This window comes from Cinclus cinclus, chromosome 1 (genome assembly GCF_963662255.1).
Source record: "Cinclus cinclus chromosome 1, bCinCin1.1, whole genome shotgun sequence".
Classification (NCBI taxonomy): domain Eukaryota; kingdom Metazoa; phylum Chordata; class Aves; order Passeriformes; family Cinclidae; genus Cinclus; species Cinclus cinclus.
Window position 1 is genome coordinate 1,745,389 of NC_085046.1, and position 130,389 is coordinate 1,875,777.

The window sequence follows — 130,389 nt, forward strand, 5'->3', positions numbered from 1 at the left end:
GGTCACACAAGTATTATGTTTTTCCTCTCGCTGTCTACTGTTTCACCACTGGAGGAATTACACAGCCAAGAGCCCGGTAGGAATAATGGCTCTATTCATTTCCCCCTGGGACTAATTCTTACAGATGGCAAGCACTGTGATGGGGCAAATTAGCTTCTTATTTCATTGGGAGGCTTAAAGTTATAAGCTCATTTTGTTGTTGTTTACGAGATAGCTCACGGCAGGACGGTGCAAGCCTGTACATTGCTGCTGGGAGGGAACGAGGCAAATCCTGTGCCAGCGGAGCTCAGAGGGCAGGGAAGGGGATGCTAGGAGGGCCCTGTCACTGCTGAGCCCCAGCTGGGCTCTGGAGCCTGGGCAAAGCTCTCTGCCTGCTGGGGCTCCCAGTCAGGTGCTGAGAGCAGCAGGAGGCTTAGCACTGCTGCAATCCAGGATCACGGCCGTGGCCCTTGGGGAAAATCGGGATTTGTGAGTGTTTCTGGGGAGAGGTGGTGGAAAAACAAGCACGGTTTGCACTGCTTGGAATGATTTTGAGCTGCACTACAGATGAGAAATGGGGAGAGCCTTATTTACCTGGACAGATGGATCCAGGAATGTTTTCTTTCCCAGTCATTTTCCTCTCCAGACAGCAGCAGTCTCAGGAGTACAGAAGATCCTTGGAAAGGGAAGGACATCTTTTTCCCTGTGGTCATCACCATGTGGCTGCGATTACACACTGAATTAGGTGCCACCATACCTTTCCCAGATGGCATTTCCAGACAGTAAATCCCAGACTGAGCCTTCCCGTACATCGCTTGTCTAATTTTCCAAACAGAAAACAGAGTCATGTGTCCCTAGCTCGGAGTGAATCAGTGAATCTCCCTGGAGATTTCAACCAACACCACTCACCAATCTGGCCCATAATGCCACTTTTTATGGATTTCATGGTCAAAATCTCTTCTCATGAGTAGTGATGCACCGTGAGGAGTAAAAGATGTTGGATGGGATTTTATTTGTTGGCAGAAGCCCTTTCAAAAGCATCTCAGAGAGACAATGTCGGTGAAACAAGTAACCATAATTCCTCAGTCGTCATTCCCCATGCCTGGAAGTGTCCAAGGCTGGGCTGGATGGCACTTGGAGCAACCTGGGATAGTGGAAGGTGCCCCTAGGTGGAATAAGTTGAGTTTTAAGGTCCCTTCCAACCCAAACCCTAGAATTCCATGATCAATGATGCTATTAAAAGCTGTTTTTCTGCAGCAGGTGGTCTGGATAAAGGATTTATTTTCTGCAGTGTTTCAGGAGATCATAAGGAATGTGGAAGCTCTCCATGGAGAATCTTAAGGACAGTGAGCCCAGGGAATCCTCCCAGTGAATAGAAAATGCATGGCAGACTCCAATTTCAGATTCCCTGCTCCTTTCTGGTGTTCATCCATCTTCATTCCCATATTTTGGGGGATGAATTTCACCCTGGACTTTCCCTCTTGTATTGACCCATTCCCTGACCATTATGAGCATGTTTCCTTATAAATGGGGTGTCTTGCCCAAATCTTCACCTCCCTTCCAGCATCCTCATGCTCTGGGAATCCTTTGTTGCCTTCCCACCACATTCCTGATGCTCTTCCTACACTCACCAGGCACCTCCAGTCACAGCTCCACACTCCTGACATCCACAGTAATTTCTCTTCCTTGTCTGCCTCTGAGACCTTTCTAGGTCTGCATAAAAATGTGAACTTCTCTTTTCTGAAATAGTTCAAAATATTCAACAAGAAAATCACTTTTGGCAATATGAAAATAGGCTGATTTTTTTTTTGAGGGAAGAGGACACAATAAAATATGTAAATAGAAATAGAAAGCACTCACATGTATGAAACAGATAAGGCCTATTATAATAATTTAAGGAAGCATGACAGCTTTTACATAGAAAACAGTCCTCAAACTGGAAAGTCATGACAAGATGAAAACTGGTAATTCTGTTTTCTGACAAAGGTTAACCCAGAATGTTTCCATCCCACAAAATGCTACATTTGCATATGCTCAGACACTCACATATGTTTGCAAAACGCAGCCTGCTCCAGACACAGCGGTTTTTTTCTGTAAGTGGAAAAAAAAAAAAATCATCAAAATACCAACCCTATTTTCATCACAGAGCTGTCTCTTCAGGAAGTGACAGCCGTGAGTGAAGACAGTGGTAGAAAAGTAAACCTGGTAGTTCTGTGAAGCCACCACACCATGAAGTAAGATTCTGGATGGTGCAAATTACTCCAGAGTTCCACTTGCTTGGAGCAAGTATGGAAAAATCAATGGAATGTGTGGGGCTACAGCTTCTCCAGAGCTTTTCCAGACACATTCACCACCAGCACCTTGGCTTTGGAGGAAAATTATTCTACATGTTCCTCAAACTCGTGTGTTTTTGTTTTTAATGTGCAAGTGGGATGTGTTTGTTGAGCCATCTGGAGATCAGAAGCACCATGATGGATGTCCTGATGCTTTCCCTGCTGTGGCAGGTCTGCCCTTGGATCTTTGGAGGGATCCTGGTGTCTGTTGTTGGGAGACCACATCCACTTTCATTCAAGACAGGAAAAGAAGGAGGAGGAGGAGAAGAAGGGGAAGAAAATAAAGAGAAGAAAGATAAGGAGAAAAATGAGAGGAAGGAGAAGGAGAAGGAGAAGGAGAAGGAGAAGGAGAAGGAGAAGGAGAAGGAGAAGGAGAAGGAGAAGGAGAAGGAGAAGGAGAAGGAGAAGAAGGAAGAGAAGGAAAAAAAGGAGAAGAAAGAGGAGAAAAAGGAGAGGAAGAAGTAGAAGAAGAAAGAGAAGAAGGAGAGGAAGAAGTAGAAGAAGAAAGAGAAGAAGGAGAGGAAGAAGTAGAAGGAGAAAGAGAAGGAAGGGGGAATAAAATCCCCTCATGCTGATTGTGTTGAATCACAAAGCCAACATCACGCTGTGGTGGAAATTCCTCCTTCACCCCGATGCTTCTCCTCCTGGCTTTCTGTCTTCCCTTGGAGCCAGTGGTTACTGGAACCACCAACTCCTACATTTCGTCGGGCCAAGTCCTCTTCCGTGTCCACGAGCACTGAGCCCCAAGCCCTGGAGGGGAAAGCCCAGCCTAGAAAAGCCCTGCAAGCCTCTGCTGAAAGCCCAAGTCAGCAACATTTGCATGGAGACCTCCCCACCTCCCTGGATTAATGATTCCTGCGGTGGCCTCGTGGCTGCTTTTACGAGCAGCAGGAAAAGGGGAGGAGGAGAGAGGAGGCGTCGAAGCTGAATGACAAAATCAAGGCTGGCTCAGCCAGGGCATTTCCTTATGTAAGAGGAGCAATGGGATCGTTTCCTACACCCCTGTGACCAAAAGAATGCAGGAGCACACGGCTCGACCCCGCTGGGGAAACGGATCCCGAAGGAGTCGGGAACATGCGTGGGCTGGCCCAGCCACTGCCAGGGAATGAAGGAATATTCATTCCTTCAAGCTCTGCTCCAGAGCTTCCCTATCTCCCATCCAAGGGATTAAACTATTCACTCCAGGGTTTGCAGGGAAAAGCCTGGGGGAGCCAGCCAAAGGCAGAGTGCTGTAAGCAGGCAAGGAGTTCAGCTCAGGATTCCTTGTTAAAGGAAGAGAAGAGAACAAAAATAAAGTCGAATTCCTGCATCTGTAAAACAAAAGTCTCCATGTTTTGCCAGATTCCAGGATGAAGGGCTTGTAATGCAACGCTGCCGCTTTCTGTGTTATTTTATTTTTCTAAATCTCTCTCTCTCTCTCTCAGTCTTCCTCATCCTAACTTTTCTCACTGAGGTCTCCAAAGCTGAATTGCTGTTGTTACCTATCCATGTAATGCCCAGTGTCCTTAGTGAATGGAATTATTGAAGTGATAAAACAAATATTAACAGACTGACCCGCACCTATTCTCCTCCCTAGGGCAAGAAAAGAGATTTATCTGCATTTTGCTCCCCGAAAGTACATCCCCAGGTTTGACTGAGCACTGATGATCTCCTGGCATCCCTTCCTTTATTATTTCCACTTATAAGGGCAGATATCACTGGCAATTCCAGCTTTAGGAAGTTCATTCCAGGAAATTAATTCCCCTCAGAGCCCATTACAGAGGGAAATAAGGTGCTGAGATCAGCTGAGTGCACCTTGCTCTGGTTGCTGACCTCCTTCCGGATGTTTCCTCATGGAGTTTGCAACGTCTTTGCCCTTTGGGGAAAGACAATCTTGTTTCAAACAGCAGATAGAGCAGGGAGAGGCAGGGTTTTGTTAGACTGGACACCCAGAGGAAACACTAAAACCAGCTTCTCTTTGAGGGTGAAACTGGACCAGCAAGTTTGAGCTTGGGTTCTGAAGCGCTCTTGACTTGAGCTGCTGGTTCCCATCCAAACTGCTGAAATGAAGTGTTTGGCATCACATCACAACCCATTAACTCTTCACGGGTGATGGGGCAGGAGCAGGAAAACACCACTCCTGCCCCAGGAATAAAGTTAGGAGGAACTGAACAGAGACATCTTGGCTTAGGTAATGAGAGATCTACCATCAGCCCCTTTTATTTCTACATGAACCACTGGGAAAAGAATTTAACATAGTGATGGAGGGGAGTATTCATTCCACAAAGCAATTTCCTTGGAGAAAGTTTAGATCTCAATACAAATTCTGCCCCCATCTCCCACAGCTGGAGTCACAGTGTCCCCGGACTCTTTAAATCTTAGAATCAGGATTGTGGAGTGGTTTGGATTGAAAGGGACCTTAAAACTCTTGTTTCAACCTCTGCCCTGGGCAGGGACTGCTTCCATTACTCCAGGTTGTTCCAAGCCTTGTCCAACCTGGCCTTGAGCATTTCCAGGGCTGTGGGAGCCATAGCTTCTCTGGGAAAACCAGTGATAATTTTCTATTGCTCCATTCTCTGCCTTTGTAAGAAGACCTGCTACATTAGCAGTGAAGAGCCATGCATGAAAATATATAAAGCCAATTTTGGTCATTTTTTTTCCATTTCAGTAATTTTCCAATATTCCAGTGAATAATCCTTCTCTGTGAGCTTCTATTCTAAAAATTGCACCTAATCCTAACATATTGCGTCCTTCCTAGGAAATCCTGGAGTACTCAGAGGCCTTTATTCCATATTTGTGCAGTTTCAAGGAATGTCACAGCCAAGAGTGAAGCCTGGCCATGCCTGCTGGTGAATAAATGTCACCATTTAATAATAAATTAATAAATAATAAAGGTAAGGGGCACGCAGGATTTCTGCAGTGTTGTATTTCAGTTTATCCAACCTGACTGCACGGGCTGCTCTCAGATCAAGTGAAAATCAAACTGCTCCTTTGTTGGCTCCACATTCTGAAAATCCAAGTCCCTCTTTTTCTCCTCTCAGCCAAGTTCATGTCCCAGTGATTCCCCCACTCAGCTCTTTCACCTGGGTTTCAGAGGGAAAAAAGTGAGTTGTTTCCAGAGAAAGGGAATGACAATGGGCGGGCCAGTTTCAAGCTGGGATAGAAATGCAGCTTAATATGCTGTCAAAAATGATTTGAAACAGATCCCTTCATGCCAGCTGATAAAACTGAAATGTTCTGCTTCGGGCTGAGCCACTGCAGGTTGGAAGCTGACTTTTTAACCTTTTCCCATGGAAAAAAAAAAATCAGAAAAACACACTTTTGGGGGAAAATTTTAAAAAAACTTAATATTGAAGCCTTGCCTTGAAGCATTTATGAAACTCCTGGTGTGAGGTGAAACGGTGGAGTGTTGGTGTCAGAGTGAGAGGACAAGGCAGGGCTTGTTCCAGGGAGGGACACTGCTGGTCCTGATGCCTTGAGTTGGATGCCAAAATTCTGGCAGCAGAGTGCCACACATCCCAGGGATAGCTTTTAGGAATTATCCACCACAGCCGAGCCTGGAGTGTTTGCAAGAACAGCTCATGGCCACCACAACATTGTTGTGCATCCAGCTCCTCCACCTGCCCAGCCCAAAAAGAAAGATAAGCAGATCCCTTCATTTGATTTCTTTAAAGCTGAAAACTTGTTCCATTCATGCTCCAGCATCAAGGTTTAAAAAGAGAGGATCCAGCTGACAAAACTTAAATAAAAGTCAGTATTGAAGTCTTGCCTTGAAGCATTTATAAAACTCCTGATGTGAGATAAAGCAGTGGAGTGCGGAGTGTTGGTGTTGATGCCTGTGAGAGGCTGACCTGGAACAGAGGCTGGACAGGGTTAAAGGAATAAAGTAGGGAATTATTTGAAAAAGGTCTTCAAAGTATTCACCTTGGGCAGTACAAGAGCACAGCCGTGACTCCACCCAAGATGGACCCTGGGTCATGAGTTCTGACACTTTTATAAGTTTGGGTCCATTTCCTTCTTGGGGTTCATTGTCCAATTCCAGCTCCAGGTTCTGCAGTCCCACCCTCCCAGATTCTCCCCTCAATTCTCTGCTGTTTGCACTTTTTGGGGCTGGAGCTGCAGCGGTGTCCTTGGCTGTGGGGCTGGAAAAGGATTGTTTTGTGTGACTGAGCTGTGAGCAGAACTTGTAACACTTCATATGGAGTTCACAGTCACACACTAAGGCAGCGCCGAATCTGGAAAATATGAAAGCTAAAACTTAAGGCATCAATGTCAGAGTGAGAGGACAAGGCAGGGCTTCTCAGTGCAACCCTGCTGGCCCTGGTGATGTGCCGTGGATGCCAAAATTCTGGCAGCAGACTGGGATGGCTTTTAGGAATTATCCACCAGAGAGCGTTTGCAAGAGCAACTCACGGCCACCAAAACGTTGCTGTGCATCCAACTCCTCCACTGCCCCTTGTGCTGCCCAGCCCAGAAAGGAAAGTGAGCAGATCCCTGCCTTTGATTCCTCTTAAGCTGATAACTCATTCCACTCATGCTCCAACACCAAGGTTTAAAAGGAGCTGACCCCAGCAGCATCCCCCAGCCCCTGTCCCTGCTGCTCCCCCAAATCCCTGCCTGCAGAGCCCTCGCAGAGCTGCGGTATCGCAGGGCAGCAGGAGTTTGTATACAAAGCTGTCACCACTCTCAGGAGTGGGTGGATTTTCCAGCTCATCTGTAACCTGAGTGGCACTTCAGCCCCGGGATCTTTCTTCCCAGTGTCAACAGCACGCAGCGGCCGAGCTATCCCCTTACACATTATCTTCGATCAAGTTGATGGACAGGAGGGAGCAGAGCCAGGAGTCATTGTGACAGGCTGGGTGTTTTTACAGGCACAATGGTTAATGGGCTGGTTAATGTAAAGGATTAGCCCCTTCAGCCCCGGGACATCTGAGAGGGGAGGAAGGGGGTGGTGGTGCTGCTCAGCCAGCCCCGCTAGGAAATGCCACGATCGGCTCGTAACCGAATAGGAGCGAACCGAAGGGAAAAAAAAAAATATCCTTTATGGGTGTCTCGGGTTTGGCACGAGGGGGTGGCATTTTGGGATGGTGATGCTGGCGGCACCCAACACAAAACACAGAGGCAAACATCACGGTCTGCAGGGAATGGTCCCGCTCCCGAAGCTGCCAGGGATCCAGGAGTGTTTGGACAGCACCGCCAGGCACAGGATGGGATTTCTGGCATCATCCTGCGCAGGGTCAGGAGCTGGACTGGATGATCCGTGTGTGCCCGTCCAGCTCAGGATATCCTGTGATCCTCTGGCTCTCTGACCACGCTTTGGAGGAGCAGGGAGGGATGAGAAGGCTGAACAGACTCTTCTTCCTCAGCCAAGGGATAAGAGGGGAAGGCAAGGGAAAAGCTCAGCTGTGTCCTGGGGACACCAGGACCGCTCTCCCCAAACCTCCATCCTGGCAGAGGATGCCGAGAGCTCTGTCTCTGCGCCGGGGGCTCTAAAGAGCGCCAGCCCAGAGGGATTACTGTGTGGAAAGGGAACATTTGCCACTTTTCCTGAGGCAGCAAAGCCCGTGGAGCCGCCCCTGAGGCTCCGAGCCTTCCCTGTTGCATCCCCCGTCCATTAGAGCAGCATTATTCCGAGGAGCCCTTCGAGTGCTGCTGTATCACCACTAAGTGCCCAAGCTTATGGGATTTATGGCCATATGCTCGCATGGCTTATGCACTGAGGAGCTTAAAAACCCTTCCTCCAAATTCCTCAGGAGGGCTAAAACCTGCTGCCTGACTGGTTCAGCTTAGAGCAGAGACACGGTCCTGGAGAGACCCTCCCCGGGAAAGGTGCTGGGTTCCAGGAGAAAAGGGGAGGAGAAACCTTTCCTGGGAGTAAAGGGGATGGAGAAACTTTCCCTGAGAGAAAGGGGGATGGAGAAACCTTCCCTGAGAGAAAGGGGGATGGAGAAACCTCTTGGAGAAAAGGGGATGGAGAAACCTTCCCTGTGAGAAAAGGGGCTGGCAGAAGTGTGGGATTGCTAGAGCTGCCTCATCACACCCCAGTGAAGCAGGTGAATCACTCAGGGCTTGTTTCCCTCCTGTCACTGAGCCAGCGAGACACAAATCTGACTGTAGGCAAATAGTTTTCAGATATGGTTTAACCTGTAATTAATTATTTAGGGTTTGTATCAGGCTGCTGGGATTTAACCATTTGGTCAGGCCAAATCCTGTCACCTGCACAGCAAGGTGATGTTCAGCATCCCTGTGTCTCATGCTGTGTCTCGTCGTACCAACTACTCAGAAAAAAAAAAAAAATCAGTTCAAGTTGGTGAAAAATCACAGAAAAAAATTATCTCCTGCCTTTCCTTCTCTCCCCAAATGGCACCATAATATTGGCAGCAAGAAATTAGGGAGTAAAATGTCATTTCATTTTTGCTTTTCCTTTCCTCATTTCTATATATTTTAATTGTTATTCCACATTCTGAAGGTGAAGGGGAAAAATACAGGAAAATATTTAAAAAGCAAGCTGGTGATTTTTCTGTCTTTCACCAATTCACTTCAGCAGCATCATGGGACTTCCAGGCTCTGAAAAGTGAAGAAGAGATGAGCCAGGACCAGGATACTTGATCTGAACCTTGGGATTTTTGATGGCAGCAGGGATCTGAGCACAGGCAGGGCAGCTAATGGAGCCTGCAGCATGATTTTGGACCTGAAAAAGTCTTTTCTATTATTAAATTTATATTATTATTATTATTATTATTTTGTAATGATGACCTGTGGTGACACCCATGGGGGTCCTTCTCCCTCTATCCCAAACATGATTTAGATTCTGTAGGAAAGCAAAAGTGATTTCTCCTTTTAGTTCAGGTGCACAAAAAAAAAAAAAAAAGACCCAAGTTAGCAGAGCTCAATTTTCTGCTGAAGGCAAGTCTCAGCCTTGCAATTTTCTGTGTGTCCATCTGTGCAGGAAGGCTGAGACATTGCTGTTGTGAAATATGAGTGTGACAGAGAAGTCAGAAAGGAAAGGGCTTGTTCTGTTCTCCAGCAGCTTTCAGAAAATTACCCAGGGGCAAAACCCCAAACCATGTCAATAATATATAATTTTAATTGCCATTTTCTAAGAGGAACCCATTGAATTTTGGACACTGAATGGGCCAGGGGTGGTTCCAGCCCTACCTTATAATGAGAATTTAGACATCTGCTACGTTTTAGGAAACAGGGAATGTTGCGGAAGGCCCAGCAAAGAACAAAGTCCTCCCTCAGCCAGGGACTCCCAAAAGTGATGGAGCTGGAAATCTAACTGGATCAAAGAGCTCAGGCACAAAGCAAGAATTATCATGGTCACTACAGATCAAGGCACCAAAAGATGAAAGGCTGGATTCTTATATATACAGAAATATAAATGTATGCACTATTCTGCCTTGATAAAGGGACCCTTAAGCGACACTTAATTACACACAGTTATTATAGAACCTGCACAAATCAGTGCAGAATGGTCAGTGCACAGACACGAGACAAAGGGAGCATTTTTCATATTTTCCATCCCTTCATAAATAAGGTAAAGAGGCAACATCACATTCCCAAGTTACAGAGGGAATTTGTAGCAAAATTAAGCCCAAGGAACCAAATTTTGATCAAGCTCCTGCTCTTTTCAGGGGGTATTTTTATTTTTTTTTCTGTAGAAGTCATTTAAACAGATTTATATTTTAGCAAGGCCTGGAGCTGTTTCAGCTGGAAGTGGAATTTCTACAGAAAAGTAATGTCCCTACTCTCAGCACAAGTGGGGAAAAGAAAACAAATATCCTCAGGAAATGGTTCCAGCAAATTTGTCACTTCACTGATAAAGCCCTGATAATATCCTAACTGATAGCTAGGACTTTAAACGAGACTCACCTCGTTTGTAAACCTGGGTTGAATTCACCTGTGAGTTCAAAGTTACTAAACCAAAATCACATAGAAATCACAGTTTTCAGCAATCTTCGCAATATTTGCTTCGCCAGGCAAAACCCACCTCAGTTCTGTGTCAGCCTAGAAGCAAATCTAAACAGCGTGAAACAAGATAATGTTTTTATTGAACAAAGGAGCAACAGGTGGGGGGACAAAATGCAGGAGAACGGTTGAGAAGTACAGTTAATTAATGTAAATTTGACTGGATCCATCCACATGTTGGTTTTAAGGCACTGAGCTATGGGTTTCTGCACTTGGATCTTTCAGGTTGCCTTCAACCCTAAAAAAACCAGCAAAACTGGTTCAACATAAACAATTATCTATAGGACAGAGAATGACATCGGTTTAGGAGTTGTTTATACAAAACAAGGTGAGATTAGAAGGAGCAGATGAGGAAAGGGGCGAGAAATGATGAGGGGGAGGCAGAAAAATAATTGATATCAAAGCCTTGGTTCAGGAAAGAATCTGAAAATGAGCTGCAGGTTAAGCCCATGCTTTAGTCCTCACATGGAAGTTGAGGGAGGTCCTTAATTACAGAAGAAAATGTCGCATTTATGCCAAAGGAACTGAAACCTTTGTTGGTTTTGATTAACGAAAAAATTAATTAAATTTTTAGCAGCCATCTTGCTGAGACAATCATTGAATTGTGGAATATCCTGAGCTGGAAGGGACCCCCAAGGATCACTGAGGTTTGATTTTTACCCAGGTGAGTTAAACCCTTATAAATTCAACAACAAGATGGGATGGATTTTTTTAAAGGCCTTCATCACACAAATACAATAAGCTCAGATTCCAAAAACCCCAAGAGTCTCTCAGAGGCTGAGCAGGACAAACTCCATGGCCTGAATTCCCTCCTTCCTCAGGGGATGGAAAGGGATTTGGTGGGATGGGAGCTCTGAATGAGTCATGACTGCAGAAATCCAGAACCCAGTGCTGCACATAAAAATCAAATTTTATGGAATTCCAGAATGGTTTGGGTTGGAAAGGACCTCAAAGATCATCTCATTTCACTATCCCAGGTTGCTCCAAGCCCCACCCAAACTGCTTTGGACACCTCCAGGGAGGGGGAATGCTGATGGCTGGGTGATGTCTCTTCTAAAGAAAACAATAAGAGGGTGTTTTCTTGGTTTTTTGTTTTTTTTTTTTTTTAGGTCAAGGCAAAAAAAGCCAGATAATGATGGCCTTGCTTCTTGAAAAAATGGGCCAAACATAAAATGCTAACGTGATAGATATTTTTATTTAATATTTTATTTTGTTTAATAAAATATCTATTTAATTAATTTTAGTTATTTTTTAAAAAATAATGAAATGTCCATTTATTCTCAGTCTAAAGCCTGAGGATCATAAAAAACAATCTGCTAGATCCATCTGGGACAGGATTTGTTTTTTCTTATGATTTCTGACTTCAGGAAACTGTTGACTCCAGCACTGCTGGACCCTGGAATATCCCAGGGGAATATCCCAGTGGAATATCACTGCTGAGATATTCCACCCATGGGGCAACCAGATTGTGGTTCATCCACGATTCCAACTTCTCTCCTCCAAATTTTTCCTCCATGTTTTGACGTGGGACATGTGGTTCTACTCAGGCCAGACCATGCTGGGCATCCCCTGGTAAGACAGGGAGGGAAGGGGTAGAAAATTACCTGGAGAAGTGAAAGTTGGCTTGTCAGGTCGTGTGGATCCATGGAGCTGCTGATTTCATCCTGAGGAAAGATGTGAGCTGTAATTCAATCCAGTGCCTTCAAAGCAGCAGAATTCCCCTAAGGGGAAAAGTTCCATTGCTGAATGCTGGATGTGGAGGCTGTGCCTTCTCTCTGGTGCAGGCAGCTGCTCTGGACCTGTGGAACAGGTGACAGCAAAGGGGATGAGGATTTCTTCAGCTTTTTGCCTTCATGATCCCATCGTGGAGATCCAAATTAAAAACAAAATTAACTGACTCTTAGCAGGGTGTTCCCACTGCCAGATAAATTCCCTCCCAAGCCCTTCACTCCTTATGAAAGAAGAAATTACCTTGATGTTGAGGTTGTTTTCACACGTGTGAAAACTGGTTAAGGGACTGGTTAAGTTGTTTTAATGTTGAATTTTGACTTGGCTTTGAAGGGGGAGAAGGGGTTGGTTGAGACGTGCAGAGCAGCAAAAGAGAGTTAAGACGGGAAGGCAAAAAGAGGAAAGCAGAGGAATTTGTGGGATTTGCTCAAATTCATCCACTATTAATAAAGGGCAAATGAGAAGTGACAGGGAGATAACACTGAGCAGGCTTCGGCCATCCCATGAAATATCTCCATAATTTCAAGGAGTAGGAACTCCACATGACAGATTTTTGGAGCCGGCCACAGCGCTGTCTTGGGATTGGGAAGAGGAAGAGGAGAGGGGGGTATGTGTGAGAAGTGGGCAGAGCTCGTGGAGAGGAGCAGGAGCAAGGCTGAGCTCAAGGGTGAGGTGTTGGGGGCAGCCCAGGTTCCGCCGGCTCCCGCCGCACGCGGAGCAAAGATCTCAAAAAATCTCAAAGTCTGCGGCTCGGTTGGGATGCACTGGGACAAGGAACGAGTCATAAACTCCGGGCTGAAGTGTGGCCGAGCTGGGAAAAGCTGAGTTCCCTCCAGGGTGGCTGCTGAGGCCACATTACCTGACATTTCCCCCGCCCCAGCTCCACATGACTCAAGTGCCGGGGGTTGCATTAAGGAGGTGTGAACATCATGAGCCTGGAAAGCAGCCAAAGCTTGGGAAGGTCAAGAGAGGAATTTTTCCACCAAGTTCAACTGGACTTTCAATCAATTCCAGCTTCACCCTGTGACTTTCCCTACGTGTACCCAAAAAAATGAGGTGACGTGCCACGTAACGAGTGAGACCACACAGGGCTGACTCGCCCAGGGTTCCTCTCTCATGCAAAGTGTGCTGAGGACATCTGGGAACATTCCTGTCTGGGCTGCATGAAAAAAGGGTGTCAAAAAAAGTGGTTTTTTGCTATTTTTTCAAAGGAAGCAGTGGCCAAAAATGGGCAGTAAGTAGTCCAAAATACGGAAACAAAATGAAAAGTTAGGACTGGGAAGATAACAGTAGATGAACAGCAAATCCTGGGATGAGTTTATGGCTTTGGGGACATTTCCAACCACCAAGGGGAGATTGTTCAGCTGCTGCACCCTCACTCAGAAATACAAGCTCCTAATAGCACAAAAGGTGCTGGCAGGGTGACAGCACCGAGGTGAGCGAGGGAATTCCACGCACTGATGGAGAAGCAGTTTCTCCGTTACCTTCTTAGGTCCTCGTCTGGTTCAGCTGCCTTTGCAGATCTCACCCCAAGTGCTGAAATTCATCTTCAGCTTTGCCATCAGCTCTCCAATAAATTACACTGGAGAGGTGTTTAGAGACCCCATAGTTCGCAACATGTTTGGGGAAAAGCACTAAAGAATGATGAAGAGCTGCTGAAATTTTATGTTACAAATATTTTTACAGCTTTAGCCCCTATTTTTAGTTAACAAATCATCTACGGACCAATTATAATTTCCTTCACACGTATTAAGTACACAGAAGAATTTGCCAAACACACTGGTGCTAACCCCAAACATTCAAAAAACATGAGTCAGCCCCTCTCACTGCCTTCCCCCCTCCCACCCTGGGCTTATTATGGACTTAAACTTCATCAGACTTCTGCAAAATTAAGTGTAGGCTCTTTATTTGCCTTCTCGTACTGGAAATTTTTTTCCATTTTGCCTCTTTAAGGTTTCTTCTGCACCTCTGAGGATTAGGAATTTATTTTCTTTTTAAAAGAAGCCTGATGTTTCCTCCTATACACTTGTCTTCCAGAGTGAGGGATGCCTAAAAATCCCTCCAGGTAAAGACTGGGACAACAGCTCCTACAATCCCTGGAATTCCCCATTTTTGTTGTATCCCTGTGCTCTTACCTTGTTTTTCCTTCATTTTGTGTAATATGAAATTGAAAAAAATAATGTGATTGCTGCTCCACCTTCCCAGTGGGACTGAGGCCATGGTCAGACTTTCAAAATGTTGGAAAAATTTTAGACCTTCCAGCTTTTTTAAAGGGAGAGTAATTTCCATTTTCTCCAAGCTGGTCATGGTGATTGAAGGCCTTTATTGCCTTCCCCAAACAAAGGTGGCCAACACCATCTGAGGTGCTCCTGAAACCCAAAACCCCAACAGTTTTATTTTTGTGCAGAGCTATCCTTAAACACCAACATTTACTGATTCATTCACGTCGTACTTTTTTTTCTGAATATCAAATACCCATAAAGTAATTCTCCCTGAGTTTCCATTTTGCCGATGGGGTCATGAAGGAAAAGATTGCTCGAGGGATCCTTGTCCCCCTTGACTGCACCTATTCCAGAGGATCACAGTTAGTGCCTGTACATTTTTCCAGAGGAAAAGTCCCAGCCCCATCACCCAATGCTCAGGGAAGTGAAGCAAAACCCCACGAGGATCCCAACCCTCTTTATCAGTGTGCACCAAATTCCTTGGGAAAGCAGGAGCAGGGACCTGGGTGAGTGCTCCTGGATAACCAGCACCATGGACACCTGGAGCAGGTCCGGATGCTTTGCAGGATGAGAAGAGACTGGAGACAGAAGTGGAATGAGATGATTTTCATACCTCCAAATCCAATCCTTGTCCTTCCAAGGGATCTGGAGACACCTGACTCTCATTTTAAGGTCGTAACTTAAATGTTTTTTTAGCTGCCAGTACAGATAAAGACATGAGCTGTATCTGGCTTTCCACATGGCTGGAACTTCTAAGAGGATTTTGGTGCTCTTTGCACTTTGGTACTTTGTTTTTGTCTCTTCAAACGGGGCCACAGAAACCCTCAGCACACACAGAATCTTCTGCACAAAGCTTCTTTCTGGACTGGTGCACTGTGGCAGACACTGAAGTCAATCCCTCCTGGCCTGCGTGGTTTTGTGAGAATCCAGGAAAAAAAAAAAAAAAAAAAGGTAAAAGCAAAATTCACCAGATCAGCTTTCTAAGCAGAGACTTGCCCTGAGCTTTCCTAGAAACCCTGCTCTGCTTTTCCCATCTCCTGCCAAGCTGTATAGAATTGGATGAGCATGATTTTTCTTTTGCTCCTTCTCCACGAGCTTGTGCCAGTGCTAGGAAGTTTATTTTTGTAACTTAACCCCCTCTTGCAAAGTGCACTTAAAGCACCTGGCTTTCCATTTTGAATTAAACCAGAACTGACCCTACTTTGCTGACAATGTAGCTGCTCTTTATTTGACTTGCAGGGCTTTAAGTCAGCTGTAATAGGCTGGGGTTAAGAGAGTCTCTGACGAGGAGAACTTAGGGAGGGGAGAGAGCAGCTGCAAGTAAAATAGATTTTAAAAATCCCTGAGATGCTCAGAGACAGCCCTGTCTGACAGCCTTCAAATTCTACCTGCTGTGAAAGAAAACCCATTTCGGGTGTTTTGGTTGGTCCACTTTGCTTTTATTTTTCTTTTAAGAAGGTTTATAGAGGCCTTGAATGAAATTGAACCTGGAGGCCGGGGAGGGAAGGGGTGTCTGAAGGCTGTAAAGGCAGAATTGAGTGACTTGCACAGACTTCAATAATTTGCAGACATCTGATATTAAAATGAGAGAAATCCCACTCCCACACATGCACGGCCTGGGAACTGTGCCCTGCAGACAATTTTAATGGCTCATGTGGCTCCATGCACCCCAACCTTCCAGAAATGCCTTTTGCTGGGATATTTATTGATTTTTCTGGATCTAAACAAAAGCCCAGGGAAGCAGGGTACGAGAAGAAAAAAAATTAATTATAAAAAAATGGAATTGAGATGAAAACCAGCTGATAACTCAGCCTCAGGGAATTCTTGTCTCTTTGCAAAGACAGACATCCAAGGAGACGTGGCAGCTTCATGGACATGGGAGAAGCAGGTCAGGACGTCAAGTGGAGTTAACAAAGTTGGGAAAATCACTGAGCAGGATTCAATAAAGGGCACCCATCACACTAAGCCTGGTAACTAATTTTGAAGCCTCACCTGCTCCCAGTGAGAAGCCTGTGATCAAGAGCAGAGAATAAAAATTACAGGCTTCAAAGGGGAAAATTAGTTTATATCAGAATCTTGAGTGTCCAAGGCCTAATGATTAACTAATCTGTCGTTGTTTTCACTGAGTAAATTACTGCTTTAATGTTGGGAAAAGAATTCTCTGAATACAGGTTTGCAAATCAGAGGTTATATTCTGAAATGAAGTATTTTGCTCACTTTGACTCACCCCTCTTAGATTCCTAATCCTCAGAATGATCCTGACACAGATTCATTTGTGACAGGATCCTGTATAATCAGATAATTTTCCCTCTAAAGGAAAAAATAATATAAGTAAAAGCAATTTACATAAAATATGTCATTTTAGGTGGGTGATACTGACTGAAATGAGCACTGCACCTCCTCTTTCCTTTACACCAACCCCAGCTTTTGCTTGGAGAATGAGCAGGGTGCCATTGCACACTTCAGATGGTGCAATAAGACACAATAAAAGGCAATTCTGTAGCAGAGGAGACCTTGAAACCATTTCCTGGAGCAGCCAGACTTACCCAGAGTTGTCTTCAGCACCAGCTCTGCTCTTTAATTTAGTTCTGGATCCGTCATTCTACTCGCAGAATTCCATCCTTTGATTTCATTATGTGCAAATGATGAGCAATGCTGAATTCAGAATCCCTGGAAGAAGAGAAACAATGGCTTTTCTTCACATCTTTGGGTCATTTGGAAATGAGTGGCTTTTCCAGAGGTTCAAAGGAATTGTGCCAGCCTGACATCATTGCTTTGTCACACCCCCAGGGTGGGGGGTGACAAGTGGGATGCCAGCCTGCTTGGCTCATGAAAAGCCAACCTTCAGTGTCAGATGATGAGAAATCTTTTCCTTTGTCCTTTTTCACTTTGTCCTTTCACAAAAACTGGGTGTAGGGTGAGAGCTCATCCACCCAACCTCTCACTGGCCATGAGTTCTCCTCATCTCTGACCCTGCTTCGAGCAAGAATCAGCTGAAGCCTCCTCTGGCCTGAATTTCCCCCTGTTATGGTCTGGCTTCCAAGGAAAAGCTGTTTTGGGAATGGGAAGGGAGGGAGACAATCAGTACACATGATTGAGGTTCCCACATGCAGGGATTTGGAAGGAGCCTGGCAAACCAGGCCAGGAATCCAGGAAAACTCAGCTTGGAGGGGCTGAGCATGAGGGGACAACCATGAAACCAGGAAGGTTGGACAGGACCACTCAGATCATCGAGAACAGACATTGCCACATCCATCAATAAATCATTTCTTGCCTAGAAATCTTCTGAACACTTCCAAGGACAGTGATTCCACCACTTCCCTGGTCAGCGTGATCCAATGCTCGACCACCCTTTCCGTGGATAAATTTTTCCCGATATCCAATCTAAAAACAAGCTCAATCCCATATCCTGCTGGGAACAGTGCACGGGTGAGTCACTGCAGACGTTGCATTCGGGCCTTGCTCCTGAGGCTGTTTGATCCCTTTGCTCCTTCCTAACCTTTGTCCTGCCTCCCAACTTTCCATTTGTGTCTGCGCCGCCGCTCCCGACCTTCGGCTGCTGTGCCAAATTTTTCTGTGACTGTATCACTCCATATCTGAGCTGCAAACCTCAACCACAGCACCGTCCCCGGCTTCAAATCTATCAAGAGAACATATGGAGAGCTGCTTTTTATATTTGGCCCCCAGCAATAACCTCAACATTTTCCCACATGCTGAGATGAGACATCGTTCATTTTTAGAATCCATCGTTTCTCTCCTTATTTAGAGATGTTTCACCATTGGCTCATTGAGTTTTTCGGTCAGTTCTGGAGTGGTTGGGTCACTTGGTGTCATCATGCGGTGGACAGAACAGTGAATATTTATTTCCACATTATTAATCCGATTTTGTTACAGCCCCAAAGGTGCTGTGAACTGTTCTGGGAAGTTTTAATTATTCACTGACTCTCAGAAACACAGTTGGGAAGGCTAAGACTGTCCTCTTTTTTTCTGTTTATTCATCAAGATTTAGGGGGGAAAAAAGGAAGGGGGGGGGAGGAAGGAGTGAAAAGCATCTGTGACACTTCTGCTATGAATAGTAGAGCAGAGGAAGAGGCCACGTTCAAAATTGTGAATGTATTTCCTTTTTAAGGGATTAAAAATGCAGCTTCACCACAGGAGCAAACTAAGTTATCTATGGAGCAGGTTGAAGGGGACTCATGGCAAAGATGATCCCATGGTTCTGTTTACTAAAATAAAAGTAAAATCAGGAAAACCAGGGCAGCTGCTTCGATCCCATGGTCCTGTTTACTGAAATAAAAGTAAAATCAGGAAAAGCAGGGCAGCTGCTTCTCAGAGAGGGGATGGGCCTTTGGGTGGGTGTCCCTGGGAAGGAAAGGCAGACTGCCCACCCCAGGCACAGCTGAGCTTGTTTAAAACACAACTAGAACTGACAGACAGACAGACAGACTGTTCCTAGAGGGGATCACAGCTCTGCAGCCTCCTGCCAGAAATCCACAAGGCCAACGTGTTCCAAGTACTGCTGAGCAAGGCCCTGTGAAATAAGGAGAAATGACCACAAATATGCCTGTGTTCGAAATTCCTGAGGAGCTGGCACTGCTGGCAGTGCTGCTTGGGAAGGGAGCGTCCAAATCCACGAGGAGCATCCTTGGCAAGGGGGGAATTTGCCGAGCACTGCCCCGCATCCAAACCAATCCTGCCCAGAGCCATCTGGAAAAGGGATTTTCTTTTTTTACAAAGCAACTTCCCAAAACTGTGCTTGTCCCTGCAAAGGAAGAACCCACTGCTGTTGGACTCAGGTACCTGCAGGGTCTGTGCTCACTCTCAATGGATCCAAACTCCAAGTTGGAGCCTTAATTCAAGGAAATCACAACCTGGGGCAAAGAAAGCGAGGAAAGGCAGCCAATATTAACCAGAGAGTTTTCCAAGACTTAATATCTTCCCTTCTCTTTAAATATAAAGAATATATATGAATGGAGGGAAATGGGCCACTTTTTTTTGTGGGTGCTTTTAATTCTGAAGCTGACAATGAGGACTCCATGGAGGAAAATTCCACAGAGTACTGGTGGTTGAGTAAACATATTCCAGAAAGCAAACATATTCCAGAGAATTAACATATTCCAGAGAACAAACATATTCCAGCCTCAAGGTGCAGCACATGAAACAAAAATGGGTGCCATAATCTCAGGAGAGTGATTTCCTGCTCCTCCAGCTGTCCATCCTTCCTCAGAATCTGGATTTAGGGTTGGAGCCCAAAAGGAGCCTCAAAGCCCTTGATAAGGTGTCTGTTCAGACACCATCCCAAACTGAACATGAAGTCTTTCTCCATCCTATTTTAACCAACACCCACTGATCTTCCCTGCTCCCACACCGTGAAGTCCATGGTTAAAATCTCCAGTAGTTTGGCCAAATTCAGGGAAATACTCTTTGTTCCTGGGCCACCATGGAGAGGTGATCTGGGAGCAGTGGCCAGGCTGAACTCGGGGCTCTGAACGACCTGAAGACACAGCAGGTCTTTGGTGAACACCTTGGACACTGAACAGCACTCTGTGCTCTTGTATTTCCATGAGGATTGAGGAAGAAATTACAATTTTCCACATGGAGGAAGCGTTGCATGGCCTTTCTCAATTTGGGAAATGGGAATTTACTCCTGACTAATATTTTTTCTTCTCTCTGCTTCCTGTCTCCTAAACTCCAGAGCATCAACCTTTTTCCTAACTGTGGAAAGATCCAAACCCCTCATTTGTCCCAGATAACATATTTTGCATTGTTTGATACCACACTGCTGTGTGTTTCCAATTAGGTTTCCTTGCTTTTATCTTTTTCTGTATAATCTATTCAGTCCCTCCCCCTAATTAGAACCTTATTTGCCTTTTCCCCCCTTTCAACAGTGTTTATCCTTCACATTGTTCCCTCCATCTCTGCTCAGAGAGACTGACTTCTGTTATCTTTGTTTTTTAAATATATGTTTAGGTTTTATTGGCACAGACATTTGTTTGAGCGATCCAACTATTCATTACAGACCTCATGATTTTCCACAGTAAATTTTCGAGACAATCAACACAGATCAACATTATTTCGTGTCTCATTCCACATTCTTTCAGAGAGTTATGTGTTATGAACTACCCAATGCTTCAGATTATTACCTTCCATATGCAAGATACCCTCGGAATCAGAGGATATCTGATGATATTCCGATGGCTAGACTTCCAGATGTTTTATTTTATTTATCCTGCTTGGCTTGTTTTCTAGGACTGAGTCCAAACCAGCCTCGAATCTCAGGGGTTGCTCAACAAATTCTGCGAGGGGATGTGAGAAGTTATAAAGCAAGGGGGGAAGAAAGGCCTTGCACAACAACTAATTCTTCAAACTCTGGTATTGCCCTTGTGTATTAAAAATAAATGTTGATTAATAACATTGTAAGAAGATTAATAAGGAATTTTAACGTGGGAATTTTGGAAATTCCCAACATAAACAGATTTCTTGCTGACACAAGTTAGGAAGAAACTTTCCAAGGGCAGATTTCCCTAAGAGCTATTAGGAATATTTTTCCTGTAGAAGATGGCACTTGTGTCTGAGAGTCAGCAGAGGTTCTGGATGTGTATTTGAGTCAGGATATCAGCCTCCATTCCCTGAAAATAAATGGAACAAGGATGAGAGGAAGAAAACCACGTGCTGTGGTGTCTTCCTGTCCACGTGGAGCCTCATGGAGCTTGGGATCAAGGAGTACCTTCCTGGAAGGAATTACCACATTCACCTGAGCAAGGGAGCACATCCAGAGGCAAAGAGGCAGAAGAGGCTCAAAATTAGGCATAGTGAGAAAGCCAGTAAATTCACAATTAATAATTTCACCTCAATGTGTATAGACATTGAGAGATTTCATTTATTGATAGGCAAGAGGGGTATTTTAATAAAAACATCTCTGAGGAGAAATTGTTTCAGTCCACTCTACTTTTACTGTAGTTCCTCCCTGGTTTTTTGGTGTCAAATGAGGAAATTCAGGAGCTTGGAATGAAACATTTGCATTTAAGTGAGGAGTTTTCACTTCCAGGAAATCCTAATTCCACCAGAAAAATCACCAAATTAATGATGGACACCACCATGGTTTGGTTATCCTGAGGAAACCTGCATTGCTTGGCAGCTTTGGAGGCACCATCCCATTCCCTGGAGCTCATGGGCTGGGAACCTCCCCAGGTGGGAGGAATCTTTTGATTCTCTGATCCTGGATCTGGACTGGGAGGAAAGTTTGTGGTGCCAGCTATCCAGACCGAGAAAAAAAGGGGTCTCATTTATCCCAGTGTCATCTCCCACCATTATGAGATAAAAGCCAACCCTGGAAGTGTCCAAAAGGTCCATGGATGTGGCAGCTGAGGACATGGATTAATGGTGTATTGGAACCCTGGAAAATGAGAATTTTGGACTTTCTCTGCTGATGGGCACTGACCCCCAGGAAAGAGCTGCTTTTGACCTGAGGCTGTGGAGAAGGCTTCCAGGGCTGAGTGATGGAACTGGGATTGTGGGTGTGTGGTTTGAATGGAAGTGTGGGGTGCCACATGGTGGAAGATCTGGAGCTGTGGGTTTTGGGATATGGCGATGTTATGTGGAGCAAGGTGGAGGTTTAGGGGCAGAGGCTTGGTTTTTCTTCTTCTTCTTCTTCTTCTTCTTCTTCTTCTTCTTCTTCTTCTTCTTCTTCTTCTTCTTCTACTTTTGTGATCCTGTTTAAAAGGATGGGGGAGTCTGCATTGCAGATCACGGGTGGTTGGTTGTTGGGTTGAAAGCAGGGATAGTTTTTGTGACTTTTCTTAATTGGAAGGTTGGTCCTTGAGTGGCCTTGTGGAGGGAGAACTACAGCTCCATTTTTAGGCTGTTAGCATGAAGTGCTGCAGAATTCACTGTAATACTGATAAGAATTAATAAACATCTGAGTCCGAACAAGAAATCCCATCTGGAGCATTTAATCCTGACCCTGGCAAGAAAAAGAAGATAAAACACAAAAGTGGTGGGCTTGGCACTGCTGAGGGTTTTGCCAACCTCAATGATTCCATGACTCCACTCTGTTTCCTTCAGTAGAAATCATAAATTCAGTCACAGGTGAATCCTTGGTCACCTCCATGATTCCCATGGGTTTTCAGCTCCCAAACCAAGGATCCAAGCTGAACCAACCACATAGCCAAGCACACAGTCCAGTCTTGTCAAGGTGCTTTGGAATTCCTCTGATCAGGTTTTGTGGCCTTGATTCCCTGCAGCCAGGCCCTCCAACACCAGCAAGGCTCTTGGGAAAGGCAGAAAATGAAAAAAAAAAAAAAAAGAAAAATAAACCAATTTTTTGTGAGTGTTCAAGGAAGTTTAGAAGCCTTTTTGTAATTTTAAGCCTTTCCCCCCCAGTTTCATGTGAATATCTTTCTTTTTCCTTCAAACCAAGTTCAAAACTCATAGGCTGAAATTCCCAATACCAAAAAAAAAAAAAAAAAAAAAAAAAAAGTAGGAAATTTGAGGATTTTCCCACCCCACCCCACTTTCAACAGCTTCCAAACCTTTTTACTACGACAGCCTGAGAGGGCTCTTTATTTTTACAGCTGCTGCATACCTACTTCTCCTCGCTGGAAGACGCACACGCAGCTCCAGCGATCTTAATCTTTTCATTCCAGGAAAGGAACCAGCTGTAAATCCACTGAAGCAAGATCAGGATACAGCACCAGGGCTGTTGTTCTGCCCTCCTGCTGCTTGAGACTTCCCCTGAACCGCTCTCACACTCAGTCCTGTTGTGGCTCCAGGAGCCTGTGTTTTTAGAATCCCTTCCCATCTCCCAGTCCAGCCCCTAAAGTCATTGGAATTAGGATTTTCCAGATCTGGTGAGACACCCCTGGAAAGCAACATTGGAGATCCTTGGTTTCTTCCACCCTGAGAGCACCCGAGAGAGGGGCTGGATTTGCATCTGCTCCCAATTTCCAAACAAATGGCAGGGATAAACTCACTCCATGTGTTCTCCCTGTCCCTGGGTGATTCAAATTAATTTATTTAACGGTGTGCAACACAGCTTCTTCCCATTTTTACTCCAAGCAGGATTTTCCCTATCCCTGCTGATGTCTTGTCATAGGCAGGCCATGAGAACAACAAAAATACTAGTATTATCTGGGAAAAAAAAAAAGAAAAAGAAAAAGAAAAAAAATCCTATTGATATTTGTAAAGAGCATTTCCCTTCACCCCTGGAACTCTGCTCAAGGAGTCACCTTGGATCCATGAAAACGTCACCTCCAGGGTGAGCCTTTCCCAAATTTCACGGTAACCTGGTGCTGAGTGTGTACAAACACTCACAATGAGTGCTTAGCAACCCCTCCTGCCAACCCCGGCAGGGGCAGAGGGAACAAAAATGTGTGTGGAGCTCTCCAGCTCTTCATGCAAGGAAAATAAAGCGGCAAGGAACAGTAAAACCTGGGCTGGGCTGATGGGGAGGAGGCAGAGCCTGACCTCTTTCCCTCTTTCTCTCTTTCCCTTGTTCCCTCTTTCCCTATTTCTTTCCCGATTCTTTCCCTCTTTCCTTCTTTCCTTCTTTCCATGCTGCCAACATAAGCCTGGCTTTGTCTTCTTGGACTTGGCAAATCTGATTTGGGGTCCAGGGAACCTCGTGTCCTCAGTAAAAGTGGCACAAATGAAATATAAATATAAGTTAAATTATATTGATATTGATAGAAGCAGTGACAGAGATAGAGATAGAGATAGAGATACATAGATTAGATAGATGGATAGATATATAGATATAGATAGATAGATATAGATAGATAGATAGATAGATAGATAGATAGATAGATAGATAGATAGATATGTTGTGTGAGGAGATGGGGAAGGAGGAGGCAGGGAGGCAGCCCAAAGCTCAGGAGAGCTGCAGGAGTTTTCCACATGTGTGCTGTCCTTTCTTGTCCTGCCTGGATCCTGGCTGTCCCAGCAATGGGAAATATGGCCATTGGGCACGGACAGGAATCATCACTCTCAGGGCCAGGGAATGAAGAGATCCTGAGCCCAAAGGCCATGACACAACTTCCATGGAATGTGCTGAGTGTCCTCCAGTGCTGTCCAGGCAGGATAGAACCCCACCAAGGCTGGCCATGTCACAACCCAGGTTTCCCAGCTTTGGGACATCCACTGTGGTGTCTGGTGGCAGTTTTGGACATGGGAGTGCCTATATTGACTCCAGTGCATCCACGGGATGCAGTCCTTTGTTACATAAAGATATCTGAAGACACAGGCTTCAGTCTCAGAACTATTTGTGGGCAGAAGCAACACTCCTAATCCACCACATTTAAAGGAAATAATAGCTTTTCCCAACCCCTGCTGGCAATGTCACCTTGCTGCTCGCTTGGGGACAACAGTGCCTCACTGACTCCTTCACCCTCACATGGCACCAACAGCATAAAATCTGTTTTATTTGTTTTTTTGAGAGGCCGGGGAAAATAATTTCTTCACTGGGGGACAGTTATGGGAGATGGGCATGTGTGTCACCAGGATGATGTTAATTTGTCACCAGCTTCTCTTCTTTCCTGGAGTCTCCCGAGTACACTAAACTGCCTTAAAATCCAGAGCCTGGAATGTGAAATGTTACTGAGTGGGTGTTAATAATTCCCAGTCAAAACTCAGAGACAAGGCACTGTGCAGTTTCTTAACAAGCGTTTAATAACCCTTGTGAGTTGTGTTTGGAAAAATCCTTCAAATATTTGTGAGCTGGAATATATCTTAAATTGCTACTCTTGGGTAGCTCCTCCTGCAGACATCCTTCCTTCTTCTGCTGGAATTCCTCCTCATGCTCCTTCCCATGGACAGTTGACTGCAGGACACCCTCAGAGCTGGAGAAGAATGGCAGAATCTCAGATATTCACCTGGTGAAAGGTGAACACCTTTAGCAGACTCTCTGGTGTCCACTGAAGATTGGTTTAGCTGAAGACATTTAAATTTACCCTCATCCTAGCAGCATTTCAGCCTTGGGATTAACACCTGCCTTAGCTCCATGCAGATAACATGACACAAACCCATAAAAAAGCCAACCTGGACCACACAACACCGATTTCCTGCTCCTGCATCCACCAATTCCATCCATGATTTGTCTTTCCTGCTCATGCTTGTGCTGTGTTCCAGCCGTACAAATGTCAGCTGAAAGGGACACCAGCTGCTCTGCAATCCTCAGAGGCAATTTCTAGGCACAGCTCATAAATACCAGTTCTTAAATTTGGCTACGTCTGAGCCTTTCTAGCCCAGCTCTGCTGCCCTGCTCTCCACGTCTGCAAGGATTAAAGCTCCCCCCAGCCCTGCCCCTCCCTGCCTTTGATCCTTTTGTCTGGCCTGAAGAAATCCAAGCTGAGATAGAAAGCATGTGGGATACATCAGCCTGGTAGAAAGCTCCTCCGTGTATTAGCCTTCTTCTGGAGGAGTGAGATTTTTGTGGTATGATGCACAGAGCCAAACCTGCCAGCATTCCCTGGAAAGCAAGGAGAACGGGGGGGGGGGGGAGGGGGGGGGAGTGGGGTGGGGAGAGAAAAATCTGAGCTCATTATTTGAGACCTGAACATCTCATTATACAAATATATCCTCATCATTAAACAAAACATCCACCCAGCTAATTTCCCCATTGCCACCCTGGTCAAGGGGCCCTGAGGAATGGGGGTTGGAGGCTGAGAATATTGATCCATTTGGAGGGTGAGGGCTGGGTTTGTCCGTGCCGGTGAGGAGGAACAGCTGGAGGGAGCATTCCCGAGCAGAGCAACAGCTGGATGCCCCTGCATCCATCCCAGCCACATCTGGCAGAGGCACGGCAGCGCTGCCACAACTCCTCAGGCTCTCCAGTGCTGTTCCATGGGTTATTTCCCTCCCATCAAACCCTCAGGTTCCCATTTCCAGCGCTGTTCCATGGGTTATTTCCCTCCCATCAAACCCTCAGGTTCCCACTTCCAGTGCTGTTCCATGGGTTATTTCCCTCCCATCAAACCCTCAGGTTCCCATTTCCAGCGCTGTTCCATGGGTTATTTCCCTCCCATCAAACCCTCAGGTTCCCATTTCCAGCGCTGTTCCATGGGTTATTTCCCTCTCATCAAACCCTCAGGTTCCCACTTCCAGTGCTGTTCCATGGGTTATTTCCCTCCCATCAAACCCTCAGGTTGCCATTTCCAGCGCTGTTCTGTGGGTTATTTCCCTCCCATCAAATACTCAGAATCACAGAATCACGAGGCTGGAAGAGACCTCCAAGAACATCAAGTCTGACCCATGACAGCCCTCACACCTCAACCAGACCATGGCACCTACTGCCATATCCAGTCTTTTTTAAACACATCCAGGGACGGTGACTCCACCACCTCCTCAGGCAGACCATTCCAGTACTTTATTTTTCTTTACATGAAAAACTTTCTCCTAATATCCAACCTATATTTCCCTTGGTGTATCTTAAGGCTGTGTCCTCTTGTTGCCTGGAGAAAGAGACCAACCCCACCTGAGCACAGCCACCTTTCAGGGAGCTGTAGAGAGTGATAAGACTTCCCTTTCCAGTGCTGTTCCATGGGTTATTTCCCTTCCATCAAACCCTCAGTCCTTGGCTGCTTGTCACCCCGACTGTCCCCTCAGGGCAGTGACACAGCTCTGTGACAGAGCTGGCCTTTGGCAGGGTGACCGGGAGCCAGGGATTGTATCCCGTCCATCCCTCATTGGCAATGAGTGAGAGCATTTCCAAGCCCAGCAGCAAGCTGCAGCCAGGGGTGGCAGGGCCGTTCCCAGGAGGAGATGACTCGTGGATTCTGTCACAGGACATTCCTAAAGCCGCTGGGTTCCCTCCCAAGGGAAAAACCTCTGGTCTGGAGTAGCAGCTCAGCCGGCATTTCACCACACAAAGGATCCCTCTCAAATGCCCCTTGTCCCAGCGCTCTGACAAATCCCTTTGTTCTCCTCATGCATGGCACAAAGGGCTCGCCACCCTCCCTCAGTGACACCATCCCATCTCCCTTCATGACACCATCCCAAAAAACCCTTCTGCCCCTCCAGTCATCCTCTGGTGGCCAGAGCCATCCCACAAACCATGGCTCCCTCGGGAGGTGTGGATGACATCTCCCTGAAAGCATCCCCACTGTGCCACTGAGGAGGGGTCAGGTCTCCAGCCCCTGAACCAAGAACCTCCTGTACTTGCTGTGAAGCCACAGGACTCTTTGACCATTGAAGGTTTCCTTAATTAAAACTAGAAATCAAATTCTCAAAATAGACATGACTCTACTTTGGGCTGAGTCCTGGGTTTGATTTTGTCCTGGTCAAACTGCCTCTCCTTGTCTTGCGTTGGAAAACACTGTCTGAGAGCCTTTGGCCCCCAGTGGAATCAGCTTATTATAAAAGTGCTAAACAGAAGAGAAATAATTCCTGAAATCTGTAATAATGGGACAGGACACAGGAGTCAGATAAATAGCTGGAATTTTACTGCTCTTGCCCACGATGTATTTGTCACCATGAAGTGTGGAGTGCTGAGGTCCTGAAACACTTCTGCAACAGCAGGCAAGAGGCTAAGGACAGTAAAGCAAAGGCCTTAAAAATCATGGATAACAGAAATCCAGGAATGACAGACTTTCTATTCACACTGGGGAAACTGAGGTGAGACAACTGACTTGTCAGAAGGAGGCTTAAAGTCTCTTCAGTGCACTAAATCCTTTATCTTCATTATAAATCAAATGATAATTGGGTGAGCAGGAGTATTACTAACACTGATTTCTAATTTAATTGTTTGGAAAAGCTCCTGGGAAAATCTGTGTCAAAAGAAAGATGTTCCTGACCTCTTTTTCTACAAGGCTGTAGGCTGAGGGGTGCAAAGCCTTCCAGGATGAATGCAATGCAAACATCATCTGTGCCTGCAACAGAGGTTGTGGCTGCCCCTGGATCCCTGGAAATGCCCAAGGCCGGGTTGGACAGGGGTCACAGCAGCCTGGGATGGTGGAAGTTGTCACAGGCCATGGCAGGGAATGGCACAAGATGAGCTCTAAGATCATTTCTACTCCAAACTATTGATGTATCATTTAAATCCTATGGCTCCCCTAAAAACCCCACAACAATCCATCAGTGGCCTGAGGACATAAGCCATTAACTGCACCACCCATCCAGAGAACCAGGAGATAAAATCCAACCTCAGCTGTCCTGGGAGCTAAATCCAGGGCAAATCTGGACATTGAGGGGCTGGGGCATGTCCAGAGAAGGGAGCAGAGCTGGAGAAGGGTCTGGAGCACCAGGAGAGGCTGAGGGAGCCGGGAAAGGGGCTCAGCCTGGAGAAAAGGGGGATCGGGGGGAACTTGTGGCTCTTTACAGCTATGTGACAGGAGGGGAGAGCCTGGGGGGATTTGGGATCTGCTCCCAGGGAACAGGGACAGGAGGAGAGGGAACGGCCTCAGGCTGGGCCAGGGGAGGTTGAGATTGGATATCAGGGAAAATGTTTTCCCTGAAGGGGTTGTCAGGCACTGGAACAGGCTGCCCAGGGAAGTGGTTGAGCAGCCGCTCCTGGAGTTATTTAAAATATGTGTGGATTCGGCACTTGGGGACAGGGTTTAGTCATGGCCTTGGCAGTGCTGGGGGAACGGTTGGACTCAATGATCCTGTAGCTCTTTTCCAGCTGAAAAGGATGCTGTGATTCTCTTTGCTTTCTTTTATTTGGTTTGCTTTGGTTTTCCTCAGGGTTCAGAAACAGGGATGGCTTTTGTCCACAAATCCACACTTAATCAGGGTCAGAGCGCCGTGCCTCTTCCCACTTCCCAACCGCTGCGTCTGCTCTGCAGAACACCATTAATTAACCCCTTGCACCAGAGCGGGGTTTGGCTTCTCTGCTGAGTCCCTGGGCAATTAAAGATGTTAAGGATGACACAGCCCCTGAGTGTCCTGGGAAATGGGCTGAGACCACAAATTCATTTCACGTCAGTCACCGCCAACACTCCAGAGCCTTTGGCCACTGCAACCAAAACAGGCTGCTCCAAACTAGGAGAAAAACAGGAGAGGGACATTTTCTATTTTTCACAATAAAAGTGGATCCATCTGCTTAGGTGGCACCACTTGGTTGTCAATATTGGGACCCTTTCTCAGAATCTCCACTGATGGAATAAGAACAAACACTGACCATTCTTTTCTAGCCAGGTGTAATCCAGACAAATAACAGAATGTGTTTATCTGGGGGACTTAATGAATTGCTTTCACAGCCATCTTTCCAAGGTAAATGTAAGCTAGAGGGAATTCTCATGGTGGCCAGCTCCAACCCTGGAATTCCCAGCTGGATCCCAGCTCGGTGACACTGGGTGTGATCAGCAACACAAAGATAACAAAGCAGCAAAACAAGAAATCTGAAAGAAAGGCTAGGACTAGACTTAGAACTGGTTCTTGAGAGTAATTTCTAAAATTCCACATTTTAAGGGAAGTGTGGGATCGGGATTAAAGCAAAGGCTACACCTCACTCTTCCCTCATCCACAATAACACGGCCGAGCCTGCGCTGATCTGCACATCAAGTGATCAGAGAAGGATGTTATTTACTTCATTAAAGTGCTTTGGGCTCTCTCTGGGTGATGATGTACCTGGGAGTTGCAGTAGGATCAAAGACAGGAGAATTTTGGAGCCAGTCTGGACAATGGAGAAGCAGCAGAGGCCCTTGGTGGAAGCTGTGCCTCACGAGCCATTCCTGCTCATATTCCTGGACTTCTTTCAGGATCTTTCCACACCCTTTCTCTTTAAACACAAACATTCAAAAGTACAAATACAACATTGGATGATTTTTAAGAACCCTTCCAACTCAAACTGTTCTACAATTCCATTCCTAAAATCCTTCCAAAGTTCATCCACCATCACCAGGATATGTCAGACAAAATCTCCTTTTCCTAAGGTCTCCTGGTGCTGGTCAGACCATGACACACTCATTGTACCCTCTGATCTCCTTCACACTTTGATACAATTCCTATGTCCTGCAGCTTTAGGAGGATCAAGTCCAGATTCACAAATGTCTCCTTAAAATACCTGAGCCAGTTCAGAATAAAAACCCTAACCAAAACAAAACAACAACAAAAAAAACCAACAACAACAACAAAACACACACCAAAAAACCCACTGCAAAAACTTCTGCAAAGACCAAATATGATGTATTCTGTTCCCTTCCTTTTCGCCACTCACTGTGGTCCATCACAGCTCGAATTATTTGTGTATCTTCAGTTGTCCCTAGGAAATTCCCAAGGAGAATTCCAGGATCTGGAATAGATGAAAGATCTGGTGGAAAGTTCTGCTCTCTGTAAATGAGCAGTAATTTTTTAGTTATTATTGTCCCAGTTAGTACCCATGACAGGATTTTACTTCTGCCCTTGCCAGGGGATCCAAGACAACCTATAGCAGAATGAATTAAGAAAAACAACATTTGGGGGTTTTTCCCTTCATTCAGCACCGAATCAGCCCCAGAGGGGGAGGATGGAGGAGATTCCTCTGCTCTTGCTGTGGTCTTTTAGTGCTGGGCTTAATCAGAGGCTTTAAACTCTCCAAGCCATCACTGCAGGACTTTAATCTCACGCTCCCAACAGCATCCAGCTCTCAAACGTGCTCTGTACACAAGGCTCGTGGAAATGAGGTGTTCTCCCTGACTAATCACCATTCCGTCATCCCTCCGGGTCCTGCCACGCCATGGCCTCAGGCTCAGGTTGTTCCCTGCTCCTTCGTCTTCTCCATGGCCCTGTGTGAGGTCTTGCTGGAGCTGAAGCTGGAGGACAGCCAAGGTGTCAAAGGGACACCTTTCCTCAGAGCTGTTGAGTGGAATGTCCTCGGTTTATGAACACTGGAGCAATTCTGGGTCTACGGCTCTCGTGAGCACCATCAATCACGGATTTTCATTTCAAACTCTCCCTGCTTTTTATGGCACTTCCCATGGCTGGGTAGGAGAAACGTTGTCACTCCCACCAGATCACTGCAGTGCACTGGAGTTGCTGGGCTGGGTGCTACGTTTATTTTTAATACTCAGAGTGGAGCCTCCAGCAGATTCCTGATAAGGATTTTGGAAATCTGAGATTGAAAAAAGCCCTCTCAAATATTCCATCTCAATTCAAACTTAGTGTGAAACGGGATTTGTGCAACTCAGTGTTACGGTGCAATGTTTCTCATGGATAAAGCTATGCAGATATTCTCCCCAAAAATTCCAGGACAGTAATAGATGGGAGTCTGTGGGACACTGTTCTAATATCTCAGGTATTTCTAATTTATTGATTTATTTACTCAGTATAAATCAATATATTGTTTTATTTATCTACTGCTTTATCTATCACTTGAACAGCTCTAGAGATCAATCCTGAGATTATTAGTCATAATCTACAGGGATATTCTCCATTTTAAAATGCCATAACCAAGAAAATGAACTAGCAAAAAGCATGAGATACCAGTTCAATTCCCTACAATTGCTCTTTCTCACACTTTACTGGACATATTTGGATATTAGAAATTAGAATTTTACAGGAATTTGAATAACAACAGGCACAAAGCTACCCTGTCCAGAGCAGGAGTAAGGACTGTTTTTATTTTATGGAATTACTCAAGAAATAACCAGAACAGACATGGTTATTATCTTGTAATGCTTTGGAGATATTAACATTTATTTGGATATTCACCTTCCCAAATATTTCTGACCTAGCAAAATTGCAACTTCTCATTTAGAGCATGACAATCCTGCTCAATTAACCTGTGAATGCCACTCAGATAAGATCACTTGGAAATTTGCTTCATTCCTAAGGGCTTCTGAATTATTGCTTGTGGTGGAAAATTTTCTAACGGAAACATGTTATTTCATCATAGAAAAATTTGGTTTTTTTCAGGAAGATACTACCTTAGACCCTGTCAGGTTCAGGGTAAAATTTCCCATCAGAGACTGGAAAATATTCCCAAGCTTGGGAAAACAGATTGGAGGATCAAACCGGAGTCCGTGACCAATTTCTGGGATTTATGATGATGCAGAAATTTTATTCTGTAGGCACACGCTTCCTTCCTATGTCTTTGCCTTTGGATCTCCTTGGTTTGATGAAAAGTTCTGTTGACTTTACACAAAGAAATACCAAATTTCTCAGTTATCCAGGTAGAAAACAAAAAAAAAAAAAACCAAAACACTGACAGCATCTATCTCACAGCTATGGGTTTTAAGAGAAAAGCTGAACTTGGCTCTGTATTCCATTTCCTACAGTTCAGACCCTTATGGTCTGAATTCCAAATCCAACCTGTTTCATTTTTAGACACGGATGTGAAGGATGCTGTTTTCCAAACAGCAGTGGGAGCCCTCAGTGCTAGGAGAGGGATCCTTTAGCAAAGCAAGAAGGAAAAAACAGAGAATGGAAAGACTTGACAGCTGGCCTGTAAGCCAAACTGAGTTAGCAGAAAAAAAAACAGAATTTGATGAATTCTGAGTGTATCTGTAGCAAGGAAGAAAACAAGTCAGTTAGCATGGAAACCGATTAAAAAGATGCATGAAGGATTTTTGCAGTTAAACTAAGTGCATAAATAAATGTGTATACGTGCCTTATTAAATTTTTGCAAAACTTTTCCCAAATATATGGACGCTAACTGCTTTGCACCAATGAATATAATAACAATAATTGTGATGTAGCCAATGACATAAGATCACGCTTTGTTAAGAATACAGAAACTAGAGAATACACAGAATAAGGAAGACACCACTGTTATTCTGTTCATGTGTGTGTGTGTGTCATGTCCAAACTGACGGTGACAGCAGGGGAAGGCTAAAGAGCCATTCCAACCTTGGATGCAATCAGCATGAGACCACACATCCTCCCTGGGTGCTCAGGAGCCTCAGGCTTCCCAAAATCCCCAAGGGGCAGATAAATGAACCTCACTCACCATGGATTCCCCTCCCCACACCGACACCTGTCCTTGCCAGAGCTTCCAGAGCCAAATCCCTGAGCTACGGCGCAAAGTTCTTCCACGGTTGTGGCACCTTCCTCTGTCCCAACACAACCTGTGCCTGCTTTGAACCGTGACCAGTGGCAGACGGAATTGCAGAGGATGAATTCCCCCAGCAGGGAGGGGCCCAAGGTGCACCCAGTAATTTCCCCCAAAAGCACTTCCAGACATCTCCAGGGCCTCCACTTCCCAAAGCTGCAGCCCAAAGAGCCAGAGGCTTTGTCCAGCCACTCTGCTGCCCCGAGGGAAACAAGGAGGGTATTTTCCCTGCTTGTCCCTTAATTCAGTCGGCAAACATTCCCCACACAAAACAGCTGGGCTGGGAAGAATGGCTGGAGGCACCATCTTGCATTTGCCCAATGGATTAGTTGGTAATTGCTGGGTGTCTCAAATGCAAAAGGGCTCTTGACTCCTGTGTATGGCGGACAAGGCTTGGTCTTTATTTAATTTATTGCTCATTATTATTTTCCTCCCCCTTTCTCACCCTGACCTGTTTCCTAAATCCTTTTTCTCAGGAGGGAGAGGAAAGCAGGGTTATGGGGTTTTCATGAACAAAGCCTTGTGAGCCTAAGAGTGACTTTGGAAGGCAGGATATTGACCTTTATGGCTCCTAATGCCACATTACAACATCTAATCCCACATCCCAGGCTGAAAATATGGGGAAGGGATAGGTAGAAGATGTTGGGGGGGAAAAACAAAAAAAAAGGAACAAAATTAGATTTGTGTGAATTTTTTTCTGGGGATGTACCGAAATTTCCAATGAACAGAGGAGCTCTGGAGCGATTTATCATAATGAGAATTTCATCTTGTCTCCTTGACTTCACATCACTCCTCACACACTCCTAAAATTCATCTGCTTATGACTTTTATCAAGCATTTATCACCCAGGAGGTGGGGGCAGAGCAAAGTCTGCCCCAACCAGAGCCAGGGAGGAGCTGGACATGAGGTGGGCATGGACATGGGTGGTAAAAGGCTGGGAAAGCTGGAGCTGCTCATCCTGGAGAAGGGAAGGCTCCCAGGAGACCTTAGAGCCCCTTCCAGCCTAAAGGGAGCTTCCAAGAGAGTTAGAGAGGAACTTTAGGCAAGGGCCTGGAGTGACAGGAAAAGGGGGAATAATTTTAAGCTGGAGGTGGGTAGTTTTATATTAAATATTAAGAAGTTCTTCGCTATAAAGGTGAAGAAACCTGGCACAGGGTGCCCAGAGAAGCTGAGGCTGCTCCTGAATCCCTGGAAGTGTCCAAGGCCAGGTTGGACAAAGGGGCTTGGAGCAGCCTGGGATAGTGGGAGATGTCCCTGCCCATGGCAGGGGTGGAGTTGGAGGACCTTTGAGGTCCTTTCCAACCCTTCCTTCGGGACGAAGAGCAAGAAAACCCCATTTCTTTTTCCCTGTTGGAAAACCAATAATGCTGGAAGACAAACAAACCTCTCACAGCACCCAGGGAGCAAACAGGCTCACCCCACCAGTCTGTCCCAAAGGGTGACAGTGCCCAGGACAAGCCAGCTGTGTCCCCATTATCTCCCTAAAATACTTCCCTCCTTCTGGATGTTAAATTCTGATTTCATGAGTCTATGCGTGTCTGAGCACAACATAATTGAAAGTCTTGCTTCAAGGCACTGTTATACACATAAACAAGGAAGTGGGAAAAGAGGGATTTGGAAGGAGAAGCAGGCAACCCTAAATAACCAATAATAAATAAAACCTCAGCTAAAAAAAATTTTTAAAAAAGGGAAGAAAAATAAGAAAGGAGGGACTTGATAACAATTTGAAAGTCAACATTGATACCTGTGACCTGAAGAACATCTCAAAAGTTTGGTTTGCGTCCCAAAAAGAGTCAGTGATGTTTCCAGCACAGCCTTTCCCCCTGGTGCTGACTGGGACATTACAACACTGTCTGACCACTGGCTGGTTATTTTTTACAGTGCTTTTTTACTAGCAGCGGTGACAAAGCAAGGAGCAGTGACAGAATTTGTTAGAATCTTGGTGGCTACCGGGGTCTTGAGAGGTTTTAATCTGGAAGTTTGCTTTTCATCTGATAAAATGGGAATATCATGTGAAAACAAACTGATTTTGATAACACTTTATTCTCAGAAAAAATAAAACCCACTAGAAAATTAATGCTTTGGGATGAAAATTTCCTCGTCTGCCATGTGCAGGGTGGAATGATTCATGTTATTCAAGCAATCTGGGGGAGAGAGAGGTTAAGGAAGGGGATTAACTTCTTGGGAAAGTTTACAGTGTTTTTTAAGTTACAGGATTCTCTTCAAAGCCAGAGACAGATCCCACACATTTTGTGTGCCTTCCAGTCTGCCTCTTTTCAGATGACTGCGCTGATACATCCCCATGTAGAAACCCAGACATCCAACTAATAATTAGAGTTCATTACTGCAGCCTCAAGGAGGCTCCTCGTGTCTTTCTTAGAGCCCTGACTCCTCATCTTGTCTGGGGGCAAGTGAGAAACCAGAAGTTGTGGCTGGAGATCTGACAGCAGGGGATGAACACGCACCGAGCTGCTGGAAAATCACTCCTTGGTCCCTTTTCTTGATCACATTCCGGCTCCCCTGCTCAGACACCCCACTTTTAAATCGTTTTTGGTTTACGTTCATGCGAATTAAACAAAATAAACCGAAGCAAATCAGCCCTGACTAGATTTGGGTTTGCTCCCTTTCCGCAAGACGCACACCAGGGCTTTGCTCACAGCACAGCCAAAACCAAAGGACAATTAAACTCCAGGTTCCCTTTTAAATTAAACATTCCCTTCCAGGTCGTGGGTTCTGCTCCAAACCAGACAGTGAATCCACCAACGGGTCGGTAAAAGAGTTCAGCGTTGTGGCACAGCTCCCTAAAAATCCCCCTCACGCCGTGGATTTCAGGGATGCCGACCCGATGAACTCCTGCTTCAGGATGGGAACATCCTGATTTTTCACCAGGTCTGCAGAGGGGGGAAGGATGTTTGTTATTCTTGAGGAATTTTATTATTTTTTCCTGGATTCACAACAGCACAGAGGCTTGGAGGAGCTCGTTGCTTTGCTAATGTGTGGTTTGCAATAAGAGCTGTGGAAAGGCTCCTTGAAGGAAAACCAAACTGGCTTTGGGAATGAGCCAAGCCCAAGTGTTTGGGAGGGATCCGGGGAAGAGGATGAGGAGTGGGGAGGGGGAGAGGTAAAGGAGGGTAATAAGAGCTGTGTGTGGTACTTCCACACAGAAAAAAACCCCTTGAGGAACGGATTTGGGATGCCTCCCTTTGGAAACGGTTGAAAAACAGGGAGCAGAAGGCTGCATTTAAGAAGAGGTTAGAAATCTTTAAAGTGCAAATAGACCCAAAAAACCCCAAACCATGTCCTTGAGGGCTCCTCTCCCATCAGCATTCCCATTCCAGGAGAGCACGCTGGGTAAGGCTACGTGACCAGCGAATGTGTCCTGACCCCAAGTGCACCACAAGAACAATAGAACTCATATTGTGCTTTCCTCTGGTAGAGTTCAGAACGCTTTGTGGGAAAAGTTGTATTTTCCACAAAAAAAAAAAAATAAAAAATAAAAAATGTTCTCCAACGGGAACTGGAACCGGGAAAACGAAACAAAACAAACCCCAACTTTTAGAAATTTTTCCATCTAAAATATAAAAAATGGGAGGGAGAAGCATTTTAAAGAGGGGAAAACAGTTTTGCTCAAAACCAAAACATTTCATTTCTGAGAAAAAAAAAAAAGGAAAAAAAATTTTAAAAAGCCAAGGCACAGGGGAGGTTCAAGTGGCTTGTCCAGAATCCCACCTGGGACTTGCACCTACATCTCCTAAGCCACAAGTGAGTCTGTCTTCAGTTAAAATGTAATGTCAACAGTGATTTCAGGCAAATGCTGAAGAAATGAGTCCAGTTTTACTGGTGAAAGCACTGGGTTCTAAACCAGCCTCTGGAAGAGCTCTCCTTGCCCACACACATTATCCAGCACTGGAGTGGAACAGCAGAGAAGGAAGGAAGAGCCCAGGGAGAACATTTACCCCTCTGAACATCCTGAACACCCAAAAGCCTTTCCCAAGGCTCCCAAATTCCTGCTGCTCCACTTAGGCGACTCCTGGCAATGAATTCCCCTGAACGACCCCAAGTTTTGGCCTCCCCAAATCCTCCAGGTTTTCTCCTAGCAAGCAGCGCGTTAATCCTGCGTGGAGTTTTCCCAGAGCACACGGATCGTGGAGACTCTCAGGATGTCATCTGCCACTTCAGAGGGACTGGGAGAGCCAAGAATAGCAGAAAGCCAGAGCAGCACATACCCCTGGGTGCTCTACAGCTGTGCTCGAGCCTAAGACCTGTAATTTTCACACCATTTCTCACCACCCTACATTCAGACAACTCCGTTTTCCCAGCTCTGCGGTCTGAACGCCCAGATCTCCAATTTTTACATTGTCTTCTCATTCCAAAGGGCTGGCAGAGCCTGGAGGCAAAGTGCTCTCAGTGCACCGTGTTCCTTGCCCTGATTTATATTGGCTTCTGGGATTGATTCTTCTGTTTAATAATTATTTCATTAAGCAAAAAGTGGTGAAAAATACCCAAACAGTGACATGGATGGGTTGATGGATGTTCCATGAAGGTTTTACTGCACAGCAGCTGCGAGTGAGGTGAGGCACTGAGAACTGGAGAAGAACCCACAGCAAAAAAAGTCGGTTCTACCTCCTTTCCACCTCCTCCTTTTTTTGGGGTGAAGGAATCTTTGAAACTTTCAGTCCTCACCCATCTTTTCCAGCTAAACATTCACACTCCTGCAGCTGATAGAGGTAGAGAGGTCATTTGTGTAATCAAAATTTTAAAAAAGAGGAGAAAAAAAAGCGGGAATTCCTCATTTGGAAGGTAAATTTGTAGCTTGGCAGTTGGACCATCTGTGCAGTGACCAACAGAACTCATCCCTCAGCTGGAACCAGTCCCATTCCAGCAATACCCTCACCCTAAATGAAGCAAATCTGTTCCAGATGGAGAGATTTGAAAGAATTTTACACTTCAAAACCAGCATGAGGTGTAACCAATCTAATCTTTCACCCAGTGGGACAGTAGAGGATACAGAAAAACACCTTGTAAGGTGGATTTCTTTTCCTGACTTGGTGGGAATTGGAGCAGAAGTGTTGGGTCTGCAATGAGACCTTGACACAAACCCCAAAGCTGGAGGATTTTCTTGCTTTGGGTTGAGGATGTGTTGTTCAGACATAACAGTGTGTGATCTTTCCAGTGAATCCAATCTCCAGGGTTTTCAAACCAAACTGGGCTTAGGTATTTGGATTTTACTTTTCTTCTTGGTATCCAAGTGAGTTTTAGGTGCTGAAGACTCAGTGAATGCTCTTTCTGTACTTCATGTGGACTTCTGGAAGCAGTCAGCTTCCAGCCTGCAGCCAGCCCTGAAACACAGCCTGACCACAGAACAGCACCTAAGGCACATCTCCGAAATGTAAATGGATTAAAAGTCAGACTTCTGTGTTATTTACTGGCAGATGCAGGCTTGGAGAAACATCATCCTTTACCAGTGCCAGTGGCCAATAGCTCATTGCACTCAAATCCTCTCAGGCCCAGGAATTTCATATAGCAGATTTTTAGTGTGATTGCATTCAATTTTTTAAAGGATGGGTCTTTCATTGAAACCTAAAAACGAGCTCCAGGTGAGGAAAACACCTGCCAGCAACTGAAAGCAAAGAGAAAATGCAGATTGGTCAAGTGTGCCAGGAATGTCTTCTCCAAACTCCAGACTAATCAGGGTCAAGGGAATATTTGTCTGCCTGGATTACCATGAGGGTTCCATCACAGTCCTCTGGGACAGCCCTTGTGAGAGATGAGGGATGAAGGTCAGCTCCAAGGATTCCTCCATCAGAGGAGGAAGATGTTGATGGTGCCACTCTGGCAGCCAAAATGTTCCTTGGGCTGGAGCCCTCTGTGCAGGGATCTGCTGGGGGTCACCTCTTCCCTTTTTTGTCCTATTTTTGGAGTGGGAATGTTGTCTGAGAGGGGCTGCACATCCAACACTCATCCATCTCAGCAAGGCTCTTCCCAAAGGGCTCTTTTAGCCCGAAGGGTGCCCATGGATATCTCTGTAGAGCCACTAGACTTCAGGTCAAGATCTAAACCAAATGGAATTCACTCTTCCAGGTGCTGTATCCATCCCTAAAGCACCATGATGCACATCCTGGAATATTTGGGGTGGAGATGAAGAAAAATGGTTTTTGAGAGGAGCGTGCCAGTGATTGGAACAAAAAGAAAGCAGCACCAATTTAAATTAGAATCGGAAAATCAAATGAACACCAAAATCTGTGTATCCACATATGAACTTCTACTCTTGAAAAAAAAAAATTAAAAGGAAAAAACTCATTTTGGCTTGGATTGAACCAAGTTGAGTACAAAGACCAAAACCAGTCACTAATTAATGGTGTCTCGTTTTCTGGTATTTATGCACCATAAAAATTAATAAGGGACTTCTCTGGGAAAATAAATGGTTAGTTGGAAAGCCAGATTTGGCCTTTGGTTTTTTCCTGTTACTCATAACATCTCAATGAGATTCCTTGAAACTTCGAGTTGGTTCCTTCCCAGGAACTTTTAGCAACTTCCCAGAGCCAACATTTCAAATGAGGAATTAATGCAGCCTCCCTGATATCAGTGGAGAGAGACTGGGAGTAAAATTTAACTGTTTATGTTGATTTCCAGGCCTCATATTCTCAAAAAAAAAAAAAAAATCAGGAAGAAAACACAAAAAAAAAAACCCAGAGCCTGTGGATTTAGGTACATCTATGTCTGTAATTTTCTGCATTTTAAGATGCAGGCACCAAAACTTCCATTTTTAACAGTGGTAATCACCTGCAGTGGTCACATGGAAGGCAGCAGGTGTTTTCTTTCCTAAAAAAGGTCCAAAACTTGGGAACCTCTCCAGTGAGCAATGGAATCTTTCACTGGCACTTAGTTCTGTCCAATTTCCTCATATAATCCATTCAGGCATGATATAAAATATCAGTTTAATTCTTTAAAAAACATCATTGGGATCAAATGCTGTGTCTGAGCTGAAAACTTCTGCTTTCCAGGAGGTTTAGGTGTGGAAGCAAGAGGAGAAAGCCACTCATACAGCAAGTAGGAAGTTGAGAGCACAAGCAAAGACCTAAAACTGGGACATCAGATATTACCTGCCTTGCTGGTGGAGTTCCCACACTCCTTATCAGCCTCCCACTCCCTCAAGACCAAATCCATCCCACCAGCACCATTCGCATCTGTGGAAGTGACCTACAGCAGCCTGGGTGGGCTGGAGAGAGGAGGGAGAGAACAGCAGACCTCGGGATGGACCAGCAGAGCTCAGTGGATGTGGAGAAAATGAAGCCAGGAGCTCATTTTTAGGATTTCATGGGGAAAAGCACCACTGACTGCACATCCTTGCACTGCAAACAGGAGCCTCAGATGGAAGATCCTGGGCCAAATCTCCATCTGGATAAAGCAGAGAGAATTTTGGACATTGCCAGAGCTTTACTGGTTGACATCAGATGGAAGATCCTGGGTTAAATCTCCTCCTGGATAAAGCAGAGAGAGCTTTGGACATTGCCAGAGCTTTGCTGGTTGACATCAGCCCGGAGCTGGCCCAGAATTCTCTTTGTTTATTGTTGTGTTGTTGTTGTGGGTTTTTTTTACTTCTGTGGAATTCTCTCGAAATCTTTAATTCCAGATTTTCTCCTTAATGAATCCTCTTCCTGCAGCAGCCCAGCAGCACTGGAGAAGGAATTTTGCTCGGGCATTTCCAGGCAGCCAGGTCTTCTTTGAGGCCTGTGGAGAGCTGCAGGAGTTTGGATGGGGATGAAAGCAGGAATGAACAATGCTGGTTTATTCCTGATATTTTGCTGCAATATTTCAGTGATGTCAGAGCCAAACCTTCGGAAAAAAATATATGTGTAGTACACAGGGTTGGGTCCAGTGGCTGGATTAAAAGAACAGGATTATTTTGATTACCTTGATTTAGAGCACCAGCGGTGCTGAATCATGTTCAGCCAAAGAAATATCACGGAGGCAAAATTTACTCCTCTGTACAGAGAAAAGCAGGAGAGGAAGAAGGCAGGGAGGGAAGAAAAATGACTCTGAATGAAAAGATGAAAATATACACCGGTTCACCATTTTCTTCTTGTAATGATTTTCTTTCTTAAGCAGGCAACCACAAAAGACAGAGATGTTTAATCCATTAAAAGTGCAGCTTTCTGGACAGAATAATCTGAGTTTTGTCAAGCCACCAGCCTGCTTCTCCCTGGGTGGGCCCAGGCTGGGGAGGCAATAGGTTTTTATTTGATTCCCTCAGAACAGGTCAGTGTGCACAGCCTTTAGGGATAGTATCTAATAACCTCTCCTGGCAGGTTGTCAACAGGAGCACGGGAGGAAATGGATTTTCATCAGGGAATAACACAAATCCAAATTTTATCTGGTACCACAGTGGCAAGAGGGAGGATGACTCTGGGGAGAGCATGGATGAAGTTCTGCTGCTCTTTCAATGGTTTCCTTCACCATTCATTCCCATTTTTGTCAAAGGGTGGAAAGACAGTAGATCCCCCACTTTTTGCAACACGTGGATTCATGGAGGGTGGTTTTGACAGCCTGGCTTGAGTCAGAGCAGTGTAAATCATCTCTGGTGAAAGAGAGACTTTCCTTGAGAGTCAGCACGGGCAATGACAATGAATGGATGGATGGAAATCTCTCCCAAACCTTGATCCTCTTCTCTGGAATAGGGAGGACAAGACCACGATCTTTGCATGGCAGGATTTATCTACAAACTCTGAGGGTCTGATTGGAAAACAACGGTTACTGGAAGATAAAAGTTATTGGAAAATAAGAGTTATTGGAAGAGATAAGATAAGATAAGATAAGCTAAGATAAGATAAGATAAGATAAGATAAGATAAGATAGATAAGATAAGATAAGATAGATAAGATAAGATAAGATAAGATAAGATAAGATAAGATAAGATAAGATAATATAAGATAAGATAAGATAAGACAAGACAAGATAAGACAAGACAAGACAAGACAAGACAACCCAGGTTTTGCTGCCATGGCATGAGCACCACCAACCCAACACTCTCCCTCCAGCACCACCCCTGTGCAAGGCTGCAAATCATCTTGGACATGGGAGGTCTAAATTCCAAATTCAGCACATCCTTGGTCACTCTTCATGGGACTCACGCCTCTGCTATTTTTTAACAAGTGCTCAGTTTTGTCTTGAGGTAAGAAAAATGGGTGAAAGCTCTTAAAAAAAACCCAGCGTATTTACAGCACTTGAAAAAAAAGTGTTTTCTTTCTCATATTATTTATACTTCCTGCTTTCATTTGCATGCAGGCTCACACAAATGGAGAATTACAGGATCACAGAATTGTTTGGGTTGGAAAAGACCGCAGATCTTAAAGTCCAACTGTTAACCTTGACAAAAGCAAAGAGGTTTTGCCCCTCTCTCCTTTGGGAGTTAAAAAACCCCAACAAAACAAAACCTAAAACAAACATACAAAACCCCAACCAAATTGAAAAGCATCAAAAAACCCAAAAACAAACCCCCAAGAAATACACTGAAGCTAAAACTTCACTTAAAGAAGATTACCATATTAAATATTAATTTTGCTCTCACCAAAACGATAATTTCTATCACAGCAAAAGCAGCTCTGATATCCCCAAACCCCCAGTACAGCAGACGGCTCCGAAAATGTGGACCAAAATAAAAATGTTCCATCCATAGAGCTGGACTCTGAAGATCCTTGTGGGTCCCTTCCAGCTCAGTATATTCCATGATTCCCTAGTTCCCAAGAGGTCTCCACACTGAATCCATCTCTGGAGAGAGCAAACAGCACAGCCCCTTCACTGCTGCATCCCACTCTGGATAAGGGACCAAGGAGGAAAGTAGGAAGGACTGACAGAGGTTGAAGGTTGGGATACCCTGGAAGGAAACTCCAAGAAAATCCCATCTGGGAATTCACCCTGTGGGTGATGCCTGGAAAGGCTGACCTGGAACAGAGACTAGGCAGAGCAAAAGGAATAAAATAGGTATTTATTGAAAGGAATAAAATCAGTATTTATTGAAAGGATAAAATAAGTATTTATTGAAAGGAATAAAATCGGTATTTGTTGAAAGGATCCACCTTGGGCAGGGCAAGAGCCCGGCCAGGGCTACACACAAATCAAATCCAAGATGGATTCTGGCCACGAGTTTTGCACTTTTATAAGTTTGGGTTCATCCACATCTTGGGGTCAATTATCCAACCACAGCCCCAGGCTATGAAGTCTCAACCCCCTGGATTTTCCCTTTCCCTTTGATGTTATTTCTGCTTTTTGGATACCAGCTGTCTTTGACTCTCCAGTTAGAAATTGTTTTGTCTAATTACTCTGTGAAGAGAATTTACTAACACCTAACATGAAATTTCAGGGTTACACGTAAAGCAGCAGAGATTTTGAAAAACATAAAAGCTAAAACCCAAGGCATCATGGGTCCTTCCTCACCAAAGTCATCTTAACCGTCTCCCTGCATTTCTACCTGACTTTGGGAGGAACCAGGTTTATCCCACCATGGGATTCACACAGAAAAACAACCAGCTCCTTGTTCCCAATGATGTGAGGATCAGCATTTCCTGAAGAGGTTCTCTGAACCAATGGGCGCATTCCTGGGCTTAGCAAGTCATTTCTGGTGGATAAAATACATGAAGTGTTAGGACTGCCATGTACAGGGACACACCTTGTGATGTGGTCCCAAAACCACACCTGACCACAGGGCTTTGGGGGTTGGAGCAGGTCTTGCAATGTGTGTCTGGTCCCACAGGAAAGGCATCTTCATTGCTGAGGACTTTCCCAGAAAAGTTCCAAATGCTCCCAAAATCTCATGCACTACCCAGGCATTAAACCACACACAAACTGAGCCCCCGAGAACATGGAATTAATTGCTCATTTCCCAGAAACCTCAGGCAGTTTGTCACAGGCTAATAAAGAGAATAATGGATCATGGGGGAAAATCATAATTAGGTTCACCAAATGTAGCCTAGGCTTCTGTTTTTGTTTCAAATATCAGTTCCACCAAAGTAGGAGTATTTTGTGTTTCTATGATTTCCTGAGTAAAATTGGGAGGAAATCGTAAAATGCTAAAAAACACCCACCAATTAAAAGTTCTTATCTCGACATGAAAATATTATTCAGAATCTCTGTGGATTGTTTTACTAATTTCCAAAATGGATGATCAAACACTGAGTGATCCCTCCATGGCTGCCAATATTTTTAATAGGCATCTTAGTCAATGTTAGTACAGCTGTCCTTTCAAATCAGCTCTTCTGGTGACTCACACTTGGATTCGGAGATTTCCCGAGGTTTTATCTACTCTTGGTGGGCCCGTCCTTGGATCCCGCCACACGAGAGAGCAGGAGGTTCCTCCTCATCCAAAACACACAACCCACGGTGCAGTGAAAAGGACACACACAATTAAAAGAGGCAGGAAAAGAAGGGAAAAGGAAAAAAAAAAAATTAAAAGACCAGCAGGGTCATTTCATGCTCCAGCAGATCAGCATTTTTATGTAAAACTCTTGGAATGTCATATTCCTGCAGCAACCCTCCAGCCTTACTCATGGCGAGTTCACATCACCTGTTTCCCCTTGGAGTTGACATTTCCAAGGGCTTTGGCTCCCTGATCTGCAGTTGGAAAACTGAAAGGCAAGAAAGTCTCCACGTTCTGGAGAAAACACGGCTCCTCGCAAAGCCTCACGGAAACGTCAACAGCCAACGGAAACGGAGATGAGGAGGCCATGAGACACTCGCCCTGCTGCGGAAAACAACCATTAATGCTCATTTGAGGAATTAATATTAATTTCAGGAATTTTATTTCTCACATTGAACTTTCCCCAAGTCAATTTGACTGAAGGTTGCAGGAAATTTAGTAGTGCATTGACAGAGGGAGAAAACTTTGCCATCTAAAATCTCATTTTTCAGGTGGAAAAGTGCTTTTTGACCCCAGCTCTGACACGAGAGAGTTTTTGTGTCAATAGCTGGAGTTTTGTTACTGCCCAGACTGCTCTTAGTCCTGAAAAAAAAAAGAAAAAATAGAAAACTAAGGAGAAGTCTCTGGACTGAATAATTTTGAAGCCTCCAGTAGCTTGAAATATCTCCAAACCTATTAAACCCTGAAACCAAAATAAACATTTTGTCCTCCCTTCATGGAAGCATAAAGAATGTCTTAAGGCAACCCGTCCACTTGCCTGCCAATCCCAAATTGCCCTCAAGAACATATTCTCCAGGGCTTTGTCAAATCAGCTCTAACATTCCTCAAGCAATAGGGGGTTCTACCACGTTCCTGGAAAGGCTTTTCCACAATCTGGTCCCGTGTTCTTTCAGAAAGGCACCGTAAAGCGCCCATTACCTGCGAGAGCCGGAGCTGGAGAGGAATCCAACTTTCCATCCTGTGGTAAATCCCATGCTTTCAAATATCTTTCCAGTCTGGATGAGAGGGAAAGCAAAATATTTTCAAGATTTCCTACGAAACAGGGCTCTGAGGGAAAAGGACACTTGGAGTTGATATAAATGTCAGTAAACACAAAATTTGGGATTGGGTTGAGGTTTATTGTTTTTATATAAACAATATGCTGCAGCATCTTAAAAAGAAATAGGAATAAAAAAACTTCCTGTAACTGAAAACCAGAACTTTTCTTTTTAAAGAAAGCTTGTCAGAATTGCTGTTTACAAACCATATCAGTTTTATCAAATTGGCTTTTTCCAACAGGAAAACATTCCTGCAGAAAATTTCCCATTGGCTCGCAAGCAGGGCTTTGCAATATCAAGGTCACAGAGTGGGTTTTGTTTCTGCTCTCCAAGAACTTCAACTGCCCAACTATTGCTTTCCCAGAAGATGCATTTCACAGAAAAATTATTATATTGGAATTGAATCCTTTTAAATTGAAGGAATTTAAATATTTTAATCAGTGTATTCAGGAGCAGTGCAGGACCAATGACTAAATCCAAACAGTGTTTACGTTGAGCCAATTCTTTATTTTCTCAGAATTTAAATTCTTATACCCTCGGTTTTCAAAATATATTGATTCAATTAAGAACCTGAATGTTCCTTAAATTAAAGAAACGTCAATATACAACTTGAGCTACTCCAGAATTTCAAATTAAGTCTGGGCTGGAGGTGGATTCTTGAATCACGGAATGGTTTGGCTTGGAAAGGACCTTTAAAGGTAATTTACTCCAACCTCCCTGACATGAGCAGGGACATCTTCAGCTAAAACGAGCTCTGTTCAACTTGTCCTTAAATGTTTCCAGCGATGGGGCATCCTCTACCTCTCTGTGTCAGTGCTTCACCACCCTCATTGTAAAAAAATATCCTTTTTTCTATCTAATCTAAACACCAATACCTGACATAAACACCCATCCCCTCAGCCAAAACCCAATTCAGGCACCCTCCCATCCTAAAGGCTTCTTGAACTCCCTTCCCCACCGAAGCCTCACACCATTGATTAATAATTATTTGCAGAGGGAAGCTGCCTGCACTCTCAGCCCTTTAATATTGATTAAGAAGCACTCGGCAAGGAAAGGCTGGGTGGCTCCAGCTCTGGGAAGTGCCAAGGAAAATAAAACTGGTATTAGTGATCCTCAGCGTCTTTGCTGAGAAAAAGGCAGCATTGTGGGCTGGGAGACTGCTCACCAAAGGCAGATCTTTTCCAGCCATCCAACAACAATAACAGCATTGGATAAATAGGTGGGATACTCACAAGGGGAACCGACAGAGGGAATTGAAAATGAGCAAAAGAAGCAAAAAATGAGAGGGGAAAAAAGGAAGGTGTTAAGACTTTCCAGCATTCTGAGAGAACAAGGTTTTATCCTCAGTCGGGGGAAAAACAGATTTACTAAACAGAGTGACCTCACTTGTTTGTACAGCATTCAGTAACATGAATTTTATTACCTAGGGTACCTCCATGGGAGCTTGCAAAGCCTTTCCAGCAGCCCTGTGAAAGATGCCGAGTGTATGGAAAAGACATAAACCAGCTTGAGGAAGGAATGGCACAGCTGGGGGAAACAAAAAAAGAGAGGCTAGAAACACCCTGGTTGGGTGTAAGCAAAACTGAGAGAGAAAAACCCTTTACTGTGAGGGTGGTGGTTGCCCAGGGAATCGTGGACGTCCCTGGAAGTGTTCAAGGCCAGGTTGGATGGGCTTGGAGCAAGGGAAGGTGTCCATGCCTATGGCAGGGGGGGAATGAGATGAGTTTTAAGGTCCCTTCAATCCGAGCCATTCTGGGGCTCTTTGTGAACAATCTGGGAAAACATTGCTCTGCTCTGCCCAGTGAGGGACACTTGAACTGGTGGTGGGGAGGTTTCTCCTTGTTGCCTGGGAGAAAAGCCCAACCTCATCTGTCTACAGAAGAGGCTCCTATGAGCTGCTGGGTGGGAGAAGCTGTCTCAGTGTCTCCTGGGGCTGAGAGCCTCTGGTGGATGGGAGAAGAGCAAGGGCAGAGCAATTCCACACCCACTGGGATAGGGCCGAGCCAACAGGATGCTCAGGAACACTGCTGCCATTCCCTGAGCCGTCACCAAGGGGTGGGGACAGAAGTTCCATGGGGACAGCTTGAAGCCAGCCTTGTTCCCAGCAAGCCTGGACAGTCCTGAGCTGTGAGGTGACCACAGGCAGGAGTGGACACTGACTGAGCAGTCACACACAAGGTAAACGATGTCGGCGTTGTGTCTGCTGCTTCTCTCAGCCAACAGTCAGCCAGAGAACCCCAGAACCCCACAGGTTTGGGTTTAGAGATCCTAAACATCATTGAGTTCCAACCAGTCACCCAAGAGTTTATTCACTGAAAATCAAACAACCTGCGATTTCCCCTTTTTTGCTTTTCGTGAGGAAATTTCTCAGTGAGAAATACTAGAATTTTCTGGGACAAGCACTGGATGCAACCAGATGAGCAAACAAAAATTCCTCTTTTTTTTGTTCGTGCCTTCATCCTGGGGTGCTTTCAGCTGGCCCCTTCCAAGGAATTCTCTCCCAGCTCCACCTGGTGGCAAAAAGGACATTTGGGCCATTGCTGTGGTCATTGGGTCGGGCTCCAAGGGGACAGGGATTGTTTCTGCTGTGCCCTTCTGCTGAGAGACCCTCGTTCTGGGTGGCACTGATGTGACTCCTCCTGTGGGCTGGGAACAGCCCTTCACTGCACAGGGAAGCAAATTCAGCACCCGTCCCCTGTCCTTGGTGAGCACCATGGGGAAATCACGGCTGGGAAGAAGGAATTTGGGAAGAAAGCAGAGGCAGCCTGGGGCTGGAAGTTGTTCTCTGAGTTTTCTTCAGGGTTGAATTTTTCTTGATCTGGAAGACCATCAAGAAGAGTTTGGACAACACTGTTTGGCACAGGGTGTGTGACTCTTGGGCATGGTCTTTGCAGGGCCAGGAGCTGGACTTGATGATCCTCATCCCTCGAACTCGGGATAATCTGTGATTCCATGAAGGCTTCTCCAGGTGGGATCAGAGCAATGAAATCTCACAGACTGTCCTTTGGGATGTCCAAGACTGAATTCATCTGCCCAGAATTGGATATCTTGTGTCCTCTGAGACAACTTGAAGTGTCTCACCTCTCCTGTTTTGCTTCCCAGATGAAGGAGTGGAGGTTGCACCTCTGCCTCACGCTGGTGCAGATAACTTCAGCTTTATCAGGGTATTTGGCAGGAGCGCAATGATAAGGGGTTGTAAAAAGATAAGATACAGATACAGACACCACTATATAACACTGGATCAGTGCAGGACCCTTCAAAGCCCTTTGAATGACTAAAAAAGTAAATCCTGATTAAAATATCTACAGGATCAGGTCAGTTCCTGGTCCAAAATACCAAAAATAAGCTCACGCCAGGCCTTAATTTCTCCGGACACAACTAGAACAGCAGCAGCAATATTGTTGTCTGGTTTTTCCTGTTAGCAACTGAGAGAATGAAAGAGAGATAGAATAAAAATCAGAAAGAGAGAGAAAGAAAGCAAGAAAAGAGGAGGAAGATTGCAAAGAAAACCCAGCTAGCTGAAGAAATGCAAAACATTCCCTAAAAGCAGGAATTAATAATGGTTCTTTTTTTTGCAAGATAGAAATTTGATATTTTAAAATGTATAGCAGAATATATTCCTGAGAAAATGAGAAGAAGAAAAAGAAAAAAAAAAAAGAGGAATAATTAAAAAGTCCCAACTTTTTTCTTAAATACGAAATATCTAATTTCTAAACATGGTAATTATTCAAAAATCATGAGCTGGCAAAAATTCCTGGGCCTGGCTCACGACTCATGAAGCTGCCACAGCCCCAAACATGCAATGCTTTGACTTCTATCATCAAGCTGAATCCAAACACTGTTATTTATGGTTGCTGGAAACAGCTTGGGAATGCTGGGTGCATCCATTTGGGATCTTCCCTGGGCTTCCACATGCCAGGAGCTGAGGTCACTGGTGTGACAAACATCAGGGCGTGGGAAGTGGAGCCTTTGCAGAGAGTTCTGGGAGGTGTGGGGGCTAACTCTGGGTTTGGAAGCACTGATGAGGTTGTAGAGAGATGATATGGAATCAGGAAGTTTGGGAAAGGGAGGCAAAGCCATGGCAGCACTTCCAAAAACCCTGAACCCCACAGAACCCCATTTATTCCATAAATCATCCCAATGTGCCCTGAGCTAAGGACACAGCAGAGGATGTGGAGACCAGCAGAGCAGATGTCCCAATCCAACCCCCACCTATTAGTGGTTTTTGTTTTTTTTTTTAATTTCTGCTTTTAGTCAGAGTCGGGATAGAAGCACGAAAGACAGGATTTTTGTGTTTGGTGCTCAGTTTTTATTAATTCTTATCTATAGCACAGTGAGTGCTGCAGCACTTCCAGCTAACAAGCTAAAAGTGAGAAAATGTTGGTGGATCTCGTTCATTACAAGGTCTTTTAAGGCCCAACTATCCAATTAAAAACTAATATCTATATTATTTATACTTTTGACCCAATAACCAAACACCCGTGACCCACACTGAGGGATTTTCCATCCAACCAAAAAAACTACGACCTGAAATCAGGAAGAAGAAGAACAAGAAGGGAGAAAAATGCCCTGAAAGTTCTATTTTGTCCCTTACCTATCACTGTATCCTAAAACCCCCAAATTCCAAACCCTTTACCCACGTGAAATCACACACTCCTATTTAACTACGCACCCGTGATTCCAGCTCCATCACTCAAGATTTTGGGATCCTTCTCCAAGGCCTCAGGTCAAAAGCAGTGTTCTCCTGGGGGTCAGTGCCAGAAAGCACAGAAAGCTCAAAACTCCCAGGGCTTCAGGGTTGGTTCCAATCCCCACCCATCAGGATCTCCAGGGGTGTTTTCTGCTGCTCCATGTCCTCCACCCTCCAGGGCACATCCCTGTGGGAAGGGAGAGGCGCCCGTGCCAGGATGGAACATGGAAATGTGCAGCTGGCTCTTCCCTGGGGCACGGGAGAACATGGAGAGAATTCCCACCCTGAAAAAAGGAAGTGTCGGAGCTACAATTTCTCCCCCAACTCCAGAATAAAAAAATGCTTGGAAATAACCACGAGTCAGGAAGTGCTGATTAATTCCCAAGGATGTTTGGCAGTTGTGATAATAATTCCCATTCCAATTCCATTTGAGTTGGGTTCTCAAGTGGGAGCCAGGCTGGGCAGAGCACTGGGGAGGGAATCCAGCAAAAAGATTTTATTTAGATTGTACTCCCCTTTTATGCTTTTCTTTCCTCAAAATTATCAGGAATTACTCTACCACATTCCTTCCATTGGTGATTCCTACACCAAATGTTCCACACAGATATTTTAAATAGGGAATTAAAAACCCTATATAAAGCAAGAATATTCCAGAATGATCAGTTGTGTAGAAAATAGCAAGAAATTTAAAAAAAAAAACCCAAAAAACTAATTTAAAATGAATAATAATTAAATTATTAACCATATTTTCAGTTCTGTAATTCCTGAATACTTAAATTATCAGCTGTCTCACACAGCTGCTTGTTTTGCATTTTGAGTGTGCTTAACCTGCTAAAACTGGCTCTGGATTTCTCAGAAATTCACAATACAGAATCCAAAAATAAAAATGAAATATGGATTTATGTAAGCAAACTTCCCCTTCTGAGAGTGCTGCAGTGCTTCTCAGATGTGATTTCAGGTGGGTGAGAGGTAAAATTGTGGTGGTTTGGGTGTGGTTGGCCTTGGGGTGATCTTGGCATCAGGAGCCAAGAAATGGGATCAGGAAGCTTCAGGATTATCCTGTTGATCTCTGAGAATCCTCTTATCTGCAGAAAACCTAAAAATTCCCATAAATTCTTGCAGTAATCTCCTTTTAGAAAATATATTCTGATTTTCATGAAAAATATTGCTATTGCCATCAGATTTCCTCCCTGCTATCCTTTCCTTTATACTTCAATGCACTGAAAATATTATTTTTATTTTTTTTTTAATGAGAATTAAAACTCAGAATTAAAATTAAATCTCCTGTCACTGCTCTGAGACATTGTTCAAACTTCCTGGGCAATTCATCTCCATGGAGAAGACATTTCATGTATCAGGATAATCTGGTGTGCCCAGGAGGCCAATCCACTGGAGAAAGGGGGGATGGAAATAATTGAACTCTGATTTTTGAGGCATCAACGCTCAATTTTCTATTTTTTTTCTTTTTTGCAGTTTTTCAAACAAAAAAAAATTGCTTTTTGCACAGATAAAAAGGAAACGACCCAAAGCATTATCCAATTCACAGAAGTCACTCTCACCATGCTGCTGAAATAACCTGATCCAGCTCATTTTCTCTCACCAAACCTTTCCAAAGCTTCAGAAAAATTCACCTGTGCCTTCTTCTCCCACCTTTGCAGCCTCAAACCACGACTGAAAGTGGAAACCTTCAGCTCAGCTTCTCCCCAGCAAAGCCCTCCCACTACAGATCCCACTTTCAACTCAAAATCCAAATTATCCCCACAACAAACCAAAGAACATGGTTTGGGCAAGGCCACCGCCAGCCCAGAGGATTAAAAAAAAAAAAAAAAATTAGGAATGGCTTCTTTCTGTTTGTTTTTTTTTTCCAAATGGCAGCTGATAGAAGTAGGGTTTTTAAGAGGGAAAATTCAAAGTTAATGGCAAATGCGATACAGAAATAAAACTCAGTTACAAACCCCCTCCTCACTGTGGCCTTGCAGTTTTGGAGCTGGGTTCGTGTCCCAGTGACTGCCACAAGGAATTCCAAAGGAAAGCAGGCACAAGTGAGGTCATTCCCACCTGAGGAAGGGAAAACTTTGGTTTTATTGAAGTTTCCTTGCCTCAGGAGACAACAAAAAGAGGAACAAGAGAAAGCTGGCTCATGGAAAACATGATACCAGACCAGCCTCGAAGTTTGGGACATTTGGCCACTCATAACCAAGACCCCAAATCAGGCAAAGTGTCTCAAATGTCTCCTTTATGCCTTATTTTTAAGTTCTGGCCATGACAATTTTAGTGCTACCTTGTTAGAAGTAACAAACCCCAATTTTTTTCCTCCTTAATTCTTACAAAAATAAGTGAAATTTCAGACACGCAGAGCTTTCTGTCTGAATCACCAAGCAGGGTTAACTGGTGGAATTTCCCAGCAGGTTTTGGGGGATTTCTTTAGGTTGGAGATCCCTTTAGTCACCACCTCAGTGCCCAACCACTTGATTTCCATTTTATTCCCTCAGCCCTCCCAAAAGGCTGCCCAGTTCTCCTGGGATATCACTCAGGAAGACCCTGAAAAGGTTTAATAAAATAGAATTACAGATCAGTTTGGGTTGGAATGGGCCTTGAGGATAATCCCTGTCCCATGGGCAGGGACAGTTCCCACCAGACCAGGTTGCTCCAAACCCCATCCAACCTGTCCTAATCCTTTGAGAGGTTCTTCTGTGCAAGTGAGAGGGAGAAATGAGTGTTAATTTAGGCTGAGCGCCCTTGCAATTAGCACCTTGCAAATTAACACTGCCATGGGAAGCTGAGAAGGCCAGGAATGAAAGAGAAGCCAGGACAGGAATGCCATTCTGGGGAGTTCATCATCGAAGGAGAGGTGGGAAACGGATTGAAAAGCAGGCTCTGGATTTGAGTTCCAATATTTATAATTGCTATTCTGATATTTATAATTGATATTCCGATATTTTACGTTGATATTCTGATATTAGTTGTGTGGATCTGGGATTCTGGCCTGGTCAGGGTCTGTCTGTTGACTCAAGAAGATTTTGCAACAATCCCTGAGTCTGTAATTCTGCAGGAAATGCTGCCAGCCTTTAATTTTGCAGGATATGGGAATGTAAATCATGGAATCATTAAGGTTGTAAAAGACCTTTAAGATCATCAAGTCCAGCTTAACCCAGCAGCACCACATTCACCATTTAACCACACATTGTTGACCAATTTCAGGGGATACAAACAAGAAAGAACGAAAGAAAGAAAGGAGTGCGAGGCCAGAGACACCAACAACCCCAGGCATGAAGAGTGGAGGAAGAGGAGGGGGAAAGGTTCCCCCTGATTCTCTGCCCATTCACCCCAGGTGCAGGTTGCACCCCCTGCATTTCTTAGACAGGAACCTCAGTTAAAAAATTAAGGGAAGCTGTGGCTGTTCAGTCCTTGAGGATGTGGAATGAAGCAAGGGAAGGGTTTTAAGGGCCTACAAACACTGATAAGCCCCCAGATGGATCACCCCCCACTTTGTCATTTGATATGAGGATTTTTTTCAAGGTCTGGCCATGTTTTATTTAAAAAAATGTTTTATAAGGTCCAATTATATTTACTCACCATTACTTCAGGGGTAGCTAGAGGCTGATGTGCTGGAGCAGATCCCTAAACTTGTTTCTTGCTTTAATTCCTTCAATTAATTATTTAAGTCCAACCAGGAAGGTCAGCCTTCCAGAAATGTGGTTTCTCTGCCAGCAGAATCAAAGAACCAACCCAAAACACTTCAGGCTTGGCTTGGGAGGGTTATTTGCAAAGCACTTGAATTTCTGTATCGATTTTAGCCCATTTGATGAGTGGCAAGGAACATTCCTGGGCACTGTAACTCGCTCAAATGTATTGTTAAAATATTAGAAAATCCCTGGCGTGCTTCTGGCTCAGGTAAAAGCACGCTCCCAAGTAATTTCTTGGCATGGCTCAGGAACTGGCAGGGGCAAAGAGCCATTCCCAGGAGAGATTTTGGATAAAGCCACCTTGTTCTGGAAGGCCAGGATATTTCACAGGTTGGATGTGGGCTGGTTGAGGCCAGGTGGCACCAGCATAAAGGCTGTGTTTAATTAATTCGTGGAGCTGTAGCCAAAAAGTCCAATCCACTCCCAGTACCAACAACTCCTGGAACAGGAGCAGAGATGGCTTGGGGAGAGGATGTAGAAGGTTTAATGACTCCTCCTCTTTTCCAAGCAACTTCCCACCACCTGGCTATCCCAGACCCTGAGGGAAATTCCCCATTTTGCATTTAGCAGCAGTTACACCCTGGAGCCACTGGCGCACAAGGGAGTCACACCTTCATCATCCTCTCCAGCTCTGGTTTCCACTGCAGGACTGGCCTTTGGCACAAGTGGAGGAGACAGCTTGAAGCAAATCCCTTGGGAAACAGGAAAATCCTGCTGCTCTCCCATCCACATTCAAAGCACAGAGGCAGGATGTGAACTCTGAAGCCTGGCATCACCTGGGGCTCTGCCCTGCTCACCTGTGTTGCCCCCAAATCTCAAACAGCTTTGAGGGCAATTCCCACTCCCTGGCCCCAGGCCCAGCTCCCAGAGGGACTAAGGGATGTGTTTGGCCAAGTCATGTCTCATTTCTGAGCCTCTTTCATCTCTCTGGCCCCGTGTTTGTCATTCTTTTTCGACTTTTTAAAAAAGTTTTTAAACTTTTTTTTAAAACTTTTTTTAAAAGTTAAGGCATTGTTTCTGTCTCTTAAGCAGCTCACTTAGAACCTCTAAAAGGAGATGTTCAAAACACTACACAGCCTGAGCTATGTTAATGATGTTAATGGTGTTAATGATGATGATGATGAAGAAGAAGAATCAATATCAAGTGCTTAAGGCCAGGCTGGAGCAACCCGGTCTGGAGGAAAGCGTCCATGCCCATGGCAGTGGGGTGGAATGGGAGGAACTTTAAGGTCCCTTCCAACCCAAACCATTCTGTGATTCTGGGACCTGACTCTTTCATCTCATCTCTTGGTGATTAATTTTGTTTTTATCCAAATAATAATCAGATTTTAGTCTTTCATGTCTATTTAAGAGGAAGCTTGGTATAAAATATGTCCCCTCGGTTTTTTTCTCTCTTTCTCCTCATTCTGTGTTTTTACTCACACCCTCTTCCCCACACACCTGTGCTCAAGCACTGGTTCCCTAGCTGGGTTACACACAGTTCCACACATCCCTCAGCATACATAGAAGCTTGTAAGAGATTTGGGCAAGTTATTATTTCTTTCTAAGCTAAAGGCAACTCCGTTTTTACTGGATTTGACTTCTCATGCCCCAGTTCTGCTCAGCACATCCACACCTTCAAGACATCTCAGTGACGCTGAGGAAAACAACGGGAGAGAAGGGAGGAAGAAACCTACTCTGATTTTTCTGGAGGTGAAATCTCTCATCTCTCATCCTCGTAGTAATCCCAAATTCTTACAATGCACTCTCGCATCACCCACTTCCTCTGCGGGAACAGCTGTCAAAACTGCTGCCACATCCTCAGCTCCTGCGGCTTTACGACTCCCATTAGCAGCTCTTTAAGGGGCTGCCTGTGAGGTTCCAAACCTGCGAGTTCCCATTACCCAAACGCCAGGAAGGGTAAAGGGAGGTCAGCTGGGAAGCTGGAGAAGGCAGGGCCTTACCCTGCAGGGTTTGGTGGGAAGCAAACCAGAGGTAGATCCACCTCCCATCCCATAATCTCCATTCATCCGCTCTTCTGGATTTAAAAATGAGCAGCCAGGTTTAGTGGAAGGTGCCCATGGAAGTGGGATGGGAATTAGAGAATCCTTGAGCTCCCTTCCAATGCAAACCATTCCTTGGTGGTAATGAAAAATACCTGGATCAAAGTGTTTGGTTCCTCAGAGCTTGGAGCTGGTGTTTGTCATCACAAGAAGGGACAAAGCAAAGCAAAAGCAGGACGAGCATTGGTTGTGTGGGGTTTTCACTGGCTTAGTAAACAGTTCCTGGAGCGAACGGTAATCTGTGAGGAGAAGAACAGTGGGATACCATCCCAACACCAGCACAATCCTGGATAAAGATCCACCATTTCTGATTGAGGATGAGCAGCGCTGATTCTGCGGAAAGGAACCAGCTCTAAAAGGGTTAAAAGCCTGGCTGCTCTCCCCACAGCAGGGAAGGTAAAATAAATGAATAAATGCAAGAATTTTGTGTGCATGGAATAGGGGAGAACTGGGAAACCAAAGGGACTTTGGAAACCCTTTGGAGTCACAAGTCAGAGTTTCCAAAGCAACAGAATCACACAAAGGTCTGGGTTGGAGGGGGCATTGAAGATGATCTTGTCCCAGGGTTTAGGCTGGGTATCAGGGAAAGGTTCTTCCCTCACCCAGGGGGTGCTGGGCACTGCCCAGGCTCCTCAGGGAATGGGCACATTCCCAAGGCTGCCAGAGCTCCAGGAGTGCTTGGACACTGCTCTCAGGGACAGGCTGGGATTGTTGGGGTGTCAGAGTTGGACTGGATGCTCCTTGTGGGGTCCCTCCCCACTCTGGTTATTTAAAGCTCAGCTGCAGTGAGGTACTCAACAGCTCCAGAGGTCCACAGTGAAGAAAAGGACATTTGATTGAGCAAGTCGATGTGTTGCCTGGGATAACAACAATTTTTAAAATCATTGTCATTCCCCCAGACTAAATTTGGCCACGTCCAACCTATTCTGAGCTCCAGCCAGTGATTCTGGAATCACATCCTGATAGTGACACTCTGCCAAGGTATCCTGACTTCTCCAGCACAGTATGATGACCACGGAATCCCACAGGAAGCTGATGGAACCCCTCAGCCTCCTGAGCTTGTTTAAGGATGTCATTTACATTGGATGGAGAGGAATTTCTCCAGCTCAGGGTACAACTTTTGGGGTTAAATTAGCCCCAAGGCCAGGCTTATGTTCATGAATAAGGCTGAAGGAAGGATCTCCCACAACCACTGTGCAAAGACTTTTCCAACAGATGTAAAGGAAGAGGAGCACACTTCAAGTATAATTTAAAATACATTTATTGTTTCATTTGTTCTTGCTTTTTTCTTTTTTTTTTTTGTTATACAAAGATGTTAAATAACTTAAATACATTCTCAACAGTCACTCAGAATCAGATTTATACCTACAAGCTGTACATATGAGGTAGAGAAAAATAACTTAGGCTCCCATAAGACATTGGAAAATAAACAAAACAAAACAAAAAGAAAAAACAAGAAAAACACTAATCCTTCATGTTAGTATTCCCACCTCCCTGTAAAAGGAAACACTATCCCAGGTTTGCAAAACAAATCCTAGACTTTACATTCCTGCTTCGAATTGTTAAAGGTGGGGTGGTCCAAGGGAAATTCCTGGGCTGGTTTGGGGATTGGTGTTTCAGATGGATCCATGCTCAACGGGAGCTGGAAGGATTATCCACACGTATCTTGATATTCCTGAACTGAATCCCACCTCTATTAACCCGGGTGTCTTTATCCCCTTCTCCTGCCACCAGGGAAAACTGGCACCTCCACACGGGCCAAACACCTCCCAGAGGTGCCTCCACTGACTGCAGACCACTCCTTTCCTAAGGGGGATCATTCCAGATCCATTGCACAACAATGCCAACACCTTTCCCAATGTTCCTGGGGGAAGTAATCTCCTGTCCTTTTTGCCCAGTGCTAAGAAGGGCTTTTCCCATTTCTGAAAACACTCAGCAACAACTGAGAAAAAGGCAAAATTTCGAGGTTTCCTCTGACAGGTGAATTCCATGTGTCTGCACAATTTCTGGTCTCACTCCCCACTCCTCCCTGCACCTGAGGAATTGTAATCAGGAAATCAGAGTAAAACTGTGCTGCCAAACCCATTTTCTTTTCCTCCCCACCTACAAAGCCTCAAGATTCCTTTTTTCCTTTTGTTTGCTCTATTCAGAAATATTCTGTTTGTGGAATTTGCAAAAAGTCTGGTCAAAGCCAACATTAAGTCAGTGAAAAAGAGATCGAAAAGCTATTCAGTGGTAATAACCATGACCAGGTTTCAGGAGGCTGAGCAGATTCAACCAGGAGGTTGGAATGAGATGGATCTTAAAGGCCCCTTCCAACCCCAAGCATTCCATGATTCCTGTGATTCCTCTGGACCCGATCCTGTGCCATACTGAGCACTGTGATCCAGAAAGGCAAACACCTTGTATTTCTTGTGGGAAAACGTCACTTTCTAAAAGTCATCACCTAATTAGCATCCTAAAAACTGAAATCCAGGATGTGCTGGCCACAGAAGCCAGACTCAACCCAACAGATGCGCCCGAAGAGCTGGACAAACCGGGAATGAGGAGCTTTACTGCACCTGTTCCATGGGGTACAGAACAGACCGGATTTTACTGCAGCATCAACTGAGGAATTTTTCACAGGCACCATAATCCACCAGAAAATCACCTTAAGCAGCTTCTACTCCATGAAAGTACCCTTGAGAAATCTGTCCCTTCATCTGGGGTCTCATCCAACCCTACCCCAGCCAAAGCACCCGACTGTATGTTCCCTAAAACAGGGCAGCTGAAAAACGACGGACAAAGGAATTCCAGACCTGCGCTGAAGGAAGGCAGATGGCAACGAGCTGGTTGGCAACAAAAACTCCTCAGAAACTATTTCAGCCCCTCAGGTCTCCAAACCAGCAATCCTAAATGTTCTTTAGAAAACAGGGAACCCCATAAATCATTCCCTGCTTCCCAAGGTGATGGACAAACCTCCTGAATCACAGCAGATCAAATCCTCAGCTCCCCAGTTTTACACTGCCCCATTCAAAGAGATAAAAGCTGCTTGTGTGGGGTCAAGCCTGGAATTTGGTCCTCTTCATTTAACTTTCCAATTTATTCAGATGATGATTTTATTTTCCCTAACTTTTTAAGAGCCCTTCTTCCCAAGCCAACTGAGCTCAGTGGCAAATCTCCAATTATTGCAAATAAATTTGGGATTTTCTCCCTCCAGACCTATCTCAAAACCAGGATGTTCAGCTAAAAAAGGGTAAACTTTAGTTTTTAGGGTAAATTTTTTATACTTCCATTAAAAGCCACCAATTTTTCATAATTCATTTTTTAGCATTAATAATGGTAATAACGAAAAATCCCCTTTGATTAAACTCTGCATGTTTCACCAACTGGAGTTTTTGATAACGGGAAGATAAGGAGAACATAATGTTTAGGACTTGTTTTGCATTTCTCCACATCCGGCATAAATGAGTCAGTCACACAGAATAGAAGCTCGTTAAAAAACAGATGACGGGTGCAACAATTATTTCTGTGGGTTTTTATTTCTTTTAATAGAAAATTCTAATATAAAACAGCAAACATTTTCAGTTTGCCTTGTTTACAAAAATATTATATTTTTTTAATATATTTCTGACATAACTAAAATGCACTATTCAATAAAAATATTCTTCCATCAGCTAACTTCTCTTTTTAAAAAAATTAATAAAAAAGTTATATAAATAATGGTTGCACCCCCCCCCCCCCCCACCCCAAAACTGATCTGGCTGGATCAGCTTAGGAGAACCAACACTTTGACACTTTTGGGGGAACAGGGGGTGAAAGGGGGTCAGGAACCAGAGCTCTCCCCTCCACCCATCCGTCCTTCTCCAGTTACATCTGAGCAAAATCCTGTTTCTCTGGGGATAAGAAAAAGGGGGGAAGTTGCTTTGCACTTTTATATATATATATATATGAAATGACACCATGAAAAAGTTCAGGGACCCCCAATCCACCGCTGAAGTAGTTTTTACAAAATCGAACAGTTTTGTTGAATTGCACTGGAGATCCAATGGTGTGGTGGCAGAATCAGCCTCACTGGAAAAATCCAGTTTAATCCAGCTGGGCAAAAAGGTTTTACAGGACACTCCCTAGGTTTTATACAGGAGTTCCCAGTCTCTTACTTAGGGTTTTCCAGACTTGTGGATGGAGTAGCACTCGTCCACCATGAATTAATTCAACTCCAACACATCTCTCACCATCACAAAACCCAGGCCCAGCACTCCAAAGGCTTTTGAGATGGTTTGACATCTTCTCTCCCAGCTCCTACTTAAGCCCCACTGGATTTTTCCAAAAGGAGGTTTTTGCCCCCATTCCTTCTTCAAGGATAAGGCAAACATTGGAAAACGCTGGAACTAAAGACCACCCCCGACCCAAAATGCACCCACAGCAAGGTGCAGGCGGGAGAAGAAAAATAACCCACATTTGTTTTATCACCCTAGGTCAAAAGGCCAAGAAGACAAGTTCTCCTGATTTCAGAGTGTTAGTATATTTTATACACTGCCTATACATTTAACACATGTGCCTCGCTACTATTTAGTTATTTATATTTTTTTTTTAACCACAGGAGAATAAACCTTGCTATTTACAATATATAACAGGCAAGTACTATATCCACATGAACATAAATACAATTTGTGGTGGTTTTTTTTTTGTTGTTATTCTTTTTTTTTTCCTTTTTTTTTTTCCTTTTTTTTTTTCTTTTTTAAATACTTACAGAAAGCATCCAGGCTTCAGTGCGTGAGTTATAATACACAGAAGAGCTCTTTCACTCAGTAGTTCATTCACTCTTTGCTGCTTTCTTCTAGACTAGCTTGAACAATCTGCCTTATTTCCCACCCATCTCTCTCTCCCCCCCACTGCTGAACACACCAAGTTTCCCTATCCCATCCCATCCCATCCTGGCATTTTCTCAGCCACGATATCCATGCCAACACTCCCCTCTCTTCTGCTTCTAGGGACTCATTCTCCTCTCACACCAGTGCAATATGGAGTTACTCCAGCGAGGTCAACGGAGACAGAGACACCAGTGAAAAGGAGGAAAATGAGGCCCATGGTTTAAATATAACAATAATAATTATTATTAATAAAAATAACAATAATAATAATAATAATAATAATAATAATGCACATAAATTGTGGCCCATCCTTTAATTAGGAGCAGGTTGTTTTTTGGTTTTTTTTGTTTTTTTTTTTTTAAAAAGCAGAAAGAATGGAGCCAGAAATAGTAATTCAGACCCCAAAATTCCTGTTTTGAGCAGGTTTGGATCTGGCTTTACTTTGGAGGGGAAGAGCTATTCTAGAACACGCAAAAATGTAACAGTGAGTTTGCACTTATGTGTGAGAGAGAGAGACAGAGGCAGAAGGAGAATTTAACATAATACCACATTGAAACCATAAGAAGGTCCTTCTGAAGGGCTTTACAATAAATAAATGTTCAATATTTATATATTTATATATATATATTTTTATGTGTCAGGGTGCGTATATATATCTATATATACACACTGAATAATAGGTTTCTAGGCAATTTATTTTTTAAACCATTAGATAAACTGCTCAGGGGTGACTTTCCCAAATGCTGTGAGACCTTCCCGGTGCTTTGCCGCGGTGGAAGGTGAGAATTCCACATGGGGATTCCACCTTCACTCCTCGAGCATTATCCCAACCTCCAGAATTGTACAGCAAATAAGGAAACACCAAAAAAAGAGAGACATTTTGCTTCACTTTGCAGAGTCACGGTGCTATTAAAGAGTAACACCCTGTCCCTCCCCATACCCCCTCCTCAAGATTTGATGCCAATGAGCCAGGCTGCACTGCAGGTATTTGTTACCAAGAAAACTCCAAATCTATATTTTCTCTTCCCAGTAGATGCATATGCACAGCTTAAAATATTAGTGGCTACAATTTGGGGGTGGGGGGGGGGGGGGGGGGGATTAAAAATTAAATATAAATAAGGAAAAAAAGACTTTGAAAAATAATGGTCCGTCTTGGGAAATTGCTCTTGTTTTGTTTTTTCTAACTTTTACTAATGCTTGAGAATCTCCTCTTTTAAACACCAGATCAATGGCTTACAGAAATTTGGTGGAAATTGCTGTTACTGGACAATCAAAAATTGCTACCAAAAATCAAACAAAACACCCTCTGCTCCCCATTTTTTCCTTAGAAAGCTTCCTTCAGGCATTCGCTGGCTGCCTCCAATCCACTTTCATATGAAGAATATTGGCACGCCAAGTCCTAGATTGTAAATCTCCTCTTCCAAGCGAAAAATAAATGCTGGAGGTTGTCGTGTGTTTCACAGCGCTGGAGTGATCAACCCCTGCAGTCAAATTTCTGGCTTCTCTCAGGTTGTCTCTGTGTCAATCGATTATTCCAAATCCATGAGTTTGTTAGGATTTAGCAGGCATGTATTTAAAATGCAGTTCTGGATCTAGTGGTTAAAAAAAAAAATCATCTTAAGGTCCTAGGGTTTACATACAGCTTGTGTCATGTACCACTGCCATGGTTTAGAGTAAATGGAATGATGACCTAGGAAAGAAAAGTCAGCTCCTCCAGAGGTGTGATCCACAGTGCAAGACAGCCCCGGGCTCCAAGATGCACTCGGATTCCGCTCGTCCTGCTGAAGATAAACATGCCCAAATTCAGCTGGCGTAAGACTCAACAAGTTCCAGTTGGGATTTCTGAAGCAGTTACCACAGGTTGACCTCCATCAGCAAGAGGCGGGAAGAGGAGAGAAAAATAAACCATGCGAGAAGTGAAAATGAAAAGAAAGTATCTAGTGGTTTAAAAAAAAAAATAAATAAATTTAAGACAGCCATAGTGCTAAAGATCCTGCATTTGGGCGAATTGTTTTAAATAAAGAACATGGGATTGGACTGAAGGGGAGAGGCACATCTGGTGTTCTGCTGTCTTCCCAACCTCTTTCTTGGATCTATTTCTGTCTGTAGCATGGCAGCCCCAACGTTCTCAAGCAGCACGTGGTGACAATGCACGTGGATACAGAGGTGTCATTAAAGAGCTGATGCTCCCAGTGAGTCTCTTTGTCAGAGCCTGGTTTGCTCCATGTGCAGAAACTCCACTGGAAGAGCCCACCATTCCCTACAAACCCCTCTCCAGTTTTAGGAGAAATGAATGTCCACTTCTCACACCACCGCACTCAAAGCTGAAAGATCTTTTGTATCTGCTCAGCTCCCTAAGCAGCTGGGTGAGCTCCAGGAATAAAGAAGTACAGGATATTTATGCCAAAGGGAATATCTCAGCCCAGGAGTTCATGGAGGATGGCTGAAACAATGTTCCAAGGAGAAATGATCCATCAAACTGCGTAGACCACGAAGGTGAAGGTCAACTGGTGTCTAACCCCAGTGTGACAGGCACTTATTTCCACATGGTTGGACCTCATGAAAATTCAGTCTACAGGAAAAACAAAACAAAACAAAACAAAACAAAACAAAAAAAAGAAAAAAACAGAAAAAAAACAAAACAAGAAAACCCCAAAACAAATCAGCAACACAGCTGGGTCACCTGTACCCTACAAAGTGCTCATGTCTCAACATAGCTTCCAGATCCCAGAAGGTCAATCAAACCCTGTTTGTCTCCATAGGCAGTTCTCCAAGCTGGCCCCTCCCCGGGGATGGCCGTGCAGCAGAAGCCGCAGGTTGTGTCAGTCCTTGCAGGTGTAAACCTCCTCTCTCTGGGTGCACTGCTTGCACTCCACGTAGCAGCACCAACGCACCTGGCACTGGCACGGGCGCGTCACCACCCGGCTCTGCGTGTTGTGCCCCCGGCCGCAGCAGATGCTGTCGCAGTTCTTGTCCTTGTAACACTTCCGTCCCGAGGTCCCGGGGGAATACCGACTCATCAGGCAGAAGCTCGGCGAGTCGTCAATGTAGACGAGATCCGTAGTCCTTGGGATTTGATCGCTGTGGCCGGGGATGGATTTTTTAGGGGGGGAAATGTCGCCTTCCCCCGTGGCCTCGTTGGTGGTGCTGCCCACCTTGAGCGAGGTCTCGTACTTCTGCTTGAGCTGCTTCCCGATCTCGTGGAAGGGGGAGAGCTGCCTCCAGCACGTTCGGACGGTGCAGGATCCGGACACACCGTGGCATTTGCAGGTGGTCTCCACGCCGGCTTTGATGACCTGCAGACACACACACGGCCCCAGAGAGAATCAGTCATGGCAGAAGAAATCAAAACACCACGTAAAACACGACATTTTCCAGAAGACACTTCGGGGCCGCAAAGTTGATGACCATGCAAAAAATATCTGTTGGAAGTGGATAGAAAACACATCCTACTGGAAATACTTATTTCAAAAGGCTCTTAGTTCCCAGAGTATGACATTTACTGCAAAAAACTTTGCTTAATTGGCTAATTAAAGATACCAGAAAGGTGCACAAAGATTGTCCAGTGCTGCCACTCATCTTGTAGACAGAGATCTGGAACTGTGGCACAACTAAGAGATTAATACATATTGCAACACCTACTTATCTCCGTCAATAATATGTAGATAAGATAGCAAAGTGGAAGAAGTTTGTTTAGTGTAAAGAGGTGGGGTGGCACATGCTCCAGAACAGGAGTGTGGACAAGAGGAACCCTGTCCATACCACAGGACCCCAAACCCAAGTACAAGCAGAATTAATCTTAGTTAGCATCATCAACTGACTGATGCTAAACAAAGGATCCCATCCTTTGCAAATTGACTGCAATAAGGAAGTTTCACAGCACAAAACCACATCCATCTCCTTAGAAACAGCATTTGAATGTTCCAGCTCCCCTTCTCTGGAGAGAGATTGACTCCTGGGATACCTCCATGGGCAACACAAAAGCAGAGATGTTATTTGGACTGCCACAGACACCCCACATTTTGTCCACAGATTATAAACACAAATTTGTATTTCTAATTCTCCCACCCTGTCTCTTCCCCAAAATTAGGTTCTTTAAATAGGTAAAGGTACAACCAGCCCTTAGAACAGCAGGTGAGAACAGAGTTTGTTTTACAGAGCTGGATCCTGAATAGGTATCAAAGTGTTGCTGGAAGTGCCCTTCCTTTGGGCATCTACGGTACCTAAAAAAGAAGAAAACAACCTCCCCCCGTGCCCATGATGGCATCTGGCTATATCATGGCCTCCTGACAGCAGAGGACTGGCTGCACTCCACTTCCTGACCATCCGGTTCTTAATTATTTGGCTGCACAAATCCTGCTGAGCCCCATGTGCAACCGTGCAATAGGTCATGGACTCGGAATTGGGGCCTGGCCCAGTTGTGATATTCCAGAAACATTTTTAGAAAGACAATATGCATAATGCAGCCTTCAGCAGGGCCTGTTCAATGGTCACACTTCATTCCTGTGACAGCCAAAGACCTCTGCAAGTGCAATCCAATAATACACAGTAGCATTCGAAGCGGTGACGGGTTACAGGGGGAGATGTGTTGCTGGTTATAGCGCTCAGCTGGGATGGCTTGGGTAAGGGCTGTCACGCTTTGTGTGCCAAAGTGTCTCGCCAAGTCCACAAGAAATCCCACAATGTCAGACAAGAGCGTGCAGAACACATTTCAACACCGAGGGGGTGGGAAAAAACCCAACCCTCACCCGTGCCCTCCCTCGTGTAAAGTCCCGTTCCACTGCTTGTCCAGAAGTGAGAGCTGAGTTCGTGTGAAACAAAGCTCCTCCACCTAATTTCACGCCCACACCATCAGCAAACTGGGCAGAAATTGCTGGGATACTTGGGAAAGGGCTGCACACTGCAATCATTCATCCGTTCAGGCTTTCCTCAACCTTTCCTCCTCCCCCGGTACATTTGCATCTGCTCCACCTGGAAAAGGAGACAGCCCCCATTGTACAGGAGCTGGGAAAGCAAGAAACCAACGGGAACTGGCTCAGCTTGTAGTCATGCTCTCGGACTTGGAGTTGATTGAACAAGACAGGGTCATGAAACTCAGGAAGGGAACCTGGAGTCGGGGCAGTTCTTGTCAGGAGCCGCCTTGCTGGAGCTCAGTGGGAGCGCTGATGTTGCAGGAACACTATGGCCAAGGCATCCATACGGGGCTGGTGGATACAGCCCAACACGTGCTGGAAAACCTGATCCTGATGGATTGGCAGCTGGCTGATCAGGTGTAAGCATGTAGGTTTAGGCACTTGAATCACATCAGCCAGCCAGGGTTGACCTCACCGAGGCGAACACTTGAGTTTAAACACCTCTGCTTGAGAAACACCTCAGAACTCCTGTCAGAGCCAGGGGAGCCAAAGCAGGCGAGGATCCTGCAGTGAGGCGAACACCTGCTCCACTGAACAGCTCTCCAGGCTCCCACTGACAGCTGAGCCAACCTCTGTCACAAACAGGAGCCTGGGGACCCAGCTCACACAGAGGCACCTCAGTTTAGGGGATTCTGCGAGCAGAATCCCACCCTCTGGGCCAGACTCAGGTGTCTAAATATCTCCACCTAGCACTAACTGAGGTGCTTTCAAACATTCTCTTCACACCAGCTGTCCCTGCAGCAGCACAAAGGTCTCTTGAGGGGTACAAATAAGTGTATCCAGGTAAATTAATTATATTCTCCTCATCTGGGCTCAAATGAACTTGCAAATGAATCCCAGTCTGGATTTTCCTGACTCACTTTTAGCTTGTGGCTGGGACAGCTCTGGTGGACCAAAGCATAAAAGGTTTCCATTGTCCCCATCCCCATGAATGCACCAGTCCATGAAATCCAGCGTGTGGATTTTCACATGGCTGCCGTGAGACTGCGGCGCATCACAACCACCCGTAAACCTTCTCCTGGAAGGACTGGGAAGGGCTCTAGGACATTACTAGGCAGCAAGAGTGAAAATCCTAGAAAAATTCCTTGCCCAGGCAGCCTCCCCTGCTGCTGTCAGTCACGCTGCAGCTCTTTGAGGTGCTGCGTGATGGGGAACTGCTGCCTCCGGACCCCAACCACCCACGAGCCAAAATGAATCTTGGAAAAACTCTTCTGGTTCCCGTCCCACTCCCCAGCTTCCACAACGACCTTTCCTCCTCTTGCTGCAAGCTCCTGTCAGAGACACTTAAATCCACCTCATTTCTTCAGGAAGCAGCAAGACTGATCCAAGTCAGCAGGTTGCTTGGAGCAGTGTTGGAGAAAGCTTGGCTGGCTGGATGCTGGGACAAATGTCTGGATCATGCTTTCAAACCTGGAGGGGCTTCCAGGAGAGAAAAACGCAGGTTTTATTCCACAAAAACCCTTGGTTGGATAAGGAAGAATAAGGTTTTACCATATAAAATCATATTGCAAGGGCTGTAGTAGCTCCTGCTTGATTTTCAAGGCTCATCACAGCTCAGAGCCTGATTTACCTGCATCCTACAGAGACCTGGACCTGTTCTGAACACACCCCTGAACAATCACTTCATCTACACCAAGGATGTGGCCACCTGCACGCTCGTCACAGATGTGAAGCAGAATGGCTCCGCTTCAATCCAAGACACAAAATATTTCGTGCTCCCCATGGCCCCAACTCCACAGCTACCACACAGCAGCAGGGTGGTAGTAATTCAGGAGTAACAGCAACAAGGAGCATCCTTTTTTGTATTGGGTACTGTAGAGAGCTCCTACCGTGAAAACAAAACCAAAGACAAGTGGTGGGTCAGGGATGGAAAATTCTGTCCTCCCACTCTCCTCTGAACAACCACCTGCTTTGGCAGTCTCAACCAGAACAGTTTTGGAGGAAAATAAGGATTTTTGAGCTATCTAGCTTGACTTAGCAACACAAATCCCCGCCAACCTTACTGTGAGAACACCCCACACTGACAAACACAGAGTGAGGAAAACACAAAGCAAGGCAGAACCATTTTTCCGGGGGTTTGCTGCCCAGAGGAAATCAGATAGTGCTGCTGGACTGCCTTCCCAACTGGCTTTACAAGGAGCCACGGGGAGAAGGGATCACAGCAGAGCATTGCTATGCAACATGTAATCCTTCCTCCCAACAATGGCGCGCTGCGAAGCTCAGACTAAGTGCCCCCGTCATGATCAGTCTCAGACATGCTGCAACACACAATTTCTCAGTGTTTTAGCTGAAACGCCGAGGACAGGATTCCCATTCATTCCCAGCTGGGTCACGGGGCTCTGGCAGTGGTTTTTTTTGATTTTTTTTCTTCAGACAACCCTTGTCTGGGCAGCAGCAGTCCAGGGCGGACACCCAGCCGTGGGAATTCCTCACTTATTGCTCCACTGTCGTCATGGCTGGGCTGCAGCTCCAAGGCTTCAAACCATTCGCTATGGTTTGGGGGAGAGCAGGCAGTAAACCCTCCTCGGGGGCAGCTCATCCAGGGAAAAGCCTTGCCTGGCTTCAGAGAGGGCTTTGGGATGCTTCCCCACAAACCCAATCCCTTCCATCCCCCATATGCAGAGCCCTCTTCAATTTAAATAGGCTTAGTCATTCTCTCAGCTCAGGTATTAACGTTTGTTTGGACAGCAGCCACGGTCCCCACACACAACCAGTGGAACAGACTTGTCCCTTCACACTGGCCAATGCCACTGGCCGAATTATAAAAGTTTCAGAGATTGTTAGAAGTTGTCCTTTCTTTTTTCTCCCACCTTGCTAAAAAGAAAAACTTCTTTTCATCCTGTTCTCAACCTGCTGTTTCAGAACAGTTTTCCCCTCCCACCACCCTTCCTTCTTTGAAAAACAGGAACACTCATATTTTAGTGACATAGGTATTAAAATACAAACATTTAAGCATAGAACAACATAACCCTACTTAAAATTGAGAACTTCAGAAGTATTTTCCCCATGCTCGGTATTCCTAGCATGCTTCCCATGCTAAAAAAGCTCCACATAAACAACCAACTGCAATCACTTATGGGACGCAGCAAGCAATTTTTTTTTTTCCACAGTATTGATTTCCAGGCCTAAGAAAGGCTTTGGCTGAGCCATTCTCAGCCTGAAAGGAGAGGAAAATCCAGAGAACACGCCTGGGCATTCCTACCTGTCATAACCTGCAGCAATTAATACCAGTGGTGGCCCTGAAAACTGATCTGTACATTAAGAGCTCTCCTCAGGCTGTTATTTGCTGGGTTTGATTTGTACCTTGGTAAACATGTGATGCCCCATTTCTCACTGCAAACACATCCCTAAAAAAAAACTGCCAAAAAGGATGCTTTAAGTCTCTTTTTTTTTTTTTTCTTTTTTATGCATCAAGTGGATTAAGTTCCAAAACAGCAATTATTGCACATCATGAGGGTGCAGCAAAACCTGGAGTTCCTTGAGCAGGAACTGTGTGAGACTGGATGGCCAGTGCTTGTAAACACTGTCTCTGCAACAGGAGAGTTGTGCCTCCCTCCGCCTGTGTGTGACCTTTAGTGAGTTACTTAATCTTTCTGGGTCTCAATTTCCCCCCTCTGCCCAACAGAGCTCCAGAAATGAAGAGGGTGGCATGCTCTGATAACATGTTATGTGATAGCCCATGAAGTTCCTCAGACAGATGATAGCTGGGCAAACATCCCCTTGATATGGAGAGTGCATCTCCAGCCCTCCAGAGAGGTCCCTGCCAGCACCGCCTGGAGGGAAAAGCCATTCCTCACATGGAATTCCAAAATAAGCAAGTCAACAGCAAGGGAAAGTCCAGGCACCTCCCACCATCCTCTCCAGAGCATCCCAGATGGTTTCAGGTGTAGCTGTCTCAGGATGGGTCTGGACTTGAAGCCCACAAAGGTGACAAGGACCATGACAGGGGGATGGGACAAGGAGACCTTCAAGGTCCCTTCCAACCCAAGCCATTCCAGGATCCCGTGATCTTGAGAAACACTTGCTCTGCACACAACAAAACATCTTGTGCAAAAAACAATGAAGCGTCATGAAAGGAACCGGTTTCAAAGCAGGAATCTGCTTAAGGAGAGATCTTTTCTTGTTCTCCATTTCTGCCTCCCCACAGGTTTGTATTAAACACTCCCGGCTCTCCAGACAACTGTGGTTATACGCACACTTCAGGCAAAGGTTTGTGTCCCTCCTTCTGGAAGGATGAAGGAAAAAAGGCAATGAGAACATGATAATTTTTATTTTTTCCTAGGGTAACAGCAGCCCCTTTTAATTGTGCCCCTTGGATCCGTAAGACATGCTTGACCAGACATACCTCTGGAAGAGGTCAGCACTCCTGGGATTAAGAAACTTAGCAACGCTCCAGAGAGGGAGTTGGAAAGTCATGTTTAATGATACTTTGCTGAGAAAGTGGGCAAATTTAATTAAAACATCACTTACTCAAGCCCAGTGGAACTAATTGAGTGCTCTAATATTCCGCCTTTTCATTAATGGGTTACAAAAGAGGGCTGCACTTGTGTGTACAAGGGGGGAAAAGGGGGGAGGAGAGAGAGATGAGAGCTTTAGCAAGGCTGCCTGGGCTTCATTTAATATAACTCAGAAACTTCATTGCTGGCAATGGAGCTTTAATACAGTTGACTTCTCCCCCATCCCCTTCACACACACATCTCCCCCCAAAACACCCTCTCCACCCAAGACCCCTCGGAAAGAATGGCTGAATGAGGGGGAGTAGATCTGGAAAAGGAAGGGAAATTGCTTTTTTAATAAGTGGTCTATTCAGAGCTCCTGCTTTTCAATAAAGAGAAGGCTGGAGAAGTCCTGGTCTAATTACCTCATCCTCATACTAGACAAGCTCGCCCTTTCATTAACCACTGAGGTCATATCATATAACTTGGTGAGCCACCACGGGCACAACATGTTCAGTGATTATTTCACTGGTGGCAGCAAAATTACAGGCAGCCCATCAAGGTTGTAAAAAGCAGAAGTAAAATCATAATTAAATGGGAATGTCTACCAAGAGACACTAAAACTAGGCGGGATAGGATCATGTCACCCTCGCAGAAACATATGGATTGTTTCCTGGTGTGACACCATGGAGAAACTGCTGTGGTGACCACGAGGGGAGAGGGTTGCTTGCCAAATTAGTCAGTCCAGCACAGATCTTTTTTTTTCTTTTGCTGGGTCTCAAGGGACTATTTGTATGTTTTGCCATGTTTGGGAGTAATTAGATGGGAAAAATGACATGTAAAGAATCAGTGGGAGACCACCAAGCTTGTGCTGTATCTTTCATAGAGACTTCTCCACTCCCTCAGCGAACACACACGTCCACACACTGCAAGAACTCCACCTCCAAAGTGCTCAGCTCCAAAACGGCACAAATCAAGGCTGTCTGCACTCCTGCACTGCCTTTGATCCACCCCAAATCAAACCCAGATGAGTTATTGTTCCAATAACCACACCAGGTTAGTCCAAAGTGGTTTCAGACTGCTGCAGTCACTGGGTGAGCAGACTCGATGGTTGCAAAGCCTTTACTGCAGGAGTTGGATGATGAGGAGCTTCTTTGAAGACACAAAAAATGTGCTGGGAACCATATTTAACTCCCTACCTTCCTCAAGGAAAATATCCATCAGCTCAGCAAGGAATGTAGTAATGCTCCATCTTCTCATCCCTGCACTTGCAGTGGGAACAGGAGGAAGAGCAGAGATCAAACCTGATATTAATCTGCACCTGAGAGCAAGCAGTGCCAGAGACACACCAGGAGGGTCAAACTGGTTTCAGTATTCTGGAATCTGAAGCAAGCACTGCGAGTTTTGACTGTGTAGTCACAAAGCCAGCTTGTGATCATCATCTCAGTGACACCAGTGCCAGCGGTTTAGGGCCACATATCCCAACCACAGAGATGTGTGTTCTCCGGATCCTCAACCACCAACCTCCTGAAAGTTTTCTTCTCAACATTCCCTCCTTCCCTGCCTGGCTCCACAGTGGAGCTGTGAGCCTGGAGAGCTGCTTGACTTGGCTTTCAACCACGCCATGGCACAATGAATTATTCCAGCAGCACAAATAGAGAAATCATTTCAACTGCTGCTGCAAACAGGCAAAGGAAAGCTGTCAGACAGCAATCCCAACTCGACAGACACGTTGTGGGGGGACAAAAATAGGAACACTGGATCACTGACCTGCAGCAAAGGTCTGTGACTTGGACTGCCAGGAGGGCTCTGGGTGTCTGGACACCCGTCACAACTGTTACTCAGCTGTTTAGCTGCAGATCTTACACTGTGAAACCACTGCCAGTGGCCAGAGTCTGACTGTGCCAGGGGAAGTGGAGGCAGAGGATGCTGGAGAGTCCTGCATCTTCCCCTGGGAGCTAACCCACAAGGATCAGGACACAGAAGGGACAGTTCAACCCCTCCAGCTCATCCTTGGAGTTCAAAGTCAGGCAGTGTAGAGCACAGATGGCAATTAAGGACACAAATCCTAAATCCAAGAGTGGCCTCAGCTATATGGACGTCCTGACTGCAGCTCCTGGGTTTGGGAACACTGGGAGTTGGGCCAAACCCATCTGGGAGGTTTTTTAGCCCTGCCACTGTTGGTGGATATTCCTGGAGCTACAAGGACTTGCCAGCGGCAGCTAAAGTCACATCCTTGGAGGTTTTGATCAGAGTGTATTGTATGACTCTGGAATGAGAGGAGAGCCAGGACATCTCACAGAAACATCCAGCACGGAACCACAGCCTCCATGGGCCACCTCCTCCACTGCCAGTCCCATCTGCTACACAGTCAGCTCCAAAAGATGGGGCAGAGCAACCAACACAAGGGTTGAAACAAGCTCCATCACCCTGAAAAGCCCATTTCACACGTGAAAGAGCTGACACAATTCAGAGACATGAGCCCTTTAATCCAGAGCAGGAAAGCTGTCAGCCAGAACCAGACACCAGCTAAATCCAGGATATTTCTAATCCTGATCTCAGCACTGTCTAGGAGCATCTGGTAGTGGGGAGAGGGGGAGACATTTTGCTGGCCAGCCCTGGCTGGTGGCATTCCCCAATGCCCCAATTCCGTCGCGAGGAATGACATTTTATACATAGACACAGCAACAACTGAGCTGGGGTGGCCATTCCTAGAATGCACAACTGGCTGGGCTGCATTTGCCTGGGAAACTGGAGACCCAGGTCCCCCCATCCCAGCCCCAAGCCAGCATCCAATCACACAGACAATAACAAGGCTCGAGGGCTATTTCTGGCCTTGCAGCATGTCCCCCTTGGAGGTTGGTGCAATGAAATACTGATCCTAAGCACCTGTGCTGGCCAATCTGAGGGATTTTCGTGTTGGAGCAACTCTAGGCTAGGTAAAGCCAAGCATATCATGGGAGAAGGTGGAAAGCCCCTTCCTTCTTCCCCTTGCTGGGATGACCCAGTGCTTGCAGACACTTTGTCCTTTACATCTGCCACAGAAAATGCTGAGCTGGAAGGGACCCACGGGGATCATCGACTCCAAATCTGGGCCCTGCATGGGACAAACCCAAAAATCACACCATGTGCCCCAGAGCATTGTCCAAATGCTTCTTGAACTCTGGCAGTCCTGCAGGGAAGCCCCCAGGCAGCCTCACAGAAGGTGCAAAGAACAGGAAGAGAGGATAAAGATAGGAAAAGGAAAAAGGGACTCTACAACCAAGCGCTGTGTCGTGCTCTAGGTGACACAGAAGGTTTCTGCCGGAAGACAAAAACTGAAGGGACTTTTAGGTCTGAGGTCAGCCAGAAATTAATCTCTCCACCCTGGTTCCCTGCCAGGGGTTTCTCCAGCCAGTTTTAAAGAAACCTGGCCAAGGAGATGCTACACTGCCCATGCTCTACTGAACTGCTGCAGGAGAAGCCTCCCTCAAGGACGTGTTGTGGCAGCATAAAACCCTTCCTCCATGTTCTACCTCATGTGAGCCTGAGGAACCTGTCTTTCCATCCTGCTGTGGTGAGAAAATCTCTCCTCCCTGTGGGAAGCCAGCAGTCTTTGCCTCCACCTCATATTTCCTAGACCTGGCCAGTCTCATTTCTCTCTCCAATGGTTTTGCACGGTCAAAACCAGGGCATAATCCCACAACTTAGACTTCTCCCCTCCAGAAGGAGGATCACTCCATTCATCTCACATCCAACACTCCTACTCCACACCCAAAAACCCCAGTGTGACCTCCACCCCACCCCACCCCACCCCACCCTGTGGCGCCTTCGACTCACCTTCATGCCCACCAGGTTGTTGTGGAAGTCCACCCTGGCTCGCAGGTCCTTGTTGGGCTTCCTCCCCAGGAACTCCTTGACGAACTTGTTGCTGTACTTGAGGTTGTCCCCACAGCCTCCCCACTGCCAGGCCTCCCTGTTCTCCAGGTCGGGGGCCTCGTCGCAGGTGCAGCGCTCCATGCGCCCCGCGCTGCACGCCTTGGCCATGGCGTGGGTCAGCCCCGCCGAGGAGATGGCGTACAGGAAGGCTGTCTCCTTAAAACCTGCAGGGACGCAAGGGACAGGCTCTAACGGCAGCTTAAAGAAAGGAAAAGAGCACCAGGAAATGGAGGCAAAACCTACTGGGGGAAGAGCGTGAGCTGTGTCACAGAATAGCGGTGATAAGGTTGGAAGGGACCACAGTGGGGCAGCTGGTGGCACCTCCCTGCTCCAGCGGGGCCATCCCAGAGCACAGGGCTCAGGGGTACATCCAGACTGCTCTGGAATATCCCCAGTGAGGGAGATGCCACACCAGTGCTCAGTCACTGCACAGGAAAGAAGTTCTTCCTCAAGTTCAGGTAGAGTTTCCTGGGCATCAGTTCCTGCCTGTTCCTCCTGTGGCACTGCTGGGCACCACTGGAAAAGCCTGGTCCGTGCTCCTGACACCCTGAAAACATGGCAAGCTCTGCTTGCATCACTGATGGTGAAGAGGGCACGGAATGATGGACAGAGGTGGCATAGTCTAGGATCCAGGAATGCAAATGGAATCCAGCCAGCTCACTGGCTGTCACTCTGTGTCACTCACAGTCTCTGCCTGAAAATGGAAAGAGTTGAGCAAGAGTTGCCCCATCCCTGGAAGTGTCCAGGATCAGGCTGGACAGGGCTCGGAACAACCTGGTCTAATGGAATGTGTCTCTGCCCATGGCAGGGGGTGAAACTGGATGAGTTTTAAGGTCCCCTGGGAACCAAAGCATTGTTTGATTCCATGAGGAGTTGGACAGGACATGGAGGTACCACTGCTGCTACTAAGGGGACTCCAAATGGCAGGAACCCAGCACAGATTTCCATTCTTCCCTCTTCTCCTGAATCAAATCACTGGGTCCTTTTCCAGACCAGCAGAATTGCTGACAGAAGACACCTGAGGGCTGGGAAGCAGGAGATGGTGTCACCCAACACTGAAAAAAAGCACCTCACTGAAAAAAAGCAGTTTACCTCAAACCCTCCATGCACAGCTTTTCTTTCCAGCTCCGCACTCACCTGCAGGGATGTGAGAGCATCCACTCCCCCGACAGGAAAATGACACCCCAAGAGACCCACAGTTTCAATCCAAATCAAAAAAGCCAGAAATGAAAAGCAAACATGGCAGTATTTATAGCTGCCCATTCTCCAGCTATGGAAGCCGTAAACGACTGCATATTTGAGATGCAATTCCAGAACAGCTTTGGATGGGACTCAAGAAATCCCCCACTCAAAAATAACACAAGTGGATGGTGACAGTAGTGGATATATCTGTGAGCTGGTGTGTCAACCAAGGACATGCAGAGACACTGCCAGGTCATTTTTGGAACTGTTCCTTGGGAGGTTCATGACAGTCTAAGCAAACTCATGTGGCCATTCCCAGTCTGGCTCCCCAAAACACTCCCAGGAGCAGGAAGACTGATGAAAACCCGGCCCAGGAGACTGAGGTTTGGTCCTCCCAAAGGGTTCTGAGGTTCTAGTTCCCACCAGATTGTGGTAGGAATTATCCAATCATTCTACTACTCACCTGGAAAAGGAGAACAAGAACCTTTTCCTGACTAGAAACAATAAAACAAAAAAAAAAGTTCAACTCTACACTCACTGGGGACACCGCAAAGAGAGGTGAGAGTTAAAATAACAAATTTTGTTTTCCCCCTGGAGTCCTCTGACAGTCCAGAAACACCTTCAGCATTGCAAATACTTCATTGGAAGTGATGAGAGAATTCTTAATTCGCACAACAAAAACTCACGGGTATCCAGATGACTCCTCTGAGTAGGAAATGCCTTCTCAGCATCTCTGATCCTTTGTAAACCATTTCTCTTCTAGGTGACACCCCAGGTCAGACTGCCCACGTGCCTGTCAGAGGGAAGCCACTACCCAAGACAGATGTCCCCAAGCCTTTGTGCTCCTGGACTGGAGAATTCTTGCCACAGCTACACAGAATGAAGAGGTACCAGTGTGAAGAGAGAATCCTCAGTGGGATGGGTGTGCAAACCCTGCCCTGGATGTCAGAGACTGCAATCATGGCAGGGTTTGGGTTGGGAGGGACCCTGAGATTCATCCACTACCACCCCCTGCCATGGGCAAGGACACCTTCCACTATTCCAGACTGCTCCAAGCCCCATCCAAGCCGGCCTTGCACACTTAACTCACAGCCATCAGCCTTAACTGATCAATTAGGCAGCCCAGATCTCCACCCTGCTGGAAGCCCTCCTGATGGTTGTGGAATCCCAGCAGAAAATCAGCGCCGTGTGACCAGAACACATTCCAGACCTGACAGAAAGCCAGGAGGAACAGCTCATCTGCCAGGTTCTCCCTCTCCACCAGCTTTGTCTCCACTCCTCCTGTTCTCCATCACTGAAAGCTTCCCAAATTCCCTGTGCCCATCAGCACGGGGATCATCTCACCCACAGGCAGCTCCCAGATAGCTCCATGTGACATTTGGCTCTGGCCAGATTTTAAAGCCATCTCCACCAGGCACTATTTGATTGCACCAAGATATTTTGTAACAAGATAATGAGCTTTAAATCAATGCAGGCATTCTAAGCCCCCGTGCACTGACAGTCTGCCGGCCCTGGCTATCCAGTTTCAGCCATTTCCAAAATTGTGCACGAGTATCCAAAGAGGATAACGAGTCCCTTAAACAATCCTCTGTTATTTTAAGAAACGGGGCTGCATCAGCCCAAGTTGCAAACCAGCAGTCAGAGCTGATCTGGTAACCCAAGTGTAAAAACAGAGGGAGAAACTTCTAAGTGAAAAAAAAAATGAAACTTTTAAGTGAAAAAAAGTGGGGGTTTCCCCCCTTTTTCCTTTCTTCCTGCAAATCCCTGGAGGAGAAGAAACAAGCCCTCAGCGATGAATTTGGAAAGCTGTGTCCCAGTGGGTGATACACGCCAGCCTTTGCCCTGGGCTATCCCCTGCTGCAATGCAGAACCAGGAACCAGCAGCTCCTGGAGAGGAGGAGAAAGATTTACAGGGCACTGTGTTAGCGCTGGGGAACAGCACCTGAAGGATTTACAGCACCGGGGCAGGGCAGAGATGCTGCAGGGATATAAACCACGGCACAATGAGACGGCAGCAGAGCCCTGCAGCCCCCGGAGCTCTCATTTATTACCCGGGTCCCTGACAAGGGCTGGGATGGTGGGGGGGGTCTCCGTGGGTTTTTAACTCTGCCCGGGGGACAGGCAGGTCTGAAGGAACGAGCTGTGGCCTCCAGGTGTCAGCATGAGAAAGTGCTTGGCTTCCCCAAGGCACCACTAATCCAGGGACTCCTCTGGCATGCGGGGATATTTTTAAATGTCTTGCAGCTCTGGCCGGACCTCTTGGGTTTCATAAGGACTTTCCTTGTTTCCACCAGTCAGTGACAGTGCATTAGTTAAGCCCTGGTGCTTCTGAATTACTCCTCCTCACTAATTAGCCCTGCAAACCTCTGCTCTTATCTTTAAAGACTTCACACCCTGGATTTTCCAGGTCCAGGCTCATTGCTGAGTGTGGGATTTTCTGGAAGTCACTCAAGCCCTGGAGACCCTCGCGTGCTGTCTGTAAAATGGTGCTGCAGCCTGGAAATAAGAGCTGGATTTTACTGGGAGGGTGGAAGGAAGAAACTGGACTATATATGGTAGTACAAAGAAAAGAAATAAAAATATCACCACCTCCTCCAATACTCCTAACTTCTGGCCATCTCCACCTGAGCTGCTGGGAAGAGGTCTGGGAATTACCCACTGCTCACATCCAGTAACAGGACACAGCCATTTGCAGGTTTTGCCCTGTACTATGACAGGGTTGCCCTTGCCCCCTATAACAGGACAGCACAGAACAGTCTAGTTTGCCTCATTTCCTTAAAAAAAAAATGGCGTTTTCTCAGCTCCTTTCCTGACAGACTGGCATAACAAATAGGAAAAATAAATTGGATAAATAAATCGGAAATAAATAAATTAAATAATAATGAAAAAGGGGACAGCTTTGAGAGTTTCCCAACCCTCTCCTCCAGCAAGAGCTCAATTTCCAGCAGAAATGGGCACAAAATATAACTCCTGGCTGCAGAGACCTGCACAAACACCTGCAGCTTCCAAGGAGAGCAGCCAGGGCCAGCAGTGGGAAACAGGCAGGGAGGGGCAAGCCCATAAATTTCCCCCATTAGCACATTCTTTGCCTGCCCTGCACTTCCAGGGATGAGCTCCAGCCTTCCACAGAGCTCTTTGTGGACCACGGGACAAGCACCACCAGCAAAGGGCAGCCCAGACTGACCATCAGGGCAGGGGACGAGCGCAGTTGTTGGAATCCTGAAGCCTGGCAGCTTTCAAATTTCTGTGCTGTCAGGCACTGATCCCCAAAAGAACACTGCTTTTGACCTGAGGCCTTGGAGAAGGCTTCCAAAATTGAATGATAGAATCCACTGGTGTGTAGTTTGAATAAAAGTGTGTAATTTCACATGGTGGAGGGTTTGGAATTTGGGGTTTTAGAATACAGCGATGGGTGTAGGACAAAATAGAAGTTTTAGGGCATTTTTCTTCCTTCTTGTTCCTTCTTCTTCTTGGGTATAGGTAATACTTTTAATTGAATAGAAAATGCTGCACCGTGGGTCACGGGTGTTTGGTCATTAGGTCAAAAGTAAAAATAATGTAGGTGTTAGTTTTTAATTAGACTGTTTGGCTTTAAAATACCTTGTAACGAGCGAGATCCATCACCATTTCTTCATTTTTAGCTTGTTAACTAAAAGTGTCGTAGCACTCACTGTACTATAAATAAAAATTAATAAACATCTAAGTCCAAACACGAAATTCCGTCTCTCGTGCTTTAATCCCAACTCTGACTAAAAAAAGAAAAAAAGAAGATAAAAACTTGAAAAGGTGGTATTTGCACCACTTAATTAGTGGCTTGTCTGCAGCTTCTTCTGTCTTCACTCAGAGTCAGGATTCAAAACACGAAGGAGACGAATTTTCTCGTGTTCTGGCTTGGTTGTTTATTAAATCTTATCTAAAGTACAGAAAGTTCAGCAGTACTTGTAGCTACCAGCTAAAAATGAGCAAAGTGGAGAGAGATCCAGCTGCTGCAAGGTCTCTTAAAGCTAAGCAGTCCAATAGAGAATTAACACCTGTATTATTTATACTTTTGACCCAATAACCAAACCCCCATGACCCTCAGTGTGACACTAATTGTCCAACCAGAAAGTACTGCCTGAAATCATGAAGGAGGAGGAAGAAGACAGAAAGGAAACAGCACCCAAGATCCTCCATCTTGTCCCATACCTATTACTACATTATAAAAACCTCAAATTCCAAAACCTTCCCCATGTGAAAGAGCACACTTAGAGATCATTGAGATCCAAACCCCCTGCCATGGGCAGAGACACTTTCCATCAGAACAGGTTCCTCAGCGACCCACTGAACTTGACCTTGAGCACGTCCGCTTCTATTCAACTACACACACACTCAAATTTTGGAATCCTTCTCCAAGGCCTCAGGTCAAAAGCAGTTTTCTCCTGGGGGTCAGCACCCAGACAGCACAGAAAGCTCAAAAATGTCTGGGTTCCAACACAAACTAAAACACAGTGACCCCCCAGACTCACCTCTCTTGAGGAGGCTGGCGCGGTAGCGGCCCTCGAGGGTGCAGTTCCAGCGCTCGAAGCGGAACTGGTACTGGCACTCCATGGCGCTCATGCTGATGGCTTCCATCAGGGTCTCGGCCACGCCGGGGTCGCGCCGGCACATCCGCCGCTGCTTCTTCTCCAGCTTCAGGCGGTCACACACCTTGTAGTGCGCCTTGGCGGCCGCCTCCTCCATTTCTGAGGTCAGAGGGAGGATGGTCAGGGGTTCGTTCCCCGTCAGCCTGCCGAGAAACAGAGGGGCACCGCAGTGAGGGCAGGAAAAACAAGAATTACCACAGGAAAATCTCCCCTGTGAACCCCGGCTAGGGTTGTGTAGAGAGGCTGTGGTTGCACCGTCCCTGAAGTGTCCAAGGGCAGGCTGGACACTTAGCAAACTGATCCAGTGAATCCCCAGCCAGGGGGGATCTAGATGGTTGGACCTAGATGACTGGATCTAGGTGGCTGGATCTAGGTGGTTGTATCCAGATGGCTGGATCTAGATGGCTGGATCTAGGTGGTTGGATCTAGATGGCTGGATCTAGGTGGTTGGATCTAGATGGTTGTCCTGGTTTCAGTTTGAAACCAAGTGGAACCAATTATTGTAGTGGTTTTGGGTCACCAATCTGAAATTTTCCGACTGCGAGATAGGATTAGGGGGAAGGCAAAATAGGCTTAACTTTAAATGGTACAAAGAGAAACTTTATTACTAGAAACTATAAGGAAAAAAAAAACCAAAAACCTCAGAATAAATCTTTAGACCACTCTTCCTCCCCCTCACACACACTTCTTTTATTTCACACTGAAAAGGTACAGAAAACAGCTCAGTCAGTTTACCACCTTTAAAACAGTCTTTCTCCAATTCCCTTCCCTCTGAGGAAATATTTCCCTGAAGCAGTTGGGGGAGGAACTGCTTGAATCTGTTTCCTAGAGGGACCCCATTCAGAGATTTTTCTCCCAAATTTGCCCTAAATCAGGACAATGGTCTTTAAGGTCCTTCCAACCCAAACCATTCTGGGATTCCATGAAATACAGCCTGTGGTAGAAATGGACTCAGTGGTGGGATCAGGATCTCCGGGCTGAGCATCCCTGTGGATTTGATTTTACAGATTTTTTACAGCACATCCTCACAGTGTGTGTGCAAGGTGGCAGCAGGAAGAAGGCAAGAGGAAATATTTGGATTTATGTTCCCTACCAGCTCTCACAGAGCTTGTTTGGACACGAACCCTTGGCCACCTCCACCATAGGACTGTGTTTAAAACTGAAAGTGGAAAGAAATAATTTCAGGTGCCTCACTGCATGAACTTGGGGAACTGGCAAAAATACACGAGCAACACTGTCACTGTCCTGGGCATAAACAAAAAAATCATTTTAGCACATTAAGCAGAGCCAGAACCCAGCTTGGGAAGGAACAGAGGATGATTTGTCCCATCAAAGCCCAAGAGACACCCCGAGAAAGCTCAGAAAGCCACCCTGCCCTCAGCAGAAGAGATCCTGACATAAAAGCCCGAGGTTGGAGAGCAGGATACACTTTCCAGGAGATGCTGCCAAAAGCTTTTACAAGACACAGCAAGCTCAAAACCTAAAAAATAAAACATGACCCGAAGAAATCTGTGTCCTTTTGCCTCGTCCTCTCCCTCCCCTGCCTTCTCTCAGCACAAGGCCCTCGACTCCACAGTGGGCAACAAAAGATGCCAGCGGACTGTTCCCGGTGTCAAGTGACGAGCTGCTGGAAAAGGCCCAGGCTGGCATGGGCCCCAGGGAGCAGAGAGGCTGCAGGAACATCTGCTGGGCTCAGGAGAGCTTTGTTGGCCGGGCTGCTGTACCCCACTCTCCTGGCTCTGCCCCGTTCCGGCCAGGTGCCAGTCCACATACTCCATGGGAATCGCTATCCGCGCTCCCAGAGGACCTGGGGACACAGTCCCCGGCCAAAAAGGAAGAATGGCTGAAATCCAGAACTGGAAACACTCTGGAATGTTGCACTGGGGGCTTGGACATCTCCAGTGCTGCAGGAGCACTGGGAAAAATGGGGTGATGGGAATGGGAGGGGAGCACTCCCTCACCCCCTTTGCTGAGATCCTGGCTGCCCTTTAAAGCCCCACCTGTCCTGCAGGAGCAGTGATTTGCTGTTTTTAATGAGTATTTCTCTCTAATCAGTGGGATGCATCCTGCCAGCAGCACAGGTCCTGAGGGCAGGCACTCGGGATGCTTTAACTCCGAAACCTTGGTGCACAATGGGAATAAAATCCTGATCTGAGTCCCAGCCAGGGACATCCAGTACAGATCCTGTCATTACTGAGGCATTGATGAGGTGATTTAATATCAGATATCTAAGGGAGGGAGCAAAAATGACTGAGGTGGGATTTTTAGAACAAAGACAGGCAGGAAAATGTTCTCTTTCAGTTACATTCAAAGGTATTGATATCTCCAGAAAAACCCTGCAGTGATAAAAGCACAGTGATTTGTGGAAAACATGGAAAAATATCGTCCCTCAAGTTTTGTTCCCCCTAAAATAATAATTAAAAAAAAAAAATCAGAGAGGTCAAACAGCAAGACCTGTTTGAAGTTTATTTTAACCCTTTCATTTTTGGTCTGTCCCCAAGGAGAGGGGACACCACCCAGCCCTGGTGTCTCGTTAGCCAAAGCTCCCAGGAGCTCATTCATGAGAGAGGTGCCTCAGTCTGAGCTCCACTGGAGCAAAGATCTGTAACAAAATCTCCAGGACGTTCATTCCTGGTTTTTGTGGCACTCTAAAGATTCATTCCTGCAAACTTCCATGGTTGGCACCAGAGACCCTCAGCTGGCAAAGGAGAGGGAGGGAGGCATCGAAGCATTTCCTAAACTCCTTCTGCCCATTTTTTCTTTCCAGCTTGTTCACCTAAATGGTCTGGAAAAAGCTCCAAGGATCCTGCAGCAGGTGGCTCTTGGAGTGAGGAGGGATAGGGGAATTGATCCTACAGCCAAGATTTCTGCAGAGCCATTGGTGATTTTCACCTTCTTCCCACCTTTCCCCCTCAGGTGCTTGGCTTTGGGATACTTTCAATTGCAGTTTCCCACAGATCAGCCTTCCAAAATTTGCTGATAGCAATCGTGTGCATCTCCAACAAACCTAAACACACACGAAATAAAGGTCCAGGGACTGGTAGAAGGTAGGAAATAGGACTCACGGTGCTCCACAGTGCCACAGCTCTTCCACAACCGGTGAAAATAAAACTCATGATGAACAGACATCTGCTCATCACTGCCTGCATTATTGCTCAGAAGCATCCCTGGACCAAGACAAGGAGTAAATTGAGGGGGAAAAGGGGTTTTCCCTCACCAGCAAGCAGAAACTCTGCCAGGTGAAGAGCAGAAACACACACACACACACACACACACACACACACACACACACACACACACAGACGTTTTCCCTTCCCGGGGGCCCTCAGATCCAAACGCACATTCCCTGGAGGAATGTTTCAGAGAGGCCCTGGGAACCAGGGGTGAGGTGGCACTTTGCAGAGCGTGGCATCGACAGCGAAGCACAGGCAGAGCCAGGGAGAGCTGCCCCACCTGACACGCTGCTGCATGGAACCCTTCTAATCCCATAAAACCCTTTTATGCAACCTCGGCTGAGCGAGGTCCTGTAAGGCAACGGTGTCAGTCGGACGCTTTCTCAGCTCCTCACAGAGACCAGGCTGTTCTTCCCAAGGAAACCTTGCAGGGGCTGCGTGCACACGTGTGGGGTTTTTTTACACACCCCAGCCACGACTGTTATGATTAAACTGCTGGCCAGAACCCTGTGATTGTGCTCTTTCTGCTCCAAGAAGGGGCTGAGTGGGAGATGGAGTGGACACCTCTGAGTGGAAAAATGTTGAACCTGGATGATCTTTAAAGTTCCTTCTGACCCAAACCATTAGATTAAGCTAGATTCCAAGATTCCACAGGGTTTTGTGCGTGTGTGTCCACCAGGAACCTGGAGGGAGAGCAAACAGCTCACTGCACACAACCCAGGAAGCTTTACCTCTCTGAAAACTAACTCTGGCCTCTCTGACAGCAACATCAACCTCCAGAGTCAAGAGACCACTTGTAGAATTCAGCATTTTGAATTTCTGCTTCAGAATTTTGCACTTTGATGAATCTCGTGGGTCCCTTCCAACTCAGGATATTCTGTGGTTTTTTGACCTGATCTTGCCCAATTTCTGCTCAGAGTGCAACATGCAAACCTCAGGAAGGAGCTGGCTTCCCTGTGCCACACCCACCACACTAAGAGGAGCCTTTGCAACATCACTTGTGCTATTCCCATTCCAGCTCCACCAGTCTGAAGCCAAGAAAACAGAAGGTTTATCATTAATTGATGCAAAAATCAATTCCCTTCCGGTTTGCACACTCTATTGCTGTCACTCTGCTCCTTTGGTTGTGAACTTCATCTCAAACATTGCTAATTACATTGGTTTTTCCCCCTGGAGTTCAATCACCCAAAGATTTGGGAGAGATCCCAAGCAGAGCCCCTGCCACGACACAGGCCAAGTTTTATCTGTGACATCATGGAATTACTGCCCTTCCAAGAGGAAATTCAAGACAGATCCTGCTTCCCACTCATCTCAGCGGTCAGGAGTTTTTCTGGCCTCATCAGCTCACACTTCCATCAGTGCCCCTGGATTTTCCCTTGTTTAAGTGGGGACTCTCCTGATGAGGATTTGAGCAGGCTGAGGCAGATTTTTGAGGTGCTCCAGAGTTTCCTTTGCACGAGCTGCTGGAGATGGGATTCAAGGTGAGCTGTTCCCTCTGCTTTCCCATCTGGAATGACAGGGCTGCTGAAATACTGCATTCCTATCCCACTTCCTCCTGTGTTAGGAAATTTCTCTTTGGTCCATCTGTACAATGACTGAATTAATTCTGGTTCCACTTTCCACATGATTTTTTTTTTTCCTGTGGAGTTGCCACACTTTCAACCCTTTATTCTTCTCTTTCCCCCACTTTTCCTTTAGTAATTAAAAAAGTTTCTGGAAAATTGACAACTTGAGCACCAATCTTCATTACCACAACTAAATTAGTGATTGCCCAGCTCAAGAAGTCTGAGTTATGCTGGACACCAGGCCTGTATTACTTTATTTTGCACCCAATAACCTCCAGTTGCTCTCTCTCCCTTATCACCACATTCCCACACCGTGAATCCTTCCTAAACTGATTTATCACACTCTTCTTCCCACAAAGGCTATTGAATATTTGAAGTACAAAAACCAAAAAAGTCCAAGGAAAAAATCTGAATTTCAGGGTGAGTGATGAAGATTTGATATTTGGAAGAAGAGCTGGACACTGAAGGCTCAACCACCTCGTTCTGAACTGTTTTCAGTTTTACTGTGTTTGGGTTTTTAAGTGTTTACAGCTTTAAGTGCCCACATGAACTCTAAACTCTAAAATATCCCAGATCTCCTTAGATTACATAAAAATAAGGCTATGGATTCTCCAGACCTCAAGCTTCCAAAACGAAATCTCAGCAAGTGCTCATGAAGATTGTTCTGTCAGAATTCTCCATTTCTACCCCAACCCTTTTTTCCCGGTGATCGATGCTGTGACATCATGAGGGTCAAGGAAGGTGACAGAAGAAAAAGTGTTTTCCCCAGCCTGAGGGAATCCAAACCATCCAGGCCTGAACCCCAGCTAGGAATCAAACCCAGCTTTGCTAAAACCCATCTTTGCACGTTCCACTGTTCCTCATGCCCGTGCCAGTTCTCTTCCCCCAGGACCATTCCCAACCATTCCAGCTCTGCCTTGGGCTCACCTCTCCCTGTCATTGTCCCAGAACAATGGTGCCTTGCTGTGGGAGACCATTAAACCAGGCAATGGAAACTCCAGCACAGCAATTCCCGTCACAATTACGCCCCAATGGCTGTTTCGATCCTTATCTTCCTCTCGAATAGCACTTTCTTTAGGTGACAACCTCTCAAATGTCACTTTCTCCTTAGTCAGCAGTGCCCAAATCTCAGCTGGAGCTTCCACACGAGTCACAGCTCCCAACACGGAGCTACTACACCTTTACACCCACCCAAAAACACAGAGTAGGGGTGATAGGGCCTTCCAACCTCACAGCATCCAGGTGGGAAGCGGCCAAACCCCCCCCAGCCCTGCTCCAAAGAACAGCATGTGCTTGACAGGCTTTTCTAGAGGAAGGTTCTGGGATTTTAGGATAGAGGGAAATCCTCCAGGTCCCTTGGATCAGCTTCTGAGCGATGGGAAGGAGGAGAGAGGATAAAAGTCATAGCACAGGGGAATTTCCAACCCAGTAGGATCCCACTTAGCAGGGAAGGAAGCACCAGTCTCCTTATGGAATCTGCTCAAACAGATTTTTGTTTTGTTTTTTTTCCCTTTGGGATTTTTTTTTTTTGTTTTGTTTTGTTTTGTTTTTAGGAAAAAATGGTGCAGATTCTTGTAGGTTTCAATCATTCAAGCTTTTCTTCAACCATGCCATACAGTGGCTTCCTCAGCCTCCTCTCTGAACATCTTAGGGATGGACACATGGACATGGAAAGATCCACAATCTTGGGTCCTACCCAGAGTTATTCCAGCATCCAGCAAAAAAAGGGAAAACAACAGCTGCTTATGGACAAAAATAAACCAATGGTGCAAACCTCCAGCTTTTCCCTTTCCAACACAGCTTTCCTGAATGACTCCAGCACTCACAGCAACCACTCCGATCCCAAAGTTCATTTTGGATGTTACCACAGTTTCCCATTTTAGCTGTAGATAAAGCTCTCATGGAAGTTGGAAGATTTCTCCCAGGCTGCTGAACACAGAGGAATTCCCCCAGGCCTGCACTAAGGAGAACACTGGACTCCAACAACCAGCATGTTTAAAAACATTTCAGGAGGGATTTTTCTTGGAATGGGGCAAAACATGGATGGTTTTCTCCCAGATACTGAATGGTTGCTGCATGTATAAATAAACTTCCATCCAATTTCCTGCCAAAACAAGCCCTCACCTTCCCCTGGACAAATTACCAAAAAAGTTTGGCATGTAACATATAAAGGAAAAAAATCTCTCAGTGGATGAGCAGGGAAGGTGTGACTCAATCCAGCTGTGGAGGGCTGGAGATGTTCCCACTCCTGCAGAGGACTTTATGGGATGGAGGTGCCATGAGGAACAGCTCTTTTGGCACCGTGGCCATCAGGAGCACCACAAGAAACTCCTCCAAGCTGCTGCAGCATTCTCCACTCCTGCAGTGCAGGAGCCCTGCACAGGTTATGAATTACAGCTCGTTGGAGGAGGGATCTGCCTCCCCTTCCCCAGTGAGGGGGAACAGACTCAGAGAGACCCCACAGCAGAGGAAAGAATCAATTCTGGGTCTTTGGTGGTGCACCTGAACCACCAGGCTGAGGAATTTCTCCTCACACCAAACCTTACTGAGGAAGTTTCCACCGCATCAGAGCAAAGGACATTTATATTTTAGGTAAATATCTCAACCCTAATTCCCCTGGAACAACCCACTCTGTCCACTAAGGAGCAGAAACACAGAAAGAGGGCGGGGAGGGAAAGGCTGTTTCCTCTCCCCTTCATCCTCTCAAGAATGAAACAGCAATCAGGGAGATTTACAAAGGATTTTCAAGGCAATGGTGCCAGTGGAATGCACGGGCCAGGCAGCAACAGGGGCTTTCACTGCCGATTTAAGAGGCATTAGCTCTGCCCTGGCATCCTGTGCCAGGAATTATCCCCCCACGCTGTCCCCTCCTTGGCTGGACAGCTCCCGGACCCCCCGTCCAAGCCCCTGCTCTTTGTCCTGACACTGCTTTATTTAATTTATTCTTTAGCCTAACATCATTTCTTTTGGCCTGGAGCCTGCTCCAGCACAGGCAACAAGGAGCTGGGAGTTTTGGTGCAGGGAAGCAGTGGGATGGAAGATGAAGAATTAACTCAGAAAATAAAAGGTTTGTGTTTTACCCAGTCACTCCACTTAGTCGAGAGGGGAGGAAAGAAAAAACAAAAAAAACCCCAAAAATCCAAAAACAGACAGATTTTCAGAATATTAGGCCTTTTGTTTGGGATTTTTTTGGAGGAGGGGGGAATAGTTTGTGGGTTTTGAGATTTTTTTTTTTTTTTTTTTACACTACTGAATGTCCTTTTATCCCAGGATCTCAGCTCCATCCCTGACACAGAAATTCATGCTCTCAGCCACAGGGTGAGATTGTTGAGGTGTCCTGTGCAGGGCTAGGAGTTGGGACTCAATCCTTGCAGGTCCCTTCCAACTCAAAATATTCCATGATTTTAAATCTAAAATTGGGTCTAAAATGACACAGAAAACAAAGGACATTTCTAGATGCCACTTATAGAAAATATACATCATCATCATCCCTGCCTTGCTTCTGAGCAGTTTTTGGTGGGACTCAGCACCAGGAGAGGATCACAAATACCATGGATCACAAGACAGAACACAGAATTTTAAAAGAATTTATACAATATTTTGAAGACAGGAGACCAAAGGAAGTGGCCCAGGTGCTCAGCGGTCTGAGCTTCTTGTGACAAACCTGAGCACCATGGAAATTCTGTTCCATCTGCTCCTTCCACAAATCCCAAATTCCTACAAGGCAAAATGTCATCTATAAACCCGCAGAAATAGCTTTGATTTTCTGTTCCAAGCAAAGAAAATCCAAGTTCGTGGTATTTCTCACCAGCTTCCCTTATCAGGGAAGAGTTGCACAGAATGAATGATATTTGGAATTTGAAATCTAAACAAGGAGGCCCAAAAAACCCATAAATATTTGTTCCCTGTGCTGCTTGCATTGATGCTGCTTTTTATTTATTCCAACAGGTTTACCAAGCAGGAATCAGAAAACATCACACAGGGGGCAAGGACATTCCTTCAAAAGAGTAATTCCAGTTCCCAAAACACCTCCTGCCCATCCTTCTAGCTCTCTACAGATCGAGCTCCTGCCACAAGGCCTGACCAAATCCTGCAGATCCAGCCAGGGCTGGAAGCTCCACAGGGAGAATTCTGCTCAGGGCAGTGCAGGGATCAGACCTTTTGACTCAGACCAGGCACAGCATTAAAAATAAATTAATAATAAATGGCAGACATTGAGAACAGAGCCTTTTTTTTTCCGAACTGCACATCATTAAACGTCAAGGCTCACTGCCACCGGATGTTGTGAAGCCCAAAACGATGAACAGACTCCGAGAGGGATTTAAGAAACTCGGGAAAGGGAGGTTCATCCAGATGGGTGATGAAACACGAAGCCTTTAAACCACAGGCTGCCAGGAGTGAGCAGGACACGTCAGGAGCCACACCACTGGTCCCAGTTCTCCCTGGATCCCCCAGAGATCCACGTCCGTCTGGAGAAACCTTTGATTTGACCCCATATGGCAGCTGCTGTGTTCCCAGCCAGCTGCAAGATGCTCCTTGCTCCAGCCACAGCATTTGGATATTTAACATTTAACCCATCTTCGGATGACGGCAAGAACCGCCCCGGAAGTGTCAAGCACACACCACACTGATATTTTTGCAACTGGGGCCTTGCAGGGCTTAAAGGAGTCTTATAAAAGAGAGAGAGATGTTTTACAGATAATAAGAAAGGAATAGGACAAGGGGGAATGGTTTTAAATAAAGATTTAGATGAGGTGCTACAAAAAAGTTCTTGGCTGTTGAAAAACAGGTTGTCCAGAGAAGCTGCGGCTGCCCCATCCCTGGGAACGTCCAAGGCCAGGTTGGCTGGGGCTTGGAGCACTCCCAGGTCCCCAGCACGGCTCCCACCCCCAGGAGCCCCGGGCACGCCGGGCTGCGGGCACGGCTCGCACGGCTCCCGCGGCCATGTGTCAGTGTCAGTCTCCTACTGCCAGGGAATGCATCTGACTTCCCACTGAATTCCCATTTGTCTCCCTCACACCTCAGCCAGCCCTGCTGTCCACTCTGGGGGGTGAAGGCTGACCAGCTCTGCAGCAGCAGGATCCAGCCCGGGCCTTTCCCTGCCTTCTCCCATCTGCGGGATGAATCGTGCCGTCCATCCCCAACACTGCCCGCTCTGTTCCCGGCAGATCCTGCAGCCACAGAGCTGCCCTTGCCCTGACCACAGAGCCTGGCAGCCAGGGAAGAAACTCCTTGGAGCCAAGGCAGCAGCTTCCCTGGCTGCCTGGAGATATCCCTGTGCACACACACACGCTCCAGCAGCTAAAGAGAAAATCAGGTTTACTCTCCGGACAACACAAATGAAATTAAACCTTCGAGGGAAGCACGGTGAGTGCAAAGAGTTCATAGAGTTCATTTGGACAGAGAAACAACTGGAGAATGAGCTTCTTCCTCCTTCCCCAGCCCTAGTTTTATCTCCAGGACCTGGAGGTCCCAGCTGGAAGCAGAGCCTGGCTCTTGGTCAGCTTCTGGATAAATGACAACTTCTAGAAACAAGCATGTGGATGCAGGGAGGAGGGGGGTCAGCTCCCCGTCCCCTCACACCGTTACCAGCCCCTATTAGATATCCTGGGGAGGTCAGCTCGTGGAGGATTGGGATGGTTGGGCGGTTTGACACATCATCTCAGCTATTTTGGGAGCAGTTTACGGGTCTGCAATTCCTCCCCTGCACAGCCCCGATAGCTTTTCCACTCTAATGTCACATTATCCTCGCGGCAGGTTTCAAAACTAAACAGGTGAAAAAACAAACTTTCAGGGCACTGGACAGAGCAGGATGCACGAGAGGCATTGGGGTGATGGGATGGCGGAAGTTCATCCTCATCCTGAGCCCCAGCTTTGGGAATCACTTGTGAATGCAGAGGTTGATTCCTTACAAAACTCAACAGGAAGACACCCAAAGGCTCTTGCAGGAAACTCATCCCATGACAAAAGATGTCCTGTGAATGACTCCTGAAGGAGCCTTGCAGTCCTGAGGCTTCACAAGCCTCAAGTGGGACTTCAATGGTCAAACCTCCAGTTAAACAGAGCAGTCCTGGCCAAGTTACAAACTCAGGCAAGGGTGAGCTGCCAGTGCAGGGGAATCTGTTCTTGCTGCTGCATCTGGAACAGGTTCCCAGGAAGTCACCAACACCACAAACCATTTTCTGCCCCACATCCAGGGGCACTGTGTGGTCCTTCCTTCCTTCCCACCCCCTGAGCGCTGCTCTTGCCCTGGGGCTCCCCCGGCCCCCAAACCTGCTCCTCCACACCTCAGCTTGTCCCAGCAAGAGGACGAGGCAAAGAACAAACAGTGTGAACAACTGCCCTCAACTTCCTGAGGCTCCTTGAGCAGCACAGGAATGGCATCACCTCCCTCCAAGGGCTGAATCCAGGCCCAGTTCCGTGGAAGGGAAGCAGATGCTGTGACTGGGGTTAATCAGAGGGGACAACCAGTTCAATGCTGATGTTTTTAACAGAGCTCAGCTACCTTTTGAATGTGACTTGACTACAGAACACTGGCAAGGACCTCAGCCAGACCTACCCTGGCCAACACTTCAGGTGAACACCCTCAGGATACTTGCTGAGTGCAGCACATACCTGTTCTTTTTTTTTTAGTACTACAGAAAGTCTGTCTGAACAAAGAGCCACCAAAATACTCCAGGCCAGGGAAAGCCACAGTTTTATTCTGCGAGTGCTGCTGGGCAGACAGGACTGCACAGCATCCATAAAAAATGGGGAAAAGAGGGAGTGCCATTTTTAATACAGTGACAGGACAAGCAGAAAGAGTTTTGAACTAAAAGAGGAGATAACTTGATTAAATATAAGGAAGAAATTCTTCCCTGTAAGGCATCACATCTCTGGAAGTGTCTAAGGCCAGGTTAGACGAGGCTTGGACAACCAGGGATACCAGGGGGTGGAATTTTAAAGTCCCAACCCAACCTCTGATTCTCTGATCCACTTCAAAGCGATGCATTTGTGCTCAGTAATTGACAGGAAAATCCTCTGTGCCTCAAATTAAAGCAGCACATGGGGCACACTCCACCAACCAGTATTAAGGAAAGCATTTCCTTCCTGTATTGATCATCCACCCACCCCACAAAGTGGCATTAAAAAGGCAGGGGGCAGGACAACGAGCCAAGTGTTATACATAGCAAATTCTGATTAGATTATGAAACTTTAAGAAGATCTTAACAAGTGGACAGTGTGCATTTTACATAATTAGCTTGTTACTTATAAATGCCTCCCATAGTGCCAATGGCAGATTTTCACCACCTAAAATAGCCTAAAGCTGTCAGATTCAAGAGCTCCTGCCATCCCAATTTAGATCAACTCAAACACATAAACCACGAGGTGGTTTCGTTACACCAAGATTAAGAATTGAATCGGCTCTTGTGTGCCTGGATGGTGGAAGGGGTAAAAGATTACAGAGGGCAAAGACATATTATGTCACTGTGTGCCTTGCCAGCCCAATCCTCACTGAATGTGGCAGCTGTTCCTCACAGTGTTTTGGGAGATTTCGGGTTCCTTTTTGGGGGGGCAGAGCCTGGCTTTAGGGCTGGAGGTGAAGTTGTGGGATGCCACAGCTGCATCCATATTCATCGAGCTGAGAGCTGCTCCCCAGCTCTGTGAGACTCATCCTTCATCAAACTGGGGCTGCTCCACTTCACTTCCAAGAACCAGCTCCAAGCAAGCTTCGAGTTACAACCACTGCCTAAAAAAGGTGACCTCAGGAGCAGCAGAGCAGGTAAAAAAAGAAAAAACACAAACATTTGATTTGCAAGTTGGGGGTGTTGGAGAAGGAAGTCCCAACAAAAAGCTACAACAGAGCCCCACTGTGTTATTCCTCTGCATCCCTGGTGCCTGCAGTTAAAAGGAAAATAATTTTCAATTCTAATGAAAAAGTGCCAAGAATATATGAGAGCAAGGATCTTGAGGAAAGATTCTCATGGGAAGAATGTCCACAGGTTTAGAGTTATCCCAGCATGCCAATATCATCCAAAACACCTCCAAACAACCTGTGTGAGTTCCCATTTCCTAAAACACCCATCAAAAGCTCAGAAAAGCAGCAGAGCAGAAAGACAGCTCCTAAATCATGGGTTACCTAGAAAAATTATGTTTTATGTTCAGCTGCTGAACAGGACTGAGATCAGTAAAGTGCCATGGTCTAACATTGGGTCCTTTCAATATCCCACACTGGGCATTTCCAAGCCCCAAAGAACTTGAGGGAGAAGGAAAATGCTTCTAGAACCCTCCAGGAGAGCTGGAGAGGGACTGGGGACAAGGCATGGAGGGACAGGACACAGGGAATGGCTTCACTGCCAGAGGGCAGGGATGCGTGGGATATTGGGATGGAATTCCTGGCTGGGAGGGTGGGGAGGGGCTGGGATGGAATTCCCAGAGAAGCTGTGGCTGCTCCTGGATCCTTGGAAGTGTCCAAGGCCAGGCTGGGCACTTGGAGCAGGCTGGGACAGCGGGAGGTGTCCCTGCCATGGCAGGACAGTGGCATGAGATGATTCATCCTTTACCCTTCTAACACAAACCACTGAGCGATTCCATCATTTCCCTTTGTCTTAACAGTTCTACTCTTTAGATCTCAGAAAGGGGAGGGTTTATTCCCTAACCAATCTCCAGTAGAGGGTTTGAATATTTTCCTTTTGATAGATTTTTGGGTTTCATCTGTGTGGAGGGTGTTAGGTTTCATCTGCGAGAAACTGCAGTGAGCCCACAAGACCCAGCTGAGAGAAATCCCAATAATGGACACATTTGGGAAAAGCCAACTGGTGCAATTTGTGCACTCAGCACAGAGCCTTGAGCCAAGAGGATGCTCTGCCTCACAGCAGAAATTGCTTGTGTTGAAAATACAGGATCCATTCCCAGTCCAGGCCTGGACAATCAGTTTTCTGAAGACTCAGAGGCATTTAGCAGACATCTCATTTGAAATAATTCCTACATCAATAGGAATTATTGCATCTACATCCCCTAAATTCCTCCAAAACTCAGAATTCTACAGAATCCATCTGTGAAAGAGATGAAGAGATTTGAAAGTTCGGGGTCTAAATTATTCCTTGTGAATTCCTTTGGGAACTAGGAGTGGAAGAAGCAAAAGAAACAAAATCATTACAGACAAATTACCTGTGTTTGAGGCACTTAAGGGCCAGGAAACATCAGCATAATTCTATGTACGCAGTAGGAAATAAATTCCATTAAAAAGAATAGGAAAATGGCTTTATCTGCGCTGGGCCAGAATCCTTTTCCACATTCCCATCTTGTCTTAATTCCCAAAGGACAACTAAAGGGAAAGGAAGCAGTGGGCAATGGGAGGAGCCAACTCATTTTTGAGAATTAAAATTCTTTCTCATAGTGCCACAACAAAAGGCAAATTCAGGGAAAGAACATTCACAGTTGCTCCCAAGTCACCAGTATTCCTCATTTTCCAGGCTTTAGGTTTCCCTGGTGTGACAACCAAATACAGGGTGACCTATCATAATTCCAAGTCCTCCAAAGTAATGAAAAGAAATTTGATTTTAAGCATCAGGAGGGATGCTGGAGTAAGTGGACTCCTGACAGCTTTCTCTGAGCTCTTGTCTCAGACAGCACCATAAAAACACCCACGAGGACCCAAATGTGTTTTCCATGGAATACAGAACAGGGATAATGTGTTCTAAATCAGCCCCGGGGCCAGGCAGTTAATGAGAACAGTAAAGAAATATTCAGTAATTGCCCATTCACTGAAAGAGGTGAGGAATTGCAGAACAAACCTCGCATGGAATCACGGGACAAAATTCCATGGCAGGGTGCAGGCATGGAGGGGATGACTGAGCTAATTCCTACAGTTCTCCTCTGGAGCTTCCCAATTAAACTGTGAGCTCTTAATTAGCAGTAATTGTGCAGTAAAAGGTGTCCCCAGGTATCTGAGGTGCTGGCATTGGACCACAAATTACAGCTGGATTCACTTTGGTGGTTATGCTCAGTTTTTTCATGGATCTGTCAGGAACTGTGTCCAGCACTACAAGGGACAAGTAAATTCCAGGGAGTCCAGCCTGTGCCTGAGGGTACAGACACACCAGGGAAATCCTGGGGCATGAACAAATACATAAATAAAATAAAATAAATAAATAAATTATAAATGGGAGAAAAAGTTAATATTTTTGACAACACAGGTGGAATTTGTCCGATATGGAAGCACAACAACAAGGGAAATAAAAAGTAAAATAAGGATTCAAATACCCACATCAGGGCTCCTATACTCCATAAGCCAGACAGCTTTGCTGGAAATCTTCACAAACAACCTGAACCCTCCTTTTCAGCTCAGCTCTTGATATTCCAACACGAGCAGGGATAAAGAACACTGAGAACCCCTCTTGAACTACTCCATCAACAGATGCTCATTAGAGCTAATCACAACCCGAGCAGCCCCAGCCTGAAATGGAGTTTCCATCTGTCTCCAAAATGCACGTGGGCTTAGCTGTACAAATCCCACATCCCACCTATTTCTGTGGATCTGGAGACTGAGTCATTATTCCCAGGAGGATACAGGGCACAGCCACATGGAGCCCATCGGAATTAAGAGTTTTAATAAGCTAAAAATACTCAAAAAAATAAAACCAGAAGGGTCTAAGTTAATTTCTAAATGTCACAAAGGTGATCAGCTATAGAGTAAAACCTCAAAAAAATTTAATTATGACACTGGAGCAAGAGTAGACATATTCCCAATTAAAAATTACAATAAAAACTTGATTATGAATAAATCTCCTCAGCAGGGAAGATAAGCAGAACCAGAGCCACCCACTGAATACATGAAGACAATCCAGGGCAAAAGAAGTTAAAATCTGTCTGAGTCCTGCTCGCACTCCAACTTAGCCCAAGTCTTTTTTTTTTTCCCTGAATCTTGTGGCAAAACATATTTATGAAGAAGGGTATGAATGTAAACTAAAGGGAAATTCAGGAGATTCAAGGAAATTTGGAGTTTAAGCAGACACAGACCCCAGGGTGAGATCTGCCTTTGGTTTCTTGGACAAACCGAACCAGAATTCCCAGCTTTTTTAAGCCAACCCCGCACAACCACGTTGCTGAAGCAGCAGCTGAAACCCAAGAGCTCTGTGACAAAACTTGGCCCCGTCCATCCCTGGGAGCCAGGGTCACATTCCCCAGCCCCTCTCCCGTCTGGGCCTGAGACTTTCCCGTTGTCTCCGTGTCCAGAGCCCTGTCCCACCCCAGCCTTGGTGGCTCCCCCTTTCCTGCCAAACCTCCTCAAAGCTGGGGAAGCATCCCATCCAGCATCCCCAGGGACCCCAACCTGCAGTTCACTTCCTTCTGGAGTCCCAGACCTGCAGATCCCTCAGCCTGAACCACGACGAGCAGCAGGAGCTCGCCGGCTTTGCCGGCTCCACCACGTTCCCCACGGTGCCATTTGTGTTCCTGGTGGTGGAGGAAGGAATCCCTCCAGTTTATCCCTGTCCAGCCCCAAAACAGCCGTGGTTGAAAGTGCACCAATGACCTATCACTCACAGGCAGCTGCAGCAAGGAAAAAAAAACACTGAAACCAAAAGAAAGGAGACACATTTTATAGGGAGGGAACAACTGGGAGACATTTGTTTTGTTGGTGCAGGTCTTGGGATGAAGGGAGCAAGAATAGCCCATCCTAGCACTAAAATATTGCTATTTATCATCAAAATACTCTTTGTATTAATTTCTTCCACCCTGTGTCACTTTAAGCAAGAACTAAAGACTGCTTTCCCAGGATCATTACTTCCCACCCAACTTTCTGCTGTAGGATATCCACGTTGAGGGCTTTGACATTCCAATAACAAGCCCTAATTCTAGAGCTGTCGAGAAGCAAAGTGAACTTCAGCAAAGCAAATGGCAGCTTTGACGAAGAAAGTAATGCCCAAAGAACACAAAGATAAGAGGAAACTCCTTTCTAACCTAATTTCTTTGGGAATCAAAAGCATTCTTCACCCTGGAATTTTCCTCCGAGGTAAAGAGGGTCATGCCACTAATTTAAAAAAAAAGCCAAGCCCTCCAAGTTTCCAAAGCATTTCAAGCGATAAAACCTGAATTAGAGCTTGAAAATAAATCATAACAGTAATAAGCACACACTTGAGAGAAGGGGAAAAAAAAAAAAAAAAAAAAACAACAAAACAGATATAAACCTACACTGGAAAAATCTTACACTTAAGTGTAGCCAAAATGCCAGTTGCTACATGTCACATTTGGGCGCTCCAGGCAACGCTATCACAATGGCTAACAGGGCCAGGCAGAGCTCCAAGACCAAAGTCCAAAGCCCAAGAGGACACACAGATGCTCCTCGCAGAACAGTGATGGCATCCCAGGCTTTTTGCTGAGGCTTTCACACACGTTCAGCATCCTGAGCAGCGGCACGAGTCAGAGCAAGGCTACGACCTTTGGGACGCCTGTTCCTGGCTAATCCTGCCTGAAGGAGGGCCCCAGAAAACATTTAGATTGAAGGATCCGTGAGATTAAGATGTTTATCCATCCCTTGTACTGTGCTGTCGGGATTTCAGCGTCTCCTGGCTGCACAAGCTCGGGAGGACCAAGGGCCAAGAAGGAGAGAGGGGAAGGATAGCAACGCTAACAACTGCTCGGAGTGTTTGCTGGAAACCTGTCCCCGGGCTGCAGATAAAGGAGTAAAACAGGATCAGGGGAGATTTTCCCACATGGAAACACCTTGGGAGGCCGAGTTGACGCAGTTGTTGGGGGCAACACGTGAAGAGCGCAGTGTGAGACTCTGTAGGGTGAAATGCTGAAGTTTTACAGGTGTTTCTATCTGGCTCTGGCCAGATAGAAAAGGAAAGGTGCCATGAATCCCTAATGCTAACCCCAGGCTATCCACAGCCCAAAGATGACTCAGAACAAATGTTAAAGTCAATTAACTCCTGCCCTGGCTGGAGAAAACAGCTGCATGCAGAGCTGAGGGTCTCCCTCCCATTCCAAACTGGAAGGGCATTTGGTACCAGAGTTCCAACAGGGAAACCTCATGGAGACAGTCAAATCATGGACTATCCTGAGCAGGAAGGGATCACCAAGTCCAACTCCAGCCCTGCAAAGACACCCCAACAATCCCACCCTGTCCCTCAGAGCGTTGTCCAAACTCTCCTGGAGCTCTGGCAGCCTTGGGAATGTACCCATTCCCTGGGGAGCCTGGGCAGTGCCCAGCACCCCCTGGGGGAAGAACCCTTCCCTGATATCCAACCTGAAACCCCTCGGCAGGTTCCTGCTGTCCTCCTGGATCCTGTCCCTGGTCACTGCAGAGAGGAGATCACTGCCTGCACTTCCAGTTCCCTCAGGAGGAAGCTGTTGACTGCTATCCCTGGAGGATAATGCTGAGCTCTTCGGAGTTAGCAGCAAGGGAGTGAAGGTCTCCAAAGCAATTCTGGCCATGTGCCACAGAAAAACACACCTTGGACAAAGTGGAGGAGAGTTTAGGTGATACAATGGGAGGGAGGATGAAGACAGCAGAAAAAGAAAAGAGAATTTCCCCATGCACATGGAATGAGGAGACAGGCATTTATGGAAAAGTAGCCAGTTAAAACACTTCTATCCCACCTTCATCCTGGAATAATTATCACTTGTAGAGTGTCTGCAGCAGTTTGCAAACTCCACGTTTAGGAAGCTCACACCAGACAATTGGGGTCACGGATGAGGAGACAGCACAACTTTGTTCCAGCACAGAAAACCCACACTGAGCTACAACTGCACCACAGTTCCCAGACAGGCTGTGGATTCCCCTGGATCCCTGGAAGTGCCCAAGGTCAGGCTGGACAGGGTTTGGATTAACCTGAGGCAGTGGAAGGTTCCCAGTCCATGGCAGAAGGCTGGAATGAGATGAGCTTTGAGGACCCTTCCAACCCAAACCATTCTGGAATTCTACAGAGTGATGCCTTTGGATGCTGCATGGCAGGAGATCCATGAAAGAACAGGACAAGTCAACCACTGCTTCCATAAAATTTCTGGGCCAATACCTACTGTGGCTCATTTAGGATGATGAAGGTCCCTCATAATTCTATGTTCTTCCACCTTTGGTGGAATAAGTGATGGGTGCATCAGAGAGGAACCACTGGACATTCAAAAAAAGAAAACACCAAAAAAAGCCTACCAAAAAACCCCAACGCTAGTTCCACACTAAAGGTCCCAAAGCTTGTGAGGCAGGTTTAATTTTAGAGCACACTCATCGGATTTGCTTACATAATTTTCTTGATTTGGAAAGCTTTTCATTTTCCTTAGTGAGAAAAGCTGTCCAAATTTATCACATTAAGTAGGGGGCTGCTTGCCCAAAAGGATCTTAAAATACATTGGCTGCGATTTTCCTTTTAAAGTTTGCATATCACAATTAGGGCAATGTGGAATTAGAACAGCTTTAAAGAGTGAGGTGGGAAAGAAACCATTAAAAAGGACAAATCCTTACCAAATTATCCTGGCACCTAAATGCAACGGCCCTCAGGTTGTCCAGAGGCTGCTGAAAACAGGGCAGCAAGAGATCAAGAAGTGTTCCAGTGTGAACCCATTAAGCAGGATGCATATAAATCCCACAGCAGAGATTTTTGAGTGATTTTAAGGGTTTTCAGTGATTTTGAAAACATCATCTTTCTGTTTGGCACTACTGGGGAAGATGTTGGCCTCATCTAAACTAGACAAGAGCGTGGTCTGCAAAGAAATTTCCCCTTTAGATCCTCAAAGCCACACGGACAGGACTTGGCAGCAGCTGTGATTTTATGCCAGATTTAATTCTGTCCAGCTCCTCCACCCAACCACCACCTGATCACAGCAAGAACTCGGGAAGTTCTAAGGTTCTTCAAACCTTCCTAGGTTTGCTCTTCCCAAACCACAAAAAGACATAAAATCCGTACACCAACATCTTACTTGATCCATTACTCCCAATTTCGACACCGATTAATTTGTTTTTGCAGATGGAAGTTGAGGATCTCCTCAAACAGCAGAGTTTGCATCCCTGTGGAAAAGCTGCAGGAGTAGAAAAAAGGGCGTAACTTCCACAGAAAACACATTAAACCTCACCAATCCCACAATGCCACAGGTCAACACCCCTCCGACTGAAAGTTTACAGCAGGAAAAATTCAGTTTAGGTGTTGCCAGGTACCTTCTACCTACTGAAAGCTGATTTTTAGGGCCACTTCTGCAGATCCTTTACCCCCTCCCACCCAATGGTCACAGCAACACACAATGGAAGAAGTGGCACCACAAGTGAAATAATTTAATTTGGGTCCAAAATGCAGCTCCCAGGGCTAGGCAGGTCTTGCATTTAGGTTTCCAGCACTCCTGACTACTTACAGGAAAAGCTCTGGAGCTCTACAATGCCCCCAGGAAGCCACAAGGGCTGGAAAACGACACTGGGCTGCTCTTGGATGTGAGTAATTTCCACCTTGAAGGCAGCTTGTCAGACTCCCTCTTTTGGTGATGGCCATGAGCTCAAACTTCATGAGCCTGACCTCAGAGAGGCCTTCAAAAAGCTATCCTAGAACAGACAGAGAATCATGGAATGGTTTGGGTTGGAAAAGACCTTAAAGATCATCCAGTTCCACCCCCTGCCCTGGGCAGGTACACCTTCCAGTACCCCAGGTTGCTCCAAGCCCTGTCCAACCCACTGAACACTTCCAGGGCTGAGGGTCCCATCAGGTATCCCTAAGAGAGGAGAAGGTTTTGCAGGATTTATTAATGCATCTCTTTAGAGACCCTGAGGCTGAAAAACAGCATCACTCCCAAATAAAAAAGTGCCCTGAGGTGAAAGAGTTCTCAGCAACACCTTGGTGTCTTCTCAGGAGTTTCTCAGTTGGATGCTTACACAAAATGGATGTGTTCTCTCTTAGTAGTCTTTGTTTTCAGTATTCCCCAGAGCAACTGTCCCCAAAAGTCTTAAGAGACACTAAAGATGAATTTCATGGCCTCACGTCTTAAAGAAAACACCAGCACCTCATGGTGCTAAACTCACCAGGCGTTGCCACCTAAACCCAGGGAGAAAAAGCTCTTGGCCCAGGCAATCAAAAGCAACATCATAACTGAAAACTAAAATTAAAAAGGTATTTATTTTCAAGGGTACTCTTTGAGCAAGAACAGAAATTTAGATGTTAGAAATTATTCCCTGTGAGGGTAGGGAGGGGCTGGGATGGAATTCCCAGGGAAGCTGTGGCTGCCCCTGGATGCCTGGAAGTGTCCAGGGCCAGGCTGGGCTTGTAGCATCCTGGGATAGTGGAAGGTGTCCCTGCCCATAGCAGAGAGTGCAACAAGATGAGCTTTAAAGTTCCTGCCAGCCCGGCCCATTCCATGACAAGAATAAGAAAAAAACCTCCCCAAATCTGGCCACTGATTTCCATCACTTCTAGAGAAAACTCCACCAGAGAAGCCAGATTTAGTGCAGAACCTCAGCAGCCACATTGTCACTGCTGGTGCCAAGCTCCCCGCCAAGCCTGAAGGCCAGCAGGGACTGAGGAGCAGCTTGGTGATATCCTTCAGCCGCTGCGCAGAAGGAAGGAGGAGCTCCTTGGTGGCAAGAAAATGAGATTAAATCAGCTTAGGATTGCGGCAGGGCCGTAAGTGAGATGCTGCCTTTGCAGGGCAGCACAGAGGGGCCTTTGAGGGATTTGTGAGCTGCAGCACAGAGAGGTCTCACAGTCCCAGCACACCGGGGCAGCAGTAGCATCCATGTCCTGCCTGTGGGCAGTGCCTGTTCCCTTCTCCACAGCCTGCGGGGACTCTTCAGGAGAGCCATGAAAAACCCAGCCTAAAGAAACTCAGGGTTTGTTCATCTCCCACCCAAAAAAAAACCAAAAAAAAAAAAAAAATCCTTACACAGCTGCCAGCTGCTTCTGTGGCCACCCAAACTGCTCCCCCAGTCGTGAAGTGATGCTGAACTAAGGAGAGGAGCTGAAATATCCTGAGCAGGAGGGGAGGGTGAAGTTACACAGGGCTATTAGCAAAATAAACCTTGCTCTGGCACGCTGGAGAAGCCTTACCCAGAGCAATGCTGGCACTCATTCCAGGCATTGGCTTTAACCCTTCCTTTCCTTGGAAAGCAAAGGTGGCAAAGTTGTGCCAAGCAGCCGTTCCCTCCACTATCTGCTAGAAGCTGCTCCTCAGGGATTAAATTCGGACCCAAAGCAGGGGTCTCACGGGAAGAGCAGGGGGTCAGGATGGTATTAGAGCAGAGAAAGGGGTGTAGGGATGAGGATAAGGGGTGGAGAGCCCCAGCTGCAGAGGGGTCAGTGGAGTCACTCTTCTCCCCTTCAGAGTCAAAATGTTTAGGGTCAGCATGAAGGAAAAAAAAAAAGTCGTAATATTTTTCCCCTCAGGGATCTTCCCTGGCACTGGCAGGATTCCCCTCTTCAACTCCACACCCACATCATCCAACACTTGAAATGCAGAGGAAAAGCCCTGTCCCACCCAGCTCCCTCCAAAGCAAGAATTATCCAGGGCATCACATGGAAGGACTGTTTTTCACAAAAACGACAGGAAAACCGAGGCCAAAAAGTCTTTCACAACCACAGCTCACCCTCAGCTGGAGGGAAACTCCTCAGCTAAAGGAGGAGTGTGCTGTTGGTCAAATATTCCCAGTCCATCCAGAGACTTCAGGACAGCAGGAGAAAGCTGGTGTGTGACTCACTGCTCTGCATTTTTAAGTGAAAAAGCAAAGAGCTTGGGAAGAGTTAAACGGAAATTTAAAAAAAAAAAAAAATCACAAAATAAAAGTTAAAAAAAATTAAGGAGAGTAAACACCTCTACAACACCAATTTTAAGCAGTGGCTCAGCAGATGCAGAGGGGCTGGTTCACACGTTAGCTGAGGTAAAAAGCAGCTTTCTATCTGAGAGGCTGCCTGCATTAGTCACCGGAAAGGGGACACTCCAGCAATGCTCAACTGGAATGAATCGAGCCCAGGAATGCAAAGTGGGGTGGTTAAACCACATCAGTTTTGGAGTGCCTCCTCCAAACAAGGCTCTAAAGTGCCCTTAATTCAGTTCAGCCCGCTTTGCATTGAAATCAACTCTGTTGAAGTGAATTAAGGATCTTTAATCCCCAAGGAGAGTGTTTCCACCAGGGCCAGTTAAGAGTAATTGAACTAATCCACTTTAAAAGTCAGTTCAGATTAGTTGTGCTAAGTGGCTGTGCAGATGAGGCCCGGGAGCACAGGGACTGTCTCTAACATGCAATAATCCCATCAATCTGCCCCGGGGAGGACAGCTCGGGCCTGGGAGGGATCCAAAACACTCCAGTAAGAGCCCTAATAGAAATGTCTCCTTGTGCCTGACAGGTGCCATCTGGTTGCAACCAAAGGCATTTTCCACGTGGATTTTCTGGGCAGACCATATTTGCTGGGCATGGCCAAGGGGAAGTTGGGTTTTATGGGCAGCTCCCTGCTCCAAAAAGTGCTGGTAGCATCTCCCACCTGAGCCACGATCGAGGCTTACATCACCTCAGTGAAATATCAAATACAGGTCTCCCTCCATTCCCCATGGCCCAAGGGGGTCAGAAGATGAATTTGGGGTCTGTGTAGGGCCCAACTCCACCTCGCACTGATGGCTAGGGGGGATTGGATCCCCCAGTTAGTTCTAGCACACCCACCCCACTCTTCTGCAAGCTCCCAGGGCGTTTCCCACCACTTCCCACCAGTTTGCATCCCAGCTTTTCCACTGGTTAGATCAGCCCCACAGAAACAGGGATCAGAAAGCCAATTTATTAAAAAAAAAAAAAAAAAAAAAAAAAAAAAAAAAAAAAAAAAAAAGGCCACCGAACGCCCCACACCACATCCAGCCTCAGCTTTTACTCCAGCTCCCCCCACAACACCCAGCAGCAGCACAGGGCAGGCTCAGCCCAGGTTTTGCCTTTCTAGGAAACCACGGAGCCCCCGTTTCATGCAAGCCACTTCTTCCCCAGCTAAGAATAATCCCCCCAGCTGCTGTTTGATGTCCCCATCGCCATGGATGCAGGGTTTTTTAGCGGGGAGATCCACAGGGAGAGGCAGCGAGGCTGCGTGTGTTCGCTCCCGTTAATGTTTCCTGTGCGGTTCAAGCTGTTTTACCTACAGGTATGTTTATTCCACTACTTTAGCAAACCAGCAGACTTTTTAATGGAACTGTTGATATTTTTCCTGGCTGCTGCTCCTCCTGGAGAGGCGAGGCAGTGTACAAACGGAGTTCATTCCTAGCTCCAGCCTGGAGCTGCTCTGCTCCTCCTGGGACTGTGGGGAATTGAAGGTTTCCATTGCACTGGTCAGGTTTCTTCCTTCTCCCAGCCCTCAAGTTTTAGACACACACAAAGAGAGGAGCTCGGGCAGCTGACAGGAGCAAGAGCAACGTGTGGCTGCTGCTTGAAGCAAGAGCAGCAGCTGCCCTGGAAATGCAGCCACGCATCTCCCAGCTAGGCTGACTCTGGAAAAGGAGAGCAGGTGCAACGCTGCACCCCAAAAATGAAGCCTGCACCACTCATCTTATTTTGCAGCCAGACGCTTGGTGTTTCCCGCATTTGAACACTTCAGACCTCACCAGGTCAGCAGGAAGATTCCTATAAATTTGTGTTTGGATCCTCTTTATTGCTGTAACAGGAGGAGAAACTCCAACGCGGCAGGCTCTGCTTTGTCAGGCACATCTTGATGCCATTTTCAAATATAATCCATACTCCAACAGCCTTTTGGGGCTCTAAGAAGAGCCAAAGGATGTGCACCAAATCCCTGACTCAGCTCAGAGCCTGCTCATTGTGAGAACAGTCCTGTGCCACAGCTGGAGCACCCAAAGCCACGCAGCTCCCGGGCATCTTCTGCTCCCTTCACTCACAACGGGGTAACACTGACAGGTAAGACACCACCTCTGGAGACACTTCAACCAAAAACACCTGTAAGGAGCCTCCAGAGAGCTCTGGGAGCAGAATAAACAGCCCCACACAGCAGGGAGGAGCAGGTGTTTGGGCAAAGCCACTGAGCTGTCCCTGATGTGTCCAGCAGCAGCAGAGCATCCCTGGGAGCAGCTCTCCTCAGTCCTGGCTCTCTGGAGGCTCTGGGAGCAGAGGAGACACCTCCCACTCCTCACCCAGTCTGCGAGGGGGAATATCCAGCAAAAGTACACCCAGAGCCACGGTGCAACGGGGTCACTGAGCCTGAGCAGCCCTAGACTGAGGCAGTTGTGTCCCAGTGAGTCAGCCCAGCTCTCAGATTTTCCATGAGACTGGAGCAGCCCCAGGGATGTGGTGCTGAGGGAGGATGCCCTTCTCCTCCACTGGTACCTCCCACCCTGCCGTGTCTGGGACAGCCCTGCTGAGCCCAGTCCATGCACTGCAAAACACAAAATCCCTACAGGCACTGCACTTACTTTTAAGGCATATCCACAACATCAGATTTATTTCTTCGTGGTTGGTGATCCCTCTGCAAGCTCAGGAGTCCAGCTGATCCTGCCAATGCAGGATTATGCCTGGTCCCACTCCCCTGCAAGCACCATCCCTTTAGCCCAGTCTTTTTCCTGCACCTTGCAGAGAGTCAGGACTCTGCCTGGAAACACATTTTCCTCAGCTCTACAAACCAGTATAGACATCACAGCTCATAACACTGACCACAGGGACTGCTCAAAGCCTTCCTCAGTCCAGCTCACACCCTCCCAAGGGCAGCTCTTCAGCTCCTGTCCTCTCTCCAAACTCAAGCTAAGCCTCTGGATTTCCAGAGTCAACATGGGACAAGCCAGAAGATAGAAATAGTCCCCAGGGACGCAACACAGCTGTGCTAATGAGCCAGAGGAAATGTTGGATCTTTTGGTCAGACCCTGTAATTCAGCTCAAGTGGCTGCTTCACCTCTGGCCTGTCAGATAAACTTGTTAACCACAGACTGGGAAAGAGCTCCCTGCTTGCTCCCAGCAGGAGATTTATCTTTGGCAGGGGCTGAAAATGCCCATACCCCCTTCACCTGTGATTGTAGAGAGTCCCAGGGATGCAGAGAGAGAGCTGAGCTCTAAATTTGCCAGGTATTTTAACATCTCACCTTACACTGGGAGAGGATTAGGGCTAGAAAAGAATTTTGTCAAGATTAAGCCAAACAAGTCAGTTCTTTTAAATCAAGTATCGGTTCTGGTGAACTGTCCCCAGAGGGGTTTGGGCTTCAGGATTGGGTTTCTTGTCAGAGGAGATGGGCAGCACTAGAGAGCAGCTGAACTCAGTGTTCCTGAGCTGGAAAAGGTCCCCTGAAATCATGGACTGCCCCGGGAGAGCCTCTGCAGCCAACACCAGTGGATCCAGTCCAAGGTGGACACTCATCCCAAATGCAATCACTGAGCTGGCTCCCAGGTCCCCAATCCAGGATGGGCTGAGGCTCAAGCAGGGTGTAAAGAAGCTGAGAAACACCAAAAACCAGCACCTTTCCATGTTACACTTGAGTGGAAACACATTTTCCTTGATTATCTGAGAAATTGTCAAAGCCTTGTCTGATGAACCCTCACCCATTTTTCCCCAGTGCCTCAGGAGAGGCTTTGGGCCCACGGGAGACACAATGGACTGGTTTTCCACAGGAACCATCAGACACCAATGACTGAACCCAAAGCAAAATCTGAGAGAAGCAAAATCTTTCCCCCTGCAGGAATTTGGCAGAGCTCCTGCCAACAAGACAGCCACCCTTCCTGCAGGAAGAGAGGAGCTCCAATACCAAGGCCCAGAATGGTAAATCCACCCCAAAAATCTCACCCTGAGAGCAGGCAGCTGCCAGGGATCTGCCATGGATCCCGAGGGTGGCATTGCACAGTCACCAGGGCAAAATGAAGACACCCCAGCTACAGTCATAGGTGAGGAGAACCATCCAACATCCAGAAAAATTAAGCTTTATACCTTGGACACTTTGGAGAGTGAGGTGTTTGCTGACAGTGATCCTAAAACAGAGCTGGAAAACCTCACAGGTTCCTCTGGAAAGAACTACCTTCACCTAAAATCTTCAGCTGCAATCTCTAAAAAAAAAAGTGCAGTTACACCCCCAGGGCTGCCTAGCTTTGTTTTGTTGCAATACCAAGCATCATATCACAAGTCCTTAAAAAGAAAAAAATAAAATCATTACTCTGCAGAAACTACCATGAGGATATTAAAATAGTGAAGAAACAATGCCCCAGCTCAGCAGGGGTTGACAACAGGGGTTCCTACTGAGGTCTACACTGGGAATTAGCTGTAGGAAAACCACGAGTGCAGGGCACAGCGATGCCTCTGTGCTGTTCCTTTTAGGATCAGGTGAGGGAAGGTCACAAAATCCCCAGCAAGTCATGAGAAGAACCTGCCATGGACATCCCCAAGACAGGGATCTTCCACTATCCCACATTGCTCCAACCCCATCCAGCCTGGCCTTGGACACTTCCAGGGATCCAGGGGCAGCCACAACTTCTCCTGGTGTCCTGGGCCAGGGCCCCACACTCTCCCAGCCAGGAATTCCTTCCCAATATCCCATTTTATGCTGCTCTTTGGCAGTGGGAAGCCTCTTGCCCTTTTTCCTGTCCCTCCATCCCTTGTCTAAGTCCCTCTCCAGCTCTCCTGGAGCCCATTTAAGTACTGGAAGGAGCTCCAAGGTCTCTCCATGGCCAGAGTTAAGAGGTACTGAAGATCCAGAAGCAGAAATCCCAGTGCCAAGCTGTGGGCTCTGTGAGCCAGAACAATTCATCTTTGCCACCTGTGTCACCCCTGTGCATCACCCAGGGGTCAGACTCAACACACCTCCCTGTGTACTGCAAAATAAAATGCTAATCTGTGAATATTATTTCTTTTGCTCATCAACTGACCTCTTCAAAAATGATCTGGGCCTTGAAAACAACAGTGGCTTGACTTTCTTTGTGCTGGGAGGCTGCACCCCAGAAATTCAGAAAATTTCAACAGCAGACCAACATTCTGGTTAAACTCTGCCCATTCCTCCCAGGATTGCCCTGGCCAGCCATCAGGGAGGGTTTTAAGCTAAGCTCAGATATCCCTGTGGGCCTCTTTCAGTGCTTCATTCATGTCTAGGGGAATTCATCTGTTGCTCCACATCCCAAAAAGCCACCCAGAAAGTTTTTCCAAGAGAGGAAAGTTTTGCTCCAATTGGGAATTTTCTCCATCCACTATGTGGCAAATGCAGAAGTCAGAGCAAGGTTTGCCCCAAACACCATGACCATGTGGCTGCCCAAGTAATGCTATTTTAATCAGCTAGGCCAAATCAATCTGCTCATAAGATTCCTGCCAGCTCCCATCCAGCCTGTTGGGAATGAACAGGAATTGGGTGTTCCATGCTGTATCCCCAACTCAGCATTACTGTCAGACACTGTTGAGTTTGCATGTTGTGTGGTGGATGAAGAGAAAAGAGGTTTTCCTCTGCATTCTTCCCAAACAAAGAGTTTAGTTGTTTGTTTGGGCTTTTTTAACCTGTCATTTCCCCTTGCCCCAAAATCCCTCAGCAACTGAATTAACAAAATGCTCCCCACACCTTAGAGAATGGTTTATAATTACAGACTGGAAGGCTACACAGCACAATCAGGAGCTACTTGATCCATTTGAAACAAGAGTTCCTGGTAAGAGCTGAGGGGAAGAAAAAAAAAAAAAAATCAGCATAGATTTTTCTATCAGCTCCAGCAAATCCTGTAAGTGCTGTGTTTATCCATGGAGTCAAAATACTCCCTGTTCCACTTAGGGAAGTGCAAACACACATTACAATAAAATGTAAAGCTTGCTGAACTGATAAACTTCATAAGTGTGTTTTATGACAGTATCTGGAGAGATAAGGCTCATTAGCACTTACAGCCACCATCTGAAGGAACCTTAAAAAAACACAGTTACAAACAGAAGAGGGAAAAAATTTGCAACTTGACGTCAAAAAAGCTTCTAAAGGGTTAACCCTTTCCATAATAATAATCCTAATAATTTCTGAGTCCTCTCAACTTGACCTGAGCTGGTTCCTGAGCTCTGGGAAAAGTCAGGAAAATAGACCCTACCCGGCTCATGCTGGTTCAGAACCTGCAGCCACGTTCTGCAGGAGGAGCAGCGGCCCCCCAAGACCATTTAAGAGTGCAAACAACAAGTCCTGTGCTCAAGGGCTCCTCAGGTCGAGGAACCAATTGCATGAACACACCACAAGGGAGATGTTTTGGCTGCAGAAAGGTGTGGAGGGGAGCCAGAGGCTCAGCAGGTTTCAGGTTGGAAAACCACATCCACGAGAGTTCTTGGATTGCTCCAACACACCCCTGGAAGTTGGGAACTTGGGAATTTTGTGTCTAACAGAAGGTTTCAACATGAGCTCAACACCATCCCACCAGAGGGGTCTCTCAAGAGGCAGCTGGAACCACAAGGTCAGAAACAGAGAGAGCAGGTCAAGACACTTCAAATGCATTAAGTCCTTTCCTCAAACGCCAGGTAAAGAGTTGACCCCTTCCTCCTACAGAACTCTGGTGGCCACAGAAGGGGCCACATTATTCCATTATTCCATTTAACTGGAGCAGAGGATTGACACGGAGCTTCTGGCATCAGAAGTTCTCCCACCGCAGGTGCCCCCCCCCAGTGGGGATATTCTGATTTAACATCTTCAAAATCCCCTTCTGACCCAACTCCCTCTTCGAAGGTATCAAGGCACAGAGATGAAACAGGAGACAAGGAAGGCAAATCCAATCTTCAGCTCTTCTGAGGCAGGATTCCCACACCCCACCACCCCTGTGCAGCCCTGGACCACAGATGCCTCACAGTGTGGAAATACCAGTGATGTTCACTGGTCCACTACCTCCTCTGGCTGCCCAGCCACCCTCACAACAGATCAAGTTCAGCAGTTTCTTCTGACTCAGATTTTCCATTAGAAAAGTACATCTTAAAGTATGTTTAAATATCAACATTTATTAGAAATAACACTAAAGAGAATGGAATCCCTGGGCCAGGAATAGCTACAAGACGGCTGGGGAAAATACAGGTAGATAGTGGTAGGATAAGTGGGAATGTTTTAAAGTGAAAGAAAAAGTTATTAGGAGGAAATCCTTCCCTGTGAGGATGGGCAGGGCCTGGCACAGGGTGCCCAGAGAAGCTGTGACTGCCCCTGGATCCCTGGAAGTGTCCAAGGCCAGGCTGGACAGGGCTTGGAGCAGCCTGGGACAATGGAAGTTGTCCCTGCCCATGGCAGGGGGTGGAACTAGAAAATCATTTTTAACCCAAATCATCCTCCCCTGATTCTCTAAGGGGCAACTACACCAAGTCTGCCAGCACAATGAATTCATCTGACACAAAAAATGAAGAAGGTGGCAAAAACTCACAAAACTTGCTCTGGTCTGAAAGATTCAGACTAAGCAGCATCACAGAGGCTTCTCCGTGCAGTCTTCCAGACTTTCCACTTAACTTGCTCCCCCCTTCCCTATCCCACTGCCTAATTCAATTACCTGCCACCAAATAAGCCTTTAGGCGATTCTCACTACCCCGATAAAGCATAAGGCCTTTAATAATTAAACATTCTGGGGCTTTTTGTGTTGGGGTTGTGGGGCTGGACTCCCTTTTATTGTTGTCAGCAGCTTCCAGAAATGAAGTTAATCATTGACCAGGCCTTTCAGCAGGAGACCAGAGTCCTGTGGATTCCTGGTCGCTGGTTCTGCATCACCAGTCAGGGTAAAGGAAGTCACTGGCCTCCTGCTTTGCCAGGTACCCACTCAATCGTCTCCTGACATCCCATCTTCCCCCTCCAAGGTGTCATTTACAGCACTGGAAAAAGAAGAATGAAATATTTGGACATAGAGGCTGCAACAGTGCTCATCATTAACCTGAGTTCAGAGAGGAACAGCCCCAGGGGAGGGAAACTGAGGCACAAGACAGTGGTTCCAAAACATCAAGCAACGTGGTCAAGCCACTACTTCAGCCAGGAAAATACTAATTCCTGTCTGAGTTCCTGCTGCTCCATCCTCCGCAGGCAAGAGGAGCTTCCAGGCACTTCCCAGCCTGATTAGGGACAAATCCCGCTCCCCAGGGATGAAGAAGCAGGTCTGGCACAGTTATTTTTCCAAACGTTCCCAGCTTTGTCACCACCCTTGTGGCATCTCATCAAATCCAGTGCCACTTCCAAGCACCTACGAAGCAAATGCTGCTTCTGGCCACAGGGTTCCCTTTCCAAAGGAATGGAGGTTAAACACTGCTCCGAGTTGACCCAGAGAGGCCAACTTTGGGAATGAAGCCAGGCAGGACTCGCAGCAGTGACAATTCACCCAGCTCCAAGAAAGCAAGGGGGGGGGGGGGGGGGTGGAAAACCAAAACACACAAACCAGGCAAACCCTTCCAGCTGTCCAAGGAAAAACTCCAAACCCAGCACCTTAAACCCAGCAGAGCCATGTGGGAGAGGCAGAACAAGCAGCAGAACCGCTCGGGGCGGGATGGCCAAGCCGTCCTCTCCAGCTGCGTTCGCCTGCGTGCCGCATTCCTGCCTCGCCAGCCGAGGCCAGGTTTTGTTTTTTCGGGTTGTGCTGGGAAGCAGCTGCTCCATCTCACACACGCCAGGGCCCGGCAGGCGCGCCCACGAAGCCATCGCGGCCTGGTCACGCCACGGAGGGGCCCGCGGGCCATGGAGGGGGCCCGCAGGCAGCAGCCACCGGCACACGGTCCCACACCACCCTCCAGTGACAGGGACACACAGCCAGGACCTGCCACAGCCAGGTCATCGCCCAGCCTGTCCCACGGGCAGCGAAACCCGTGGGATGGCTGTCACTGGAGGTGACATTCCAGCAGACGCCACACGCAGCTCGAGGACTCGCAGTGGCTCCCCGGCCTGCTCAGGAACCCAGAGCGCTCCCAGCTCCGGAACAGCCCTTCAAGCCCAACATTCCACTCTTTTCTAAGGCTCTCTTAAAATTACACTCTGAGCGATGAGGTTGCCGTCCTACGGCAGAGCAGGGCACCTATTCTGCACCTGCCAAAGGGAATAAAAATACATCACGCTTCCCACACTCCAAACCCCACAGCGTGGCTCTGGGGAGCGGTGTGTTGGTAAATTAGGGCAAGCTATGCTTCCCCTCCCTCCCTCTCCCCCCCCCCCGTGAGCATTTAAGGGTTCCTGTTGCCTGCGTGCAGGGGACAGATCAGTTACATTTATGCAGAACATTGCAATCTGTCAATATAAACACTATGTAAGCATGAGCCACTTGTAACATTACTACTGTCTTGACAAGTGTTTGCAGAGGGGGCAGAGCTGCTGGGATCCTTCGGCTCCCCGGGGGGGGGGGGAAAGCAAAGCAAATCCCAACCTGTAGGAGAAATGCTTCCAGCAAGAATTAAAAAATAATTAAAAAAAAAAAATGCATCAAAACTGAGTCAGACTCTAAATCAGAACCCCCAGAAATAGAGAGGGGTTGATTCACAGACTGGGTCACCTCAGACCCAGGAAAGCAGAAGCTCCTACGGGCTGGTTTCCTTTCCCACCAGCACAGGGCACAGCAGGATTGAAGGTCCTCAACCACCTTGTTACCCCAGCATGGCTCATATGGTCACCTGCCACTTCCAAAGCCCAGAAATGCAAGTCCCAACACAATTCCCAGACGCCGCTCTGGCATTTCCACCACCCCCAGCCACATTTGAGAGAGCAAAGGGAGGGAGGGGAGCTGCCCACACCCAGAGCACCGGGAAAGCAGAGCAGGGAGGAAAGCTGAAATGCAATGCTTTCTCAGGGATCCCGGCAGTCTGGGGCTGCTCCAAACTCCCCCCAGCAGCCAGTTGGAATATGGTGCAAATTAGTGTTCAGACAGCCCAGCTGCAGAGGTCGTGGCTGGACATAAAAGCAGCCTCACTTCTGGAGCAGCCAGTGCATCCCAGCAGGCTGACACCGATCCCGAGGCAATGCCTCCCCCTCTGGTGCAGGCTCAGTCTCTCCCACAGTCATTCTACCCCAAAATTCAGCTGCCACCATCATCCTTCTCCCCCTGAGGGGCAGCTCGAAACGCACAAAAAGCCAGCAGGGCTGTGCTCAGTTTTGTAGACGTGCTTTCTTCTCTCTATCAAGAAGTTTGTCAGAGAAGGTTTTGGAGCAGTAGCATCACCCCATCCCCGCAGCTGGGCTCCTCCAGCTGTTTGCCAGCTGTTAGGGCTGAGCCAAACCCCTCAAAATCCCTCCTGAGCAGGTGCCTGCAGGGTCTCAGCTCTTCTCAGTGCTGCGCACCAGCATCACTGCAGGTGCTGCTGCTGGGTACTAGCCCTGGGTCATGCTGGCACCTGCTCCAGGGAGGAGGGCAGCAACAGCCAGGCTGCCAGAATTCCCCCTCAGGAAAAGGGAAAAAAATCTCTCTCTCCCTCCACGGACCATCACCTTCAGCACATCTCCCAGTCAGGCAGCTTGGGGATGGAGAATAAAACAGCAGCAAGAGCCCACCTGCACCACGGCTTTAACCCGCACACACTCCAAACTCAGCTTTCAGAGAGCATTTATCCTACTTGGCTGCTCATGCATCCCTCCAAGAACACCAGAGCCAGCCTTCCAGGGAAGCAGCAGCCTCCAGCCATGGTCTTCCCAGCCCAGCATCCCTTCCTGCCGCCCCCCGGGACAGCACAGACATAACTCCATGCTGACACAATCTCATTATCGTGTAACCATGCCCCATTTCTGTCCCTGGGCACTAATTCCCCACCAGGCCACATATCTGGAGACATGGAATTCTTTCCCTGAAATAAGACATTGGGGCTGGGGGGGAAGGGATCATCCACAGCTGTCCCTATCCCCCTCCAGACTGCAGAAGGGAGCAGCCAAGCTGCAGCCACAGTGTGACATCTGCTTAATGCAGCCTCACTCTGTGCCCCACCATCTCCTCCACAGGGATGCCAGCGCCCAGATGGGCCAGCAGGCCACCAAGAGGTGGCTTTAGTGATGCCTTGGACTCAAAAGAAGCATCCCTTTCCCTGCCTGGAGGGTGTGTCTCAGCTGGGGTGATGCAGCCAAGTTGTTAGGAAGGATTTATCAGAACGAACAGATGCGCTGCCTCACCTGGAGCAGCTCTTTCATGCATGTGGCATAAGAAAAAAAAGAACAATACCAGCCTTCCCAGGGCATTTTCAGAGCCACTGAGATCTGCAGAAACATCCAGCTTTTACCAGGTGGCATTTCTTTCCTTATCAACACACAGAAGCCCACAGCAAGGAGAGCTCAGCTCCTCCACACACACTTGTTGGATCTCAGCGTGGATTATCAGGACCTGGGATCTCAGCACTAGCTATTCCCAGTGTCCCCAGCAGCTCAGCAAGTGCAATCTCTGCTCTTGGAAAAACAAAGAGGGGATCAGCAGTAGATGCTGCTCCTTAGCTGGGGCTTTAACCAGAGACAAGGATGCTTTGCATCAGCAAACTCCACTGCACACCACAGCAGCCCTGGAGCACTTAAGAGTGCACATCTGGCAGCATCTCCTCTTCCCCTCCTTATTGCCAGGGAGGGAGTCTCAAATCAGAAACAGCAGCTGTACCAAGACAGAGAAAAGCCCAGAGTGGTCAGGACACACAGCAGACACTGCCCCAGGCTCAGGATGTCCCGTCTTAAGTTAAATCTCTATGAGCCAAGGGAGAAATCCCAGAAGGAACTGGAATGAGTTACCTGCTGCTCTAGAGCAGATATCAGCACGGCAAGGATTAATAGAGGAGCTACAGCCAAGCTCCTTCCAAAGCCTGTCAGTCCCCAAGGCACAATTCAGCTGCACAGTGCCGGTGGTCCTCGGCAGACACACGAGCCAACGGGCTGGGAACAGCCCTCCACACACTGCCGAGGGAGAAAAGGGCTTTTCCTAAAAACCTGCACACACAGGACAGGCTGTTTCCTTAGAAAACCAGCCCCAGCAGCAGGAAGTGAAACGGTTCTGGAACTGGAAACAGAAGATGTAAGTAGCACTGTTTGGAAAACTTTGCCAGACCACAAGCAATGGACAAGCCTCAACACCAGGATTTGTTTTACTGGAAAGAAGGGGGGAAAACCTCAAGTCTGCTAAAATATTCTCCAGGGCTGGTCCAGTGGCTCCTACCAGTGGTCACAACACAACATCCCCCCAAAAAAAAGAAAAAAGAAACTGAAGGAAGAAAAAAAAAGCAAGAATCACCACTACTGTGCAAACTTACACCAAAACCTCTTACACAGGTGTTCGTGTCCCACTCCCCTCTGAGCATTTTAGGACAAATGGTTTAAAATTAAGGATAAGAGGCAGAGACACCCTACAAAGCACAGAGGGAAAACCCCGTGCGGAGCTGAGGCCGCTTGATGCGGCTGCGGAGGGACCTTGAAGAAGAACGGGGAATAATGATTTAGCTGGTCCAGCTCACCGCACAGAGGCAGGACAGCGGGATAAAAGGGGATAAAATCCCCGGGATGGGCGGTGGGGAAGGGGAGGGAGCGGGATCCACCTGCGCAGGGCCGGGCCGGGAGCTCCCCCTGCCGGCCGCGCCCCGCCCTGCGCACAGGTGAGCGCCGGGGATGCGCACCCGCGGATCCCCCACCAAAAACTAAAAAAAAAAAAAAAAAAAAAAAAAAAAAAAAAAAACAAAAAAAAAATCCCCCAAAAAAAGCACCGCCAGCACTATGGCAGCACCCACTATTGAAACACCACCTTAAGTCGCGGAGAAAAAGGAGTTTTCTGCCCCGTGTGGAGGGGGTTACAGCCCGCGGCTGCTGCGCTACCAGGTCCGCTCCGTGCGCGTCACCCCCGCGGGGAACGGCGGAACGAAGCGCTCGCTCGCCCCGGGCAGCTCCCGGGAACAGCCCGGCAGCTCCCGAGGGGTTGCGACCCGCGGCTCTCGGAGCGCTCGGTCCCGACTGGCAGACCCAAGGGGATCCCGGGAGCCGGGACACGGGACAGCCGCGGGCACGGCGCTGTCGCTGTCCCCGTCCGGCTGTCAGCGCCCGCGGGACGGGATGCCCGCACACACTGAGGGTGCCCGCAGGCACACGGCAGCATCCCCACCTCGGGCGGGACGTGCAAGGCGCAGAACCCCTCCAGCATAAAAATAAAATAAAAAATAAATAAAATAAAAAATAAACTCAGGCAAAAGTTCAAGGGCAGGAGCGGGGAGCACCTACCCGAAGTAGGCAGCGGAGGGCCGCGGGGCGCAGGCGAGCAGCCCTAGGAGCGCGCAGGAGGAGAGCCATCCCAGCAGGACGTGTCCATCCAGCATCTTGCAGCGGCGCCGGCGCTGCTCATCTCGTTCCCCCGCCGCGCCCGCTGCGGCCCCGCCGCCCGTCCCGCTTCTTATAGCGCGGCCGGCGGCGAGAGCCCGAGCGGCGGCGGGGCGGGCCGGGGAGGGGCCGCGGGGGGGGCGGGACACGGCCGAGGGGCGGGGTGGGGACATGGGGACACTCCCCGGGAGGAGGGACGGAGCGGCGGGGCGGGGAGAGCGCGGAGAAACGGGAGCGGAGAGAGGGAGCGGGGATGCCGGGGTGGTGGGGTACGACTGGGCGGGGAGGAAAAAGGGGTGAGGGAGCAGGGGTTGGGTGAGATGGGCAGGCGTGAGGAGAGGGATGCGTGTGCCGGCGGTGGGCAGCTGGGCAAGGATGGGGTGCGCGAGGTGGTCGTGCAAGGATGAGGGCAGTGGTGAAAGGGGTGGATGTGCCACGTCTGGGCGGCTGTGCAAGAATCCAGGCAGTGGTGAAAGGGGTGGATGTGCCGGCGTCGGGGAGGTTTGGCGCATCTGGCAGAGGTTGGATGTGGGGAGGCACAGGCGTCGCACAGCCGTGTGCACACCCGCACACAGCGCAGGGACAGGACACCGAGCAGCCCGGCGGGGAAGCAGTTAATGCCCTAAATGTCACCCTTTCGGCCGGGCGCAGTGGCAGCGTTTTTCCAGGTCTGTCGATGTCACTGTCATCGTCACCCTGGAGGTAATTCCAGCGCCCAAAAACAGGAAGGTTCCCCTCTTTGAGCATGTGTGTGTCGCGCTGCTGAGCCACGCCGTGGGGACAGAGGCAGGAGGACACTTGGCACTAAGCTCTCATCTCAAAAGTCCTTGGGGGTTTAAGCTCAGCCTCACAGAGCTGTGCCCAGCAGGTGACATTTTGAGTGCATGATGAGCAGCGAGACCCTCGGGTGCTCACAGTGGGGTCATGGGTGTTTCTGGCTCCCAGAATGTGTGGACAAACCAGTTCAGGAGCCACACAGGGGGAGAGTTAGTGGGGATGGACCTTTTGTCCTGGAATAATGATACTGGGAGCTCAGTGAATTAATTTTCACCTCTGACTGTGCCCTTGGGCATTCCCAGTCTTTCCAGTGTTGTGCAAACTGTGTGGATTCTGCTTATTTTGGGGGTGAGGAAGGGAAAGATTCTAATTTTTACTGTTTAAAACATCTCAGCCCAGTTCCTGACCACATTTTTTTGCCAAAATAAAAGAAGCCTTGTGGAAAAGCACCGTTGAAAGCTTCCCACATCCACCCATGCATGGGATGTGGGGGCTCCCACTGTGGCTCTGCATCAGCACCCCTTGGGGTGGGGGCTGAAACTTGCTTGGGGTGGGTGTCACATCCATTCCAGCTTCCTCAAATCCACGTGACTCACCATTATCTGGGAATATCTCCATTTCCTTCTCCCAGTGGTTGGGGTGAAGTGGCACCGAGTTGGCCCCCTGTGGGTGCTGAGGGTCAGAAGCCCCATGGGCCATTTCAGCCTGGCAGAGGCCAGAGCAATATTCCATTAAAGCCTCATCAAGAGGCCTTTCCTCGAGGAGAACTCGGGAGATAGGACCAGTGCCAGGGTCATGTTGAGTGTCCTTATCCTGCCTTACCCAAGCTCCTCCAGCTCAAGAAAAGGCAATGAAGGGCTGTGGGTGGATTGCAGGACAAGCAGTGTTATCACTGGGAGGCTCTGCCTGAGCGTTTCTCCAGTGGAAAAAGCAGTTTAGGAGTCATTTTCCACACACATCCCCCAGGAGCCGGTGATCCCAGCACGTGGAAGGAAACTCCGGTTCCTCCAGGCAGCCCCGAGGCAGAGCTGTGGGTCATGGAAAGGCAGTGGGACCCTTGCTCTTATTCATTTTGTCTGCCCACAGCGAGGTGCCCGACCCGGGGTGATGCCCTGGGTGCGTGTGTGACTCTTTCCAAAGTGAGGCAGTGCCAAAAATAGTCCCCACTTCTGCTTCCAGCCAGGGAAAAAGGGAAGCCCAAGCAGGCACTGACTCCTCCGGGGCTTTGCTGCTTGTCATGCCTGGGGACATGGATGCAGCATCTTCCTGGGACAGCTTTGTGGCTTTCAGCTCCTTCAGGAGTCCCTCGGGTGACATAAATCGCGGTGTTTCTACTCAGAGCAGCGGCCTTGGGCGGTGTCCCAGCAGCCACCGACAGCAGAGGGCAGTGCCACATAGGCGCAGTGCCACGGCTTTGAAAGTGGGAATTTTTCTGTCCGGGGTGGAGGGGGCACAGCAGAGCCAGGTGGAAGCAGCCAAGCACCCAAGGAGTTTGGTGGTGTAAGTGGCAATTCCAAAAGGTCATAATTGTGGGGTTTTTTCTTTGGGATCGAAAGATGCCAGATGCAAGGATAATGCTGGACAGGGAGCCCCCGAGTTGTCACAGCACAAAGCCTGTGTCCTCCCCCTAGCCTCGACCCCACCGTTGTGCTTCTGGGATGTGCTCCTGCAGCCAAAGCAGTTGTGGGAGTGACCTGTGAGAATACGAGTCTGGCATCCTGCAATGGGTCCCAGTATCCCATTCCCAGTGCCAGGGTGAGCCCTGTGTCCCAGTCCTGTGCAGGACACCGTCCCATGGCACCTCAGGTGCCAGGATCTCAGTCAGCACTGCTGTGTCCACCCCAGCAGGCTCTTCCCAGGGGGATCTGGAGAGTGACTTCAAGTTTTCCTGCTCCGTGACTCAGCTCTGGAGCAGGAGCCTGCCTGAGGCTTCCCCATCCCAGAGGAGCCCTCCCTCCCATCCACGCTTTTTGCAGGAATCCCGGTGTATCATTTGGTCAGGGCTTCCCTTCTCTCCCTAATGCTTTGCTCCAGGTGTTTTTCTCTGCAGTACAACACCAGGTTCCACAAACCCTCCAGTCATTCCCTTTGGAGAGCTTGGGATTTTGCCCATGGAGATCTCTCTGCATGAACCCAACCTCCCCAGGGCAGCGACTCCAGCTCAGCGGGGCCATTGACTCACAGGAGGGTGAGAGGGAAGGAAAATACCCGTGAGTTCATCTCGCTCATCCCTCACTGCCAGTCCTGCATGGATTCCCCACCAGATATTTGGCAGCGACTCCTAGGTTGGAGTAACCCAAGCAAGGCAGTAAGGGCTTGGGCTGGGCTGGGTGTCCCAGGCCGTTCCTGGGATAGCTGAGAAGCCTTCGGTGGCGTTTCCTCCCGGCAGATCGCCTCCGAGAGGAGCCACTCACATTTCCCTTCCTCATTTTCCTGAATTAGAAGTGGGACTGGTATTTCTGTGCCCTCCGGACAGAGGCTGAAATAACAGACAAGAGCCGGGAACGCCGCCTGCCCACGGGACAGCGTTTGTTCCACTGGGATCATGCCGTGCAACCCTTCCCTCCTGCATTTCCACTCACTCTTTTTTCACCATCATGTGGACTTCCAGGGTGTTTCCTCCCTTCAAGTGACCACACATGGTCTGGAAGCCACATTCCTGCTTCATTTCCATCAGGAGTCACCTCGGGGATAGCTCTGAGCTCCAGCCGCTGGTGCTGTCATATCTCCACCCCTTCCCTGGGTCAGTAATTCTGAGGGGGAAAAATGTGATCAAAACACTCCTGTTCCTTCCAGCTGGAATGCTGAGAGCCAGGCTGAGAGCATCCCTGCTTCCCCAGGGCTCTGGATCATGCAAACCACTGGAATAAGGAGTATCATGGCCCTGGTCCCCACTCCTGCCCCTTCCCACTTTTCTAAGTGAAGAAAAATCAATGGACCAGTTGCAGAGTTATGGAAAGCAAAAAGCAAATGAGAGCAGTTCTCCCACTCTTTCCATGCAGAGCAGAGCTGGATGGAGGGATGTGGGGCTGTTGTAAAGCTGAGTGTGTCCCCTGCTGCAGAAGGTGTGCAGCCACCAGCTTTGCCCTCTGAGATCCATCTGGGATCCCTCTGGAGCCCGTGGACTCAAAGCCGTGGTTATTGGGCTGCACATGTTCAATTTTCCCTTGCTCTTCTGTAAATCTATCCCAAATGGGGCAGTAATAGAGAGAAGAGTCAGCCAGGGCACCAAGGTGGTGGAAGTGCAGCAGAGCCCCTCAAATCTCAACAAGGTGGAGGTTCCCCTAAACCCCCCTCCCCTCAGAGATCCCCTCCCTCAACTGATTACAGGACGCACAATAAAATGCTTTGAAAGTATCTCATACAAGAAGACAAAGGGGTGATTTTTAGGATTTCCCCCCCCCCCCCCCCTTCCCTCGAATTTGGGAAGCTGTTGCTTCCAAGTTAAACAGAAGGAAGCATCATTTTTTCACCTTTTTGCATGAAGTGACCTTAAGGTGGCTGCACAGACCTTCAAAGAATCATGGAAGCATAAAAAGGTTGGAAGGGACCTTAAAGCTCATCCAGGGACAACTTTCACTACCCCAGGCTGCTCCAAGCTCAGTGTCCAACCTGGCCTTGGACATTCCAGGGATCCAGGGGCAGCCACAGCAAATCTGGGAATTCTATCCCAGCCCCTCCCCACCCTCCCAGCCAGGAATTCCATCCCAATATCCCACCCATCCCTGCCCTCTGGCAGTGGAAGCCATTCCCTGTGTCCTGTCCCTCCATCCCTTGCCCCCAGTCCCTCTCCAGCTCTCCTGGAGCCCCTTCAGGCCCTGCCAGGGGCTCTGAGCTCTCCCTGGAGCCTTCTCCTCTCCAAGGGAACATTCCCAGCTCTCTCAGCTCCAGAGCAGAGAGGCTCCAGCCCTTGGAACATTTTCATGACCCTCTTTTTCTCTCTTCTTGTTTCTGTTAAGGTCCGATCCTTTTGTTCTGGCAACAGAGCACATTTCTTTTCACTGATGCTTCCAAGAGCTGGTGAATTATTTTTTAAAGTACCTAAAAAGAGATTTTTTTTTTTGCCTCCTGCTTCCATGCACATCCTTCCTGAGTTGTGCTCTCCTCTTGCAAAGCTTTTTCTTCACTACATCCATACCATCAAAACAGTCCCTCTGAGCAAACCCAGGCAGGAATTCTTCACATGGAAATCACCTTTCCACTGGTAATTGCATGGAGAAGAATGGACTTTATGGTCTGGACCAGAATACTTTTACATTAGTAAAAATTTACTTATGTGCAAAATCAGGTCCTTTTTGTCTTTATGACCACCAGGACATGTCAGGAATGCAGGAATTTCCTGCAGGCAAGAGCTGCAGGAGGGATTTTTTAGTTCTGAAGGAGCAGTGCCAAGGAAGCAGGGACTCTTCCCACCTTCTGCCTGTGCTGTAAAACACAGGGATCAACCAGCCATTATCTGAGGGATTGTGAGGACACTTTGAAAATTGTCATTTCCTTGTGAAAATCAGGTGGAAGAGACAGACCTGGACTTGTGCATAGAGAGGGAGAAGCCCCTGTGTGAGCTCAGCACCTCCTCTGAGCTGATTAATTCCATTATAGAGCCAGCCCTAAAATATTCCCGAGCTGTGACACTCCTGGGAGAGCGACTGGAAGGGAGAAATTAAGAAATGGAGGTTGTGGGGGCAGGAATTGGGGGAGAAGAGGGAGACTCAAGAGTTAGTGGGAGGGTGAATAACACAACGGCCTCTGCAGATCTATAAGGGACCTGATGAGCTCTGCTCCTCTTGTTTACCTCACCCCGAGGGTGACAGGTGCCCTGGGTGACCTGTCCCTCTGTCCCTAAGGTCGCCCACCTCTGTCCCTCAGGGACTGATGGCAGTGGCCAGGGAGATGCCCCAGCCAAGGCTCTTTGACCTTGAACATACATGAAACCATTGGGCAGCACGGTCCTTGAGAGGGGAAAGGAGAGGTGAGATAATGTGAGAAAAAAGGGAAAAAAAGGGGAAAAAAATGTAGAAAGTAGGGAGTGGACACTGGGGTTTTTTTGGAGTTCAGCTGTCCCTGGCTGTGGTCACTGTTGTCACCTTGAAGAGAGCTAACAGAAAACTCTTTAAGTCTCTCCAAACTCATTTCTGGTGGAAGGTTTGTAACAGCTTCCACCCAACTCTGTTGTCTGTGGGTGCTGCATTCCACCATAATTTTGTGGGGTTTTTAAAATTCCTCTAATTGATTACTGCTTTGATAAAATAATTCCAATTTAAAAATCCTCCATCCATTGGCTCTACTGGAAAGGGACATGGGATGTTTGATCAGTTTTTTACACAGCAAAGAACAAAAAATCATAAAGTAAAAGACGAGGAGCAGGTCTGGTCAGTGCTTTCTCTCTCTCTTTTTTTAAATTTTAATTTATATTCTTTTGTTTGTTGGGTTTTTGTTTTCATTTTGTTCTGTTTGTTCGCTTGGGTTTTATTTTTGTTTTGTTTTTGGATAGTGAATTATCTGGTAATGAAGACTGTCAGGGAAGAGAAGATATAAAAAAAAAATCCACATTGAAATCCTGTAGGCGGCACAAAAGTTGGGAGAAAATTTCTATGGGGAAAAAAATGAAAGTATTCTCAAGGCAGGTCCAAAACATCAACAGATTTCCTTGGATATTTCAAAATATGACCTTTTTGCCTGCAAATTACACTCTGGCTTTAAAAAAAAAAAAATCCCTGTGTGCAAAGGAAAGGCTGGAAAGGGTGGAGTGAAATGCCCTCAGAAGGGAACAAAACTGAGCTCCCATGGTTGCCATGGCTGAGCCAAAAGGACATTTGCTGTTCCCTAGTTTATTTTTTTGGAAAACTTAAAAAAAAAAAAAAGAAAAAAAAAAAGAAAAACAACAAACAAACAAAAACAAAAAAGCGCACTAATTCCTTTGGTTTTTCCAAACTACCTGAACTTCCTCCTGCCACTTTTTCCCAGCCTGTTTGTTGTGTCCAGCCTGTCCCTTGGGAGACCCACATTGTCTAAAGCCACTCCCCAGCAGCTCTTGGATGGCAGGAGTGTCCCCAGGGACGTGTCCTCCCGTGCTCCTCCATCCTGTGAGCAGCCACACTTACTTCAACAAAAATGAGAAAAGTGTTGCTCCTCAGTCCCGCTCTTCCCAGCCTGAAATTCTGGAGAAAAAAAAAAAAAAAGGGTTTTTTTAAAGGAATTTCTCTGAAGTTTTTGACAGTTGCTGTGGTTCAGAATATTGGGATATTTCTAGGACATTCACCAGGGGAGTTATTCCCCAAGCCCACCATCTCTCCAAGCCTTTTTTGGGATGAGCAATCCCATGTTATGGAATGCCAAAGGAAAAGGGATCCAGCCAAGAGATCTGGCAATCCTTCAGCTGCAGAACAGCCAGAAACAAACCGAGCAGAAATATTTTTGTAGCCACAACATCAAGCCCACCCATTGAAAGTGTGTCAGGGATTTTCCAGCCCGGCTGAAAAATCTCTATTTTTGCTTTTATTTTTAGAGGACGGGTGATGCCGGTCGTGTTATTTCACTTTTTTGGACATTTTGTGCCAATGAAAGTGTTTTATTTCACAGTGTTTTGCTTTCTTTGAAACTGGGCTTATGATTTCCTGCTGGAACTGAAATGTCATTGTCTTGAAGGTTGTCATCTGTCTGGTCCTCAGCCAGAGTGTCTGGGAGCTGGGTGTTGTCACCTGGCTTGGTTTTTGAGCACTGCCAGGTTTTGGCCACCTTAGAAGAAGGTTCCTATGAGCGATTCCCCACTCCTGTGAGCAAAACGAGCCTTTTGAAAGAAAACTCAAGTTCAAAAGTCCTTTTAACAAGGGCCTGGAGTGACAAGACAAGAGGGGACGGATCCAAACTACCAAAGGGAAGGTTTAGATTGGATACTGGGGAAGAATTCCTCCCTGTGAGGGTGGTTAAGCCCTGGCTCGGGTTCCCAGAGCAGCTGCGGCTCCTCCTGGATCCCTAGAAGTGTCCAAGGCCAGGCTGGACACTTGGAGCAACCTGGGATAGTGGAATGAGTCCCTGGGTAGAACTGGATGATCTTTAAGGTCCCTTCCAACCCAAACTGTTCTGTAATTCTGGAGTTTCTGAATGTAGAGTATTTTTCTTGCTGCTCTACCTGTCTTCTTCCAGTGTTTTTGCCTCCCTGCACAGCCAAAATGCAGAAATAATAATTTTACAAGTTCCAGCTGCTGCTCAAGTTCTTTCAAACCTCATCCCAGCCTGCTACAACCCCAAAATCTTTTCCTAGGATTGTTTCCATCTAAGCAGCAGAACAAAAATTCCAGCTCCCAACAGGTAACTCACAGCTGGGAAAACTTGAATATCACTGGGGCCTTCTATTTTTGCTGTCACCCGTTGTCTTCTGTCTTAGCTTGAGACCAAATCCAGTCTGGGAGACAGCCTGAAGCCCTGGAGTCTTGGAGCATCCTGGTTTTTTCTGTGCCCACAGGGCTGGATGGGCTCAGAGTCCAAGGCTGCACTGTCTGGTGGGTTTTTGGGATGTGACATCACCATGTGGGAGGTGTGCAGCACTGGGAAGCAGAGCAATGGGAAGTAGGGCCCATTCCCGGTGGAAAGCTGGGATGGATGTGCAGACTCCAGGGCAGGATAATCATCCTAGAGGTCCCAATTGGGTCACTCCAGATCTGGCCCAAAATCCAACTTCTAGCATATCTTTGGTTAATCTGCCAAGGGATTTTTCAAGGAATTTGTGTGGGGAAGCGAGATGAAGCTCAGTACTTAGCAAAGTTCATCCTTCTCTGTTTCAAGCAAATATTTTGTTCAAAGTTTCAATTCAGAGTCATCAAAGATGTAAGATACCTTCAAGATCATCCACTCCAACAATTAACCAAGCACGAACACAATCACCCCAAAACTGGATATCCAAGTGCCACAAAAGCAGGATTTTCACCCATTTTTCCACTCTTCCCAGCCCCAAAATAATTTTTTGTGCTCTGTTTTCATATCCACTGTAAAGAGCTTTAGAAATCTGAGTAAAGTGCAGCTCCAAGGATCTCTGCCTTTGGGGGACTTCCTGTTTCAGTATTCCTGGGAAGCCTGAGGTGCACCAAGGAATACTCCATGTACCAAATGTACACATTTCACAACATCCCCCCAGTCTGTATCCATGGATCGATCTTGGGAGGGGCAAAAAAAGCAGGAATCTTCCCATCACAGTATCCAGTTTTTGTGTTACATTTTGTGTCACATCCTGATTTTGATGACATACAAATAGAGGAGCTCCCTCCTTTGTGTTCTCACATCACGTGTTTTCCTTCTCTTTTGAAATCAGAGAGTTGGAAAATTCTTTTCCCTGGTTTTCCAGTGGCACCCACCAAGGAGACTGACAGGGGATAAGTATGGGAAAGCTGGGTGTGAATAGAGCCAAAATAAAAGTCAATGAACTGGGTGGTCTTTAAAACACAGGGATGATGGAATTAGATGGTCTTTAAAACACATTGCATGGTCTTTAAAACACAAAAAGGGGGACTCTAAAACACACATCCCGGTGGAACTGGGTGGGTTTTGAAACAGGAATGATGGAACTAGATGGTGTTTAAGGTCCCTTCCAACCCAAGCCCTTCAGTGATTCTGTGATGATTTGATTGAGGATGAATCTGACAGACAAAACCAGGATGGGATGGAGCACCGTAGCTCCCTAAAAAGATGTAATTAGTAATGATCAGATAGAGAGAAATGATTAATTCTGTCTGATGTGCTTGGAATGCCTCCAGATGAGTAAATCTGGCTGACTTAGGATCTCCGGAATTCCCAGCCAGCTTTCCTGCAGCGTGCAAAAGGGAGGCTGGAAAATGAGTGGCAGCTCCTAAGCCTGCCGAGGTTTGATCCAAAGCGTGGATTTGGGCAAGATCAGCTTCCAAGGTCAGCACAGGGCACATGGAAAGGTGGAGAGCACTGGCCCCAGCACGGGGCTGGCTGCACGAGAGCCCAAACCGAGTCATTCCAAGGCAAAATCCACACAGCTCTGTCAGAGAGGCACTTCCAGGATGGACAGGCTGGGCTGGTTTCTGTATGGAACCCATTGTTCAGCCAAGCAGAGGCCTTCCTCCCTGGTTAATGGCTCAGCAGAGTGTGTTGCTTTAATGGTTAATCATCTACTTACATTGTTCAGCGAGGAAAGGCAGGCAGATAATGCCCCTGGCCTGCAGTTCATGTGACAGGCTGACTTCCTAGCCTGAGCAGGGCAAGGATTTCACACTGAGACTAGGAGGGAGAGGGAAAATGCCAGGCTGGGAGGCTCTGGTGCTTACAACGTGAGCAAAATCACACATGAATCCATGTGTGTCCATAAAAAACACGCATAAACCCATATGTGTCTGTGTACGCACACGTTGCAAGCACGAGCAGAAACGTGTGTAGAGCATAAACACACACAGATCCATGTGAAATTATTATTTCCACCCCCACATGATTTCCCAACAGTTAAATGAGCCAGCTTATCAGATATCACAGAATTATAGAATGGTTTGGGTTGGAAAGGACCCTACAAATCACCCGCCCATGGGCAGGACAACTTTCCCTAGAGCAGGTGGAATTTCACACCAATGGTTGGGAGCTCACAGGCAAAACTCTCTCCAAATTCTTTGAGCAGCAAGTCAGATTGAGAGGCATCACCATTCAGAATTTCAGGGTCTCAGGAGTATCTCCTCTTATTCTGACACCAAGCTTGCACATCTCACCCTGCACCCTTTGCTGTCTGAATAGATCCATCAGAGACGTTGTGGAGGAGTCAGGGACCCCAGTTCTACTCACTGGTACCATTTTGGAGGTGTTTCTTGTTTGGACATGTCTTATACAACACCACTATTTCCATTCCTGGAGGACCTTGGAATCATTGAGGTTGGAAAGCCAAGATCATCGAGTCCAGCCGTTCATCTGGCACTGCCAAATCCACCTGAACCGTGTCCCCAAGCACCACATCTGCTGTGTCCCTGGGGACATCTACTTGGCCACCTGGACTCACCCACATGAGAAATCAGAGTTTGTCGCTGTCAGGGAAGGAGCCTCTGGGCCAAATTGTCTCTCTTGGTGTATCCAGCATGTATCAAACTTCATGATTTCATCCTGACCTGAGTGTCTCTGTGTGACAGTGACAAATGTGCACTTTCACCCCAAACAGAGGAGCAGGCACTGAGTTTTTCTCTCCGTGACAGTGACAGGACCCAGGGAAGGGCATGAAGCTGTGCCAGGGGAGGTTTGGGTTGGATCTCAGGGAAAGGTTCTGCCCTTTCCCCAGAGGGTGCTGGGCACTGCCCAGGCTCCCCAGGGAATGGGCACAGCCCCGAGGCTGCCAGAGCTCCAGGAGTGTTTGGATAACACTGCCAGGGATGCATGGGGTGGGATTCTTGGGGTGTCTGTGCAGGGTCAGGAGCTGGACTGGATGATCCTGGTGGATCTCTTCCAGCTCAGGATATTCCATGATTCTATGACTCACCTTAATTTGACAGGAGTTTTGATTCCACACATAATCAAAATTAAACATCCAACTCCCTTGAGCTGATCACTTCCAGAGCATCTCTCCCTTCCCACAGGGAATTATAGGAGGAAACGCCACCCCCAGTACCCTGGGAGCATGTCCTTTATAACTCCCTTGATCCATTCCCATCACCCCGAGCAGGATATAACCATTTTCCTATCTCCTAAAACACACAGCCCGGCTGCCCAAGACCAGGAAACAACACCCAGGAGGGGAAAAAAGAGACATCTCAGCCACTCAGGGCTGACAGACCAGACACAGCAGCCCTGAGACCCGTGTGACTCAGCAAGGTCAACACACTTCAAATCCACTCCAGGAACAACAGCCTTGACTTTCTGTCATCATCCCAGGAGGAAAGAGGCAAGAGGAGAATGGTCTGCAAACACTTGGAGTGTTTGTTCCTCCCTGGAGGACACTTCCAGCCTTCCAGGGCAGGGATGAGTAACCTTTGAAGTGCAGGTTCCCTTCCCACCTGGAGAGGCTCCACCAGCACCGAAGCCTGATTGGATTTTTTTGTCATTGAGATGATTTTGCTGTCGTTAAGCAGTGATGTTACACAGGATGATGAGGAGAGGTCGTGGCTGCCAGGCTGGAGCAGAGGATCAGGTAGGAATTAATCCCTGTCTCCAGAGGGGGAAATGTACTGGAGATTCTAAAGTCAGGGGGAATGGCACAGGTTTATCCTCAAGGAATTATAGAGTGAGGTAAATACGGCAGGGTTCTTTTTGCCCCGGGTCCAGACAGGAAATCCTCCACGTGTCCTTGTGCCAGAGGTTTCTGCATTCCTGGAGGAGCTTATGGGACAGTGCCCACAGCACAGGTACTGCAGAGGATGATAATAATAATCTGGTATCATCATTGTAAAAAATCATCGATCATAACCACACTAATAATGACAGTAATATATAATAAAATACATAACCATAACAGCCATACTAATAACTACAACTCAATAATGATAATAAAAACCATAAAATCGTCATCATCATAATCAGCATATCACAGTCATCAATCATAAAGGCGACCTCACTGCCCTGACTGAAATATCCAACCTTGCAAGTGAAAGGTAAGGAAGCAAATCCCACATCAAAGGATATCAGATATGGCTTTTCTTCTCCTCAGGGACAATAATCCAGAGCCCTCCCACCCCATAGTCCTGAATCTGACCTGTTTCAGGACCCCATCCTCATGCCAGCATAGGAATCCACCTGTTCTTCCTAACAAAAATCCCTTCTGCTGCTCCAAGGAAGGATGTGGCCCCCCTGGAGAGGGTCAGAGCTGAAGAGCTGAGATGAAAAGAGCTCTCAGAAGATGCCCTGTGAAGGGCAGTGGAGGGACAGACAGCCTTCTTTGGTGGAGGGGACACTGAGAGGTGATGGGGTCACCATATCCACTGGGAATAAACTTGTCCAGAGGGGAGGGAAAACAGGCTCTGAATGCAGTGACACAGGCTGGAGTTAAACATTAGTGTGACCTGTCTGCAGGCCTGGCTGGCAGCAGCAGGGACAGGGCTCGGGGGTGGAGGGGTCACTCGGAAATCACCAGCTTGGCTTCCAACCCCAGGAACCTCAGGACGCCCAGAAAACTTACTCAGGAGCTAAAATTCACCAGGGCAAATGGGAGAAATAACAAAGAGCATTTTACTCACAGGAGCAAACGCCAATTATCTCCTCTTTCTGAGGACAGAACTGCAAAGCAACACACAGAAAAAACTTCCATTTTTCAAAAAAAATGAACCTATTTAAAATAAATACACTTCACACCTGCCTGTTATTCCCCTCTGTTTCAGCCCAGCTCCTCTCCATCCAATTCCAACAAACTCTCCAGCCTTTGGGATCTCATCCCCCTGAAAGACACCTGTACTCTGATTGCTCTGATTTCAAGCCTTTGCCACCAGGCTGATTTTTTTTTTTTTTTTTTTTTTTTTTACTGGGAATCCAGGAAAAACCTGTCTGAGGATGACCTTAAAGGCACATTCATGCCTGGTACAAAATCACAGAATGGTCTGGGTTGGAAGAAGTCTTGTAGATCATCCAGTTCCAACTCCCTGCCATGGGCAGGGACACCTTCCACTATCCCAGGGTGCTCCAAGCTGCTTTTGTACACTTCCAGGGATGGAGCAGCAGATGAAAATCACAGGAACTTTCTCCAGTCTGACCAGCCACATCCATTTGAGGCCACATTTCCATTTCCCAAGGGCCCCAACCCACGAAATTCAGTTTCAATTCAAACCCCAACTCATTTTCTGCAGGTGGCATCTACGAGGTACAGAAAATACGTGTTTCAGCCATCCATCAGCCATTTCTAGATCATTCCTCCCTGCAGATCACTCTGCTGCTTCTTGGAGCCAGTCTCCAGTTTCCCCGTCTCACTCTTTTAATTATTTTGTTGTTGTTGTTGTTGTTGTTGTTGCTGTTTTTGTCTCCTTTTGCACTGTCCTAAAAAAGAAACTGAAATTCCTGGCTGAGCCAGGGAAGAGAATGGCTGATGATCCCAAAAAAATTCCCAACACAGATCATGGAAAACCAATAAAAGCAACCAGAAGGTCTGTCCCCAGCAGGTCTAAATTGTTTGCCACGCTCATTTCCAGCTAAATAAAAACTCCAGGTTTTAAATTTCCAGTCCTTTATGAAACCATTGCTCTTGGCCACGTGATTCCTGCAAAAACAGCTTGGGCAAAACTCTTGACATTGATCCTTGGGGATTCCCCTTCTGAATGTTCCTGCAGCAAATGGTTTTATTTTATCACTTCCCAATAAAACCTGAGCTCTGGGGCTCGCAGGTCTATGGCCAAAGGAAAATCTGGCAGCAGCCCAGGGCTACTCGTGACTATTTAGGAGATTCTTGGTGCCAGAGTTTACGCCCAAGAAAAGGATGCAGAGGGTTGAAAAGCACCCCCAGGTCCCAGAAATTCTCCAGTTTGGCTTTCTTCTCATTCACCACTCCCCTTAAAGCTCTTCTGGCCATGGGAAGCCTTTGGGTTAACCTCCAAACCTTGGAAAATTGGGGTTTGGATGGGCACTGAAACATCTACATCTCGGTGTCTGCACCTCGAGGCGCTGTGGGGTTTAACCACAGGGACCTCCTGCCATTGAAAATCCTCCCCCCAGCCTCCAGCTGCCTTCCCACCTGCAGCAGAGCATCCACAGGTTTGATGTCCTGCAGGTCAGGCTCACGTGGACGTCCTCAGTGCCCCACAGTGCCTCAGACAACATGAAACACCTACATTGAGGCAGCTGATTTGGGATTTGGGGGCTCCATGTGAGAGGAAATCTCTTAATTT

General features: G+C 47.0%; 1 protein-coding gene across 1 annotated transcript; it reads right to left on the reverse strand.

Moving 5' to 3' along the window:
- Positions 1-62,324: 62,324 nt before the first annotated feature.
- Positions 62,325-116,270, reverse strand: WNT9A (Wnt family member 9A). The gene is made up of 4 exons (XM_062493214.1): positions 115,724-116,270; positions 79,849-80,108; positions 74,063-74,325; positions 62,325-64,190 (listed from the first exon to the last, which is right to left on the reverse strand). The coding sequence occupies exons 1-4, from the start codon at positions 115,990-115,992 to the stop codon at positions 63,717-63,719; spliced, it is 1,266 nt and encodes a 421-aa protein (XP_062349198.1). The 5' UTR covers positions 115,993-116,270; the 3' UTR covers positions 62,325-63,716.
- Between the last annotated feature and the right edge of the window lie 14,119 nt (positions 116,271-130,389).

Coding starts and splice junctions, on each gene's coding strand:
- WNT9A (XM_062493214.1), bottom strand. CDS start 115,992: ATGTCCCCACCCCGCCCCTCGGCCGTGTCCCGCCCCCCCCGCGGCCCC. Junction 80,109..115,723: donor CCCTCCGCTGCCTACTTCGG/GTAGGTGCTCCC, acceptor GTTTCTCGGCAG/GCTGACGGGGAACGAACCCC. Junction 74,326..79,848: donor CGCCAGCCTCCTCAAGAGAG/GTGAGTCTGGGG, acceptor GCGTCCCTGCAG/GTTTTAAGGAGACAGCCTTC.